The sequence below is a fragment of the Ceratotherium simum genome, chromosome 13, assembly GCF_057802395.1.
Source record: "Ceratotherium simum simum isolate JZ-2026a chromosome 13, ASM5780239v1, whole genome shotgun sequence".
NCBI lineage: Eukaryota > Metazoa > Chordata > Mammalia > Perissodactyla > Rhinocerotidae > Ceratotherium > Ceratotherium simum.
This window is the reverse complement of record NC_141912.1, coordinates 30,206,236-30,339,070: the sequence shown is the minus strand read 5'-3', so window position 1 is coordinate 30,339,070 and position 132,835 is coordinate 30,206,236. Positions and strand designations below refer to the sequence as shown.

Genomic DNA, 132,835 nt, shown 5'->3' with positions numbered 1-132,835 from the left:
TAGTTTATAATATTTAATATACAAAATTTAATTCAAAGAAATAGAAATATGGTGAGAAATCATAAGAAATCTTTATTTCAAAACTATGCTGTCAACATCTACAAACACACACGGGGTCCACCATTATAATCACTCCTTCGGAAACACTCTCAACTCCTTTGCCTCCCCTTCTATTACTTTTCAGGCAACTCCTTATCCCCGGATAAACTCGACCACCATCTTTTCCTTGGCTATCCTCAAGCAGCCTCATGAAACACATTGAATTCCTAGTTTCAAAACTCAAATTGGTGTTCCCACTCAGTTTCTCTCATAGGTTCACTTTCCCAAACTATACCACAGCTTCTCCTCTCTTTTCAAATCTTTCACATCCCCATTTCCACCCACACTGCTGATGTTCTTCTCTTTTAGCATCTGGAACACCACCCCCCTTGTTTTTCTCCTGCCTTGCTAGTGGCTCATTCTGAGTCTCGTTTGCTGGGCGCTCCTCTACCTCACATCTAAATCATGGCCTCTCTCAGGACCTGGCCCTGGAACTTCTTTTCTTTCTAGACTCTCTCCTGAGGCTACTGCATCAATTCCCTTGGATTTAAACATCATCTTTATTCTGATGGATCCTCATTCTAGGTTCTGGGAATACTTCCCCAGACTCCCTTTGGAGATCCAGAGTTCATATCCAACTGCGTATCCAAGATCCTACTTTGATGTGTCTCAGCTTGGATTCAACTTGTCCTAAATGAAACTCGATGTTTTGTTCAAACCTCTTCTCCCCAGCCCTTATCTTTCCATCATCCATCTAGTTTCTCAAGCTAGAAACTCACGAAGTCATCTTTGATTCCCTTCATTCTGTCACTCCACTTCTCATCTATCAGTATATGCTGTCAATTCAAACTCTAATTATAAATTCTTCAAATATAACAAGACTTTTCCAGACTTGGGCCTCTGCATTGCTCCCCCACTTCCCATTGGGCAGCTTTTCTTTCTCTAGGTCTCAGTTTCAGCGTCACCCCCTCCATGAGGCCCTCACTGACCACACTAACATGAGTCATCCATTACTCTCTATCTCAGATCCTTGTTTGTTTTCTTTCTAGCTCATAAAAAACATAGAGTTTGTTTGATTTCTTGTCTATCTCCCTTACTAAACTGTAAACTTCCTGGAAGTAGAGATGGCATCTCTGTTGTTCATCATTGTATTCCTAGCATGTATTGTAGTTCCTAACACACTGCAGGAACTTATTTAAGTTTTTCTTAAATAAACAAACATTGTTATTGATTTATTTTAGGTGTCCTGTCATAATGTAAAAGTAGACTTGAGGACAAAGATTATGAATCATCTTTTTACTTCCTACAATCCCTAGCATGACATCCTACACAAAGCACAGACCTGAATAAACCATTGAGTGAGTAAGTAGTAGATTTTCTCCATCTTGTGCCTGGCTGATCAGCAGGTGGGAGCCCCGCCAACCCCCCGTGGTACACTGCACCTAGAAGGAATGATGTTAGAACCAGAGAACTCTGCCTCTTTGGCTTTCTGAACTATTTCTCTACCTTCCTATAGTCACCCCCAATCTGGACTCCCCACTTTCTCATCCCGTATTATAACATGTTTTCAAAATTCAAGTATTGGGGTCAGCCCCATGGCATAGCTGTTAAGTGCACGCGCTCCGCTGCTGGCAGCCCAGGTTCGGATCCTGGGTGGGCACCGATGCACTGCTTGTCAGGCCCCATATAAAGTAGAGGAAGAGGGGCACAGATGTTAGCCCAGGGCCAATCTTCTTCAGCAAAAAGAGGAGGATTGGCATGGATGTTAGCTCAGGGCTGATCTTCCTCACAAATAAATAAATTAATTAATTAATTAAAAAACAAAAGTCAAGTATTGAATAGAAGACTTTGGAAACTCATCCTTCATTGTTGGATAGAAAGACACCATGGTGAAAATATGTCAATTTTCAAACACTGACTGGATTGGGGGTGCCGGGGGTGGGGGTAGGTTGGTAAAAATAATGCTAAAGCTAATTGGTAAAATAAGCATATATAAGTATCCACAAAAATTCTGAAAGATAAGAGTATTGTGAGGGTTCTAAGACCTACTGGACATTAAAATACATTGCAAAGGTACAGTGTTTAAAATGGTTTGACACAGAGGCAGGAATAGACAGGAGAATAGAGCACAGTAGACAGTCAAGAAAATATGCGTGTGTATGTATATGCATTCATGGCATATTATGAAGTTGGCATTCAAATCCATGGGGGAACTATGGATTATTCAATAAACAGTGATAGGAAAAATTGTTTGTGACTTGGAAGTTATCTTACTCTTTCACCAAAATATACCTTGGGTGTTCTAAGTCCTCCAAAATATATGTTGAAGGGTATTCCCTGCAACATTTCATGTGATCTCAAAACAAAACAATAACCAGGAAATAACCCGATGTCTGTATGTCTGCCAATTTATGGTACATTCATAGAATTGAATACCATGCAGTTGTTGAAAAGAATTCATAAGATCTCTACATACTGATGGGAAAATGGGAAAATGTCCAGATGTATTTTTAGATGATAAAAATGAGTTACAGGGGGGCCAGCCCAGTGGCGCAAGCGGTTAAGTGCGCACGTTCTGCTGCGGCGGCCCGGGGTTCGCTCGGATCCCGGGTGCGCACCGACGCACCGCTTGTTAAGCCATGCTGTGGCGGCATCCCATATAAAGTGGAGGAAGATGGGCATGGATGTTAGCCCAGACCCAGTCTTCCTCAGCAAAAAAGAGGAGGATTGGCATTGGATGTTAGCTCAGGGCTGGTCCTCCTCACAAAAAAAAAAAAAAAATGAGTTACGGAAAAAAATAATGAATCCTTTTGTGTATGTGTGTGTTTTAAAGAGTGCATTCACACACACACAAAATTTTCTGGAAGGATGATACACAAAAATCTAACAATGGTTACCTCTGGGGACTGAGAATGGAAGAAAGCAGGAAGAAAGACTTTTACTTCTGACTTTACACCTTACAGTGTTGTCTGAAAGTATTTCCAAGAGCATATAATTTTTATGATAAAAAAATTAAATAAAATAGGGTAAAAATAATCACTATAGAAAGGAAGGAAGGAAAGAAAAGAGAAAGAAAAGACAAAGAAAGAAAGAAGAGAAAGAGAGAGAGACTCATGTACTAATTTCCAGGTTCCGATATAGGTATTTGCAGGATATTATTAGCATATGTCAAATCTGATTACATTCTACCCCTTTTCTAGTACCATCAACCTCGGAAACCATATAGTTTTAGTACTGAAAGAGTTTTGCATTATCTGGTCCAACTCCTTCATTTTACAGATGAGCAAATTGAAAGTAGCTCATGCTTCCTGGGAATCTGACATCACAGCGACAATATCCCTTCTTAGACTCATATTAACGCTTTGACACTTTAATATTGGTAGCAAAATATACATGGAAAAGAAAGACGAGGGTCCGAAATAGGATGAAGCAGAAGAAACAAGAAAAACGGCGGCTACTGAGGCTCTGTGATATGCCAGGCATAATGGACAGAAGGTTGGAAGGAGTAACTCAGGGAGGTGGGGACCCCGCCTTACCTTGTAGTGGCTGATGGCATTTTCAATGGCCAGCTCACAATGAGACTTGTGTTCAGGGGACACCAGGCATTCCATACACAGAAGAAGTCTGCTCTCCTCACAGAACCAGCACACCTTCTTCTGGTGGCTGTCGCAGATATAGCCTGCCCCCAGCACCTCCTCGGAACAGGGCTTCCGGCAGAGGGGACAGCAGAGGATTCCGGAGGCCGAGGCCTTCGCCACGTGCTGGGCCAGGCACACTCGACAAAAGAGGTGCTTGCAGTCGGTGCTCACTGCCTCCTTCAGGTGTTCCTGGCAGATGGGGCAGACGCCCTCTTCCTGGCTGTCCTCCCGCAAAGGGAGCATGGTCTCCACCCCACACTGTCAGCCTCCCGTCTATAGGGCCTCCTTCTCCACTGGGGCTTTGGAAGGCCTGCCACATAGACACTCCAGATAAGATGGCCCAGCTGGAAGGCAGCAGCCCTAGCACAGCCTAAAGGGCATGACTTGGCCCTCCAACTTCAGGCAACTGCCCGCTCTCCATCAATGAGCCGTAGCCAGACCATGCAAACCACGATTCTACACGAGTTGCAGAAATATCTCATCAGCTTTGACATGCACCCTCTGGTTTCCTTGTATTTACTAAACTTGAAATCACTATTTTTCAGACACCTGGAGGAAGCAGGTGATTCAAAAACCAATTCTATTTTCCTCGTCAGAGCTTTCTGTGAATATTTTTACAGTTCAAAGTTAAAAGCCCAGAGCATCATGATCAAAAGCCAGAGCATGGTAAACTTAAAAGTTGAAAGTCTCTAATTTACCCTCAGTTGGGAGAATTTGGCAGGAGTTTGGAGTGTCCTCTCCACACTGGAACATTAGAAGGCTCGTGGTCACACTCTAAGAATTTGGCTACTGCTATCAATTACTACCACTAACTATTTGCATCAGCATCTCTGTCAGCTGGTCACTCTCTCAACCAGCATCCTTTCCATACGGATTCTACAATGAAAGAGTAGCAGAAAGAGAACAGGACATAGAGCAGACCAGAGACCTGTGTCATGTTTAAAGGCACATTTACCATTCCTTTCAAACCATCTCCAAAGACGACCCAATGAAAGAAGTACTCCCCAGCATCAGTTCCCTTAAACACTGCATTCACTCTCATTCCCTCATCCCCAAACCCCTTGCCTAGTCCTCCTCCCAAGAAGCTCTTTTAGTATCCTACCTCAATTTCTCCTGCTACAACTTCAGGTCATTTTATCAGGCTCCAGTTCTGGAGAGATGGCCAGCAGTGAATGATTCTTTTTAAATCATACCGATTATATAAGCTCATGTGTCAGTAAGACTAGGGGAGAGGTGAAGAGGCCCGTCATTTCCTGGAAACACTGAATTATCAGGAAAATGAAACGTGTCATGGCTGAGTAACCGACCTGGAGTAGTTGGAAGGTGAGATGGACTTTGATTGGTGCAAGGTGTGGCTTGTTTGCACAAGGAGAGGAGGAAGGTCTTGGCGCCTTCAATGTAAATGACACGAACTGAGAGTCAACTCACGAAATGAGGACCTCCCAGAACCCCAGCTTATGGTACCTCAGGATCCAGGCTTCATAGAACCATGGCATCTACTCATGATACTGGAAGATCAACTGCTCACCCCACTGTCTTCCAGTTTCCCTCAGTCAGGATGGTCTCAGCCCTGACACTAGGGAAGACCACAGGGGGTCCCACTAATAAGGGCTGCCAGTTGAGGCTTTAAGGGTTCAAGATTCTTGTTAAAACCTCACTCCATAGTCTCCTTCCTCAGTCCCACTTTGCCACCCTCTGCTGTGGGGGTGCTACTAAAGTGACTTTCCCCAAAGTCACAGTTCCTTGGCTTTCTTCTCAAAGGAGGCAGACAGCTCCCTCAAATCTCAGGGTTGCGGGCAGGTGGGTATCTTCCTCACCCCATATCACCACCTCCTGAGCATGACTTCCCCGAAGCCAGACAAAATATCTGCTTGTGGAGCTCTGCTTGTCCACGCTCTACTCCTTCCTGGCTGCCCTCCGCAGAGCCATCCCCCTTAATTCATTGAGGACTTGCACACGAGACCCACAGGCTTTTCCCTACCTCATGTCCTGCCACCATCCCAGGTGATTTCAAGGACTAGGTAGATGACCATCCACATGGAGGTCCTGCAGCTCCTTGACTTGCTCAATCCAGTGACCTTTACTTTTGCCACCCACCCTAGTGATCCTTCTCCGGACCTTGTCAGAATTCAGATTTCCCCACCTGAAATCACAAATCCGGGCACTGGACCCGTCCTACAGCTCTCTCCCTAAGCTATACCACATCTGTTCTTCCATCTCTGATCCTCGACTGCTCCACATTCTACATTTCTGTCACATCTCATGAGATAATACGAGAAACAAAAATGTAGAGAGATTAAGCGACCTGCCCAAGGCGACAGAGGGATAAACAGAGAGCAAGGATTCAGATCTGGATGTGTCATCCTAGCCCACATGTTTCATCATCACAAAATGTCATCTCTTCACACCCTTCCTAGCTCTTAGAAAGAGTTCAGTAAAGCCTTAATAAATGGATGGGCAAATGGACAGATAGATAGTTGGATTTTGGATAGACAGGTAAAGAAATAGCACTTTGTACCACCTTAGAGAACTGACCTTATGGTAACTTCTATAGTTATTTAGATACTTTTCTTGATTTTCCTTCTGGTTTATTGAGCAATAATAAAGGCAGGGATCCACTGTATTTAAGTTAACACTAGCTTAAGAATGATTTAAGGGTAGAAGTCATAAAAGGAAAGACAGATAAGTTCAACCACATTTTAAAAGATTTGCATGAGGGGCTGGCCCCATGGTTTAGTGGTGAAGTGCACGCGCTCCACTACTGGCAGACCGGGTTTGGATCCTGGGCGGGCACCGACACACTGCTTGTCGGGCCATGCTGAGGCGGCGTCCCGCATACAGCAACTAGCAGGATGTGCAACTATGACATACAACTATCTACTGTGGCCTTGGGGAGAAAAAGGAGCGGGGGAAAGGAGGAGGATTGGCAACAGATGTTAGCTCAGGGCTGGTCTTCCTCAGCAAAAAGAGGAGGATTGGCGTGGATGTTACCTCAGGGCTGATCTTCCTCACAAAAAAAAAAAAAAGATTTTCATGGAAAAAAACTATAAAAGCAATGTGAAGAGACAAATGATCAAATAAAAATGTAAAAAGAAAACATATTTACAACTACCATCAAAATCAAAGGGCAAATTTCCCTAATGCACAGAGAGTTCCTACAAATAAAAAAGAAATTATCAGCTACCAAGTAGGAAACTGGGCAGAGGGGATGAACAGACACTTCACAGAAAAAAAAATACAAAATGTCTCTAAAACAGATGAAAAGATGCTCAATCTCACTCACATGAAGAAAATGCAAATTAAAATGACACTGACATTAGATGCCTGGGTGGCTGGAGAACAGGGGTGGGAGGGGGACTTTCCCCTGTTTTCCCATTGTAACTTTTAAATTTGGAACCAAATAAGTATACCATCTATTTAATCAATTACTTAAATTTAAAGAAGAGGAAGAATCAGTCACTAGAAGGAAAGGAATTCTGGACTAGCCAAAAGATCTGGATTATGGTCCTAATTCTGAGATTTGGAGCTCCATATTCTGGGACAGCCACAACCTCAGCCTCCTTTCCAGGAAAGTGGATCAGATGTCATAGCTGGGAATGGATGTGCTTTATAAACTATAAACCAGTGCACAATTGTTAGGGGTTATTATTATTCCCCCTGCCTCACAGCCTATCCAGCATAGCTCCTTGCATATAGCAGGTGCTCAATAATTTTTTGAATGCATGGTCTTACCTAATTCCACCTACTTTAAAATATTCAGCCACGAATCAAGTGATTTGCATCTTTTCCCTCTCCTTCATCACTTTTTTTCTGCCTCTACTCTGACATTTCCCAGCAGAGAAGCCCTCCTACTTCTTCCTTACAGCTGCTCTAAACTCTTCACATCAGTTTAAGCCCAGCCTATGTCCCAGTCTCCTGCATGAAACCTTCCTAACTACTCAGTCTTCATTCTTCCAGGGCCTCCACTAACAGTTGGACAGGTTGTTCACTGCACAAGAGAAGCTGGCAGAGGGGTTGAGATGTAGTCCGAAGTCTGCTTGCCAAGCCATGGACTCGAGCGCAGAGCAGCACCAGTTTTGAGGAAGGGGAGGGACCCATTCTAATTTGCACAAAAGTGTTAGAGGGGCTTACAGATGTATATGCATCTCTCCCTTTCCTGAACCACCACCTAATTTATTACCATTAAATTTTTGCCAACTTCCCTGACTTTGGCTTATGCTTAGCTCTGTGAAGGATGAGACTATGTCTTCCCATCTTTGCATACTCTCCAATGCCTAGCCCAGTGCTGGGCAGCTGAAGCCACTCTTTCAAAAATCTCCAACTAAATCCTAAACTCGAATCTCAGTGCTATTTTCTAAGCCCACATCCAAACTGACAACTCCGAAACATTAGATCATCAGTAGTCCCTTCCTTGAAATTCTCTTCTCCGCTGGCTCCTGGGTTCACTTTCACCTCTCTGACCATCCATTAAAGGAGATCCACTCCCTCCTACAGCAACGACATGGAGCTATTTGGACTTTGAAGGCGGACTGGCCAGATTCAGATCTCCACTCTGCCACTTCGCAGTTGTTAACCTTATGCAGGTCCGGTAACTTCCCTGAGCCCCAATGCCATTCGGATCCTTATCCCTGGTCTTGATCTCCTTACTGAGTTTAAATTCCCCTGCGACCTTGGATGTCTCATCATCACCTCAAATTCAATGCACCTTCTAAAATTATTCCTACCTGGATTATCCGTGCATCCTGCCCAGAACAGGCAGGCAATGGGGAAAGTCCTTCCGTGGTGTGTTTTAGCAGCTCTCTCAGTGGGCAGTAGGTGGCGCTGTCTCCCAAGAAGGGACAGAGCTGTTTTTTTTCACCTGTCTGGAAGGGAGAATGCTGCCTTGACCGCGGGCCCTCGGACATGTCATTAAAAAACGGTAGCTTAAAAACTGACAGTATAATTCCTCAGGGCAAGAAATATATCCCTGTGGAGGGTTAGCCCTGAAATGTGCAGACTTGGGAGTAGGGAGGGAGGAAGGGGAAGAGGGCATAAACTGTGTAAGAGGAAGAGGGCTATAGCCCAGAAGAGAGAGACTGCAGGGCAGCAGAAGGCAGAGAGACCAAGGAAGAAAGTTTGCTGGTGAAAAATGTCCTGTGGCAGAAATAGACAAAGAATTTTTAAGAACAGAATGTCTAATATTGAACCTTAAGTTATCTGCTCCGCCATTGTGTGCTCTGATGAAACCCATCCTCTACTCCGGCACTCAACTGCCATCTATCCCTGGATCTTCGGGAAACTGTCAGTCATTCTATTATATGCAACTGCTTGGGTGAGAGATATTTTAGAGAAATCACAGCAAAGATGCTATGCTCTATGCTGGGTAATGCAGTTCTCTGAAAAACGAAGTTTAGGGGAGCAGGGGCTCAAGATTTGAGACTCAGGAGACATGGAAAACTCAGCAGAGACCTTAGGAGCTGCTACTGAAAGTAACAAGTTCTTGGTGTAAGTTCCTGGATTCCACCCAATGGCATGGAGGAAACAGCCTGAAATGTTTTGAGGCTATTAGTCATTCACCAGGTTGATAAAGAATCCCTGAGTCCTGCAGAACTGCTGCTCCTGCAAAGCACAGCCAGATGGACCCGTAGGGACACTTCAGGTGTAGAGGCTGTAGAAAGGGCTGAATCCACGCTGAGTGGAATGTTTATGAGTGGCTGACTTACTGTCAGTACGTGGTCAGACACACCCGTTTCAACAAAACGATAGTACTCCACAATTAGCCACTTCCTTGTAGTAGGGGAATTTATGAACTTCTGATTCTGAACTTACTGAGGCATGGAGAAGGATCAAAGGAGCCAGCAAGTGCAGAGAGTGACGTTAGGTGAGCCAGAGAGTGAGGGTCAGCAGAGAGAAGGCTTCAGGGACAATCTTGCTGCATCAGCCAGGTATACAGAGGAGGATCCACCACGAAGCTCCTCACTTGAACTGGCCCTTTCAAGGCCCTGGGATGGGCCCTAGTAATGTGTTCACATGGTCATACTCTTTTGTAAAATTTGCAAAAATAATATATTTTAATCACAGGTAAGATTGCTATCTCTTTCCACTCCAACTTCCCTCTGTCACATTTTCCCTTCTATGAGGTGGCATTTTGGGGAGATACCTAGCCAAGGGAAAATTGAGTTGAGCTTACGTTGTTTGGGTTTACTAAGATATGAGGTTCATAAGTTATTGCTAGGTGTCTTGGTGTAGAAATGGCTTCCAGGAATGCCTGTACCGCCCACTGGCAAAACTCATCTGACACCAGAGACTAAAGTGCAGGGTGAGAAGATGTGTCATGATAAGAACCTGTTCTGTGACATGAGATACCAGAAGCCAGTGGACGCTGGAACCAATAAATGTTTGCAACTCCCAGACATGCAAGGTCGCAAGTATAGGATTCAGTCCCATCAATGAATAGTCAAAATGGAAGTTCTCTTCTTCAGGAATATATTTAATAATGCAACAGATACAATTATATCTAAATCATAAAATAATGTTTTACATATTTCTATACAAAATCAATACAAGTTATTCTAACATCAAAAAGTGAATTGAAAGAAAAAAATTTTCAAATCAAACCAAAATCAGTAATCAAATGGAAGAGACAAATTTTAAATACAAGTCAAGATAGACTCCTAGATTTTTGTTAATCAATTGATGAAAAAGAGTGAACCTATAAACACATTGAAACTTTTAAAAATTTCTTATTTGGCATCTATAAAGATAATCTAGAACTCATAATATACTTTTACAACAAAGAATTAACAATAAACATGTTAATGACCTTTAGCAATTTAAAGAGTTAGTCATTGCCCAAGAAAACTTGAAATGCCCTGAAATCTTAGAGCTCACTTAAGAAACTCGTGACAGAAGTTTCCCCAAAGTTAACAATACTGAAAATTGACATGTTATTACCAGTAACGATTGTGAAACTGAAATTAACTTTTCTAAACTTTCAATTAAAAATAATTTTTTATTAACCATGCTAGAGGAAATACCAAATTATTCATTCTCACCAGAGAAAATGTATTACAAAATTGTTGTCAAATGAAGAGAGAAACGAAAAATAAAAAGCTAAAAAGATAGGGAAAATAGAGCAGCTGTCAGGCAGCTGAATTTTTAGATGTTTGTGGTATTTGTCAGCTTTTTAAAATTTGTAATTTGTTGTCGCTTCATTTCTCATTCTAAGTAAACATTAACTTTGGCTCCTAATTTTATATTTCTAACTTTGTATCCTTTTTCTTGAAGAGGGCCCAACAATGTGTAAGCTTCAAGCCCCACAAACCTGGACCCTTCCCCACTCCCACTCCGGTGAGAGTTCTGTGGCAGTGAGAGTGTGAAGCAAGTAGGCACCACAGATGGGGCCGTTTCCATCAGGAAGCTCTAAAGGCGAGTTGAACAGGAAAAGTTGTTGCTTGGGCGCGCTGGCTGGCGAGGCTCAACAGATGGAGTGACAGGTGAGAAGCAGCGATCCCCCCTGGCCGAGTCTGCCCAACGGCCACTCCACTTAGAAGTCCCTGCTGAAAATTCATAACCTTCCCAAGGGGCTGCGGCTCCGCGTGCTCAGACTGTTTTCAGTTCCAGTCTTTGCAGCGGCTCCAGAATTCCGGAGGCAAAGCTTGCATTGGCCTTGGTTTGCAGAAAACCTTCACCAGCACGCAAGTGGGCTGTCAGGTGTTTCCAGCCCCACCTCCCCAACCTTTTTTTGTGGCTTTCGTGATCAGATATGTGCTTTGGGATATAAAAAGAAAAATCCACCTCAACTGAAAGTGGGGCAATATAGTCAGGATTTCCCCCAAACCGGTTGCTTTTTGAAAATGCCATCAGTTATTCCGCCGTGGGGGCGCGCGCCCGGCTCATTCCTGAGCGCGCTCATCCGGTCGTTCTCGCTCCAACCACCTTAAAGTCCCCAACCTCCACCCGAACCGCCCCACTCCGCATCCCGCTCCAGCCCCTGTGTGGTAGGTGGCCTAGTCCCGTCTCTCCGCTCACTAGGCCGATCGCCGCAGCCAGAGCCGAACTCTCCTCTTCCCACCACCAGCAGGTCCTCTCGAGTCTCCGTGCCACCTCCTTCTGGCCCTTCCTGACCTTGCGGACTTCAGGGCACCGGAGCCAGTGCCCCACCTCGGTCTGCCCGCCTCAGACCTCTAGAGTAGCCATCCGTTCTACAGATGGAGAAACAGAAGTCCAGAGCCCAGAAAGGTGGTCCCCAAAGCCCTCGGCGAGTCCTCACCCACAGCAAGTATTGTAAGTGATTCTGGAAAGATTAACACTTGACTTCCTACAACAGAGGCAGCTTCAGAAAGCCTGCCTCTGAACTTTTTCCCTGCAGGACCCTCAGTCCTTCAAGTCATCCCTATACCAACTCATTTAGCGAAAGATCTAGTAACAGCTCACCCCAAACCAACCGAATGAAAAAGCTTTGTTAAGAAGCATGGCCTGTGGAAATCTTGGCGGGCTTACAGGTTTTTAAGGCATCATTTGCACCTTTGTCTGTTTTCTTCTTGGCTCCTCTTTCTGCCTCCAGAACTGGCCGCTGCTCTAATCTCATTGTCACATCCTAGTCTGCAAACTGAGACCTATCAGGGGCCTTTATGCCGCAGGGAAGTTCCTCATGCTGGTGTTGCACTGAAGCTAGAATTTTCATACCTGCAACGTGTGCCTGGGTTTTAGAGGCCCCATCGTGAATATATGCACAAACAGGCTATTTGTTTCTGAGCCCAGTAAGGAGGATTGCTCTGACTCCAGCTCTTCTGGAATATTAAGTGTGTAGGATACAAGATTCTCTTTCAGCCCTAACTGGGGATGAGGGGAGCGGTGTGTATGCCTAAGAAAAGTCCATGTAGACTTTATTACTAAAGGAAAAAAGAAGAAAAAATTTTATCTGAAAGCTAAGGTCCAGAGAAGAGCAAACCACTGAAAAAACTGAGGCCTGGATCAGAACGGTTTCCACTTTCATTAGTGGACAGAGAAATTCAGACTTCCTCCAAGTGAAGACAGCTTAAAAAGTTGGATAAAATATTCTTAAAGCATATAAAAAATTCAAAGGGCTAGTGAGGAATTGCTGGGCCAAAATTTGGGAAAGGAAAGGAATCTGTAGAGGTGAGCCTGGAACTTGGGGCTGCTTCTGTCTGGGGACATTTGCTGATCCTGCAGGTTGCCAAGATTCCATGCTGCATTTTTGGCTACCTTCAAAAGACTAAGGAACTAGAAATGGAGTCCCAGGCCCCCCAAATCTCAAATGTTGAACTTGTTTAAGGGGACTCTAGACTGCTAGTGTCAAAAAGGAAAACCCTTTTGGGAAGAAGCTAACATCATCCTAGGTCTTGAATTATTTCTACAAATACTTTTTCAAATATATCTAGCACACAAGCAAAAATACCCAGGCATCAGAGAGACAAGAGACCACCAGTAAAAAAGGCAGAAACAACAGACAATACAATCAGACCCACGGAGACTTCAGACACTGGGATTATTGGACACAGACTGTACAACAACTGTGTATATGCTATGTTCAAGGAACTAAAAGCCAAGCTTGAAAGATCTGGCAGAGAACTAGAAATTATAACAGATGGCATAGCAGATTTGAAAAAAAAAAGTAACCTTGAGACTGAGTGATGGGCACTAAAGTTATAAAGTCACGGAAACTCAAGTATGGTGGTCTTGTTGGTCCATCTGTGAGCCCAGGAGGAAAGATCAGAGGAACATGGAGAAGGTAGCTTCCTATTTCCAGTTCAGCTGTTTGCCACGACAAAATGATACAACAAAACAAAACAAAATCAAATGTATAATTTAATATTAACTATATAATTTAATTTTTTAAAGGGTTATACATTCACTTGGTTCAAAAATTAATATATAAAAAGATGTACATGAAGATTTGCAATAGCCCTGCATCTGCAACTACCCATCCCTGCCGCACAGGTAAACACCTCTATTAGTTTCCTGTGTATCCTTTCAATGTTTCTTTTTTTGTGTGTGTGAGGAAGATCAGCCCTGAGCTAACATCCATGCTAATCCTCCTCTTTTTTTTTTTGCTGAGGAAGACCAGCTCTGAGCTAACGTCTATTGCCAATCCTCCTCCTTTTTTTTCCCCCAAAGCCCCAGTAGATAGTTGTATGTCATAGTTGCACATCCTTCTAGTTGATGTATGTGGGATGTGACCTTAGCATGGTGGGAGAAGTGGTGCATCGGTGCATGCCCAGGATCCGAACCCCTGGTCGCCAGTAGCAGAGCATGCGCACTTAACCACTAAGCCACCAGGCCGGCCCTCAATGTTTCTTTATGTGAGTAGAAGTAAATACAAGTATATATATTTGTATTTCTCCCTTTTATTAAGCAAGATTTTGGATGCTAAACACTGTTCTATTTTCTTTTTTTTTGGTGTGAGGAAGATCAGCCCTGAGCTAACATCCATGCTAATCCTCCTCTTTTTGCTGAGGAAGACCAGCTCTGAGCTAACATCTATTGCCAATCCTCCTTCTTTTTTTTTTCCTCCAAACCCCCAGTAGATAGTTGTATGTCATAGTTGCACATCCTTCTCGTTGCTGTATGTGGGACTCAGCCCCAGCATGGCCGGAGAAGCGGTGCGTCAGTGCGCGCCCGGGATCTGAACCCAGGCCGCCAGTAGCAGAGCGCGTGCACTTAACCGCTAAGTCACTGGGCCATCCCCCACTGTTCTATTTTCATTTAACGACCTAGCCTAAAGATTTTTGTCACTTCAGTAGATAGAGCCTCTATAAAATGGCTCAATTTAATATGGCAACAAAAATTAGCTATTTTACACCGGGTACTGCAGTTAGAGCTGAGGACATCAAGATGGGAAAACACAGTCATGGGTAACAACATTCATTCTCACAGTCTTAAGGGGAAATTTTTTCTAGCATTTGTCTTTGAGGGGTACACTGCCACCCTGCCAGGGGGATGCTGCATCCCACTGCTTCCCCATCCATCTGTGATGTGGACTCACTAGGACAGCTGGTCAATGTGAGGTGGCTTTGTGCACTGGAGATGCTGGCTTTTAGCCCAGGAGTTTCTGGCAGCCTGAGCCCAGCAGCTCTCATGTGCCAACTTTGGGCCAGAGCACATCGCTGTTTTGCAGGAGAGAGAGGAGTATCGGCCTTCCCCCCTTCAGACTTAGCAGAAGCTCTGAGTTGACCTTGTGACAGGACCATGAGTCTGACTCAGAGATCAGCTTTAAGGTGCTCTCAGGTCTCTGTGGTGCTAACGAATGGGGTAGGGACCAGTGTGAAGCAAAGGGTAGGTCAGACAAATGGGGATGTGTCCTTGTTTGGAACAAAAGCTGTCCATTTTAAAAGCCTCCTTAAAGTGTTCAACATCTAAAGAAGCAAAAAAAAAAAAAGGATAATTCTTTTAACAGTCTTGAGTTAAAGAAAAATGACTAAGGACATTTTACCTGAATTAAAATAGCTAGAAGATTGGAATAAATGTCCTGTAAACTAAAATAGAGTTTCTTTTCTGGGGAGAACTTCAGAGCCTTTGGACATTCACTTACTTACCTGACTCCAGGCCTCTGATCAAAGGCGCATTCTTTATCTACAGGAAAGTCACAAGCCAACGTCAAGAAAGAGCCCCTTCGGTTGATCTCCATAGTATATAAAGAACTCACACAATTGAACAACAAAAAAACAAACAACCTGATCAAAAAATGGGCAGAGGAAATGAACAGACACTTCTCCAAGGAAGATATACAGATGGCCAATAGGCACATGAAAAGATGCTCAACAACACTAATCATCAGGGAAATGCAAATCAAAACAACACTAAGATACCACCTCACGCCTGTTAGAATGGCTATAATCACCAAGACAAAAAACAACAAATGTTGGAGAGGATGTGGAGAAACAGGAACGCTCATACACAGCTGGTGGGAATGCAAATTGGTGCAGCCTCTTTGGAAAACGGTATGGAGATTCCTCAAAGAATTAAAAATAGAGATGCCCTATGATCCAGCCATCCCACTACTGGGAATCTATCCAATGCATCTGAAATCAACAATCCAAAGAGGCTTATGCCCCCCTATGTTCATTGCAGCATTATTCACCATAGCCAAGAAGTGGAAGCAACCTAAGTGTCCCTCGACTGACGATTGGATTAAGAAAATGTGGTATATATATACAATGGAATACTACTCAGCCCTAAAAAAAGACAAAATAATCCCATTTGCAACAACATGGATGGGCTTGGAGTGTATTATGTTAAGTGAAATAAGCCAGAAAGAGAAAGACAAACACTGTATGATCTCACTCATATGTGGAATATAAACCAACACATGGACAGAGAAAACTGGACTGTGGTTACCAGGGGCAGTGGGGGTGGGGGGTGGGCACAAGGGGTGAAGGGAGTCATATATATGGTGATGGACAAACAAAAATGTACAACCCAAAATTTCACAATGTTAGAAACCATTAAAACATCAATAAAAAAAAAAATTCCAAAAAAAAGAGCCCCTTCAATTACGCCCCACCCGCACCCTCACGTATGTCTTATGTAGGAGCTGACAGGCAGCCTTGTCTTTTAGTCCCACCCACTCCCTTGCTGCCTCCCCACCCTCTGGCTTAACTGGAAAGATTTGAGAAAATGGAAACGAGAGGTGTTTCCAGCAGATAGGGAAGGAAAATCACTTGTAGCGTCGCCAGATAAAATATAGAATGCTCAGTTAAACTTGAACTTCAGATAAATAACTTTTTAGTATAAATATGTCCCTAATACCGCGCTGTTCATTGTTTATCTGAAATTCAGATTTAACTGGGTGTCCGTTCTTTTACTTGCTAAATCTGGCAACCCTACTTGGCAAATTTGGGTCACAGAATATCAGCCTGACTGGAAAAGACAGTTCGTCTTGAGAAGGAACTAAAGATAAGTTTAGATGGAAGGAGGAGGCCCTTACATATCATCAGCAGTTTAGACTTTGCCCTGGGCTGACTGAAGATTTTTTTTTATGTAATATTTATTGTGGGTTTTTTCTACATCGTGGAAGCAAGTACGTTAATTGTAATATATTTGGAAAGTACAGAAAAGCATAAAAGAAAATAGCCATAGTTCCACCAACCAGCAATAACAGCTACTGACATTTTGCTGTTAACTACCCTCAAGTTCTTGCCCAATTATCACCATCTTAGGCCCATTTCAACCACCCTGTTGAAAAATGGAATCTTACCACCTGCTCCCCATGCCCCCTTCCTGCTTTATTTTTTCTCCATAATATTTATCAACTAATAGATAAGCCATTTGCTTAGCTAATTTGCCTGGCTCTCCTCACTGGGTGAGGCTTCTGTCTACTTTGTTCACGGTATTATCTACCACGAGTGCTTATAAGTGTGCCTGGCACATAGAAATACTAAATATCTGTTGTCACGAACAAGTTATCTTTCTTGTCCTTTTCTCTGAACATATATATATATATATATATAATTTCTGTAGGGCAAATTTTTAGACATGGAATTGCTGGGTCAAAAGGCCTTATGTGCATTTTTAAAGAATTTTAGTATATATTGCCAATGTGCATCCAGAGAGGTTGAACTGGCTCACATCCCCCCTAGAGGGTTGTAGGGTGGCTGCCCTGAAGAGTTTGAAATGGAGGAAAAACAGCCAGGAGCACTGCTGTGTCCAGTGGGAGGTATAAGGGGTAAGGAGACCCCTTGTAAGGAGCTCAGAGCTGGGAGTGAGATGTAAGATGGCCTCTACTGCGATGTGGGAGTTAATCTGTATATTAATTTGCTAGAGTGGTCATAACAAAATACCACAAACTGGGTGGTTTAAGCAACAGGAATTTATTTTCTCACAGTTCTGGAGGCTAGAAGTCCAAGGTTATTTCTTTTGAGGCCTCTGTCCTTGGCTTGCCATGTTCTCACCTGGTCTTTTCTCTGTGCCGGAGTGTCTCCAATGTCTCTTTATGTGTCCTAATCTCATAAAGACACCAGTCAAATTAGATTTGGGCCCACCCTAACGGCCTTATTTTGACTTAGTCACCTCTTTAAAGGGCCTATCTCCAAATACAGTTCCATTCTGAGGTACTGGGGGTGAGGGCTTCAACATATGAATTTGGAGGGACACAATTCAGCCTGTAACAATCTGCATAGAAGTGTCAAGACCACAGGAGGGGCAGACACCCACTGCAAACCTCCTCATGTTCAGAAAGCAGCTCTCCTGTACTCTGAGTCTCCTCAGGGCCAACACCAGATCCTCATCCATGCCTCCCGCAACGGGATTTCAAAGCTGCTTGCAATCCTAGTGTCCTGCTCTAAGGCGGTCCAGTCTGTGGGTGTCGTTATTAAAATGTGGATCTCAGAGTAAGGAATTACGAGAGCGCTGTGCTGGGCTCTGGGCACAGTGCTTCTGCGGCACAAGAATATTACACAGTCTGATGTGTTCTGATAAAAGTGTGTCTAGATCCTCAGCTGCAACTATATTTATATTTCTTCTTGCCAGTCTTCTTTGATGTCATTTATTGCACAAGTAGCATAATTTTTGAGAGTACAGGCTGAGGTTAGACAGGCTGTATTAGTCAGGATTCTCCAGAGAAACAGAACTAATAGGATGTGTGTATAGAAAGAGATTTAAGAAATTGGCTCATCGTGATTGTGGAGGCTGGCAAGTTCAAATTCCGAAGGGCAGGGCGACAGGTTGGAGACCCCCCTGCTTTTAGGGAGGAGTTGATGTTGCAGCTGGAGGCAGTCTGGAGGCCGAATTCTCTCTTCCTCAGGGGAACCTCAGCCTTTTGCTCTTAAAGCCTTCAACTGATTGATGACGTTCACCTACATTGGGGAGGGTCATCTGCTTTACTCAGAGTCTCCTGATTTAAATGTTAATCTCATCTAAAAAATACCTTCACAGCAGCATCCATACTGGTATTGACCAAATAGCCTAGCTAAATTGACACATGAAATTAGTCATAACACAGGCCAATCCAACAATTTAAACAATCTCTTTAGATAAGTGAGTCAAGTGAAGACAAGATCTTTTCAGCTTCTTCCCTTGTCCTTGCTCACAGGTAAGTTGGAGTGGGGTGTTTAGGAGGCCTGCAGTTTCTCCTGGCAGAGGGAGACAGGTGAGCCTGCCATAGATTTTTGTATTTGCATTGGCACAGCAGCCCTTAAACTATCTGGATTTATGCTCATATCTTTTAATGAGTCTCTCTAAGGAAGAAAAGGGACAATACATTTTGTTGTTTTTTTTTTCTTTTTGATCCCATGGCTGATCCTTCCTTTTTTAGTTTTTGTTTTGTTTTTTGTTTTTGCTGAGGAAAATTAGCCCTGAGCTAACACCTGTTGCCAATCTTCCTCGTCTTTTTTTTTTTTTTTTTTGCTTGAGGAAGATCAGTCCTGAGCTAACATCTGTGCCAGTCTTCCTCTACTTTATATGTGGAACGCCGCCACAGCATGGTTGATGAGCGGTGTAGGTCTGCACCCAGGATCTGAACCTGCAAACCTGGGCTGCCAAAGCAGAACGTGCCAAACTTAACCACTATGCCACAGAGCCAGCCCCTGATCCTTCCTTTTGTTGAGCAATTCAGTCCAGTATTATACTGAATGCTAAACTATTACTTATAAACTGACTTCCATTACCCCATGCATTTATTTTTATGGTTGTTTCTCTTCACGCTCTGTTTGCACATGTATAATTTCTGTAGAGGACTTTAAACTCTTTACTTCTTTTATGTGGGGTCATATGATAACCTCACCCTGTCTTACCAGATAACCTCACCCTGTCTTACCAATGTAGCAAATATTTTAATCATCAAGATGTTTGTTACCAGAACTGCTTTTATTACTTTCCGTTTCTAACTTCTGGTTTTCAGTAAGCAAAATCTCTCTCTCTCCCAAGGAGACGGGTTACAGGATATCTCTGTGTAGGCTGTCCCTTTACCTCATTCCTACCCCACAGTCCTTGACTTATCTCGAAGTCTGAAAACTTTTTAGAAATCTTGTTTACATTTTACTTTTCTTATAATATTCTAGTTACAATTGATTGCATTTTATATCATTTGCCTTGATGCTTTCCAAAAAGACAGTGACCATTTGCACTCCTACCAGCAATGTATGGAGAGTCCCATTTTTCCACATCCTCATCAGCTTTGCACATGTGAAAAAATTTTTTGCCAATCTGATGAGTACAAAGTTTTATCTCATTATTGTACTATCTCATTATTTGTATTTTCCTGAGTAAAAGGAAGGTTGAACTTTTATTTTAGAATTTAAGAATTATTTTGAATATCTATTTATATCCGTTGCTCATTTTTTATAATTTTCCTTTTTTTAACCAAATTGCTTTATTTTGAAAAAATTAATATGGAAAAGAAGAGAATAATATAAAAAGTGCTCTTGTAACCATCACCTAGAATTAACAAATGTAAACATTTTGCCATATTTGCTTCAGATTTTTTTAAATAGAATTAAATGTTACAGAAAAATTTGAGGTTCTTTCTGTCGATTTAGTTCTCTTAGTTCCATTCCTCTCCCTCTCTCTCCAGAAGCAAAGACTATCATAGATTTGGTGTGTGTCTTTCCAGGCCGTGTGTTTATACTTCTTCCTTTTTTTGTTTTTTTTGTAAGGAAGATCAGCCCTGAGCTAACATCCATGCCAATCCTCCTCTTTTTGCTGAGGAAGACCGGCCCTGAGCTAACATCTGTTGCCAATCTTCCTCCTTTTTCTTTTGTTTTTTCCTTTTTCTCCCCAAATCCCCAGTAGATAGTTGTATGTCATAGTTGCACATCCTTCTAGTTGTGGTATGTGGGAAGCGGCCTCAGCAGGTCTGACAAGCAGTGCGACCGTGCGCTCCCAGGATCCGAACCCGGGCCGCCAGTATTGGAGCGCACGCACTTAACCGCTAAGCCACTGGGCCGGCCCCCAATGTGTTTACACTTCTATCACAAATATATGGAAGCACAAACTATATGGAATGTCATTTTGTGTGTTTTTAAATGTATATAAATGATCCCATACTCATCATTGTTTTGAGACCTAGACATATGAACACATACAGATCCGTGGTTTTCAGTGGGCAGATTTGTCCCCCGGGGACATTTGGTAATGTCTGGAGACACTTTTTGTCTGCCGGTCAGTCCACTTCCTTAGAGGCAACCAATGTTAGTAGATCCTTCTCCTTCCAGAGAGAGTTTATATGCATCTTCAAGAAAGCATAATTTTTTATCCAAATGGTTGCATAGTACATGCATTATTCTGCATCACTGTTGTGGCTTTTTTCACATCACATATCTAGGTGATATTTTCTATCTGTAAATACAGAACATTCTTTTTTATTTCTATTCAGTTATAGAGCTGGACTATATATACATATATATTTTTTTTTTGAGGAATATTGGCCCCCCTAACATCTGTTGCCAATCTTCCTCTTTTTTCTTTTTTTCTCTCCCAAGCCCCAGTATATAGCTGTGTATCAGAGTTGTAGGGTTGTAGCTCTTCTATATGGGATGCTGCCTCAGCATAGCTTGATGAGCAGTGAGTAGGTCAGCGCCCAGGATCTGAACCAGCAAACCCTGGGCCGCCAAAGTGGAACGGGCTAACTTAACTGCTATGCCACTGGGCTAGCCCCCTGGACTATAATATATTTAAACATTTTCCTACTGATGGACGTGTAGGTTGTTTCCAATCTTTTGCTAATACAAACAATACCACAAAGTCCAAAGTAATTTTATGTGTGTGAGTAACTCTGTAGGATAAATCCCCAGAGGTGGACTTTCTGGTGTAAACGGGATGAGCACTTGTAATTTTGAAACATATTGCAATACCGACCTCCATAGAATTTATACCAATTTACATTGGCCCAGCAATGTGAGAACCCATTTCCCATGACACTGGCCATCACTGCGTTATCCTACTCCTGGATTTTTACCAGGTAGAAAATTGTATTTCAGTGTCATTTTAATATGCACTTCTTCCATTATGCACTTCAGTGAGGCTGCGAATTTTTCATATGTTCAAAAGTCATTTGTATTTCCTTTCCTGTGAACTCTCTATTCATGTCCTTTGCCCATTTCCTACGAGATTGTTGATCTTATTGATTTGTAGCAGCTTTTTTATATCTTGAGGAAACTGGCCATTAATCCTGGATTAATCTGTGATATAAATTGTTAATATTTTTCCCAGTTTTTCTTTGTCTTTTGAATTTGTTTTGGTAAATTTTGTCATGCAGAAATATTTTTCTGGGGCCAGCCCTGTGGCGTAGCGGCTAAGTGCGTGCGCTCCGCTGCTGGCAGCCTGGGTGCGGATCCCGGGTGCACACCGACATGCTGCTTGTCAGGCTATGCTGTGGCGGTGTCCCACATAAAGTGGAGGAAGGTGGGCATGCATGTTAGCTCAGGGCCAGTCTTCCTCAGCAAAAAGAGGAGGATTGGCATGGACATGGATGTTAGCTCAGGGTTGATCTCCTCACAAAAAAAAAAAAAAAGAAATATTTTTCTGTAGGTAAATTTATCAAGATGTTTTGTGTCTTATTTATCAAGACCTTCCCCACTCTAAAGTTATAAAACAATTCTCCTGGGATTTCTTCTAGTGTTTTTATATTTTCATTTTTTACTTTTAAATATGTCCTATGTTTGGGATTTATCCTAGTTTAAGATATATGGAATGAATTCAATTTATTTATTTTTTTCTAAACGGCTGCCCTGTTGTCCCAACATCATTTATTCAATCATCAGTTGGAGGTGGCATCTTTATCAAATACTAAATTTCCTATGTATTTGGCTCTGTTTCTGGACTTTCTACTCTGCTTTATGACTTGTCTGTCTAGTGTTCCTGCCCCACTTTTGAGGTTTTGTGTGTTAATAATATAATGTCACTTTCCCCCACACATACCTTATGATTTCTCTTTTGCTTGGCTAGTCTTATTTATTTTTTCGTATGACCTTTATTTTTTTTTAATTTTATTTATTTATTTTTCCCCCAAAGCCCCAGTAGATAGTTGTATGTCATAGTTGCACATCCTTATAGTTGCTGTATGTGGGAGGCGGCCTCAGCATGGCCGGAGATGCCTTGCATTGGTGCGCACCCGGATCCGAACCCCGGGGCCGCCAGCAGCAGAGCGCGCGCGCTTAACCGCTAAGCCACGGGGCCGGCCCATTCATATGACCTTTAAAATCTGCCTTTCCAATTCTTCAAAATAGCCGGTAGGTATTTTTATTCGTGTCACGTTAAATTTATAGATTAATTTACAGGTTACTTGATTTTACTTATCAATTTATAGGAGTTCACTATAAATGCCAGGTTTTAACCCTTTCTTTGATGGCTAGATAGCCATCAATCCATGTATCTAGTCTGTAATTTGTTAATCTTTGTCTAATTTAAATCTTTAAACACCTAGAATTATTTTTGTATGGGGTGTGAGATATGCATCAAATACTGCCCCCCTCCTGTTTAGGGAAAGCTGTTAGACTAGGCACCAAAAATTGACTAGTTCATCCTTTCCCATCACTGATTGTGACACCACCTCCACCATAGACCAAGTTCCACGTAACAACTGATCAACTCAGGGCTCTTTATTCAGTTCCATTGACCTGTTTGTCTATTTTTGTGACAACATGACACTGTCTTAATTATTAGAGCTTTATCATTAGTCCTGTCCTGCCAGCTGGTAGGACAATTCCCCCCTTCCTTGTTTTCTTTTTCATAATTGTCTTGACTATTTTGGGACCTTAGCTCTCTTATATGAATTTTAGAATCTGTCAAGTTTTACAGACATATCCAAAAATAATCTTAATTTATTCCAATTGGAATTACATAGGATTTATAAATGAATGAAGAATTACTACAGTTACAACATTAAATTTTCCTATCCATTAACATGTTCTTTAAATTCAGGTCTTCTTTTGTTTCATTTTTTCCCCAGCTTTTGATAGATTATTCCTAGCTTCCACAGGTTTTTTTTGTTTTTGTTTTTTTGACAGTATAAAAAAATATGTTCCCATTACATTTTCTAATTGGTTATTTCTGCTCTCTAGGAGTGCTATGGTTTTTGTTATAGATCTTCATCCAGCAACTCTTATTAGTTCTAATAATTTGTTCTTTGATTCTATTGAGCTGTCTATAAGGAAAATCTCTGATAGTTGCAAACGGTAAGGAAATGATCTTTTACAGTCCAATCCTTAAGCTCTTTCTTCATTTCCTCATTGTGTTAGCTAGGTACAAAGGTAAATAATGGCGTTATAGTGGCCATTATTGCCTTGTTCCTGAATTTAAGTTCTAAACTTTCACCATTACATGTGACTTTTGTGGTAGATTTTCAGTAGAAACCCGTCAGTGGATTGAGGTAGTTCTCTTCACTTTTGCTAAAAGTTTTTATCATGAAGGATGTTGAATTTTACTTTTTTTTTGGCATCTAATATTGTGATGGATTTTGTCAATACCTTTTCTGCCATATCTTTCTAGCCTTCCTTGAATAAACATTATTTGGTTATAACACACACACACACACACACACACACACACCTGTTTCAGACAAAAAAGACTAAGATAATTTGCCACTAAGAGATTCTTATTGAAAAACCTCCTAAAAGCTATTCTTCATTACAAAAGTGGGGGGAGGGAAACCAAGATGGAGGGATGTGAGGCATGAAGCAAAGGAAAAAAATAATTCAGTAGTATATATTAGTAAATATAGTATACCATTGATTGTAAGACCTTGTAAACTAACGTTTTGTCTTTTTTTAAAAAGTAGAATTACAATTTTAGACAACTACAATATGAAGAAATGGAACACACACTATTAGATTTAATTTGCTAATATTTTAAGATTTTAACACGTATGCTCATGAGTGACGTATGGGCCTATAATTTTCTTTGCTTGCATTATCCTTGACTGGTTTTGGTTTCACAGTTATAATGGCCTTGATTACAGAACTGGGAAGCTGTCCTTTTTAATATTCTCTGGAATAGCTTATATAAGATAGGGATGATATAAGACAGGTCCCTTGAATCCATTAGGACCTATTGCCTTATATAGAATATTTTTTCTGATATAATTTATTTAAATGGAACTGGCATTTTCAGACTGTATCTTTTCTTGAGTTAATTTTCATCATTTAACCTTTCAGATTAACTGGTATATATTATGTTATCTTATAATTTTTTATATCTACTATAGTTATTTCCCATTTTCAATCCTAATATTGTTCATGTCTTCTCTTTTTTCTTGATCAGTTTTGTCAAAGTTTTGCATAGATTATTAGTATTAGTAGTTAGTATCAATATTTTCAAGAACAAGATTTTAGTTTTATGGATCATCTCTGTTGTGTTTTTAACATTTTTATTAATTTCTTCTCTTATTTTTATTCCTTTCCCTTTAGTTTCTCAGAGTTTACCTTTTTCCTTTTTGTGCAGCTTCTTATTGTGAACTCCTAGCTCATTTATATTCAGTATTTTCTGTTTTTAGTAATTGCATATTAAGCTATACACTTGTCTCCTAGTACCACTTTAGTGAATTCTACAAGTTTTGATATGGAGTATTTATCTTGTCAATCACTTCTGAATATTACATAATTTCCACTTTAAACCACATGTTATTTAAGAACAGCATGTGTTGTAGTTTCCAGACACACGAATCTGAGTTTTTAATTTTTTTCTTTTGCTGTTGTTGCTAATTTTTATGTAAATTATAGTCAGAGAATATGATCTGTGTGGTAGAAATACTTTGAAACTTGCTGAAACTTCCTTTATGCTTTAGTATGTCATCAGTTTTTGTGAATGAACTATTCAAAGAATGGATGTTGGGTGTAGAATTTCATATAAAAATATCAAATTGGTTATGTTGCTCAAATCTTCTATATCATTAAAAATTCTGTATCTGCTTGATCTTTCAATTTCTAAGAGAAGTGCATTAAAATCTCTTATTATTGTGGATTTGTCTATTTCACATTATATTTATCCCAGGTTTTCATTTATGTATTTTGAGATTATATATTTTTTTGATAATTTTTTTTATTTATTTATTTATTTCCCCCAAAGCCCCAGTAGGTAGTTGTATGTCATAGCTGCATATTCTTCTAGTTGCTGTATGTTGGACGCGGCCTCAGCATGGCTGGAGAAGCAGTGTGTCGGTGTGCGCCCGGGATCTGAACCCGGGCCACCAGCAGCAGAGCGCGCGCACTTAACCGCTAAGCCACGGGGCCGGCCCTGAGATTATATTTTTAGAGGAGTACATAAAGTTCATGATTGTTAAATCCTCTTTTTTTATTGAGATGTAATTGACATATAACGTTATATTAGTTCCAAGTGTACAACATAGTGTTTTGATATTTGTATATATTGTGAAATGATCGCCACAATAAGTCTAAGTCTTATAAGTTAACATCCATCACCACACACAGTTACAATTTTTTTTCCTTGTGATGAGAACTTTTAAGATTTATTCTCTTAGCAACTTTCAAATATATAATACAGTATTGTTAACTATAGTCACCATGCTGTACATTACATCCCCATGACTTATTTTATAACTGGAAGTTTGTACCTGTTGACCCCCTTAGTACATCTCTCCTACCCCAATTGATGTATCTTCTTGAAGACTTGTTCTTGTCAACATTATAGAGTGTCTCTCTTTATCTTTTCTGATGCTTTTTATCTTAAATTTTGTCTGATACTCATATTGCTATGCCGGATGTGAGTCAATGTTTGCACATGTCTTTTTCCATCCCTTTATTTTCAGTCTTTCTAAAACTTTATCTCTTATAAGCAACATGTACCTGGATTTAAATATGTATATTTATAAATATATATTACATATACATATAAAATCTGAGAGTCTGTGTCTTTTAATGGATGAGTTTAATACATATACATTGGTGGTGATTACTGATACATTAGACCTAGTGCTACTACCTATTTTTTTTCTATTTTCCACACTTTTTGTTTATAACCCCCTCCAACTTTCTTGCCTTCTGTTTTATTAGTTAAATTTTCTTTATATTTTCCCTTTGCTGCTTTGGAAGTTATAAATATGATTTCTATTCCTTTAGTAATTATCCTTCAACTTTTGTCTTATGTCATTGATTTCAAATTTTTGTAACGAAGTCTAGAGTTATTACCTCTAAACTCCCAAAATCTTGAGTCCCTTATGTAGGTCTTTAGTTATCCTCCAAACTTCCCTGCTTCCAACTCCCATATTATAGTTGTCTAAAATTTTAGCTCTACTTTTTTGAAGACAAAACTTTTGTTTCTAATATTTTACAGTCAAGAGTATAATATATTTACCAATGAATATTACTGAACTATTTTTTCTTTGCTTCATGCATCGTATTCCCTCCATCATGAGTCTGCTTTTTTTTTTTAATGAAGAATAGCTTTTAGGTTTTTCAGCAAGAATCCAAAAATATCTTTATTTTGTGCTCATTTATGAATAATAGTTTAACAATATAGTCATCTTGGTTTGGCAGTTTTCCCCAACTACTTTGAAATATTAATCTCAGTTTGAAGATTTACTTGTTATTCCTGGGCAGGTACTCTTCCCCTTCTTTCTGACAACTTTTAAGATTTTATCTTTGATTTTCTTCAGTTTCATTACAAACTGTTTTCAGTGTGGAATTATTTTCCACTTGTCCTACTTGATATTTGGTGCATTTTCAAAGGACTCTTAAATTCTAAAAACACTTAGGACTTTTTCTCTTCATACTTGGCTCTTCTGCCATTTCCTCTCTTCTCTACTGAAACTCCTCCTGGACACATGTTGGAGCTTCTTGGTTTACCCTCTGTCTCTTATCGTACATGTTTTCCATCCCTGTGCTGTGTTTTTGGTAAACTTTCCAGTGGGTGCTGGCCCAGCACTCTTTTCCATCATGAATTCTCTCATTGACTGGTTATAGCTTTTTAAGTTTAGAAAATATTTTGTCTATCATTGATGTATCTTTGGAAGAGGAGGGAGTAGTGGTGGCCACATGAATTTACATCCTTATCTTAAACCCAAATCATTTTTTTTCTAGTGCTGATATTAACCCTTAACATGTCATATGTATTGCTAGTAAATTCTCTCTCGCTATTTGTATTTTGACATTTTTTATGGTATTATTTTCCATATTTAGGAGTTTTTGTTTTGTTTCTGATAATTTGTCAATCATTTACTTTCTGTCTTTCAAAATTTTTATCTTGTTCAAAACATCTCACTCCAGGGATAAGCATTATTCTAAATTTTAATATTTTCATATTTGATCTTTAATCCACCTAGAATTTTTGTTTATGGGGTACAGTATGGGTCTAACTTTGTTTCCTTCTAGATAGTCAATGATGGCAGAACCATTTGCAAAATAAATCAGTTCTCTTTCAATTGAAATGCCGTCTTTATGTTATATTAAGTTTCCATATATATTTGAGTCTGTTTCTGGAATTTCTATGCTGTTCTTTTGATTTATTTATCTGTTCCCAAGTTAATACCAGGCAGTTTTGATGAAACTAGCTTTACGGTAGAGCATTCACTTTCTTTTTTTTTTTTTTTTTGCAAAGTACTCTTAGAAATCTGCACAGCCACAAAATTGTTTTGTTTCTTGCATCTTTAAATATCTTGCTTTTTTCCTGGAAACTAAGATATTAATTTATTTAAAATATTTTTAACTTGACAAGTAGGATGTTATTAAACTTTGATTCATATTGCTCCTTATTGGACCTCTAAGTGCATGTTCTTAAAATAGCCTCAGTTGTGGTTTTCATGCTGCTGGTTATGTCTGATTCTTTGTTGCTCTCTAATCTTTGTGTGTTGGTTCCCTGTAACAGACACTGTCAGTATCTCACCATACCCCGACACTTACCATTGTACGCACACTGGCCTTTCTTCCAACTGCCAGCTCCTGCAACTCTGCCTGAGAGCTTACTGTGGTCGTCAGAGCCTGCTCTGCACATGAGGGACAGACTGGAAAAGCCAGGGAATTAACGCTCCCTAGAAGCAGCCCCCAACCAAAGACCGATGGGAGCTGGCGAGTAAACGTACCAGCTCCCTTTCCCCCTGGGTAGAGTAACTCTGGCTCCCAGAGTTTCGCGAGGGATTAAGCTCCAGTTGCCACAGTAGAAACTTGCTTAATTGACGTGCTTTATTGATTTCCTTCTCTTTCCTGTTTTGTGTCCCCACTCTCCTACAAGTGTTTGTGAGAATCACTTCCCAAATGAACTATTTGCATTCTAATTACTTTCTCAGTGTCTGATTCCAGGAGAAGCCAAATTTTAAGCAGTCTCATTGTCCTGTTTTATAGGTTTATCCATTTCTCTTGGGCATTTTAGCTGTGATATGCCTTATTCTTGTACATGTATGCCTTATTCTTGTACATGTACCTTTAGCGTTGACTGATTCTGCTCTGTCACATCAGTTCTGCTTTTTACCTCTGTAGAGGACCAAAATATACAGTCACATTTGAAATGTGAAAAAAATATGACTCATTTTTATAAAACTGAACTCAAATTGTATATGAAACTCATTTCCACTTAGTATCAGAAAACACTTAATCTTCCATTTTGAGGTAACCCAGTCTCATCTAGATGAAAATGTTTCTTTCTGGTAATTGCTCAATTCAGAATGCAAACTCACATCTCAATGGTTCTCCCATTCTTGTCTTCATCCCCAAGCTAGAATCTTGACGCAGGGGTAGCTTATTTAACTTTGTGGGGCAGGGGAGTGCGTGTCTAGTCACTGAGCTGCCTCTGGCCCTCACTGGCCTCTGATAAGGTGTCTCATCCCATTAGTCTTGGCAGGCCCCCTCTAGATATGTGCACCCACTGCCATGTGGCTCCTTGTCTGTCCTTTTGTGCATGGTAACTGTCTGGGAAACACCTCTGCATCATTTCCTTCTCTATGGCTAGTTTTTATAAATTCTATGCATGGAAGTCATAGTCCCTTTGGAACTAACACAATGCCACCTCTCTCTCTCAAGACTTTATCTCTTGCAAATTGGAAGCATTTTGGTTTCAGACTAGGGACCCGGCTAAGACTTTAAAATATCCATTCAGTCCAGTGGATGGATAATCCAAGGATAACAATAATAATTCTAGGAGAGTAAAACACCTTTGGAACACCATGCATGCTCCCTTTTTGTATCTAAATTTCCCCCCACATGGAGTTGTCAGTATGTTTGGTGACAGTTGTTTGAAAATCTCCAGCGGTGTTCATATGAGTATTTTCCTCCTCTCTGCTGGGCTTGCCCAATCAAGTCGAAATACCAATGTTCTTTGAAAGATTTGCTCATTGTATTTGAAGATTACTATTTATTTTTATTAATGCTGTGTAGAAGAAAGAACACAACGTAATGGAAAGCCTGGAACTGAATCTCAGCTCTGTCATTTATTAACTAGATGAGCTGCAGCAATTTGTAGTGTCTCTACATGAGCGCTTCTCAATGTATGGGCCATTGAGCAGCATCAGCAGCACCTGGGGAATTGTTTAAAATGTAAATTACCAGGCTCCACCCTGGAGCTATTTAAACAGAAAGTCTCTGCTGAGGCCCAGCAAATCCGTGTTTTAATAAGCCCTCCAGGTGATGCTGAAGCATACTTAGTTTCCTTGTTTGCAAATGAAATAGAGATAATTTCTTACAGGTGAGATTTAAATGAGGTAATATATGCAAAAGAAATCTGTAAATCAGGGTCATAAATTCAAATACAGTGCTGTCATCAAGATGGCAAAGTAGGAGACTCTAGCTTTCATCCCCTTACAAAGATCAATAATTAGACAACTATCATGAACAAAAACAGTTCTGGGAGAGCTCCAGAGTCCACTTAAGAAACTTCAGCAACACAGTGGAACAAAAACCTTGAGAATAAACACACAGAAAGGGAAAGAAGAACAGTTTCATTTTACCGGCATCACCCCATCCCCTAAGCCGGCATTGCTCAGCGCCAGGAAGGAACGCTCCAAAGAGTTCTCATCACTGGAAAGGGGAGAACGGGGTGAGTGGCAAACTTCCCCAGCCTTTCAGGGCATCACACAAGGACCTGCTTTGGTACACCCCACCCAGAGGCCAGCAAAGCTGAGACATATAGAGATGGTTAAGAAAAAGGAAGAAAAGCAAGGAATACCAGTATCAGCCAGGCAGCAGGATTGACCATGGTACCCAGTGACCTGCTCTGGAGACAACCCTAGCAGTTTTTGCCACTGAAGACACCAATAGCCAGTATGGCCCCTGTGGACCCCCTGCAGATTTCAGCAGTTTTCACCCTACAGGTATTCATGTTAGCTGACCCCAGGTGCCTGAGTCCTTTCCCCTTTTCCGCATCCCTGCTGAAGCCCAGACCTGTACCAGCAGACAGTCCAGGCCTCTGCAGCTGCATGAGTCCAAGAAGTCAGCCTAGACCTCCACAGCTGACCCTCACTGCTGTATGCGTGGTCAGGGATAGCCTCTCCAGCTGTACGCTTACATGCTGCTGGCCTGACACCCATTACCAGCTTCCATTGCCATGTGCACACTTGTGGCAAGATCCTGCAGCCACATAAGTGCACACCAATAGCTAAGGCCCCCACAGCTGCTTGTGGTCCCAGATTTGGTCCTATCTCCTGTCACCAGCCTGCACCACTGGGGTGATTTACAGCTAGCCCCTCCAGCTGTGCACCTGCATGCCCCCGGCCTGACTCCTGACGCTAGCCTCCACTGCAGTGCACCCATGGCAAGACCAGCAGCCATGGTAATACATGCCAGCAGCCCGGGGCCCTGCAGTTGCCAATGTACCTGCAGTTAGTCCCGGCCCTGGCTGCTTGTCCTCACCCCAACTAAATATGTGTGTGTTTGCAGCCAGCCCCTGCCACTGTACAAGCATCTGCAGCTGGCTCCTGCAGCCAAATGTTTGCACACTACCAGCTCTGGCCACCACAAGGGCCTGCCCTGATCCCTGACTCCCACCACTGAGGACCCCAACAGCTCTTGCAGCCTCTGTGGACCCCCCTCAGTGCTTGCCAAGGACCATGCAGTTGTTGATGCTGTGGAACCCAGTGGCCTGAGATGATGAGTCACAATGCCCCCCTGGACCCAGAGCCACCAGACACCCCTACACCTTGTATCCTGCACTACTAGACCTGGGGTCACAGCATGTTCCAGTGTGCCCTCACCTATAGGGGAAGGTCTTCCTTACTAAAGTCAGTTCATAAAGTCTGACAGAGGTGACTGCTTCTTCAAATGTGCAGACACCTACGTAAGGCTACAGGGATCATGAAGAGTGAGGGAAACATGACACCACCAAAGGAATATGGTAAACTTCTAGTAACTGACTCCAAAGAAATAGAAATACAGGAATTGTCCCATAAAGAATTCAAAATAATTGTTCTAAAGGTATTCAGAGAGCTACAAGAGAACACCAATAAATAACTTAATGAAATCGGGAAAACAATACAAGAAATGAGAAGTTCAACAAAGAGATAGAAAATGTAAAAAAGAACCAGAATTTGAAATTTTAGAGCTGAAGAATACAATGACTGAACTAAAGAATTCAATAGAGAGTTTCAACAGCCGACTAAACTGAGCAGAAGAAAGAATCAATGAGCTCAAGGACAGATCACTTGACATTATCCAGTAAGAGGAACAAAAAGAAAAAAGAATAAAAATGAATAAAGAAAGCTTATGGGACATATGGGACACTACTAAGAAGGAAAATCTGCAGCATTGGAATCCCAAAAAAGAAGAGAGAGAGAAAGGGGCAGAAAGCTTATTTAAAAAAATAATGGCTGAGAACTTCCCAAACCCGAGGAGAGATTTGGATATCCAAGTTCATTAAGCTAACAGGTCACCCCAAAATTTCATTCCAGAATGATCTTCTCTAAGACACATTATAATAAAATTGTGTAAAATCAAAGAGAGAATTTTTAAAGCAGCAAGAGAAAAATTTCTCTCGTACAAGAGAACCCCCATAATACTATCAGCAGATTTCTCAGCAGAAACTTTGCAGGCCAGGAGAGAATGGGATGATATATTCAAAATGCTAAAAGAAAAATCTGCCAACCAAGAATACTTTGCCTAGCAAATTGTTCTTCAGAAATGAAGGAAAGATAAAGACTTTCCATAGAAAACAATAGCTGAGGAAGTTTATCACTGCTAGATTTGCATTACAAGAAATGCTGAAAGGTGTTCTTCAAGCTGAAATGAAAGGCCACTAATTAGTAAAATGAAAATATATAAAAATATACAACACACTGGTAAAGGTAAGTATATAGTCAGATTCAGAATACTCTAATACTGTGATATGGTGGTGTATCAATCACTTAACTCTACTACGAAGGTTAAAGGACAGAAGTATTAAAAATAGCTATAATTACAATAATTTGTTAATGAATACACAATATAAAAAGATATAAATTGTGACATCAAAAACATAAAAGGGGGAAGTTAAAGGTAGAGTTTTGTATGCAATTGAAGATAAGTTATTATTAGCTTAGAATAGACTGTTATATCCATAGCATATTTCAAGTAAGCCTCAGGGTAACCACAGAACAAAAACCTATGGTAGATACACACAACACAATGTGAAGGGACTCAAAGTATACCACCGTGGAAAATCATGAGTTCACAAGGAAGGAAGAAAAAGAGGAAGAAAGGAACTACCAAACAGCCAGAAAAAAATGGGCATAGTAAATTCTTACCTGTCAATAATTACTTTAAATGTAAATGGATTAAATTCTTCAGTCAAAAGGCACAGAGTGGCTGAATGGATAAATACACAAGACCCAGTGATATGCTGGCTACAAGAGACTCACTTCAGCTTCAAGGATACACATAAGCTCAAAGTGAATTGACGGAAAAAGATATCTCATGCAAATGGAAACCAAAAGAGAGCAGAGGCAGCTATACTTATATCAGACAAAATACACTTTAAGCCAAAACTGGTAAGTAGACAAAAAGAAGGTCTTTATATAGTGATGAAGGGGTCAACTCATCAAAAGGATATAACAATTGTAAATATATATGCACCCAGCATTAAAGTACCTAAATATATTAAACAAATACTAACAGATCTGAACAGAGTAATAGACAACAATACAATAATAGTAGGGGACTTCATTACCCTACTTTCAACAACAGATTGATCATCCAGAGGAAAAACAATGCCAATTCTTCTCAAACTCTTCCAAAAAATTGAAGAAGATGGAACACTCCTAAACTGATTTTATGAGGCCAGCATCACCCTGATATCAAAGCCAGATGAAGATACTACAAGAAAAGAAAATGACAGGCCAATATGCCTGATGAATATAGATGCAAAAATTTTCAATGATTTGAATTCTCAAACCAAATTCAACAGCAAGTTAAAAGGATCATACCCCATGATCAAGTGGGATTTATCCCTGGAATGCAAGAATAGATCAACATACACAAATCAATAAATGTGTTACAGCACATTAATAGAAAGAAAGACAAAAATCATATGATCATCTCAATAGATGCAGAAAAAGCCTTTGACAAAATTCAACATGCTTTCATGACAAAAACTCTCAACAAATTAGGTATAGAAGGAACATACCTCAACATATTTATGACCATATATAACTAACCTGCAGCCAAGATCATACTCAATGGTGAAGGGTTGAAAGTTTTCCCACTAAGATCAGGAACAAGAGGGTGCCAACTCTAACCACACCTATTCAACATAGTACTGGAAGTACTAACCAGAGCAATTAGGCAAGAAAAAGAAATAAAAGGCATCCAGATTGTAAAGGAAGAAGTAAAATCATGTCTATTTGCTGATGACATGATCTTGTAGATACAAAATCCTAAAGACTTTACCAAAAGACTGTTAGACCTAATAAATGAGTTCAGTGAAGTTTCAGGATATAAAATCAATATACAAAAATCAGTTGCACTTCTATACACTAACAATGAACTATCTGAAAAAGAAATAAAGAACACGATCCCATTTATAATAGCATCAAAAACAATAAAATACTTAGGAATAAATTTACCCAAAGAAGTGAAAGATCTATACACCAAAAACTATATGACATTGATGAAAGAAATTTAAGAAGACATAAATAAACGGAAAGATATCCTATGTTCATGGATCAGAGAGTTAATATTGTTAAAATTTCCATACTACTCAAAGCCATCTATAGATTAAATGCAATCCATATCAAAGTTCTAATAGCATTTTTCACAGAAATAGGAAAAACAATCCTAAAATTTGTATGGAAGCATGAAAGACTTCAAATAGCCAAAGCAATCTTGAGAAAGAACAAAACTGGAGGCATCACACTTCCTGACTTCAAACTATATTACAAATCTATAATAATCAAAACAGTATGGTACTGGCATAAAAACAGACCCATAGGCCAATGGAACAGAATTGAGAGCCCAGAAGTAAACCTACCCGTATACAGTCAACTAATATTTGGCAAGGAAGCCAAGAATACTCAATGGGAAAGGATAGTCTCTCCAATAAATGGTGTTGGGAAAACTGAATATCCACATACAAAAGAATGAAATTGGACCGCTATCTTACACCACTCACAAAAATGAACTCAAAATTGAGGACTTAAATGTAAGATCAGAAACCATAAAACTCCTAGAAGAAAACATAGGGGAAAGCTCCTTGACCTTGGTCTTGACAATGATTTTTTGAGTATGACACCAAAAGCACAAGCAACAAAAGCAAAAATCAACAAGTGGGACTGCATCAAACTAAAAAGCTTCTGCACAGCAAGAGAAACAATCAACAAAATGAAAAAGCAACCTATGGAATGGGAGAAAATATTTGCAAACCATGTATCAAATAAGGGGTTAATATCTAAAACATATAAGGAACTCATACAACTCAATAGCAAAAAAACACAAATAATCCATTAAAAAGTGTATTTGATAGACTGAATAAACAGTTTTCCAAAGAAGACATACAAATAGCTAAAAGGTACTCAACATCACTAATCATCATGGAAATGCAAATCAAAACCACAATGAGATGTCACTTTACACCTGTTAGAAAGGCTATTATCAAAAAGACAACTAAAGCTGAAAAGGATGTGGAGAAAATGGAACCCTGGTACATTGTTGGTGGGAACATAAATTGGGTCAGCCACTAAGGAAAACAGTATGGGAGTTTCTCAAACAATGAAAAATAGAACTACCATTCGACCCAGCAGTCCAACTTCTGGGTATATATCTGAAGAAGACGAAATCAGGATCTCCAAGAGATACCTGCACTCCCATGTTCATTGCAGCATTATTCACAATGGCCAAGACTTGGAAACAACCTAAGTGTCCATCAATGTATTAATAGATAAAGAAAATGTGAGATGTGTGTGTGTGTATGAGAGAAAGAGAGAGAGAGAGAGATTACATATATATAATTCAGCCATTAAAAAAGAAAATCCTGGGGCTGGCCCAGTGGAGTAGTGGTTAAGTTCATGCACTTCAGCAGCCTGGAGTTCACAGGTTCCAATTCTGGGCGTGGACCTATGCACCACTCGTCAAGCCATGCTGTGGTGGCATCCCATATACAGAATAGAGGAAGATGGGCACAGATGTTAGCTCAGGGCCAATCTTCCTCAGCAAAAAGAGGAAGATTAGCAATGGATGTTAGCTCGGGGCCAATCTTCCTCACAAAAAAAGAAAAGAAAAGAAAAAATCCCGGGTCCAGCCCTGTGGCCAAGTGGTTCAAGTTCTGAATGCTCTACTTCGGCAGCCAGGGTTTGCAGGTTCAGATCTTGGGCATGGACCTACTCTGCTCACCAGCCATGCTGTGGCAGTGCCCCACATAGAAAATAGGGGAAGACTGATATAGATGTCAGCTCAGTGCTAATCTTCCTCAAGAAGAAAAAGAGCAGGATTGGCAACAGATGTTAGCTCAGGGTCAGGGTGAATCTTCCTCAGCAAAAAAAAAAAAAGGTAATTATGTGAAGTGAAGGATGTGTTAAGCAACCTTACTGTGGTAAAGATTTCACAATATAAATATATATCAAATAATCACACTGTACACCTTAAACTTACACAATGTTATATGTCAATTTTATCTCAATAAAGCTGGGGGGGAAGGTCAAATGCCTTCAGAGGCTGGGCAGACAAGAGGTAACAGGGAGTGGTGAGAAAAACAGCCACCCTCTTTAAAGGCATTCAAATTATCATTATTTTTCAAATCACCATGCCAGTCAAACAAAACCTGTCTAAAAGTTAAATTCTGCCTCCATGGGCCAGCAGTTTAGGATGAGTATAAACTGTAAAATATTATACAAAAATTAATGCTTCAATATCAAAGCATACAAAGAGAAGGCCTTTTCATAACATCTCTGAAATGGAGGTACAACATTTCCAAAGCCTTTGGCTTCCAACTGTTGCTATAATTAGGGTAACCATATAACATATCATCCAAACTGGACACTTTTCAAAATGAAAGGAGGTGCTATTAATTACAGCAGGACAAAGGGGAAACCGAGAACTGTCCCAGGCAAACCAGAATGTATGATCACTCTGATTATAATCATAAAATCACCCACAATCCCTGTTTGACCTAAGATTAAGATCAGATAAAAATCGATGGTATGCTTCTGGTGGGAACAGATGTCATATACTGGAGGGGAGGTAAGGGTGGAAGGTGGGACCCAGATGAAATGGGAAGGAAGAAGGGATTTTCCACCCTTAACCCAAGAGGAAAGGAGAAAAGGTTATGAGGCAAATGTGCTGAGCTACAGAAGGGCGTGTAGGCGATGCTGGTTGATATTTTCCTAGTCAGGACAGAAGCTGCAGGGAAAGGCAATTCAGGGATCAGAGAAGCACCAAGAAGCAGGAAGAAACACAGATAGACCAAATGAAGAATGAGCATCAAGACACCGGACTATTGAAGACATACAGGGGAAAAAATCCAAAAGAGGACAGACTGCTACAGGTGCTGTGGGGAAGTAAAAGATCACCAGGGTAAAGAACAATGTACAAAAACAGAGAAAGACCTTCCAGAAAGGAAGCTCCTTGCTTCTCCCACTCTACTAGGAATCCCCTTGTGAGAGGAATGGTTGCTTCTCCTGATAACTGGAAATTCCCCAAGGTGAGTGATTATATCTTCCACATTTCCACGAAACTCTTCAAAGTGTGGAGCCAAAGAACCTGAGATAGAGAATTACCCGCTCCCTTCCTTTCCATATGCTCTCCCAAGGTTTGGGCACTGCATACAAGAGATGCCTAGAGCAGTGCTGGTGAACTAGTTGTGATCTTTCGGGAAGCGTCTCCCAGCCCCTCCACTCCCTACCTGAACCTCTGTAAGAGGACTTTGGTACCCTGACCCTTCTGATCTGCTTAACTGCCTTATCAACATATCCTTAACTAGTCCAAGGTTCAGGATGACTTATCCCATTTTTTAAGCAGCATATGTCCATTCACAATATCCATTTGTTCTCAAGAGGTAGTGAGGTAGGATTGCCCATCTGTTTTCCTCTCTTTATAATAGTCTCTACATTCTAATTTTTACCCTTTTTTATTATTCATTTATTTTCTCTCTCTCTTATTTTCCTCCCTTCCTGCTTCTCTACTTGGTAGAATCTTTGACCTCCACCTCCTCTGTTTCCTTCTCCCTTCCTAGAACCAGCGTCCGCAGAAGACTTCTAGACTTTCTACGGACCTGAAGCAGCCCTCTGCCCCATCATGGCCAGTCAACAGACTACCGATAAACTGAAGGAGGAAGTGATCTGCCCCATCTGCATTGATGTTCTGCAGGACCCTGTCACCATTGACTGTGGGCACAATTTCTGCCTCAGATGCATCAGCCAGAGTGGAAAAGCATCAGACAACGTTCTCAAATGTCCCTTCTGCAACAAACTTGTGAGGAGGGACATGTTCAGGCCCAACTGGCTGTTGATGAATCTGGTGGAAAAAATCCAAGCTATGGATCCCTCTGAGACACAGCCAGAAAGGGAAGAGCTGAGATGTCTGAGACACGGGGAGAAGTTCCACTACTTCTGTGAGCACGATGGGAAGTTCCTCTGCATGGTGTGTCGTGAATCCAAGAACCACAAATTGCACAACGTAACTTTGATAGAAGAAGCTGCCCAGAGTTATCAGGTAGGCATTGGGGGTCCCTTCCCTCTCCCTGCATCAGATCACGAGTTCAGTGAGGACTTGAAAACTGTTACCTCCTCCCTCTGGGTTTGCTCCTCATTGGCCCCCTCCTTGCACTTGAGTAGGCAGTTCAAGGTCAGGCACAGTGGGTTCAAAGGCCTGAGTTTGGAGAACTGCTGCCTGTTGAAATCAGGGCATAATGAAGAATGGAAAGAACATGGAATTTTGAGTCAGAAGGTTTGGGCTCAAATTCAGACTCCTGAGTTCACTGTATTACCCCTTAAGGAATCACTTTACCTCTCTCAGCCTCGGGTGCCTCACCTTTCAAATGGGGCAAACAGAATGTACCTGTTAAGAGTTGCTGTATCACAAATGAGGGAAAGTTTGTGGGAGTTCCTTGATAATCCCAAAACACCACCCAAATATTAGTCGTGATTTATTAGTTATAATTTATGCAACATTCCTCGCTTGTAGGTCACTTAGGCTCCAGATTTCTCCCTCCTCCATCATGCCCCCACTCCCTGGATTGAAGAGCAGAGGGGGCTTTAATAATGATTACACCAGGACTCACCCTGATGAGCCTCACCCCCCATCCTGAGAGATCAGGACAGTGTTATGAGGCTGGGAGAACTCTAGGCACAGCTTGCCAAAGCAACTCTCTTCCCATAGGGGCAGCTTCAATCCAAGGTCGAGATCCTACAGCAAAAGGAGAAGATGATAGTACAACTGAAAGAACAAGGTGAACAGAAGATCAACGTCTTCATGGTAAGAAAAACCTCAGGTGTGGATCTCTCTGACCCATGAGCTTGGAAGCCAGAAACATCTCTGCAAAAGCTTCTAGAACCTCTTATTACACTGACCACTCAGAAAGAGACCCATAACAAAGAAACAGAGGCCCAGAGCAGGATGGAGTATAGGAGGGGCAGACCGAGAGGGATGGAAAGGATGGTGGCATCGTGGGTCAGGGTGTGTTCATGCCTTCCCCTCCACTACAGCTCTTGGCTTGCCGTGTGGTAGGAAGGAGCACCTTCCGTGTCCAGCTTTGTGTTACTGGTGTAGGTTGGTGCTTTGGTCTCCTCCACCTGGGGACAGGTAGTGTAAGGAAAACCAGCCCTGGTCTTAGAATCAGAAATACCAGTTTGAAAACTTAGCTCTGCCCCTCATAGTCCCTTACTAACTAGAGATTGATTCCCCAGTCAGAAAATGAAGACATTGCAAACCCACCCAATATCTTCACCTATCTTTTTGTGGTGTCAAAGGAAAAATCTATGTGAAAGATTATAAACTGAAAAGCCTTCTGGAAATGTATTAAATACTTAGGTATTAAGTATTAGATACTTAGGTCCTTGAAGGCAAAAATGATAAATCATAAATAAATAACCCAAAACTAAAACTGAGCACATAGTAAGTTCTCCTCACCTGTCCTTTCCTCTCTGTCTGCCACAGCACATTGTTCTGCATTGGTACTCAATATAAACTTAATAAAATTGGAAAATTAAATAAAATGGGCTAGAAGGATCTTTGAACCATCCTCTCATCTTCTGAGTGTCCATTTTCCTTGCCCCCAGGCCCAGGCAGAACTTGAAAAGCAAAAGATCATCACAGAATTCAAGCAGCTTCGTCAGGTCCTAAAGGAAGAGGAGAATTTCCTCCTGTCACGGCTAAACTGGCTGAGTCAGGAGGGGGAGAAGGGCAAGAAACTCTACATCACTTCTGCCGAGGCACAGCTGAACTCTCTCAGGAAGTTTATTGATTCTCTCAAGGTCAAGCAGCACTCGCCGCCCAGCCAGCTGCTTCGGGTAAGAATCCTTTGGGGGCTGAGTTGCAAAAAGGCAGCAGCCCATCTCTAGTGACAGGTCAGAGCTCCGACCACCTGACAGAATACCTGAGATTGCCCCTAGCCTCCTACCCCTAGCCCAGTGCTGTCCAACAGAAATATAACGTGAGCCACATGTGTAATTTTGAAGTATAACGCACACCATGTATATAATTTAAAAATATAGGGCCGGCCCGGTGGCGCAAGCTGTTAAGTGTGCGCACTCCGCTGCGGCCGCCTGGGTCCGCCGGTTTGGATCCCGGTGCACACCGAGGCACCGCTTGGCAAGCCATGCTGTGGCGGCGTCCCATATAAAGTGGAGGAAGATGGACATGGATGTTAGCCCAAGGCCAGTCTTCCTCAGCAAAAAGAGGAGGATTGGCAGATGTTAGCTCAGGGCCAATCTTCCTCACAAAAAAAAAAGAAAAAAAGAAATATAATGTGAACCATATATGTAATTTAGAATTATATCGCAAGCCATATATGTAATTTAAAATTTTTTCTAGTAGCCACATTAAAAAGATAAGAAACAGGTAAAATTAATTTTAATAAAATATTTTAATATATCCAAAATATCGTTTCAACCTGTTGACCAATATTTTAAAAATATTAATGAAACATTTTATGATCTCGGTTTTTTTCTTCTTTTTTATACTGAGTCTTTGAAACCTGGTATATTTTACATGTCAGCAGATCTCCACTTGGATGCTAAATTTTCAATGGTTGAAGTAAAATGCAGTCCTACCAAATCAACATAGCTGTGTTTAATGGAAAAAGTACTTACACTGCTTCAGTTTTTAAATTTAAGTTTGGATTAGTGAAAATTCAATAAAATTAAAAATTCAGTTCCTTATAATACTAGCCGCATTTCAAGTGTTCAGTAGCCATGTGTGGCTGGTGGCTACCATATTGGACAGTGCGGGTCTAGCTGATGAGCAAAATAAGCTGAGATCACCCCGAATTCATCTCCTGCTCCTGTCACCGCCAAATACGGGTCCTCTACTCACCGCAAAGACAAGCCAATAGTCCAGAGACAAGGTGGTAGGAGAGAAAGGGGCTTTTATTATTATTACAGCTTGCTAGCAAGGGGGAAGATGGCGGACTAGGGTCCATAAAGAACCATCTTAAAACTACAAACTTTTGAAACAGTTATATAGGGTAAATGAGCTGAAAGGGGGTGGTGGGGTTCGGAATGTGACCATCTGGTGTTGTAGTCCTCGACACGCCGGATCATCCCTTTTTCTTGTCACTGGCGATGGATACCAGCATAGGGGCTCCTTTCTGAAGGTCATTACATTCCTGGGAAAACTTAAAGAACAAAAAGTTACTGTCTTATCACAATAAGGAGGTTTATGTGTAGGCTAAGGCTGAGAAAGTAGCAGAGCATGCATGTTGCTCACAAGCAGGTGTGGACTTATCCAGGCTACGTGTAAACTAAAGCATTGCAGGCTCCACAAAGGGGGTGCCTTGTGGATCAGGGTTATTTATAGTTCCAACATGATTCCACTCTACAAGATGGCTTCCCTTATGCTAACTTATGCTAACCTGTGACTATATATCTATCATAGCTATTTAAGCAGCACTAACACTCCCACCAATTCAGGAATCCATTTCTTTCTTTCAAGAAAGATAATGTTAAGCTATTCCAGCCCTTCTCCTGCCCTCCCTCTCCTGTCTCTGGTTTAGTCCCAGAGACAAATCATCTCCAGAATCTCACTCCGACTTCCCCTCAGTTCCTCGTGAGGTCCAATCATTTTCCTGCCCACTGGCATATCAGACAGTTCTTGGAGGAGCCTTTATGGGGAGTGGGAAGAGAGAAGGTGGCTTGGAGGTGTCCTCACTCCACCTGCTCTGCCCACACCCAGCAGGGTCTGCACTTCCTCCTTGGCTCCTGTAAAACAGCCAGGTGCTAAGGTTGTGCTGTTTCTCTTTCTCTTCTAGGACGTCAAAACTGTCCTGTACAGGTATGATGGGCCATCCCAAATGCACTTTGCCTACTGATTCACTCATCCTACAATGTTCAACATATACTCAAACACATTCAACATTCCTCCCTCACAAATTCCCGTACATTCTGTCTAACTTTGCAGTCAAATACTTAGGCTGCAGGTAGGAAAGGCCTAAGCTGAGCATATTAGCAGGTAGGTTGGTTGCTAAAGAGAAGAGCTGTTTTCTTCAGGTTCCTGTTTCTTCAGCATGGATTCTCCTCTTTCCTTGACCCTCCTGCATGCCACCTTGTTCAACTGGATGGCTCCTGGGTCGGCTACTCCATCTCCCTGCCCCTTCCTCCTCTCCTCTTTCTCTTCTCTCCTTCTCTCTGGCTTCATCTCCCATCTTCATTTCCATCTCTCCCTGTGCCCCACCTCACCCTGGCCCCATATCCCTAGCCCTGACCTCCCAACTCCCAGCTCACTACCCCCTGACTTCCCCTTCACCCTCAGGACACCATCTCCTTGTCACAGCTTTCCTCCCCTGCACCCCATCCTCTGAGCTCACCATCCAGCTTAGCCATATCTTCCTAGGAGTGACGGGTTTCCCTATCTGAGCCTAACCCCTGTTCCTCTGGTCCTGGAGAAAAAACTCAGTGAAGCACAATCAAGACATGAGTCCCTCACAGAGAGCCTGAAGAGATTCAAAGGTAAGGAAAAAGCTGTCTCCTTCTCCATTCACCGCCCTCTAGAAGAGTCTTCCCCCATCACCCCATGGTAACTGGACTGTAACTTCTCCTACATGCCAATCATAATCACAGGGCCTCTCAAATGCCAAGCTCTCTGCTGAGCACTTCCCATGCATCACTGTGCTTCCTTTCAGGCATTTCTTACACCCTATCTTATCATATGTCATTTGTCTGCCTCCCTGACTCCTGTGAGAGCCACAAGGGGCCCCCTTGCCTAGGGCAGTGGCTGTCAGGAAGTTGGTGATCAGTTGTCCGGTGGACCAGACAGAAGGCAGGGCCCTGCCTACCCAGGGCCCTCAGGCAGGGACTGTGATCTCCAGCAAGTGGCTGTTACTGCTCTGGTGCACACTGGAGCGCTGTCTATTCCTGAACATAGATTCAAAGTCAATGACATTCTGGGGAAGTCCCTCTTCCAGCCTTACAGGAAACAGAAATAAGTAAGAACAGAAGTGGATGACTTGGGATGTTCCATCAGATATCTTTCAAAAACTTGTCTAGGTTTGCAACTAGGAAGAAGATTCGGTATTTGTAAGGAATCCCCCTTCACTGGGAGGGCTGTGCTTGTCTAAGCCAGGAGTAAAGACAACTGGATGGAGTTTTCTTCCTAGAAATATCACAAGACACCCCCACCACACACCCATACACCTCCCATGTGCCTATGGAAAAGGAGGGCCAGGGCAACGCCCCAAGGACCCTACCCATTCAGCCAGGAATCTCCACTCGCCAGGCGCAAACAGGGAACAGTGTTTGGCTTTGTTCTTAGTTCTGTTGTTTGAGCTTTTCTTTCCCCCAGTAACTGCTCTGCTTTGTCCAGCTCTCCTATCCCACTGGGTGTAATCTCACCAGATCCAGCAACTTTATAGTCACTCCAAGTTTAAAATAGTTTAGTTCCAGTTTAGAATTTCAATGAAGGGCCCCCTGCCCCGTCCACTTCAGCTTGGAATTGGGAGTGGGGGAGGGGCTTCAAAGGCAAAGCTTATGGTGGAGCTGGGCATGGTCTGTTTTGTCTCCCTCACATACACACAAACATGGTCCCCCAACTCACACCCGGCCCTATTAAAGCACAAGTAGAGTAGGTGCTGGAGAATCTGCTCACCACACTGATCCCATCTCCATAGTCCCCTAGTCTGAGGATTGTCACTCCCTGTTGGGGGACAAATGGGTCTGGGAACCCAGGGGTGGAGGTGGGGGTGGCTGGAGCCTGAAGGGCCTTGTAGGCACTGTGCTCCCAGCAATGTTTCCTCTGCTCTGGCTCTAGGTATGTGGACCCCTCATAAGAGGGTCACTGAGTGTTCCCCATGGCCAGGCTGGTGGCTCTCAGGACTCCTGGAGCAGTCAGGCACTAGAAAGGGGCAGAGCCCCAGAGAAAGCCCCCACCCGGGGGCCCCACCTTATAGTTTAATAGTCTAAATTCAAGAGTGCTGTCAATGAAGAACACACATAAATTTCACAAGACTTAGTATGAAAACAGAACGTAAAATATAGCAATAGTTTCTTCTACTACATGTTGAAATAACAATATATAATTAAAATTAATTTTACCCGTTTCTTTTCACTTTTTGTTAATGTGATGACTAGAAAACTTAAAATGATATTTGTGGCTCAGATTATATGTCTACTGGACAGTGCCGTGCTAGATAGCCACTTCAGGGAAGCAGAAAGGGAATCTCTCAGTGATTTATACCTTCTTGGTCCACTAAGAACATGAGAGACAAATCTAGCTCCCACTTCTCCAAGGCATTTCGCATCAGTGCCCTGCTTTGCGGTCCTGGGTTCCTTGCTCAACCTCTTTGGACTCTCTCCATCTCATTCCATTCTCTCCCCATAGACAACATCCAGGCTGATAGGAAGAAAGATAAAAGCAAATTTCTCAAAGGCATGAACGAAAACAACAGAACAAGCTGTAAGTAGGGACTGATAGTTTCTCCTGCCATGTGGGAAAACTGAGAAAAGCAAAGGGGAAAAACTCTGTCTCGATGATTACATGAAAGCCAAATACAGTGAATACCCATCCCTCAGCTGATTGAGAAGAACAGGCATATGGAGATGTTTTATTATTTTAAACTCAGGTAACTCACAAAACAGTGGCTAATCTCAAAATTTAGAGGTATCAAAAGTAATAGAAATTGTAAATTTATTTCTTCATTCCTCAGAGTAAGCGAGGAAAAGGTGGGACAAGGAGGAGGTGGAAGCAACTCAGTCTCTGTACTATTAGCTCCCCCCACCACATGCCGGGTTTCTAGGTAAGCCCTCCTGGGTGCGAGGTCAGGACAGCTGGGGGGATGGAGACCCACTGTAACAACAGCCTATACCAAAGTCATCAGAGATGGTTCCACCACCTGAGATGGTAACACTAGAAGTACCATTTCTTAAAGACACACTGTGTGCTAAGCACCCCACATCTGATAGTTCAAAATGCCACAACTATCCTCCAAGGTGGGTGTTATTGTCTGCAATTTACAGATAAGTGAGGTCCCTGCAACTCCAGGGAGGTGAGGTAAGTCACTCAGGTCATGTGACTATGAAGTGGAAGAAACTGAATTGGAACTCATTTTGCAGAAGCTGGAAACTATAATGCATTGCAACGCCAGAGAGCAGGATTTAGGGATTCTATTTCACCAGTGCTCCTCCACGAGAGGAGTTATTGGCATTGGCAGAGGATAAGTCTCCGTTGTGTTCCCTGCCTTGTGCCCTCTTGAATGTTTCACATTCCAGGCCCCACGAAGCACTATAGGCCAGAACCCCCCTCCTGCTGTCACCGAGACAATCCGCAAGTTTCTACTCTTCCCCGTGGGTGCGAAGGGTCCTCACTGAGAACCACTGACTGTTGTTCTTATTGTTTGGTGGCAGGGTGTCGGTTTTTGTTTTTAATTTGCAGCTTCTGGTGATCAAGACCAAAATTGGTTTTCTCTCCCCGATTCCTAGGGTTTTCATTATATTCTCTGTTAGAGAAAAATACTGGTAAAACGAACAGCACCTCGGAGCCTGAGTCACCCTCACCAGGTAGGAGTTCTGCCTCTGAACCTTGGAGGCTTCCTGTGGTGTAGTGAGGGGACCTCCAAGTCTACAGGGGGTCAGAATGCTCTATCCACCCAAAGCACAAACAGGAATGCACTGACCTGACCCTGCAGGGGAAGCGGGGAGACCGGACTGCAGACAGAACTTCCTAACGTACCAGATGGTCCTCCCTGACGACAGCTAGGTGGAAACGAGGGACTTCTCTCAGTTCTAGCCTGAGATGGAGGGGAATAGGGACAGAGCAGAGAGAGGGAATTAGAGAGACTATAAGAGGGACTGGGGGTTGGGAGACAGGGAGGAAGAGCTGTGGAATCTACAGTTCTTGAAGACTTCAGATGCTAAGATGGCGTGGGCAGACATGGCAGGTGGGGACAGAGGGCTTCTCATCCATCTCCTCTACTCCTTCCCAAATTACACCTCCCTCAGGCAATAATACGCCCACCTCCTGATGAACTTACTCCTACCTTGTTCAGGCGTACTTTCTTGAGTCTAACCTTTGTCACTCCTGCTGTGTCTAGAGCTCAGCAGCACTTTCTGGCAGTGGAGGATTATTGCTGCTTTGCTCCCACTGACCTCTCTTTTCTCCTTTCCTTCTCCCTCCAAGGCAACAGAATAACTAAACCAGCGCCACCAAATCCCCGCGCCGCAACTCCATTCCAACCCCTAGCGGAGGCCGCCTTAGCTGGGAAAGCCACCCCTCCAGCATTGCTCCAATGCCGAAGCAGGGCCTCATTTGCTGGGTTTCTCCTAAACCAAGCCCGCTCTGAGAACCCGAGGAGCCCTGGCGCTGAGCGGACCGAGGAGCGCAAGGTGGCGCTGAGTGAGTAGCCAAGTGCGGTCAAGAGTCCCTGACTGAGTGGAGTCGGGCTGAGGAAGCGGAACGTGGGGGAGAGGCCCAGACTACTGAGAATGGCGGTGGTGGTGGTGTTGAAGACTTGGAGAAAGGATGCGGGTGTTCTTGAATAAAAAGAGGAAAAGACGACCGCAGACGCCCAGCGCCCCCGCCCCACGCTTGGCTGCTCCTGATTGCTTTGGCTGTGGTGCCCCCTGGTGGATAAAGGAAGTCCCTATAGCTGACTCTCTGTTCCACCTTTTTTTCTTTTGTTTTCCTTTTTTCTTTTTTTTTTTTAACTACTTACCCAGGCAGCTGTTCAGCTAGGGGTGGGGTCTAGAGAGGAGTAAGGCCCGCTTGGGTCACAATCCGTTTAACCCATCCCCATGAACCTGACCGCTCTCTCCTCTTCCCCACGTTCCCACATCCGCCATCTCTCTCAACCTTCCACATCCAGCAAAGGAAAATTAAATAATATTGCAGTAAGAGAGTGTGAGACTAGATAACAAATCAGGAGATAGAATGAGGTCCCCATTCCTAAATCGTTAGCAGAGACTGGAACCACCGCTACTCAAACCATTGTAGAGGGTGGATGGGGCCCTTCTAACCTTGATAAACAATGACTCAAAGTCCAAATCCAATTGGAAGTGTGCGTGAGTGGTGGGGTGGGAACTGACTCTTCCTCCTTCTGTATTCCAACTCTTCATTCATCCCTATCTTTGAGGGGCTCCACTTTAGAAAATTACTCGAGCTCAGAAAGTCTGAGCCTCGACATCTCTTATATTAGCCCCAAAGTGTGTTTTAGATATGAGAATCAGGGACCACAGGAAACGGGGAAGACGAGATAGTCTCAGCTTCGGGTATTGAAATGACACCCCCTACCACCAGTGGAGACTTCTGCTCTGCACCCACAGAGCAGCATATGGTGAAATTTAGGGATTAACTTCAAGGAGCAGGAGGGAGGCTTGGACTTCTCTGGGGACAAGGAGGGCTGTGACTTGGAAGAGAAAGCCTCCCTTAGCTGCACCCAAGGGGAGCTCAGAGGTGGGTGGCTGGACGAGTTGACCCAGGGTGGCTCCTCTTTCTCCTCCTCATTTTCCCGCAGCCCCTCTGACCCTGGATGAGGCCTCGGCCCACCCAGACCTCGTCATTTCCCAGGATCTGAAGACAGTGACACTGGACTTCATTCCTCAGAACTCGGCTGAGCCCGCCGACCCTGCGCGCTTTTTCCCGTTCCGCTGCGTTCTGGCCTCGCCCGGCCTCTCCTCCGGGCGCCAGGCCTGGGAGGCGGAGCTCCGAGGGCCCGAGGGCGGGGCCTGCCTGGTGGGCGTGGCCTCGGAGCTAGTACCCCGGAGAGGCTTCTTGGTGGTGGGGCCCTTGACCGGCTTCTGGGCGCTGCGCATCGCGGGCTCCGAGTGCCAGGCGCTCACCGAGACCGGAGCCAGGGAGGATCTCACGGTTCGTCCAACGAAAGTAGGCGTCCGCGTGGATCACGAGTGCGGGGAGGTCGTCTTCTACGACGCCACCACGAGCAAACACATCTACACCTTCCACACCTCCTTCCCGGGGCAGATCTTCCCCTTTTTCCGGCTCCTGTTTCCCGGCACCCAGATCACCCTGAATCCCTAGAGTTGTTCCTTTGCCTTCCTCTCTATCTTCTCCCGATACCCCTCACTTGGGGATGTGCTGCAGCTGGTAGAGTTGAAGTTAGGCTTCCAGGAGCCCTTTAGGAGGGTTCTAGTCTTCCGGCTTCTTGGTCCAGGCCTGATGTCTCTGACCCCGCTTTAAATTTTCCTTCTTTCTCTCAGTTCCCCTCCCCTCAATATGCCTAGGTCGAAAGAAAGCCTCAAATGCATGAAAAGACTCTGCACAAGGCTATTCACTGCAGCACTGTTTGTAGTAGGACTAAACTGAAAACAAGCCAAATGTAAACCAACAGGTGATGGTTGAAAACGATGCGATGAGAAAGCCGCATCCAGCTGCATCCTGGTTGAGATGCAGAGACCAGAGACTGGACAACTGACCCCGTTCTGCCCCTTTCTTCTCCTCCACTTCATTTTCCAAAGCTCTGCGATCCTGGACGTGGCCTTGGCCCATCTGGACCTCTTCCTTTCTGGGGATCTGAAAAATGTGACGCTGGATGTTCTCTCTCCTGGAGACTCAACCACGCCCACCCCCATGCCTTCATTCTATCCAGTTTGCAAATGAGGACTATCTATGACTTATTATAGGATGACCTCCAGGATATATCGTTGAGTGAAAAAAATAAGGTGAGGAACAGTACACATAGTATGCTACATTTTGCCTAAGAAAAGGGGAATGTAACTATACATATTTGTTTGCTTGTATTTATTTTTGTAGGTGGAAGGATAAACCAAAACCTAACCAAAACGGTTACCTATGGGGGGAAAGGAAACTCAGATGTAAGGGATAGAAATTAGTCTTTTCTAAATGTACCTTGTTTTGTACATTTGGAACCATGTAAATGTTTTACATCATTATAAAACAAAATTAAGTTAAAACAAGACAAAATGAATCTAACTGTGTATGTAGTTGGCAGCTTAAACACTCAGAGAAGAGTTATTTTATGTGACTTTAAAATATAGTTATTCGGGCTGGCCCCGTGGCTTAGCGGTTAAGTGCGCGCGCTCTGATACTGGCGGCCCGGGGTTAGGATCCCGGGCGCGCACAGGCGCACCGCTTTTCTGGCCATGCTGAGGCCGGGTCCCACATACAGCAATTGGAAGGATGTGCAGCTATAACATACAACTGTCTACTGGGGCTTTGGGGGAAAAAGTAAATAAATAAAATTTAAAAAAATAAAATGCAGTTATTTGACTGTATATACTTAGTGGGATATCCATTCGTCCCTTGATGGGCACTTAGGTTGCTTCCAAGTCTTGGCTACTTAGTGGGATAAATACTAATGACAAAACGAATTGCAAGTGAAACTTAAATTTTTCAGTTATCATCTTGGTAATAATAATTTTATTGTTGTTATTCTGAATCTATTATTTATATGTGTGCATATACATATATGTAGGATAAAGCAAATACATAATTATGTTACTGTTACTAGGAACCCAAGATTTTCAACCTAAAAGAAAAGATCAAATTTTATCTTATGAATATGACATAAAAGAAGAGAAATAAAAGCATAATTCCAAATGTGAATTGGAAAATCAGTATAAACTCATAATGTATTTTCTCTTAAAAAAGGATAAAATGTATTTCTTAGCTCTGTTTACAAAGAAGACCTAATAATAATGGCCTAACTGGATGCACTGAGTGGGCACTGCTTACACCCGGAGGGTAGTCTCTAAATATTGTTGCCCACTGAAAAGAAAATGGCTCCTTGGAGAACTGGCTAATTCTAGGTCTGGGAGAAGAAATACACAAGATGACTCTGGAACATCTTGTCACACCAGACTGTGAGAAAGCTGCTGGAGTCACATCAAAAATGACTCAAGACATATATATGGTGATGGACAAACAAAAATGTACAACCCAAAATTTCACAATGTTAGAAACCATTAAAACATCAATAAAAAAAAAAATGACTCAAGAGCCAACTTGAAGGGTCAAAGATGGGATACTTTTAGCATCAATAAGGAAAATAACTGCAATTGATTGAAACAATCAAATATGTAAAAACTCCATCAGTTCATTATAATAATTAAACACTAAACTCATTGGTCACTTTTGGAGGATGCTTGGAACCCACTCAACTTTTTTTATTTTTTTTTTGTGAGGAAGATCAGCCCTGAGCTAACATCCATGCCAATCCTCCTCTTTTTGCTGAGGAAGACCAGCCCTGAGCTAACATCTACTGCTAGTCCTCCTCCTTTGTCTCCCCAAAGCCCCAGTAGATAGGTGTATGTCATAGTTGCACATCCTTCTAGTTGCTGTATGTGGGATGCGGCCTCAGCATGGCCGGAGGAGCAGTGCGTTGCTGCATGCCCGGGATCACGGCCCGGGCCGCCAGCAGCAGCAGAGCACGCACACTTAACTGCTAAGCTGCGGGACCGGCCCCTCAACTTTCTGAAAACTGGCAAAATACAGAGAAAGACTCAGTATTTATGCTACCATTCTTGTACAGACATATCTAGGATAACCAAATGGTTGAGGAACAGTTCTTTATTACAAACTCCAGCTGATAAATGAAGAAAGGATGAAAGAATATCACTTTTTTGTAATACCTAATGAAATAATGAGCTTAGGCAATAATCATCAACAGCTGCTAGAAATATTATGCAAAAAGCTGACAGGGAATCTTATAATGACAGATCAAGCTGACAACACCTCAGCCCACTGATCAATCCTAACATCATAAAAAGAGAGACAATCCAACATTATGTGCCTCCCAGTGTAATGCAACAGAAAGTAACAACTTGATGTATACCTACCAAAAATAGCAGACCTGAAACCCATCAGGTTTCCGGACTTATCAGAATCACTTTAACAACACGGCAGAGACACAGTCCGCAAATCCCAGTTTGGGAAAATTCACAGGACAAAGGACCAGTTTTCTTCATCAGATAAATTGCCCGAAAAAAAGGGAAAAATGGAGCCTATAGATTAAAAGAGACTTAAAGGACATTTCAGCCAAATGCAGTGGTGGACTAGCTTGCATCCTCGTTTGAACAAATTAATTGTAATCTTATTTTTTTAAATATGAGACAAATTTGAACATTGACTTTACATTTATATTAAAGAATTGTGCATTTGTAAGATGTGGTCATTGTACTTTTTTAAAGGGAGCTTTTGGCATACTAAAGATTTTACCAATGAAATATGATGTCTGGGATTTGCTTAAAAATAACAGTGGGAAAAGGGGGAGGATGAGTAGGAGGTAATTGATGAAACAAAATTGATCATGAGTTGATCACTGTTGAAGGAGGTGATGGGTGCACAAGAGTTCATTATGTATGTTTGAAATTTTCCGTAATAAAAAAGTTGACACAGAAAAATTGTTAAAGACATCACCTAAGTGTGGCCTCCCACAGTCAATATCTGGGAGTGAATCTGACTCAGAACCCAGACATCCTTTCGCAAAGATTTTGATTCTCACCAAAGATTGGTTTAGCCTGGAGTGGGAGTGGATGTAGTTTCCCTCTCAAAAAACAAAACCGTCTGCCTTTCTACTTCCTCATATTCAGAAAACAAAATTAACCTCAGGACCAGATGCATCCTCCTCTCCAACCCTCCCCCCCTACCAACTGCAACAAAAATCTTCATCGTTTATAGTTTTGCCATGTAAGGGATTAAAGTTAAACTCAGAAAAGGACTTCCCCTGCTTCCAGAGTGATCCCGCAAAAGTAAAAGGGGTGAGAGGCTTTGGAACGCAGAGCCAACAGGATGACAAAATGACCTACGGAGAGCAAGACCCAGGATTTGCGCCCGAGTTCAAGATTAACATGTGTTCCTGCCTCTTCGACTCCTTTCAACCAGGCAGGGGGCGGAATAGGCGAATGGGGGCGGCCTTCCCGGGCATTTACAGCCTCCCTGGTCCAGTTGGCAAGTGGCAAGTTTACAGCAGGCGTGGGGAGTCCCCGGACGACGGCCAGGCTGCTGCGCGCGTGTCTCCGCAGCGGGAGGGCGGGTCCCGGTATCCGCCGGGGTGAGCCAACGCCCCCAGCGCAGATTCCAGAAGGGCGCAGTCAGCCCTGGCCCGGCTCCCTGGTCCGGTTCCTCCGGTCGGCCACGAGGAGCCGCCGATTACATAAGCAGCCCTCACCTGCCTGTTAGGTGACGGCTGGGGACACTCGGACCTTGACCCGCAAACAACCCCCTCCAAGTGTTTATTCGGAATCACCCGCGGCAGTCCAAATTCCCTGTTTCTGGTACCCAAAGCCCCAGTCATTGACACCGCACGCTTTATCTTGTTTCCTTTAATTGTATGCAGATTTAGCTTCCTTACTGGAAAGGGAGATCTTCCCAGACTGGATTAAGTTGATTTCAAACTTTCTTTCTCCCACCCCTAACCTGACACTTGGCATGGACCCTAGAATGGAGTATGGATTAATAAATCTTTGCTAAATTGAAACCATCCCCTAATTCCTCTTTCCCACAGAAGACTGATGTCTTGATAATCCCACTCAATTTTTGTGGACCGGCTTCACCTCACCTCCTCCAGGATGCCTTCCCCAGGCAAGATTCCTGGCTCTTCTTTAGGAAATGTGCACTCTCCCAAAGCCATTGCAGCCAGCTGCATCACAGCTCTGACCACAGTAGACGGGTGAACTCCTGGAAGGCAGAAGCAGCTTCTTACTCATCCTGGTTTGTCTCCCACTCTCCTTGCACAGTTCTTAGTGAATGAAGGGATACTTTGTAGCAAGGTTTTAATTTGAGGAGGTCCTTCCACCTGATCCTTAACCTTGAACTATGATCACTCCCTCTTCCCTCCCTGGGGAAAGGGGAGCACTGTTTAATATTTCAGCTGATGCACCTGAAGAGGGTCCTGGCCATTCATACAGTAATGTGGCTGGGAAGCCAAGTGGTTACTGAGGCCAAGGGCCTAGATTTCCATTCTCTAGTCCAGGGTGTTTTGTGCTTCTCCACACAGTTATAATACTTCTAATAACAACGTGTTTACAGAGCTTAATAGATTACTAAATAGTTTCATAGACATTATTCCATTTACACCTCACAACCTCTTGAATTACATATCGTTACATCCCTACATTCCAGATATGACATTGATGCTCAAAGTCAGGTCTTTTAACCCAAAGCACATATAAAAGCCATCTTGAAAATATAAAATCCCATAAAATATATGATAATATAGTTATAACAAATAAAAACCTTTCCATGGTATTGCCTCCCACCTTGACACCCTTAATTCCTGTATTAGTTTCCCAGGGCTGCTATAACAAATTGCCACAAACTGGTGGCTTAAAACAAGAGAAACTTATTCTCTCACAGTTCTGAAAACTAGATGTCTGAAATCAAGGGCCTACCTCTCTCAGAAGTGTCTAGGTAAGAACCTTCCTTGCCTCTTCTAGTTTCTGGTCTTGTAGATACATCAATCCAGTCTTTGCCTCCATCTTCACATGGCCGTCTCCCCTGTGTCTCTGTGTCCAAATTTCTTTTCTTATAAGGGTATCAGTCATATTGGACTAGCTATCCAGTTCACCGTAACCCAGTATGACCTTATTTAACTTGATTACATCTGAAAAGACCCTATTTCTAAAGAACGTCACATTCACAGTTACCAGGGGTTAGGACTTCAACATATCTTTTGGATAGACACAATTCAACCCATAACTCCACCAATCAGCCACTGGAAATCATGAGTATAAAAAAGAGAGAAATAATGACATTGGAAAACAGAGCCAAGGGCAAGATGTGAGGGAGGCTGAGATGTGGAGAAAGGAAGACAAGGCAGTCGGGGATAGAGGATGTACTCTCCAGGAAGAGTCAAGTTTGGTCCTCTGGGCTGGGGGACCAGAAGAACAAAAGAGATGGTCTTCAAAAGGCAGAAGAGGAGGGGCCGACCCTGTGGCACAAGCGGTTAAGTGCGCGCTCCGCTGCGGCGGCCCGGGGTTCACTGGTTCAGGTTTTGCCGGTTCGGATCCCGGGCGCGCACCAACGTACCACTTGTTAAGCCACGATGTGGCGAGGAAGATTGGCATGGATGTTAGCCCAGGGCCAGTCTTCCTCAGCAAAAAAAAAGAGGAGGAGGATTGGCATCAGATGTTAGCTCAGGGCTGGTCTTCATCACAAAAACAAAAAAGAGGACAAAAGGCAGAAGAGGAAACAGTGTAGTGGAAGTTGAGGAGGCACTAGGAGGGCAGAAGAACTGCTCCCCAGGGAGGGAGAGTGAGCAAGTGTCACCCCACTCTTAGGGAAGTCCACTGAAAGCCGCAGTAAGTGTCAAGAGACGGAGACCCACAGCTGAACCCCTCTTCCACCACGTGAAGCCCCCTTGAGAAGCCAGGGATCTGTGAGCTCCCAAAGCATCTTCCCACAGACACTTCAAGATCATCAAGTCATCTTGTCGCCTTCCCCACATCTGTTCCCACTGCCCTGTTTTCTACTCATTTGTTGCCACCATCCCCCACTCAGTCACCCACCCTGGGTGTTATCCTCAACTCCCTCTTCTTCCTCATTTTGACAGTCCTTCAGGCCCTAGCCTGTTGATGTTAGCTGCTACTTCAGGACTCCACACACTTCCTTCCATCTTCCAGCTGCCTAGGTCAGGCAATCAGCCCTCCTCTGGTTATGATGATAGCTACCTCCCTCATCTTCTTGCCTCTAGACTTATCCTGCCCAATCTATCCTCCATGACCGAGGCCAAGGTAATTGTTTTCCAAAATTTTATTATGAAAATTTTCAGACAGAAGAGTTGGAAGAATTTTACAGTGACTACCCAAATACCCACCACCTAGATTCTATCATTAGCATTTTACTATAATTGCTTTATCAAATGTTTCCATCTATAGTTCCCTTTATCCACCCATCAGTCCATCTTATAATTTTATGCACTTAAAGTAAGTTGCAGACATTCAAATGATTTGTTTTAAAACATAATCTGATCATGTCAGGACTTACTGAACTTTCAATGGGCTTTCAATGGTGTCCCCTTTCACTGAAGGATAAAGTCCAAACTCCATATCATGATTTGTAAGTTCCTCCAGCCTAATCCCCCCCACAATGTACTTCCTATTTTTCACTCTAATAAGATCAATTGCATGTGAAATTCCCCACTCACCGTGCTGTTTATGCTATCCCTGTCCTGCTCTTGTTGTCCCTTCTCATGAGATTATCCTCGGCCTCCAGGGCCTCAAGCATCCCCCTCCCCAGAAAGTCTTTCTTGATATCCCACCTCCCTTACCACACTAGTATAGCTATACCTCCTCTGTGAGCATTAGCAGCCCCCAGGGCATACTTCAGTCATAGCACTTATCTCCATAAATCATAATGATCTGTTTATTTGTCTTTCCCACGTCTGCCCCCAACTGAGAGCTTCCTGAAAAATCATGGATCCTGTTTTATTTGCCTATTGTCCTTGGCACCTACAACAGTCTGTGGCATATGTGGGTGCCCAATAAATATTTGTTGAGTGAATGCATAACTGGTTTTGTCCCTTCTGACAGGACCTTCTGCCTTTATGTCATCTTCTCCCACACAGCCTGAGCCTAGATCCTCAATGTAGATCCCAGAGGGTGAGAATGAAGAAAAGAAACACTGGATGTTATCAACGTCCTGCAGTCTAAGACCCCCAGAAACATACCTGTAGTTAAACAAGTTGGGTTTATTACCTTCAGCAAGAGAGAATGTACACCATAGGGAAGTGTAGGACATCTCAGTAAGAGAATGCTAGGGAAAAAACCTATTCTAGGATTTGGGCTTCGGTTAGGTGATTTGGGGGAGGGTCTAAGGAAGTAGGGATTTGCTCTAGATTGAATGCTGTCAGAAAGCAGGGTGAATCCTATGACTGGATACCTCAATCCATCCCATCTATAGGGCAGGGAGAATAGAATGAGGATAAAGCTGTAACTGGTAAAGAAGCAGTAATCATTCCTTTTGGTGTTTGGTATTTTGTGGCTGGGACAGTGACCTTGTTTTCATCTGTGCTCAGACAGAAGTATGAACTGGTCTCACTTTGTCTCATTTTATCATGGTCTCAGAATAAACTTGTCTAAGGTCGGTGTTCTGTAAGATAGCTTACACCTTATAGGAGGAGAACATGGTTTAACTACTGAGTGTCAGACTAGCTTCTGAATGTCAGAGGCTGCTCTTTTTTTCTTTCTCAGTGTTTAGGTGGGGAATTGCAAAAAGGATGAATTAGTGGAGTTGGGGCATGTGTGTATATCTGTGTAGAATCCAGTTCAATGCAAGAAACTTTTCAAGTAGAGCAAGTCTCAGAGTTTATCTCCAGTGTGCAACCCGCAACCCAGCCATATAATTCCAGGTCAAATGGCTGACGCTTTCAGCCCTCATAGTCACCACCCCCATGGCCATGGGAGGGGACAGTTGACCCTGGGCACCGTGAAGCTGAGTTGTGATTGGGGAGGGGCCGTTGCCTTGGGTGGCCTTGGTTGCGACCTCTCCTAGGCTTCTCCTCCCTAGATATCCCTCACTTTCCAGGGGCAGAGACCCTGTAGCTTGTTTTCTTAGCCAGGCTGTTGTTGTTTGTCATCCTGCCTGGTATCACAGCCTCCCAGTGACTCCCATACCTACTCATTTGAGCCCCGAGGGAAACCTATTAGATATGAATTCTTTGTTGATTTTGTGACAGTGGCCTTTGACCAGACTGATCAAGCTCCCTGGACTCCAAGGGCCTCGCTGTCTCTGCTCCCTGCCTTTTGGGGTGATGATCTCACTCTTGCTGTCAGTTTTTGGGGATCTGATGACTCACTGCAAATGCCTGGCACCTGAGTCCTCTGGGACATTCTCTAAGGAGGTGGGGCCATGACCTTTCCTCCTTCAGTCCAGTGCTTCTGTCTGACTATTAGTGAGTCCCCTTCGCTGACAGAGCTCTTCACATTTTCTTCAAATCAACAGCTCTGAGGTTACTGCTTCCCGCCTTCTGCCTTCATCATCCCTTTCTGCCAAAGGTGGCATCTCTCCTGTTAAAGGTTCCTCGCTCCCCACCCCTACCCCCCAATGCCTGGCTTTCTTTTTCACTTCCTTTTGTCCTGCCCCAATGCTTGTCCTTTCTCTTCCTTTAGGTTCAAATCTAGTTTTTACCAGTTGTGCTTACTTGCTCTAAGACCTTGAACAAATTACTTAAGTCTCTGGGCTTCAGTGTTCGCATCTGTAAACTGTGGGTAATGGTAATTACCTTTTAGTATTGTTGTGTGGTTAGTTTTTTTTTTTTTTTGCTACACAAGTAATTAATATATACATTCATTTGTAAAGAATTTAAACCAGACGGGTATAATGAAAGTCTCCTTTAGCCGCTGTCCTCCTGAATCCTAGTTTGATGTGGTCCTTCAGGACATTTTTCCATGCATTTTCATATATATTTATATACATATGGAGATATATACATGAACCTGTGTGTATGTTTTTTTGAAATAGCTATAAAGTGAGGATAGTGGGGATGATAAGGATATCTGTTTGTGGACCAAGTGAAGTTAGTGTTTAAAAAAAAATTAAAACAAGCCAGCCCTCCCTCCATTCTCCGCCTGCAGCCGGAACCATCCTTGATAGTTTAAAACAGGTTTAATCAGAGTGTGTTTCTTCCCTCTTAAAAACTCTGAGACTTGCCTAGGAGAACAGGGTTGACATTAAGCCCTAAGCGTGGCAAGCTCCTGTCCATCTCAGCTCCAGCCTCAGGCACGACCCACCATCCTCACCACAGATGTAATCCTCATAGAGGTGAACTGCCTGCCATTCTCCAGACACGGCTTGTTCTCTCTGGCTTCCCTGTCTCCGTACTCCCTCTTCCATCTGACCAAACCCTACCCTGTCTGTTTCTTTAATATGGATCATAACTCACAGTACAAAACATTCTGCACTTACTTTTTCTTTTAATCATGAATCTTAGAGATCTTTTCAGGTCAATCCAAATAGGTCTTCCTCATTCTTTTTAACTGCTACATGAATTAAATTACATAATGCATTATAAAAGCACTTTGCATGCTATCTGGCATGTCGGAATGCTCAATGAATGTTTCTTTACTTCATTTAAGTTCCTATTACCCCAGCATAATGGAGAAACACCCTCATTATCCCATAACACAACAGTGGTAAGATCCCTCCTCAACCCTTACTACAGCTCTACAATGGTTTCAAATAGATCATGAACTAAACGTCACTGTTCTCCATCCAGTTCCCTTCACATCCCTCCTTTGTTCTCTTTTAACACACTCAAGTCCTTGGAGCTCTCCCACACACTGTGTCTGCTTGCTTATGCCTCAAAGGCCCTCTCCGCCCCCTCCTGCCATCCTCTGGGGAAATAGTTCCCTTCTTCTAAGACCAGTGCGTCATTCACTTCCTCTATGAAAGCTGCCCTCCCCCAGAGGAGAGCCCTTAGTCCTCTAGACGCCTCCCTGTTCTGTTTGTACTGCCCACATCACTCCCCAACTAGAAGCAAGGCCTTTTGAAGGCGCTGTCTTAGTAACTTCAGTGCTTAGCATATTGCCTGGCAAGTAAAGAATGCCCCATAAATGTTTGTTGGTTGAAAATCTTCAACTTCCTCAAAGTCTAATCTCTCTTTTTGATTTAATATGCCTCATACAGAAGCAGCTGCAGCTGTGGTATAAAGGATAAAGTACAGCATTTAGATTCTTACCAGCTGTGTGATTTGGGGCACTTCACCTCTCTGAGCCTCAGTTTCTTGATCTGTAAAATGGGAGTAAAGATATCTACTTCATAAGGATAAAATAAATTAAAATATATGAAAGTGCTCAAAACATGTAACAAGTATTATTATCACCCCTTCTCCAAATTCATTTCCAACTTTACTTAGTTCTGACAAAATCTTTTCCCAAGTCCAGACACATCTGTGAGACCATTTCTCTCCTCCCCATCTCTGTCTCCCATTCATTTCTGGTGCTGTTGTTTCACCCTCCCGTCTCCTTCCTCTAATTTGGTGGGCTCTGTTCTCCTCTAATTCCTCCTGTGACCACTTGTCTGCAGCCTTCACCTTTCTCTTAGGCGTAAATGAATCTTCACAACTTCCTCACAGCCATCCCACGAGCTTTGTGGGAATCTTTTCCTCCCTTCCTTGAAGCCCCTCCCTGTCCTTCCTGCCACACACGCCACCCCTTGGGGCGGGGGTGCCGGGCATGGCTGTGGATGCCTCTACCAAGCACTGGTTTCAAAGACGCTGGCCAAGATGCTCAGAGATGGCAGATAAAAGGGCACGATATGCTACGCTCTGTGAAAGGAGGGGCTTGATGAGGGGAGCCGCAGAGTCCACAGCAGGTCCCAGGGCCGGTTTTCCTCCCGGAGATGCAGGGCAGAGCAGGACAGGGCTGGAGGGGTGTGTGTGTTGGGGGAGGGGTGGTGGGAGTACATCTGAGGCTCCCTCTGAAGTCAGAGGGAGAGGATCTTGAACTAATTGGCAGGCTGGATGCCAGCAGCATGCCAGTGATGTTTTGGCGACAGGTCACCAGGGAAGAGGAAGGAAGGGCAGGAGGGAGAGTCTGTCATGTGGGCCATGACCCGAGAGGCACGTGGGGCTCTCTCAGCTGCTCTCCAGCTCATTAAGCTTTTCTAGGTCACTCTCTGTGTTGCTGTCTCCCTCGCGGGTCCCTCTGCTCTGCCGCACGCTTCCTTTCATGTTTCTGACTTGGTTTCTCTGACTCATAGTCCATGTGTCTGACTCTGTGTCTGTGTCCGGGAGTCAGAGTCAGAGTTCTAACACTGTGTTGGGGGAAGAAGCCCTTGAGTCTGAGCCCTGACTCTGCCTCCTGCAGCCTTTGGTGTTGGGCAAGTAAGTACGGGCCCCAGTCTCTTCCCTGTAGCTGGATTTTATACCCTCTCCTGAAGTAGTTAGTGAAATTTACAAAATAAAAAAATAAGAAGCTTTGAAGCTAATAAATTGCTATATAAACACGAACTATTCTTTTTGGTTCTGCCACTACTCATAATGTCATATGCTTCCACGGGGCTGCACAGTTCACAAAGCTATTGGATATCTGACGGGCAGCTCAGCTTCACATGTTCACCGTTTAACTCCTGGCTTCTCACCCAGATCAGCCACTCAGTCTTCCGCACCACCGTCACTGGCAGCTCCATCCTCCCAGGTGCTTGGGCCAAGTCCCTTGGAGCTTCCTGACTCTTCTTTTGCTGTCACATCCCATATCCAATCCAGCAGCAAACCCTGTCAGCTTTCCATCAACTCACATCCAGAAGTCAGCCCATCCTTGTCACCTCCATCCCCTACCAGGCTCACCTCACTGGTTACCACAGACAGTCCTCACAATGGCTTCAAGACCCCGCACACTCAGCCCATCACCTCTCTAACTCCCTACCACTCTCCCCACTGCTCCCTCCGCTCTAGGCACATGGCCTTCATGCTAAATCTCACACATCAACAGCTTCTGCCTCAGGGCCTTTGACCCTGCCTTTCCCTCAATCTGGATCTCTCTTCCTCCAGATAAAGCAATTGGCTAATTCTTTCACCTATTTCAAATCCTTGCTCAAGTACTACCTATTGAAATTATAACCCTGCCCACCCTATCCAGCACCGCTATCTTCCTTCTCAGCTTTATGTTGCTTTATGGTACCTATCATACATTTCACTTATTTATTTGTTAATTATCTATTTTATCCATCAGAATAAAATTCCCATGAGGACAGATTCCTGTCTGCTTTGTTCTCTGCTAAGTCCTCAGCTCCCAACACAGTATTTGGCACATAGCAGGTGCTTAATAAACATTTGTTGAGTAAATGAATATAAATTATTTGCTTTGATCCTTAAAACAATTCTTTGATGTAAGTATAGTTGTTTTCATTTTATAGTCACAAAACTAACAAGAGTTGAGTCAAATGTTGAAAACACACTGTTTCCAAGTGGGGTGTATGGTCCTTCATCTCTGCAGGTTCCTACCTATTTTAATCAGAATGGGCAAAGGCCTCAGTTTTCTCAGTTCTGAACTGAGGGGCTTGGACTAGTCGATTTCCCATCTGCTAAAGGATGATGCCTCCTCAGCTGCTTCAGTCCAAGTTCTTCTCCCTCCTCCTAGCCTCACCCCTTCCTGGGTCCGGGGAAGAGAGGCTAAATGGTCTACCAGGTCCACTAGGAAACTGTGGACCACAGAATCATGGGCAAGCTTTCCATTTCTAGCTTCCTACACTCCATCCATCTCACTGCCGGAGCCTCTGATTCTGTCCAGGAAATGAGATGACTACAAAGCAAAAAAAAAAAAAAAGAGAGAGAGAGAATAAGAAAGAGAAAATGATGGAGGAGAAGGCAGGGAGGGAGGGAGAGATGGAGCAGGCAGGTAAGTGCATGTTAGGGAGGATTCTGCAGAGAGAGGCAGTGGTTGTGCACTGTTGTTGACTGAAACAAGATATCTCATCACTCTGTCCTTCCTCCTCTCTGTGACTCCATCTCAACATCCAAAGCTCCTTATTTTCTCTAATAGCACTTTTCCATAACAGCACTTGCATCGACCCAGTTGTCCATTCCAGGAATTAGGAATTCATCGTTATCTTCCTCTTGCTCACCCTCAATGACCATTCCAACACTTCCATCAGTTCTATCTACAAAATATATTTCAAACTGGCCTACTCATTTCCAGCTCCACTGGCTCCCACCTAACTTAAGCCATCATCATCTCTCACCTAAGTTACTCAAATGGTTTTCTCTCCTCAGAATGACCATCTCACCCACCTCTGGGGGATGCCATTAGCATGTAGTGGCCCTGGGTCTCTCCCATTCCACGCCTGTCTTATTCTACTACTCAAAACTTAAGACCCTGTATATCTGGTCTCTGTCTAAGTCTTCATTCACCTTGTACCACATTTACCCCCAGCTCACCGTGTGCCAGCTTTGTTTAAATTAGCCCAAGTTGTTCTTGCCTCGGAATCTTTGCAAAGCTGTTCCCTCTGCCTAGAATGGCCTTCCCTCCTCTCTGTGCCTGGTGAACTCTTATTTATCTCTTGGGTCTCCCCTTAAATGTCACCTCCTCAGAGAGGCCTTCCTCAACCTCCCATCTACATTAGAGCCCCCTGCGATTAGTCTCTGTGCTGGATCTTTGTGGATTTGCCAGATTTGGCACATAAAAATACAAGACTCCTATTTGAATTTGAATTTCAGATAGATAATGTATCATTTTTTAGTATAAATATGCTCCATACAATATTTGGGTGATACTTCCACCAAAAAGAAATCCATTGCTTATGTAAAATTCAAATTTAAGTGGATGTCCTGTATTTTATCTGGCAACTCTAGATATGTGGATTGACTTCACTCCTCTTTTATTTGGGGAGGTTGGAAAGTAAAAAGCTATTTCTCAGAAATTTTTGCAGGTAGGGTTCTGGACGTGAATTAGGTTCTGCCAATTAGATGCATTTGTATGAGATTTGAAAGGCGGAAGTGAGGCGGAGGCCGTTTTCCCACAGTAGAGAGGGTGGACAAGCCCCAGTAAACATGGGAGGTCCATGGCGTGGGACGGTGGGGGCAGTGGCCGCTATGCCAGCAGTAGCTGCAGTCTTTCTGACCTATGGTGATTGACCTTGAAGGCAAGAGTCCATTTAGGACCTCTTGACTTCTAATCCTCTAGCCCTTTCAATGATTTTCTTATTATCTAGTTCCCTGTATTAAATTTCTTGCTGCTTAAAACATCTAGAGTGATTTCTGCTTCCTGCACTGAGGCCTACCTGCCACAGTTCTCATCACCCTGTACTTTCTTTCATGTTACAGTGTGTGCACATTGTGATTTTTCAGTGTCTCTCTTGTCCACAGACTCTAAGCTGCCTGAGGGCAGTGGCTTTTATGCTCCCATAACACCCCAGTGTGGCCGTGCATGGGCCTCGTCATTTGCTCCTTCTATTGCTTTTGAAGCTGGGCCTCGACTCTGGACATATAGTAAGTGGTCAGTTAATACCTTTTTAATTGAAATAAGTGTCTAAGAAAGAGGAAGCAACCTGCTTCTGCACTCCTAAGGGATAAGGATCAGAAAGCCTCCCCTACTTACACACCAGTTATCTTGGACAAGCTAGGTCACACCTCTGGGCCTCAATTTTCTTATCTGTAATGTAAGGGGAAGACTATGTGGTTTGAATGTCCTTTTCTAATATTCTCCAAATCTATGATTCTTTGAACTCTGTCATAGAGGTGGGAACCAGAATCAAATTAGCTACGTTTGGTGCACTGCATAGTTTAATAAATTATTTGTTTGGAAGATTTATTCTCCCTGATGGGGAATGGACATGGAAATGGGATGCTCATTTCAAATGTAAATATATGAAGGAGGACAAGAGTTAGAAAAGGAAATGGACGGGGCCGGCCCAGTGGCATAGCAGTTAAGTTCACGCATTCCGCTTCAGGGGCCCGAGCTTCACCGGTTAGGATCCTGGGCGCAGACCTGCTTATGGCTCATCAAGCCATGCTGAGGCCACGTCCCACATAGAAGAACTAGAAGGACCTACAACTAGGATATACAACTACGTACTGGGGCTTTGGGGAGAAAAAACAAAAAGAGGAAGATTGGCAACAGACGTTAGCTCAGGGCCAATCTTCCTCAAAAAAAAAAAAAGAAAGAAAGAAAGGAAAGGAAATAGAGAGAAAACACTACTAGGACTCAGTGAGTGTCTATATACATAAAGTGGACCATGTAAAGTCCCCCCTTCAGTGGCATTCCACTGCTTTTATTTATTTTTTTAATTTTATTTATTTTATTTTTTTCCCCCAAAGCCCCAGTAGATAGTTGTATGTCATAGATGCACATCCTTCTAGTTGCTGTATGTGGGATGCGGCCTCAGCATGGCCGGAGAAGCAGTGCGTTGGTGCGCGCCCGGGATCCGAACCTGGGCCGCCAGCAGCGGAGCGTGCGCACTTAACCGCTAAGCCACGGGGCCGGCCCTCCACTGCTCTTAGAACAAAACCCAACTCCTTATCCTGCTTGCTAAGGCCCTGCACAGCCTGGTTGTTTGTATCTCTCCATCTCATATCAAAGCTTTCTCAGCACACCTCACAGTGTGTGATCTTCATTGAGATATTCCCCACTTCAGGGCCTTTGCACCTGCTGTTCCCACTGCCTGAAAAGCTCTCCCCCAACTCTTCTCACTGCTGGCTCCCTCTCATCAGCCAGGGCTCAGCTCAAATGTCACCTCCTCAGAGAAGCTTTATCTGATACCCTATTAAAAGTAGTACATACCTCCTCCACTTCATTCCTCATATTTACCCACTTTATATTCTTCGAAGCACTTATCACATCTATAATTATCTTGTTAATTTATCTGTTTACTTGCTAATTGTTAGTCTTTCCCAATAGAATCTAAATTGCCAGAGGATAAGGGACCATGGCTGGCTTGTTCACCACAGCACCCTAACCCCTAGAACAGTGCTTGACACATAATATGTGCTTAGTAAATAGTTGTTGAATGATTAAGTGAATGGACGAATGAATGCTCAGCTCCTAAAGGAACACTGCTAAGGGAGCGGAGAATAAGAAGGGCTAGGGAGGGCCGGCCCCATGGCTTAGAGGTTAAGTGCGTGTGCTCCGGTGCTGGCGGCCCGGGTTGGGATCCCGGGCCTGCACCGACGCACTGCTTCTCTGGCCATGCTGAGGCCGTGTCCCACATACAGCAACTAGAAGGATGTGCAGCTATGACATACAACTATCTACTGGGCTTTGGGGGAAAAAATAAATAAATAAAATTATATATAAAAAAAAAAAGAAGGGCTAGGGAACATCAAGAAGAGAAGAATGAATAATGAATATTTAAGGGGGCATTTAAAGGACGGATAAAGGACATTGATGGGGAGGTTATCAGACGGAAAGAGAATAATTGGGCATCTGAACTTGAAGGAGGGGCAACATCTCAGAGAAACTGCTAACCCTAAGCAGGGTTTAAAGGGAGAGGGAAGAAGGAGGCTTCCAGGAGGGACAGAAAAGAGGAAGTAAAGTCTCAGAAGAGAGGAAGTAATACTTAAGGGAAAGAGCACAGTATTTGGTGGCGGTGGGTCTGAATTTCAGTCCTGGCTCTGCCTCTAACCAGCTGTTTGAGCCTAGGTAAATCCCTTACCGTGCTGGAATCTGAGGCCTTGCTGTAAAATGACTGGACTCTTGGCCCCAACGCTGTTAAAGGGTTAGATGAGAGACCGGGCCCTGAGGGTATCATCCCTATAACTTGGGTCATGTCTTTGAGCATCGGTATTGTTCGGTTAATCTGGTTGAATCTTCATCCTCTATCTCTACCTCAAGTCTACCCCTCCTGAAGCTGCCCTCCCCATCAGGGGGTGTTTTATCCAGAGTTCTTGGGGCAATTGCATAGGAAAGCTGCCCTGCTCTAATAAAACTTCCAGTTATGTTAAAGCACATCGTAAACAGCAAAGTCTTTTTAAAACATGAGTCATTATAGAAGCAATCAAGATTGAAGAAAATCTTTGGGAAAGAGCCTGGTGAGTGGGAATTGGGAGGAATTGCGGTCTCCTTCAATTGTGGGCCTTCTTTTCCCACTTCAGTTTTCTCCCCAAAGATGCTTCATATTCTTTGTTCAGGCTTTTTCATTTCTCTCTCACTCAACCCAACCTGCCCTTCATTTACAAGTCACCTTCTCCAGGAAGCCTTCTTGAAACCATTCTCACTCATTCTCATGTGTATCAACATATCCTCAACCCACTCTTCTCCCCTCCGTGCACCTTTACAATTCGGTAATGACAGGTCTCAGTTGACGATGGATACACCTTATTTGCCTTATCATACTCTCTAATTCAGAAATGGCAGATTTGGGTTCATGATGGATACACTTTGCCTGCCTTATCACACTCCCTAAGGGCGGGGACCATCACTGTCTTGTCATCAGTCTCCCAAACACCTCTTCGTACCTACCTTTCCCCCTTGAAGCCTCCTAAAAACTTGTGGACTCTTTAAAAGGATGAGCATGTTACTGATATGGAGGAGAGATAGACTGAAGAATAAACAAAAAGAGAAAAGGAAGAGAAGGAACAGAATCGAGGGGATGAGATAAGGCCTGTCTCACCTCCAGCATTCCCCAGTATTATGCATGGGTGTTGAGCTGGAACATTCCACAACACCACAAGTGGACATCCTGGAAGGAGCGGGAAAGGAATGGGAACAGTTATGTGGGAGGCACCTATAGCAAGAAGATGTGATGCTAACAGAGAGGCAGGATCCAGTCATGGTCAACTGGAACAAGCCAAGCCAAGCCAACCCAACACCAAAACTCACCTCCACCCATCCAGCTCTCTGGAGATAGGATGAACCCAAGGAGGGATTCAGAGATCAAGTACAGAGTTGTTAGGGATTCTGGTGAGGGAAGGAGACAGTCTTGAGAAGAGAAACATCTCCTGGCAGGGTTTGTCTCCAAAAGCCTTTTCCCTGGAAGGTGCTTCCTAGAACCATTAGGTGTGAAGTCATGGTAGCCATGGTGGAAAGGCGAAGCTAAAGCATTGTCAGCAGGAATCCTCATCTTCTGGTTATAGAAGGCAAATGGCAACTAGGCCAGGAGCTTCCTGAGCTAGACTGAATGCTCTGGAGGAAGAGGGGCCCAACCAGAAAGAACAGCAAGTGCGACGGCCTGGCAGTGAGATCAGCCTTGGCATGGCCAAGGACAGAAAGTACAAGGCACCGTGGCTGGAGCATAGGGATGAAATGCAGAGGGGCAGGCCTACCTGTACACCTCGTCATGTAAGACAATGGGTCCCTCCTGCCCCCACCAGCTAAACATTGGAGTCACCTGGAGAGATTTAATAGTCTTGATGCCTGGAACCCATCCCCAGAGATTCTGTTTAATTGATCTGAGGTGTCTCCTGGGCATCAGGAATTTAAAAGTTCCCCTGATGATTCTAATGTGCAACCAAGGATGTGAACCACTGACAAGATCTTGGGGGCCACAGCAAGGCACTTGGATTGGTGACAATACAAGTGTCCTGAAGAGACTCAGAGACCCAGATCCAGAAAGAACCCAATGTCTAAGAAACCTTGGGGTGGGGGTGTAGCCAAGAAAATGAAGCAATCCAAAGGAAAAGAGACAAAAGAGAACAGACAAAAAGGCCAAGAGAGGCAGAGAAATCCAGAAAATGAGACAAATTGGAAGGGGCCAAACCAGACAAGTGCAGACAGGCCCAAAGGGCCAGAGACAGAGAGAAAGGGAAAGCTTGTGTTTTCGTTTCCCATTTGGTGCTATAACAAATGATCATAAACTTGTTTGAAATGTGTGAAACAACACACACTTATTATCTTACAGTCTATAGTTCAAAAGTCTGAAATGGGTCTTAGTGGGCTAAAATCAAGGGGTCAGCAGGGCTGGGTTCCTTCTGGATGCTCTAGTGGAGAATCCATTCCCTTGCCTTTTGCAGCTTCTAGAGGTTGCCCACTTCCTTTGCTCATGGCCTCCTTCCTCAGTCTTCAAAGCCTTCCAAGCTTCTGTCTCTCTGGTTGTCCTCTTCTGCTTCCGTCTTCTGCTTCTAAGGACCCTTGTGATTACATTGGACCCACTTGGAGAATTTGGAATAATCTCCCTATTTTTTTTTTGTGAGAAAGATCAGCCCTGAGCTAACATCCATGCCAATCCTCCTCTTTTTGCTGAGGAAGACTGGCCCTGAGCTAACATCCATGCTGATCTTCCTCCACTTTATGTCACAGCATGGCTTGACAAGCGGTGCGTCGGTGCGCGCCCAGGATTTGAACCCAGGCTGCCAGCAGCGGAGCGCACGCACGTAACTGCTACGCCACGGGGCCGGCCCCAATAATCTCCCTATTTTAAACTCAACTGATTAGCAATCTTAATTCCATCTGCAAACCCAATTCCCCTTTGCCACGTAAGGTAATATATTCGCAGCTTCCAGGAATTAGGACATGGACATCTTTGGGGGACCACTGTTCTACCTAACATAACATGGAAGTCCATCTTTTATGAAATAGGTTATGGTTGTATCTGTAGTCTTTTACTTGGGTAGCTGTGCATTTTGTGAGCATTGAGCTGGGAGGTTTATTCCAAAATGAGTGTACATGTGTTTATTTGTGTAGGTTTGTTTATCAGGGTGTCATATTTGAGTGTCTCCCTGAAAAGTATGGGTGGGGGGAGAAGGATGCCTGGAGGGGGTGCCTAATAAAGTGCTGCTGCTCCATAAAGACTTACTGCTGTTGTATTGTTGTTCTTGTATTGTTGTTTATTGACAATAAAACTAACAACAGAGTGGCTCTTTGCATGTTTTCTTTGAGTATGTCTATTGGTCCCTAAATAATACTGGGTGTCCATCCCAGTGATATCTAGTGTGTATGAGACTATTCGGACATATCTGTGATGTTTGCGTTATATGAATGTATCTGTCTGTAAGTGTTGGGCACATTTGGGCATTTAGACATCAATGAATGTACACGCATGTTTGTAAACAGTGTGTGTGATCATAGTTGTAGACATCTGGAGGTTTACTTATTCACAAACCCCCAAGGGTATCCAGACAGAAAGGCCTAGCGTGAGAGAGGCTAAAGGGCTAGGAAGAGGAGGGAGCTGGGAGGAAGAGGAGAGGAGAGAAGAGGAGGGGAAAGGAGAAAAGAGACAGAGAGATGGAGATGAGGGAAGAGGGAACAAGGAAAGATCAGAAAAAAATCAGAAAGCAGAAGAAAGTTCTAGGGGTCTAAAAAAAGAGGCAGGGTGGAGTCACAGCAAGGGCACAAATCAGAAGATCTGGGTATGGCTCCACTTCTCATCATTCCCTTGCTGTGTGACCTTGGCAATGCCAGCTCTCTGGGCCTCAGTTTACCAAGAGAGTTGAAACAGATAACCCTTGGGTACATTTCAAAGAAGGAGAGAAAGAGAAAAGTGGACATAAAAACATACACAGGGAAAGATAGAGAGAAAGAACTAGAAAGAGAGACATAGGAAGAAAGCAACAGGAGAGGCCCTGGGAGCTAGCCAGAGGTAGAGCTGAGAGAGCCCAACTCTGACTCCTTGAGACAGGAGTGTGGGCGACTTCTCCCCACCTCTTACTGCAAAGCTTCAGAGTGTCCTCGAGCCCTTAATAAGTAAGGCAGGAAGATGGAAAGCAGAGAGGTGCCTGGAATGACAGCCACGCACTTACACTCACAGGCCTGCCAAAGCCACACAAACCAGGATCCAGCTTCTGGCCCCCAGCCCCCAGATGTAGGTGTGCCAGCCACCTGGAATGACTCACACCCTGGCCATCTGGGCACACATGCCAAAAACGAGTCTGGGCACCCTGCCCACCCGCACACCACAGGCGGAGGAGGATGTAAGATTCGGGCTCTTCAGGGGGTGACAGGGGGCTACCCTTCCCACACATTGCTACCTTGCCCTCAGAGCGTTCCCTAGTGACCACATCCTCGGCTCGAGGACCTAGGTGTCCTTTCCTCCCACTCTCCTCCTCCAAACTTTACTGCGAAGGGAGAGCACCAGATGAGGTGTTACGCAAGGCCTGATGTTTACCTCCCGCAGGGAACTCCTCCCTCGCTATAAAGCATGACGTGGTAGGGAGATTCGCAGAGACTGAGACTGAAGAGAGAGGCAAGCCCAGGATAGGGGCAGAAAAGCGTCAGAAAGTTAACGCGGGAGACGGAGAGAGGGGCACGGACTCAGCAAGCAGCAGGGGCGGTCCGCCGTCTGCGCGCTCGAAGGCGGTCGCGGTGGTCGCAGAAGGGACGGCGCCCGGACGCTGGCTCCCTATGGAGGCGCCCGAGCTGGGCCCGGGGCTAGTGGAGCGTCTGGAGCAACTGGCGACATGCCCGCTGTGTGGGGGCCCCTTCGAGGACCCCGTGCTCCTGGCGTGTGAACACAGCTTCTGCCGCGCGTGCCTGGCCCGCTGCTGGGGGACCCCGCCGGCGACCGGCACCGAGGCGTCCCCCACCGCCTGCCCCTGCTGCGGACTGCCGTGCCCCCGCCGCAGCCTGAGGTCTAATGTGCGGCTGGCGGTGGAGGTGCGGATCAGCCGCGGACTGCGGGAGAAGCTGGCCGAGCCCGGGGCCCGCACGGGGAAACGCCGAGGAGGCCGCATCCCCACCATGGGCTGCCTGGACCCGCACGGAGAGGTGAGGCGGGCGTGCGCTTCACGGGGCCGCAGCTATTGGTGTAAGGGGCAGATTCCTGGGGAATAGGGGAATGGTACCTCCCTAGCCCGATCCCTATGGAAGTTTAGGCAAAAGATGGAGTTGAGGAGAGAAAAGCAAAGCACGAGGGGGCGGGGGCTAACCCCTCCTCACCGTGAAGCGAGAGGGGCCAAGGGAGGACGACGGGAAGGAGTTGACACTTTGCCCAGAGGAGAGGGGGCTGGACGGATGCCTGGATCTGGTGAGAGGAGCTGGAGAGAAGGGGTTGGGGCACTAGACAGAACGCTAGGAGCCCCCCGGAGCCCCCGCACAGAGCGCGGGAACTGCGGGAGGATGGGGAATGACGCCGCTAGGCGCCCCGGAGGAGGAGACCCGAAGAGCGGTGGGAGCCGGCCGGGGGGTCGGGGAACGGCGGGAGGAGCTGACTGGGGCGGGGGCGAGCAGGGGTCCTGGAGGGGCTGGGGGAGGGGCGGGGATCAGAACTGGCATAATGGAGGGGGAGCAGGAGGGAGGGCGGAGAAAAAGCTGGAGTGGAGAGGCGGGTAAGGAAGGGGCTGTCAAAAGTAGGGAGGAAGGGACGGGGGAGCAGATCCAAACGCCCCTGTAGCGTAGCGGGGTTGGTTCCCGAGCTCTGGCCTTAGCCAAGGTGTGTGTTGTTTGTTATTATTGTCCTCAGCTCCTCCCAGGGCCCCAGGCAGGGGTGGCGACGGGTGGTGGAGGCGGGATTTGGAAGAACAGCCACTGGGCCTCTGGCTCCTCTCCATATCCCAGCCTTATTAGCTCCCTAACCCTCGCGTCCCTCCTGGGCCATCAACCAAGCCCCTTCCCTTGCCTGACCCCCAGGCGTCCGGAATTCCCGACTGGCTTCTCCCCAGCAGCCGAGCCGGTCTCAGGTCATGCTTCCGCCCTTTGAAGTCTACATAGACCTAATTAGTCTAGGTGTAATTGGCATAATTAGGCAAATTACCTTTCATCTCTCCCCTTCACCACCATACTGCTCTGCTCCAGTCGTGCCCAGTGGACAGTGAAGGGGTAAGGGGGAATCCTAGCGCGAATTTGGAGGAGGGGGCATCCAGCGCCCTCTCCTGGCTCCCATGGTACCCTGCAGATCTGTTCCACCTGGGACACATCCAAGTCCAGCTGCCTCCTTGGCCACGGTAGACAGACACAAAGCAAAGGGCCCCATAAACGCCATTGGGCTTTTATGGCAAGAGGGGAAGCAGCTTTATTATAGGGCTTTTATGCAGCAACTCTTAGCCCAAAGGCTCTGGGAGTGTGTTTGGTCTGTGTGATGGAGGGGGAGGGGGGCGTTTATCTGGGATACACCTCAGGACACTGCATAAGAATAGGAGCCCCTGAGATTGAGAATGAGGCTGGGGGGCAGAGGGTGCAGCAGGGAAAAGTAAGGACTCTGGGGGCAAGAAAAAAGCATGGATGAGGCTGGGGAAGGGGAACTGAGAGCACTTGGGGCATAGGTGAAGGGGAGGTCAGTAGGGGATAGAGTTAGGAGGATGCAGATGAAGTGGTGATGGAGAGAGAGTAAGCAAGGGTCAGGAAAGGGGAAGGGGGAGAATGAGAGGAAAAGGGAGCACAGGGGATAAAGAGGTGAGATCACTCTGAGAGGTGGGGAGGGACCTCACCAACTCAGATGCAGCTACCTGAGGACGGGGAAGAAGGGGGGCTCCCCACAGTATGAAGCCCAGAGCTCACATCCATGTTTTCTTCTGCCCACTCCAGGATACGAGGCAGACATGGAAAAGGTGAGTTCTACTTTTACTGTTCCTTCCTTTCCACTCCCAGCTGCCACATCCATCACCTTCTCACTGGGCCCACATCCTTGTCCCCACTCACAGAGAGGTTTTGTGGGTGTGGCGTCACCCCTTTTTGCTCCAGAGATGTGAGTGGGGTAGGGGTGGGGGCATCAGAGGGCAGAGGGTGTCTACCGATTTCCTGACCCTTCTCCCTCATCTGTCCAGATTTGATGCCCCAACACCCAAGTCATCTAACTCTGAGGATGATCTCCCTGAAGATTACCCAGTGGTCAAAAACATGCTTCACAGACTGACAGGTAAGGAGGGCAGAAGGAAGGGAACAGAATGAGAGTCTGTTTTAGGTTTGCACCCTTTTCTCTCAAAAACGATCACGTCCTTTTTGATGCCTGTATTAGTTTCCCAGAACTGCTGTAACAAAGCATCACACACTGAGTGGCTTAAACTTAGAAATTTACTGTCTCACAGATGTGGAGGTAGAAGTCAAGGCGTCGGCAGTGTTGGCTCCTTCTGAGGGCTGTGAGGGAGAATCTGTTCCATGACTCTCTCCTAGCTTCTGATAGCTTCTGGTGGCTTCAGGCGTTCCCTGGCCTGTAGACAGCATTCTCTCTGTGTCTTCACATTATCTTCCCTCTGTACACATTTGTCTCTGGGTCCAAATTTCCCGTTTTTATAAGGACACCAGTCATACTGGATTAGGGTCTACCCTAAGGACTCATTGTAATTTGATTACCTCTGTAAAGATTCTATTTCCAAATATGGTCACATTCTAAAGTACTGGGGGACTTCAACATATCTTTTTTGGGGGGGACGCAATTCAACTCATAACAATGTCTATCCTCAAGTCCTCATATTCCAGCCACTCTCCCCTCTTACCTTTTCATACACTCACACAACACACCCTTGGAGGTCAGCTGCCCCTCGAGAATCTCTGCTTCCACCATTTCTCATCACTCTTCTCCAGATGGGTCTCAGGACTCCTGCATCTCCCTGCTCCTGGTGGGACTCTGGGCCTTTTCTGCAGCTTCTGGGGAATTCCTTCCTCCATCACTCCCACAGCTGCCCACCACCCTTTAAACTGCCTAGAGAAGATGCTCTACCCTTTGGGTCACCCACCATCCCACCCAACCCAGATTACTTCTAGCACCCCTAATCCAGAAATCTTTCCTCAAAGCACTCCATATGCACAAGGCCAATGATTATTTCTTTCCAGTCCCTTTGGCTATCACCACTTTCTCTCTCCTCCTCTGCCCCACCCTCCCTGTAGAAATAGGCCTGTCCACTCCCACCTATTCCTGTGGGTGGGTGGGCTGGTTTCTCAGGATACCTTGAATTCCTCCCTTTGCCCCTCCCTTCTGTAACTTGGGGTTCCGGTACCTAGTATCAGTCTTCCTCTTTAGATCCACCTTCCTCATCTTGCTGACCCAGCCCCCATGCCCCACTCCAGATGCTGCAGATGGAGGCATCAGTCCTCACTCCTCCCTAGAGGTCAGGTCAGCCTCACTCTTCCCCCAGCCCCACAAGTCAGGAGACCTCTCCTTTGATCTCTGCGCTGTGCCCCCTGCCCTGGGCCAGCAGGGTCCTTCTCCAAGTCCAATTCTATAGAAGTGGCACATCAGTGCGCAGGTTGGGTCTTGCCCAGGCCTGCCCTTCATATGCCTTCACCCTCTTCGGTCCTACAGCTGCCTTTGAGCTGCTGTGGGGCCTCTCACAAGCCTGCTGCTGCGTATTCTCCCTTCTATCCCTCCTGACTCGGAAAACCCTCTCACGCGGTCCTCTGCCTGCCTTCCCCTCTCCAGCCGACCTGACCCTGGACCCTGGCACTGCACACTGCCGCCTGCTTATCTCCGAGGATCGCCGCAGCGTCCGGCTGGCCCCACCAGGGACACCTGCGCCCCCTGATGGCCCCGCGCGCTTCGATCAGCTCCCAGCGGTGCTGGGCGCACAGGGCTTCCGGGCTGGCCGCCACTGCTGGGAGGTGGAAACCTCGGACACTGCCTCTTGCAGAGACTCCTCCGGGGAGGAGGAGGAGGAGGATGGGGAGAGCCTCTATGCCGTGGGAGCTGCCGGGGAGTCGGTGCGACGCAAGGGCCGAGTAGGGCTGTGCCCCGCAGGGGCTGTGTGGGCCGTGGAGGGACGCGGTGGCCGCCTGTGGGCACTCACAGCGCCTGAGCCCACCCCACTGGGCAGCACCGGGCCCCCACCACGGCGCATTCGCGTGGACTTGGACTGGGAGCGGGGCCGCGTGGCCTTCTACGATGGCCGCTCGCTCGACCTGCTCTTCGCCTTCCAGGCGCCCGGCCCCCTGGGCGAGCGCATCTTCCCACTGCTCTGCACCCGAGACCCCCGTGCCCCGCTCCGCATAGTGCCAACGGAAGGCTGAGTCTCGCCCACAACCCCCATTCTAGTTTGGCCCATAACGAGGCTGCTTCCTTTTGGCCGTGGAAATCCCCACTCATTCCAGGGATCACGTCCACAAGCCCACTGCCGTGTATTGATAAGCACCCTCACCCACCTACATTGTCTCTTTTCTCCCAAATAGTAAGACTTCAACTGGCCTCCAGTTTCCACAGCCACACCCAAAGTCAAATCCATTCCTGCCCCCCTCCTCTTGCGCCTCTTCTCCTCCACGTCTACCCCAGTACTTCCCAACTGATCCCTCCCCTTCTACCTTCTATTCCAGGCCTGAATTGGGGACCAGGCCCTGACCCATCAGTATTGGTAAATGGCCAGTGTTTACTACAGAGGCCCTGCTAGTCAAATATTTACTTCCCACCCCTGCCTCGCCTAGTCTCAAAGAAGGGCCCAGTGCCTTCTCCACAACTCTAAGGTTTGGGCTTCCCTACCCTGTTGACTCAAGAGAAACAAGAGCCTACTCCTAAAAAACAGGAGACGTGACTCTGGCTTGGGCCTTAGGGCTTTCTAGAGAGCTTAATACCACCCCCGCCCCTCCTTTTTTTGTTGAGGAAGATGAGCCCTGAGCTAGCATCTGTGCCAACCCTCCTCTACATGTGGGTTGCTGTCACAGCATGGCTGATGAGTGGTGCAGGTCTGCGCTGGGGATCTGAACCAAGAACCCTGGCCACCAAAGCGGAGAGCACCAAACTCAACCACTATGCCACAGGCCCGGCCCCTTAATACCCCTTTTTTGGAGGGCAGGGAGAGAGGCAGGCCAGTTCTACTCCACTCTTGACGGCTTTCTGTGCTCACAGCCTTTCCCATTAAGAACCTTCTTAAATCTCCCCCCTGCACATACTCAAAGTAAGAAACCAATGGTGCTACCTCTCCTTTCCTCAACCTGGGAATGGCCCAGACACCCCAAATTTATCCTTGTATATAGCCTCACATCTTTCCCCATATGTATAAATGGGCCCATATTTAACACGTTTTGTGATGTTGCATTATTTATTTTGTGCATCTGTGGCAATAAATGAGATCTCCACGGTGGTATGGATTTGACTGATCTCTGCAACTAGAGATGCATGGCAAGAGGCCTGGAAGACAATATCCAGATCTCAGTAAGGGGTGGGGAGGGCCGAGAGAGCTGGCCATCTGGACTGGCAGAGACATCAAAGCCTAGGAAGGAAGGGGTAAGAGTGTGGTGTAGGGGACATACCCCCAGCTCTTTGCTCCCTCCCTTTTCCTTCCTCTCCCAGGGACCCAGGCCCCTGGCACTGTTTTAACTGTCTCTGAAGCTGGAAGACCAAAAGCTGAGGAGACAGTTGGCTCTAAGTGAGCCAGCTGTCAGAAATCCTAGATCACATGAGAAGGGTGACGAGAGAGGACATGACTATTTCTTTTTCCCTTAAAGGTGAGGATGACAAAGACCTTTCTCCTAACTCCTCTTGAGGGCATGAGAGGAGTGAGGAGGAGGGGAAGGGCTGGGAGCCCTGAGGTCTCCCATCAGACCTCATATCCCACAGGCAAGGACTAAGAGTTAGGACTATATAAATACATAGTTGAAGAGCTCTAAGCCAGGATTAACAAGCATAGCTGGGGCAAGATTGCCTGGAATCTGACTGGGACTCTGGCAGTGAAAGCTGGGGCTGTTGGAAACCCACTTTAAGTGTTTGGGACTCAGGGAGAGAGTGCAGGGGGCCAAGATAACTGGATCCCAGGACAGGCAGTTTGGCAGTGAGAACAAAGGGAAGAAACTGGGACCAAGATGCCTGGATCCCTGGAGAGAGGAGGATGGGTAATGGAAGGAGAAACGAGGGCTAAGGGAACCCAGAAGCCTGAGTTCTGGAATAGCAGCAAGTCAGAATTCCAGGTTCTCTGTCCACTCACCACTCCCTCTTCCCTCTATCAGGCAGAGGAGAGGGGAGGAGGGGGCTGGAGAAGGGATCAAACCATGAGTTTAGACCCCAGGTAGCCACATGAATACATTCAGGGCCAAACAGACACAGGAATGGTGGGGGAGAGAGGAATTTAGTGCTGCATTGGCCCTGGAGGGGGCTGGGAGGGGTCAGGAGGTTGGGGAGGGGTGGTGGGGCTCGGTCCCGGGGTTGCATGACGCCGTCCTTTGCGGTGGCCCCGTACACAGTGTGTATGACCACAGCCCTCCTCTTCCTCCTCATCACTCTCCGTGGAGCTCTCGCCAAAGGCCCGAGGTTTCTCATAAATACAGCAGCCTGGATTTGGAGGGAGGAGCCCAGTTAAAAAGGAGGAAGAGTAAGATGTAGAGTCTGTTCCATTCCCACTGGATCTCAGTAAAGATTCCTACTTCCACCATTGTCTCCTCCTACCTTCCAGGATACAGCTTCCCCAGGCCTACCCCCTGGGACTCAGGCACCCAACTCCCTTGTCCTTTTCGAGACCCAGGAATCCAAAGCTCTACTTCTCCCACCTCTGATACCTCTTGCCTTCAGGCCTTGGCACATCACAATTCAAGCCCCTCCCTATCTCTTTCCCTTTAACATTAACCTCCTTTCCCTGATGCCAGGGAACAACCAAGGCAGCGACAGGATTGCGAGCATCTGGGGGCTTCAGGAAGGCCAGTGAATGTGAGAAGGTAGAAGGTAGGCAGAGGGGAGCCAGAATTCCAGGGTTACTGTGGGACAACAATTACTCACATTTTGATGAGCGGCGCCCCATGTGTTCATTGTCCACAGTGTCACTTGTCCATTCCACCTTTTTCTCTGGCTTCCGTTTCCGAAGTTTGATGGTTAGGCTCCGGTTCTCCTGGAAGGTTACGAGGGAAGGGCATAACTATCTAGTCTGCTCCTTACTGATCTTTCCCACTCCCTCCCAGGGGCATTCTCTCTTCCCCTTCCCAGCTCAATCAGTATCACAGACATAGCCCCAGGGGAGCTGAGTGCTAAGAGAAGATAAAATAGTTAACAGGCCTTTGACCTCAGGCAGTCCCTTGAGGAGTAGAGAAGTATTATTTCCTGTTCTTGATAACCGCCAGTATACAGAGAAGACACAGTTCCTAACCTAGGGAAGGTCCCAGCAAATCTTCAAAGGAAAATATAATCCTCGCTGTTTCTCCGTCTTCCTCCCCAAATCATCCTCGGTGGTATTAATACATGAAAATTATTTTCTCAGTCCCCAATGCCTAATCTTTGATCTTTTTCCAGACCCCCTATTCTTCTTCCCATTAAAGAAAGAACCCCATTCTCACCTTTCTCATCCTCAAGCCCAGCCCTCCCCACCTCTTATCCACCTACTCCCTAGCATCCTGGTATCTCTGGTAACTATTACTCTAAAATCCTTTAATCCAGGGGTTATTAAGCCCAATACGACGTTCTCCCTTTGAAAGCAACTTAATCTGTTTTTGAAAAAATGCTATGTTTTCCTCTATTTACATCTCTGATTTCACAAAATATTATCTTCATCTCTTTTTTCTTGTTCCATTATTCCATCCACTCTCTTTTACACTCATCCCTTCAACAAATATTTAAGGATAAGTACGCTTCCAGTCAAACTCTCCTACAGCTTGCCTCCAACCATGCTTTCTTACACAGCCCTTCATTTCCCCCCAGCACCTCCCTTAACCCTTAATCCCCGAGCTCCCATTCTTTCATTATTTACACACACCACCACCCCATGCAGCAGCACCCTAACTCTAACTATCACACATCGCTTGATCAGCCTCCTGCACCATCTCTGCCACTCCAAATATCCCCAGTATCTTGTGATTCTCCCAACCCCAGATAGTCAACCCCACTCTTCCCATATGCCCAGGCCAGGCCCGTCGAGCTACTCTCAAAAGCCCTATCCCCTCCCTCTCGGTATCTCCCAGACCCCTACACAGCACCGCCCCCCGCCTTTCTCACGGGCTCGGTTGTCACGGTAACCGTTGTCTCAGTGATGGTCTCACTCAGCCCTGCCCCTGCCTCGGCCATGGCTAAGGCTGAGGAGAGGAAGGGACACCCTTTCCTTTTTCTGTGTTTCTGGGGTCTAAAAGAATCGGTATCGGATTCAGAGTAGTAGCCAGGATCCTCCACCTTCTTTTTCCCCCTTCCTCTTGGGCCTCTGCTTCCCCACCCCTGGGGATAACCTGTCCAACCCCACTTCCGGCTCTCCTCTTCCGGGTGTGACGCATTCCGTAGTCCCCCTTTTGCCTTCCCGGGCACTAAGCGCGTTAAAGCGCAGGCGTCGCCGGATTAGTTCCGCCGTAATGTGACAGTGCGCAGGCGCCGCAAGAAAGCGACACAGACTTGGCGGAAGAGGCGTCACTGCGGCTGTGGGAGGAGGGGGTCGTCAAGGGCAGCGCGCGCACGTACAGCACAGAGCAGGCAGGAGGGGGCGGTCCGGAAGGGGAGAGCTGGGTTGGCCGCTGCGGATCGGGTGTGGCGCGGTGCCCGCCGCCGGGGAGGGGCGAGTGCCGCACCTGGTTCAGACGTCCGGTAGCTGAGCCCATCCTCTTCCCCATCTTTAACCCTGGGTGGGTGGGAGAGCGGGGGAAACTTAGGGGCAATAGTAATAACTCTACAATGGCCTATTTTCGTTTCGTCTATTATTGTTATTTCCCCTATTATTGTTTCGACTGGGAATCAGAGAACCAGGACCTAGGAGCAGTTGGAAACGCACTTGCTTAAGAATCTGGGTTCTAGTCCTCGCCCTGGGCCTGCAGGTGTTTGAGCGGGGCACTTAATGCACCTTCAACTTGTATTTTTTCCTGTCACTGTGCTAGATCTTGAAGATAAAAGCGATAAAACACGCAGACCCTGCCTTTTAGCTCCCAGTCTAGTGGGAAAGACTGGCATGCTTAGGACCAACAAAACTATAAGACATTGGGATATTAACATAGATGTAAATCTCATCTGTGAAACTGATTTCAGTTACATACTGCCCACATTTTCTCTGGGATGGAGGTAAGATTAAGCACAGAAATGGTCATAAATTACAATATAGGCCAGTTTATGCTATGGTAAAAAATATGTGCATGTTTCTCAGGGAGCAAAAGAGTGGTAAAAAGGGAAGTGGAAGGCAAATGTTATTTTGTTTTTTTTGGTAAAGAGAGAAGCTTACAAAGTGTAGCTGTGTGCACTGATGGAAATGCAGTTTTGACCTGCTGAGATGTAAGGGGAGTGCCTGACAAAGCTTGACAGGTAGGGGTGGTTATATGGGAGGCCCTGTCTGCTTTACTAAGAAACTTGGCCTTTATCCAGTCAGTGTTAGGGGCCAGGAAAGGGGAGGGTAGAAACATGCACAGATTTGTTTCAGATTTCAGGAGTAGGGCGGGAAAGTCAACTACAAGAACAGTTCAAAAGTACAGTGGAGAAGACTGCCCTGCCCATCCCTCCAAGTTGCTGAAGAGGTCAAACAAGATAGGGTATGCTTGAGAGCTCTGAATATATAAAGGGCCATACAATGACAAGATAATCAGTATTACTGTCACCCCTTGATTGCCATTTAAGCCAAGGAATGCAGGAAGACTGGTCCTCAGACTAAAATTTGAATATGTTTATTGTGCCTGGACTATATATTTGTTTCCCTTTTAAGTTTTTGGTTCAAAGTGAAAAAAGCAAGATACTGAGCATGGGGCCCGCCCCATGGCTTAGTGGTTAAGTGTGCGCGCTCCGCTGCTGGTGGCCCAGGTTGGGATCCCGGGTGCGCACCAACGCACTGCTTCTCCAGCTATGCTGAGGCCATGTCCCACATACAGCAACTAGAAGGATGTGCAGCTATGACATACAACTATCTACTGGGGCTTTGGGGAAAAAATAAATAAATAAATAAAATTAAAAAAAAAAAAGATACTGAGCATGTATAGTAGAACCTATTTAAAAAAAAGAAAACCAAATATCTCTGTGGATTCCTTGTGATTTTTTTTTTCTTTCTACCTTTCTATATAAGAATCTATCACAATGAATATATATATTTACCTCAAGAGCAATAAAAAAAACAATTTCCAAAATGTCCACCTGTCGCAAGTACATACTAGTATCCCTTAGTATCAGATTTTTTGTTGTCCTAACTTACACATCAAATATATCTCATCAAATTTTCTGTTGAATCTCTCACTATCCAAACTCCCACTTTTTGTTTCCCTAAACTCAGGAACTAAATAGATTTAGATAGTAAGTTAACATTGCTGCTTTTTTTTTTTTTTATCGTGAGGAAGACTAGCCCTGAGCTAACAACTGTTGCCAATCCTCCTCTTTCTCGCTAAGGAAGACTGGCCCTGGGCCAACATCCATGCGCATCTTCCTCCATTTTATGTGGGAGGCCTGCCACAGCATGGCTTGATGAGTGGTGCATAAGTCCGTGCCAGGATCTGAACCTGCAAACCCTGGGCTGACAGAAGTGGAGCCCACAGGGCCGGCCCCGTGGCTTAGCGGTTAAGTCCGCACGCTCCGCTGCTGGCGGCCCGGGTTCGGATCCCGGGCGCGCACCGACCCACTGCTTCTCCGGCCATGCTGAGGCCGTGTCCCACATACAGCAGCTAGAAGGATGTGCAGCTATGACATACAACTATCTACTGGGGCTTTGGGGGGAAAATAAATAAATAATAAATAAAAAAAAAAAGAAGTGGAGCCCACAAACTTAACCACTATGCCACCAGGCTGGCCCCAACATTGCTTTTTTATATTAGCCTCATTCCTGGCTCCATTCTTTTCTCTTTGTTTTTTTTCCTTTTTCTTTGTCATGTACTAATTTATATTATCTTTTTGTAGCTGATATATTTGTTGAAAGAACAAACATATCTCTGTGAGCTCATTTAAATTCCTTTTGGAACAAGACACACAGTAAATAACATACATATATCTGGCTCTTATATAAAAATATAACTTTAATAAGGAAACTCAACTAAAGGTAGGAGTACTCTGGAGACAATGGTAATCCCCATATGATGATCTTCTCCTCTGGGAGCAAAACACTGCAAACAGGGGATGGACAAAGGATCTGAGAACCCAATATCCTTCACCTTCCAAGGAAGAAGAGAGGAAGGGATTGTTGAGTCGTCCAGAAAAAAAAAAATCAAGAGTCTTCCTTCTCCTGAAACCTATGAAGAAAAAAGAACTTGTTATATTTGAACAAAGGAAGAGGTTCTAGCAATTTAAGATGAGACACACAAATAATCAAGGAAGGACTTTCACTTATGACACTGTGGAGGACTAGCTCCTTTAAACAATCCTCCAAATTTAAGACCACTAAAAATGCTGGAATTCGGGGCCAGCCCGGTGGCCTAGTTAAGTTCCTACACTCCGCTTTGGCAGCCCGGAGTTTGCAGGTTCGGATTCCTGGGCACAGACCTATGCACCACTCATCAAGCCATGCTGTGGCGGCATCCCATATACAAAATAGAGGAAGATGGGCACAGATGTTAGCTTAGGGGTAATCTTCCTCAGGCAAAAGAGGAAGATTGGCAATGGATGTTAGCTCAGGGCTGATCTTCCTCATCAAAAAAAAATCGAATGAATTATGAAATATGCAAAGATTTCTTAGGACACAAAAAGTACTAGCCATAAAAGAAAAAAAAAAAGGATAAACTGGACCTCACAGAACTTAAGAACTTCTCATTAATAAAAAAAAAATAGTTAAAAAAATACAAAGGACAGATTGGGAAAAAAGTCCTCTCAAAAGATATATCTAACTATAAATATTTTTAATCCATTGAAGAGATGGCAAGAAAGTAAAGGCAACCTTCACACTGGGTAAAATGATGTAAAACCAGGAATCTAGACAGGTAAGTTAAACTCAAGTCTTTGCTACCATAGTGCCCTTGCTGTTTTGACAGCCACAGGGAGGAACTAGAAACCTAGAATGGAGATACTCTGCATAAATTTGGGCCACCCAAAGGGCTACTCCTTTGTGTAAAAGTGAACAAGGAAAAAAAAAAATCCACCTCTGCAGAAGGGGAATTTGACTACCTCACAAGGTAGAGGGAGAAAAAACTTCTCTGAGAATTTCTAACCATAAGCTGGCCCTTATATGGATTTGCAGCCCGAATTTATACTACCTACGTGCTCCAAAAAACCTGAAGCCAAGAATTTATTTAAAGTAATTCCGGCTCGGTAGTGCCTCAAGGCACCTGAACAGGAAACACAGATGCTGAGGATACAGCATTCACCCCAGGCCTCAAAGAATTCCCATACTTCAGACTCTAAAAAATCCAAGCTTATAGTCAAAAATCACAAAACAAAGAAAAAAAGCACCATGAGAGAGTCAGCAAAAATAACAGACAGCAGTATCAGACTCACAAAAATGATGGGTATCAGAATTATCAGACACAGTATAAATCATCATGTTTAATATACTTAAAAGTAACATTTTAAGACTAAAAGGAGCAATTTAAAATATGATTAAGGAATTGGGAATTATAATGACTGAGGAAATTTGAAAAAATAATCAAGTAGAACTCAAAAGAAAACTTTTTTTAAAGTAACAATAATTGAAATAAACTGAAGACAGAATTAGTGACCTGGAAGAGAGACCTGAAGAATTTACCCAGAGGCAGCATCAAGAGAAAAAGAGATGAAAAATATGAAAGACAGGGTGAGAGAAATGGAGGGTGGAAGAGAAGGTTTATTAAACAACTAATTAATTAGAGCTCCAGAAAAAGCAATATTCAATGAGATAATGGCTGATAATTTTCCAAGGTTGATGAAAAAAAAGTCAATCCTGAGTTTTAGAAAGTCCAACAAATCCCAAACAGGATAAATAAAAGAAAGCCACATCTTGATATATTGTAGTGAAACTGCAGAACACCAAAGACCAAGAGGAGTTCTCAAAACCATTAAGAGAGCCCATGTTTTTTAAATTAGGCACAATTAATTCTCACCAAAATAAAACTACCTTGAGTGCAGCAGAAGATTCCAGCATAACATCCTGACCACTAAGCAATACTTGCCTTCTGTATTTTTCCATTTCCTTTAAAATATCTTAAAAGGTTTAGTTCACTGGCTATAAAAAGGATAAGAAAAGTGTAATTTTTAAAAATAAAAAACGACCACAAATCTCCCTACTATCTGAACTGTACAGAAATGAGGGATGGGACCAAAGGAAACAATTGCTTCTTTAGTACAAAAAGTAAATCACTGGATTTGTTTAGTTAGCAAACAGACTGAGACAGGGCAGAGGGAAGGGAAAGGATACGCACTTGCAGTTGGTACAGGTGTAGAAGACAGTCTGCCCTTCATCAGCTGAGCGCATCTGTCTGGTGTGGTATGCCATTCCCTCGTGACCACATCGAGAGCAGCGCCTGTCAACCTGGGAAGCAACTAGTGGATTAGGGAGGCCTAGTCGTATCCCCCCTACTTCTCATAGGAATCAGGCTATCACACTCCTCAGACACTGATGCTCTAAAGCTCCCTCTTCCCTCTTAGAATTGGCTACAAAACTCCACAGGTCTCAGCAATCATCCTCCATTTCTTTCCCAACGCTCCTTGGGGGGCCATGCTTGATGTAACTAACTTACCACGGGTCCCTGGAACTCAGGTCCTTCCTCCATCGACATAGGCATGGCTGTCCCCAGTTTGTGGAACACAAATGAGGTCTTCACAACTTTCCCTTCGAAGTCTGCACAGGCAGTAAGAATCGGTTGCGGAAACAAGCGGAGGGAGCTGACACCCGCAACTCCCTCTTGATTAGGCCAGGAGGTCCTACATCCTTCCCTTCAGGTTTAGTCCCAAGACCAAAAGTGTGAGCGCCTGATCTCCTGCTTTAGGGTTCCCCTCTCCGATCCCACCGATCGTGAGGTCCCCAAGCCTCCGACCCTTCCATGCCGGGCCCTCCGCCGGGGCAGCTGCGTACAAGCCCCTCACCTCGCACGTTGATGGAGAAGCCACAGCGAGTACAAGTGACCGTATCCTGAGTCCCGGGCAGAGGCAGGACCGAGCCGCAATCCGGACAGAAATCCAGGTCCGACTGAAAGCTGGAGGAGGTGCCGGCGAGGTCCATGACGGACAGGCTGTCGAGGGCTGAGAAGGGGATAAGAAGTTGATTAACAAGCGAGTAGCTCCCTCCCCACTCAGGGGTCATTTCTATTCTGTCCCTGGAGCTAAGCATACATAACCGGAGCCCTCCTCCCACGCATGCCTCGTAACTCTGCGACCAACGAGCCCAAGGGTCCCGTATTCCCAGCCTGCGTCGAGTACCCCCTGACTCAGTGGCTTTCCTCGGGCAGGGGAGAGGAGCTAGCCAACTCCGCGGGCTAGAGCGCCGGCCCTGCGCGGGCAATGGGGAAGCGAGCGCGCGGCGGGCTAGAGCGTCCACGCGTTGCGGCTCACGATTGGCTGTGACGTCATAATTAATCGCAAACGTGACCCCGACAGTCCTCGAGAGGCAGAGGAAAGTCTCTGAAGGTGCAGGGTGGGGCTCTCTTCGGCCTGTTTCTGTATGGTCGGATAAGAAAACGGGTAATCGATGCTGGGCCTCCGGCTACTTTTCCCCTCAGGACCCAATCCTGGCATATTTATTTTTCTTGGTCTTGCACCTCACAGGGACCTAGGCGCGGGGGGCCGTCCCCCTGAAAATCGTACTAATCTTACCGAATACTAATTTCTTTTGACTAGAGAACTGCAGCTCCTGCGGTTCCTGAGCCGATAGTTCCCCTTTTGCGGATGCGCAGTGGTTAAAAACAAAGCTAAACTTTCTGAGTTACACTTGTAGCGCTCTGCAGAGCCCAGCCTGGCTCACGTGCCTTGGAGGTTGTTTCCTGCTCTTGGAAGGAGTGAGTCGGCTTAACGGGCAAAAAGTGGTGAAGGAGGAGGAGGCATGCTTACTCCCTGGGAAGAAGGGAAACAGGGATGAAGTGGGACACTGGGGGCTCAGGACTTTGGAGGTGGAAGAACAGAAGAGGTTGGGACTCCCTCCTCGTTAGACGGATGCCAGATGAGGGAGGCTAGTCAAGGGGAGCAGCCTTGGGTAGGATTTCATTAAAACTTAGGTCGAGGTTGGCTTTCATTTGCGCACCCACCTCCACCTCGTTCCCCGCCTCCCGTCCAACCAACTCTTAAATCATCGTCGTCATCCGTTAGGTGGACAGTTGACATTTCCTTAATCTTTTATAAAACATGCGAACAAGTATCTTTAGAAAATCTTGCTATTTTAATTCATGTGTACCCTACAATCTAAAGTAAAAACTTGTTATCCTCAAGGGACAGCTTTTACATGAGTTTCCTAGTTGCTTCCTAACACTTGCACCCCTACCCAATTAGATAGCTGTACTAAGTTCCTTACATATAAAAGTTCTGGAGCCATACTATTTTCTCCTCTGAAAGAGACAAGCTGTGGTCTCTCCTTGAGAGAGTCTCCGGTCTGCCTGTCTCAACAATAATGGAAAGACACACAATAGTGAAGGGGTTAAAACTTAGCAAGTTACAGGAGAGTGACAGGCCCCATAATTTCACTTAGCTGGTTTTTGTTTTGTCTGTCTTACCAAAGGAGGTCTGTTGCTAAGCCCATGATGGTAGACAGTTTTTATTCTCACTTCTCTCTGTCTCCTTTGAAAATGGAAATTGAAATTACCCCTCTGTCCTCCCCAACTTTCCGTTTTCAGTTTGACAGATATTCAGTGAAGATCCGCCATGAGATGAAGACTGTCCTAATGCAGTAAAGGAACACAAGCATTATAAGGCATGGCCCTTTCCCAACAAAAGCTCACAATTTGTTCAATTAGTATTTATTAAGCACCTATGCCAGTCTTTGCGCTGAGGCTGAGGCTGCAAAGTTGAAAACTGTTTTCTGATCTTAAGGAGTACAACTGAATAATTAGAATACAATGAAAGTACATTAGTAGGAGAAAATGTGAGAACTTAGGACAGGTATATAAAACAAATATGCCTGTATGCTTCAAGGAAGACTGGTGTTTTATTAAAAAGATAGATACAATGTTTTGGGAAATACAAGAAAAATGCTCAGATATTGTGTGATAAGGATAATCACCAATCAACAAATCATTAATTTTGAGAACTTGGGATCATAGACTCTAATGTTAAGTACTGTGCTAGTTGCTATGTACTGAAAAATAAAAGTAAGATGGTCTGGTGCCGGCCCTGTGGCGTAGCGGTTAAGTGCGCGTGCTCCGCTGCTGGCGGCCTGGGTTGGGATCCTGGCCACTCACCTGAGGCACTGCTTGTTAAGCCATGCTGTGGCGGCGTCCCATATAAAGTGAAGGAAGATAGGCACAGATGTTAGCCCAGGGCCAGTCTTCCTCAGCAAAAAGGGGAGGATTGGCATGGATGTTAGTTCAGGGCTGATCTTCCTCACAAAAAAATAAAAATAAAAAAAATAAAAGTAAGATGGTCATATTTTTTAAATCACAAAATAGGTATACATAGGCAAATAAGAATGTGCCTAAGAGATCAGTGAGATCTAGTATTTTATATCAGATCCTTTCTGATAATATAGACAGATCTTTGTAGCTATGTAGTTCTCACTGTTTATGAGTAAATTTCAGCATCAAAATGTTAGAAGTGATATATGAATGCAGATATCACAGTGTAAACCATGAATGATTTTCAGATGAGTTGTAGAAGTAAAAAATCTCAAGCATTCAGAAGGTGGCAATATTGTTACACAGAGCAGACCAGAAAGACTTTATGAAGAGTCAGGGGCTTGACCTTCAGAAGGTAGACAACTGCTGTTTATTGAGAACTTACCATATATCAAGCATTGTGCCAGTCTCTTTAATCCAGTTCACGTGTGTTCTTTATAACCCCAAGAGGCAGATTTTTGTCTTATATCTCCATTTTATAGATGAGGAAACTGACGTAGAGAGAGATTGAGTTACTTGTCCTGGGTCACACAGCTAGGAAGTGGTAGAATTAGGATTCAAACATAGCCTTGTCGGGCTCTTAACCATAAATAGTATAAACAAAGGCACAGAGATGAAATGCCAGGCATCCTCAGTGGCTTAAATACGACCTCACAGTAAACTCAGATTAGACCAAAGATGACACATAAAAAGTTGGCAGACTTCGTTTGTGTTGCCATCAGCCTGTCCTATAAATAAACCCATAGTAACCACAAATTCCCATCCCAAAGGGTCCAACAGGAGATGGTCTAATAATGGATTTAGAGTGAAGGATGATTGGCAATGTAAGGCAGGCAAGCAGAGGGGTGGGTGATCAAATAAGAACAGAATTTCAGAACAAAAGAGGGCAGAGATGCTATATGTGGTGATAGAGGCAGAGAGAGCCTGGATCAAGAAACTGCAGAAAGAGAATGAACTGATGATGCTAGAGTCTAGCATTATCTCAGAAGACAGAGGAGGCTTGGGGACTGAGCAATCTGACATTGATGGGCTTCGGCAACACTTCACCAAGGAGCCTGTCTCTTCTGTCTCTCAATCCCTGATAGAAGATTCTGAATGGTTCTTGTTGAGTCCACAGGAGAAGTATCCTTTTAGTTTATATGAAAGGATTATATGCTCCTATTACAAGAGCATTCATTCTTCTGCACCATAGGGATGCAGTGGTTTCCCATGGGTGAAATGGCTCTGCTGTAGTCCTTCCTATGAGCAGGTTTTCTCTTTCTGAGGAGAAATACCCTTGACCTTGGCCAAAACAATTTGGTTTTTTGGTTCAATGAGTATGTGAGCAGGTGTGTTTTGACACCTCCCACATTCTAATCTACCCTTGCTTTTTTTCTTCCAGATGGGCCGGGGCTAAAGCAACTGAAGACTCTAGGATTGCTGCAGGTCAGCAGTCCCCACTGGAGAAGAAAATCTTGGTAAATAAATTGTCTTTATGTCATAGAGTTTGGAACTCCTAGGAGAAGGAACCTTGGGTTTAAAATCCTTCTGCCCAAGTGACACCTTCCAGTAGTGTACCTACACTGGCACATGTTTTCTGGCTATATCTATACTTGCAAAACAAAGTATTATTTTGAAAACTCCCAACAGTATATTTTTTAAAAACTAGCTATTGATTTTGGTGGTGGGTACTTCAACTTTCAGAGCTCACAGTCTCACCTAAGAGTGATGGGAGTAAAATCGTAGTTATTACACTGAAGTAAATAAAAGACCACTCATATTTTTTCTTTTGGTGTCAATAGTGTAAGTAAGCTCCTGTTTAAATGTGTTCAAAGTAAAAAGATGGTTATGTTATAAAATTCTGTACTTCACTTTGACAGAATCTAGGTGGCGTGCATACAATGGCAGCAAGACAACTGATAACTCAAAAATATCAAGAGGAGTATGAAAGACTCTGTAGGGAGCAAGCTCTTTCTCTTGACTATTGGCTTGCCAAAGCAGAGTCTTATTATAATAAAAGAATAGTGGAAATGGTGAAAGAAGAAGAGACAGGCAATGAAATCAAGAAGAAATTGGATGGGAAAACAACCACAACCCAAAGCATAGAGAGACAAAAAACGTATTATTTAGTACCTGAGAGAGAGCTGAAACACGTAGAAAGGCACATACGTCGAGCAGGACAGTTCAGACAATTTAAGAATAAAACATTTAGACGATTACTACGACCCCCTAGTGGAACAACATTCCCCAGAATTGTGCTGGAAGAGCATGGCATCCAGAACACACAGAGAAGAAAGCAGGTAAATGAGAGAGAACAGATGCAAATTAAAGATCACGAGGAACGCATGATCCGAGGGAGAGAACTTACAGAGCAAAAACTCAAGGAAAGAATCTTGAGAATAAGCCAGAGCCAGCCACCTACACGTGAGAAGCATGAGAGAGTCAAGAAAGAGGTAGAAGTCGCATTAAAGTGAATATTCTTATGGAAAAGTCTCCGAATAGGGAAAAAGAGAATGCAATTATAAAACCATATCAAAAAAAATTCTTAACTATGCCACCCTTTTTGAGAAGTCAAATAGGAAAAATAAAAGATTAGTGAAGTTTCAATGGTTTTTGATAAAATCATGTCTCTTAAATGAATCTTTTTTTTTCCTAATGCTAGTTCTCACCTCTCCGTGGAGTTCAGTGAATATTCCCATTTGTGTCAGATACAGAAGTATTAGATAGTTCTGGACTTGAAAACTAGCTTAGCTATTTTTAGTTGCCCTGTGTTTGTTCAAGTTGCATATCCTCTTTGATGTTAGTGTGCTCATCTGTAAAGTGGGAATAATAATATTTCATAGCATTTATGAGAGGATTATGATTTCTGTGAAGCGTTAGCATGTATTAGATGTTTCATAAATGTTAGTTTCCTCATTGGGAAGACCTGGGTTGGGCAATGATGGTGAATAAAGAATTGTTCTTTTTTGTTGTTTCTATTTTTCAATCAAATTTATTTATTTTTTAATTGAGGTAACATTGGTTTATAACATTATATAAATTTCAGGTGTACATCATTATATTTCAATTTCTGTATAGATTACATCATGTTCACCACCCAAAGACTAATTACCATCCATCACTACACACATGTGCCCAGTCACCCCTTTCATCCTCCTTCCTCCCCTCTTCCCCTCTGGGAACCACCAATCTAATCTCTGAATCTATGTGTGTGTTTGTTGTTTTTATCTTCTATTTATGATTGAGATCATACAGTATTTGACTTCTCCCTCTAACTTATTTTGCTTAGCATAATACCCTCAAAGTCCATCCATGTTGTCGTACATGGCAAGATTTCATCTTTTTTATGGCTAAGTAGTATTCTGTTGTGTATATATACCACATCTTCTTTATCCATTCATCCTTTAATGGACATTTAGGTGGTTTCCAAGTCTTGGCTATTATGAATAATGCCTCAACGAATGTAGAGGTGCATATATCTTTACGCATTTGTGTTTTCATGTTCTTTGGATAAATACCCAGTAGTGGAAAAGCTGGACTGTATCGTAGTTCTATTCTTAATTTTTTGTGGACTATCCATACTGTTTTCCGTAGTGAGTGCACCAGTTTGCACTCCCACCAGCAGTGTATGAGAGTTCCCTTCTCTCCGTATCCTCTCCAACACTTATTTGTTGTCTTATTAATTGTAGCCATTCTGACAGACGTGAGGTGATATCTCGTTGTAGTTTTGATTTGCATTTCCCTAATAATTAGTGATGTTGAACACCTTTTCATATGCCTGTTGGCCATCTGTATATCTTCTTTGGAGAACTGTCTGCTCAGATCTTTTGCCCATTTTTTAATTGGGTTGTTTATTTTTCTGTTGTTGAGATGTATGAGTTCTTTATATATTTTAGATATTAACCCTTATTAGATATATGGTTTGCAAATATCTTCTCCCGATTGTTAGGTTATCTTTTAATTTTGTCGATGGTTTCCTTTGCTGTGCAGAAGCTTTTTAGTTTGATGTAGTCCCATTTGTTTATTTTTTCTGTTGTTTCCCATGCCTGGTCAGACATGGTATTTGAAAATATGCTGCTAAGACTGATGTCGAAGAGCGTACTGCCTTTGTTTTCTTCTGGAAGTTTTATGGTTTCAGGTCTTACATTCAAGTCTTTAATCCATTTTGAGTTAATTTTTGTGTGTGGTGTAAGATAGTGGTCTAACTTTCATTCTTTTGCATGTGGCTGTCCAGTTTTCCCAGCACCATTTATTGAAGAGACTTTTGTTTCTCCATTGTGTGTTCTTGGCTCCTTTATTGAAAATTAGCTGTCCATAGATGTGTGGTTTTATTTTGGGGCTCTCAGTTCTGTGTGTTCCATTGATCTGTGTTCCACTGATCTGTGTGTCTATTTTTATGCCAGTACCATGCTGTTTTGGTTACTATAGCTTTGTAGTATATTTTGAAATCAGGGAGTGTGATGCCCCCAGCTTTGTTCCTTTTTCTCAGGAAGTAGTTGTTCTAATGTGCCTCTCCCGTTCCCCCTGCTCCCAACCCTTGAAGGTTGTCTTGATGAGATTGCTATAGGTCAATGTATGGTCTTTCATTTCCCATTCATACTTTTATCAGGGAAAGTATAATATATTCCATTGGGGCTTTATACCCATAAGTCTGTTCTGTAGAGTCTGGCATATATTAGACTTAATAAATATTTGTTGAAAGAAAGGAGGACACGGGCCGGCCCTGTGGCTTGGTGGTTAAGTGCGCGCACTGCAATGCTGGCGGCCCGGGTTCGGATCCCGGGTGCGCATCGAGGCACCACTTCTCCGTTCATCCTGAGGCCGAGTCCCACATACAGCAACTAGAAGGATGTGCAGCTACGACACACAACTATCCACTGGGGCTTTGGGGGGAAAAAATAAAAATAAAATAAAATCTGAAAGAAAGGAGGACATTTGTTAACTGCTGGAAACAGAGCTGTGTCCCAGACAGCTAGGCCCAAAATACAAAAACAGCTGATAATATACCACTATACCTTCTTACATTCTGTCTGTGCACAATCTTAGTCAACCTTTCTTTGTTCTTATATTTCAGTTGAGGTACTAAAATATCTTTATTTAATTAATTTGTTTTTTAATACCCTTCCAATAAAATTCAGGATTTTATTTATCCCCTTTCCCAGAACTTTTTCTCCACTGCCTTCTAGACAAGGTCACCCACATGCCCTCTTCTCAAGTCACCTGGCAGCATCATAAAATAAAGTTTCATTAAAGTCTGAACAAAAGGTTCCCAGAGAAGGAGGGCAGGGTGCTAAAGACCCTGGAGAGTCAAGGACGACCGTTCCCTGTTGTCTGCTGGACAAGGGTCCAAGTTTCCTAGCCCTCAAGCACTCTGTGTCCCCACCTCAATTAGAGTACTCAGTTTGGACTTGCGAGATTAGTTTTGGGTTCCAACTCTGCCACATATTGGCTGGCTGATGTGAGGAAGCCCTTATCTTTAGGATCCGCAGTGGGGAAAATAAAACCTTCCTCACACAGTTGTTCCAATGAGATAAGCAATAAAGTGCTTTATAAGCATAAAGTGCCACATAACATCATGATTTACTGTCCTATCGGTTTTCTTCCCTTCTTTCATACTGTACTATAAGTTCCTACCCAAACAAGCATGGAAACCCGGTTGTTCAGATTTAAAATGCAAAAGAAATATATGAATGAAAAGGGGTGAGTTAGTAGACAAGGAAAAGCAGCAAAAAGTGGAAAATTTAGGCTGGGGATAGAGCCAGTTTTTCCAAGTGCTTATCTAGTAAATCAGCTTGTTTGAAATATCTGGGCAGAGGATACTGTGGTAGGCAGAATCTGGGGTGAGCTAGCATAATAGAGACCATGGCGAGTCATTACCCAGGAGGTGAAGACATGATTTATTTAAACATAAAGCCCATTTATTCATTCATTCCCTACGTGTTGAATCCTGTTAGTCAGGTACTGTGCTGATTGCCAGGGATATAAGGATGGGTAGGGCAGGGTCCTCTGCACTGTAAGAGCTTGCAATCTAGTGGCAGAGTCAGAGATAGATAATTATATTACAGGAGGAACAAAGCTGATAGAAACATTCTAAGTGCTACTGAAACAATGGAGAAAGAGTGGCCAGCCCTTTGGAATAGAACTAAAGAGCCCCTTGCAAAAGCTTTGGAGAAGAGGTGGATACTTTTTGAACTGAAGGCTGGAAGATTTGGTAAGTAGTTGAGAAAGAAGGGAAATCTGGGCCCATGGAACAGCAGATGAAAAGGACCTTCAAGTGACTGGATTAGAGGACAGGATGAGGAGAGTGGCAGTGGTTGACTCCGTGAAGAACTGTCAGTGTCAGAACAAGGGGGATCTCGTATGGCAGCAGTTCACTTCAAACAATGGGGAGTGATAGAAGAATAAAACTGGGGGGGGTGAAAGGAAAATCATTGAATTAATAAAACAGCATTAAGAAGCTCCCATTTGGGTCAAAGTTCAGTGCTGGTAGTCATACCATTGGCATCAACCCTTTATTAAAATAGGATTGGGAACTGAGTTCTAAAAAGTTGGGTTTTTAAAAGATGAAAATGGATCGGGAAATGCCATGAGGAATATAGCCAGTGGTACAGAAAGGCATGAGAGTACAGCTCTCATTGAGCCAAAACTGTTCAACAGAGAAGCCACCAGAAAACAGGTTGGAGCCAAAAATGGCAAAAAAAAAAATCTATAGAAATATACACTGAAATATCTCTGACAATTACCAGCCCCACCTGGATCTAAAGTGCAGCTAATTGAGAAGCCTGCTCAGTCCCTTCCACACATGCCCCACCTCCTGTCATTGTGAGGTTTTCCCTTAGAGATAAATTTGATGTTCCTTTGAACTTGATTTCAATTAAATAAAATATTTTGTTAGGGGAACAAGGAAGACAGGTGGACTTAAATATTGAGGCAGCCTTTGATAGATGTGCTTAATGGCTTCTGATTTTATAAGCAAATATAAGCAGAGAGAGCTGCTAAATAATTTGTGAGAATTGGCATTTTCAAATATTTTGGTAACGTTAGCCCAAGCAGCAAACTTGGTTGTGTGCAAAAACAATGTAGTTGCAAACCGTTAGGATTTTCCATTTGAATATATTTCTGCAATGGTAAGTTCTATCCAAAATGAAAGATACCTGACAGACTATCAAATGGATCATTAAATTATATCTTAAGAAGATTAAGAAAACCAGAAAACTTGTTATTGGAGGAGCACACCCAGCTGATATTGTTTCTCTCAGAAGGTTTTTCCATGTGAATGTAGCAGAAATTCCCAGGAGATAAGGTACAAGGAAAAAACCATATATTTTGGGGGAAGGAGTTTCCTTCATGTGGCTTCTTATTTTCTCTGTGAAGCAGGAGGTGAAATCATCTGTTTAGAGATAGAGGAAAAACAAGTCTTGAGTAGTGGATTCCAAATGTACTAGGGATTCTGGAATTTCTTACAATAGACTTAAGTCAAGAGCCTGCCCTTTAAAAATAGTGTTGAAAAGTTTGATGAGTTGAAATACAGTAATGTCATGGTCAAAAAGTTTCTTGTTTGCAAGCCTTAGAAACTTGCTTGGGCTAATATAAAGAAAAAGGGAAAGTCAATTGAAAATGTCTTAAAATATTTTGCATAATTGGGCTTCACAGGAGATTGGAACCAAGGCAGTAGGTACTCCTTCCAACTCTTGTTTCTACATATTACTTTACATCTCCTCATTTTCTTTTTCTGCTCACTTCACTTTTCTGTCTCTGTTCTCATAGTGGAAAATGGCTGCCTCTCTGCTTTCTCATAACTTTATGCTATCTTCTTCTTTTTCTCACCTCTATATCCAACTACTCCCTCTCAACTGGATCATTTTGTTTGACCTATAAATATGTTCAAGTCTCTCGCATCTAAATAAGCTACGATACTATTTCTTTGCACTTCTTCAAAGCCAGGTCTCTTAGAAAGTCTATACCAGCCGCCTGCATTCTGGCTTCAGTGCCCATCAATCTACCAAATCCCCTTTTACTGACTCATCAAAGAGCTCCATGTGGCTAAGTCCAATGGACAGTTAAGGGTGGAATGGAAAAAGAAGGTGCCAAGAACAGGCAGAAGACCTGACAGGCGTTTGGCAGCAAAGGCAGCATGGAAGAGGGATCAACAATTCAAGGGTAGGAATGCAGTCCACAGAAAACAAGAGGGCAAGGAAGATCAATCGTCCTCAGGAATTGGAGATCAAGCAGGGAACCAATGGAACACTTTTAAGGAGCTGGAGCAGAGTACCAAAGGAACAAGATAAGTGAACAGTTATAGGACTCAGGATAAAAGACCAGAATAGGAATAGAAACAAAAATCTCAGCCATAAAACTATTGAATTGGGTTCCACTAGGAATGGGACAAATCTCAGTCTTAGGCTGAGCTGAACCAACAGTTGAGGGTTAAGAAAGTCCAAAGTAGAAACAGAGGTTATCAGGTTGCAGGGGCAGGAGACAAAGCAGATAATTACTGTAACCCTAATACTGAGGTATATGAGATAAGACTTTGAACTCATTAAAGCATGCCTGACATTATCTTTAACCATGAAAGTCAAAGTGCTTGAAAATTGAGCCTCAGGATGTAAGGTGTACAAGATTGGTGTGTTGTTTTAAATAGATCAAATTATAAAGTCTTTTGTTGGATTAGTACCACAAATTAGAATTAGGCTGAACAAAAGTACATTTTATCCCTCAAGGGGGATGGTAAGCAGGTCAGTAATGCCATGATAGCATAGGCTGTCTAAAATTTACCTCTTACCTACTGTCAATTCAATAGTAAGTAAACTGCACCTCATTTATCATGACTTGTATTTTTGTTGATAACCCCATAGCAGGAGGGAGAAAGATAGTGATATAGAGGGAGAAAATAAAATTTATTGTCTGCAAAGTGTTAAACACCATTTATTTTCTCATTTAATTATCGATACATCTTTTTGTTTTTTAAAGATTTTTTTTATTTATTTTTCCCCCCAAAGCCCCAGTAGATAGTCGTATGTCATAGTTGCACAGCCTTCTGGTTGCTGTATGTGGGACACGGTCTCAGCATGGTCGGAGAAGCTGTGCCTCGGTGCGCGCCCGGGATCCGAACCCAGGCCGCCAGCAGCAGAGCGCGCGCACTTAACTGCTAAGCCACGGGGCCGGCCCAATTATCGATACATCTTGATTCCAGGGAAATTAATATATCCTGACTTAGTATAAATGAACTATCTAAAGTCTCCCATGTTGACAGAAAATTCTGAGAGGAATAAGAAATTTAGCCAATGGATTTCTCAGATTTTCTGGGATGTGCATGTAATATATCCAGATATTCTTTTATTTTATATATATAAAATATATAAAGGTATGCTTTTATTTTATATATATATAAAAAATATATATATAAAGGTGTGGTCTGTAAGTGTGGGTTTTTGTCTGTTTTTGCTTGCCCATTGTTCCTTTTTCTGGTAAACACAATCCACCCTCCTCCTCTTAAAGAACTGCTTTTCCCCGCCACAGGTCCCAGCAAATCACAGTATACTATCCTCTTGGCTATAGTGATTGGCATCAGTGTGGCCAGTGATTGGCTACAGAGGTTGGCATGTGACCCAAATGGTACCAATCAGAACCCTTCCCTGTTTCAACAGGATGGACAAGAATATTTTTATAAAACAGAGACCCGTTATCTCCCCCACCTTTGGTCTATGTGGGACTTGGGATTTAGTGAGCAATGTAATCAATCAAGTGGTCATTATCCTTATAATCTAGGACCAGGTAAATCCAACAAGAGAGTCCAAGTAGCTAGGCCAGAATTAAGTTTGAATCTCTTAGGATCCCCTTTTGGCTGGGCTGCCACCCAGAGCTTGTACCAGTCAGGCCAGCCTGAGGTTGCTGTTAGGCTGTTAGGGAAAAGAAAGAAGCATCATGTCCAGGAACTTCCAAAATAGGTCTATATAACCTCCCATCCCTTTCATCTTGGTCATTACTCAGGAAGTGGCCAAGAGTAGATGATCCTTTTTGAGGGACAGCAACATTCAGTGACCAAGATGCCTTAATAAGGTATGTGGTCCAGGAAGAGGTGAGGGAGAAAGAGTGAAAAATCCTTTTTAATCAACTTTTGAGAAGGCCGTTTCAGCCTGTGAATGATGATAGCAAGCACGAAAGGTCCATTGATACCTTGACTATCAGCCCATCGTCAAGTGGCTTCTCAATAAAAGACACACCGTTGTCAGACTAAAAATGGTCTGGCAAGCTGAAAACATGACAAAGATTAGTTTCAAGGGCCATAATAGTAAGGCTGGCCGATTGGACTAGAATACCCTAAAAAAGTGTCAACAGTGGTGAGGCACCGTTGATAGCCCTGAGAGGGGGTCAGAGATCCAACGAAGTCCTGCTCTGCCAGGAGCAGGTGTGGACAGTGCCCATTGCTATGTGGCCTCCCTCACCGTAAGACAAACAGGTCAACTTTTGGCAGTAGTCACAAGTCCAAATCAGAAACTGGGTCCTTTACTTTGTGTCCAGTCTATGATGGTGAATGTCTTGCCATGTCTGGTATATTGACGGATCCGCGCAGCAATGGGGACAATCTACGCAAAACAGTCTCCATCAGCAGCTTGATTCTAGTCAGTCTCATCAGAGAACAGGCTCTTCTTGTGGGCATTCGCCTGAGTGACCCAGATGGTTAGATCAGCAGTTATGGTTTATTTCCACAGTTTGCAGCTCACAAGAGAGATGTCTAACCAGTCTAGTTTTTCAAGTAGCAGACCAAATAGCTAGGCCATTGGCAACAGCCCAAGAGTCAGTAAAATTATACGAAGGTTGATCAAGGGGAGTATTGATAAGAGCTAAGAAAAACGGCCTTGAATTCTGCTTACCAAGCAGAGTGACAGCATCCATTTTTGGTTCTTCATAACTGACACTGAGATTGAAGGGCTGCATCAGCCAGGGACAGCATTACGTTTCAGCTTAGCCGAACCACAGTGAATCAGGGCCAGTCATTTCGGAAAATCTCTATGAACTGAGAGCCCCATTGAACCAGCAGCTTTGCTTCAGATGGCAGGGTGGGAGATAAAGTTTTCCCCAAAGAGATATCTGCCACTTTTCCATGTAAAGCTGAGATGTTGGGGCCAGGCCAGCTGCATCCTTAAATATACCATTTGTAAGCAAGGCTTGTTGGGTTCTTCCCACTTTGTTAGAAGTTGAGTCCAAGATGACCTACCCCAAATGTGAACATTAAGCCAGAGCATCAAAAACCTCTCTAGGTCAGGTGTTTAGTTTTGGTTTTGTTTTGTTTTGTTTTGGTGAGGAAGATCAGCACTGAGCTAACATCTGATGCCAATCGTCCTCTTTTTGCTGAGGAAGATTGGCCCTGAGCTAACATCCATGCCCATCTTCCTCTACTTTATATGGGATGCCGCCACAGCACGGCTTGACGAGCGGTGCATCAGTGCGCACCCGGGATCCGAACCTGAGAACCCCGGGCTGCCAGCAGCAGAGTGCACGCACTTAACCACTTGCGCCACCAGGCCGGCCCCAGGTGTTTAGTTTTGACAGGAGCCACTGAGCGTGGGCTACCTCCCTTTGCCAGAGGCTCAATCAGCAAAATCATCAATCACAGAGACTTGTAGCTGTTGGTTCACAATCTCAGGAAATTCCTGAGTGAAATCTGAAACTGGCCCCTGAACATGGAGGGCAGAGAGAGACCGAAGAAAGAGGCAGGCCACTCCAGTTTGGTAGGTAGCGGTCTTAATAAGCAAGGGAACTTACATATGAAGCTTGGCTTGGGCGGCTGCAAGGAGAGTAGATCTCTGCATCCACCTGCCAGAATCTTTTTTTTATTTTTTTATTTTTCCCCCAAAGCCCCAGTAGATAGTTGTATGTCATAGTTGCACATCCTTCTAGTTGCTGTATATGGGACGCAGCCTCAGCATGGCCAGAGAAGTGGTGTGTCGGTGCGCGCCCGGGATCTGAACCCAGGCCGCCAGCAGCGGAGCACACGCACTTAACCGCTAAGCCATGGGGCCGGCCCTAACTGCCAGAATCTTAAAAGAAGTTCACTGTTAACTAGATTTAGTCACGTATTTAGTCCAGACGATCTCAACAACACCTTACTTTCTCAAGGCTACGTCCTTGAAACAGCTTCTAGTGTGGGAATGGTGGATGGAATGTACATTACAAGCACAGAGGAGGGGGTGAAGAGCTTCTGATTGCCCTGGTCCTGCTTGTGGGTCAACCAGTGGTCATATCCTCTCCATGACCTCCTGCAACAGTAGCTCAAAGCTTTTGTGGAGCTCCAATGATAGAAAGCTTTCCACAGCTTGCTAGATTGTTACAATACGGCAGAGTCTTCCATTTTATTGCATGTTAATGAGAAAGAATTGGGGCAATGGTTACAGACTGAGAACTGGGAAATTGATTCAAAGACAGCTGCCTAAATGGTCCCCTAGTTGTTGCTAAACTTCAGACTAGGGTCTTCATCACCAATCTGATGGTTAGCTCAAGGTTTTGTGTCAGTAAGTATTTGGAACTGTATAGATCAGAACGGGGAGGGCTTCTCCCATTTTTCCTTCTTATCATCCCTCAGTTCTATCAAACCCAGGTCCCTCGAGTCTTTACACCCCAGGCTCCTTATATAGAGGTTCCCGCAATACCCAACTCTCCTCCAGCTCCTTCCTTCACACTCAAACCTCAATATCTGTCTCGTATCTTGTTCCACTTCAGTGTAGTCCCCTTGCCCCGACACCACATTTCAGTATACTCCTCAGTCTGTTATCAGAGTTGAATCCATTTCCCTTACCGGGTTGCTTCTCTATTTTAGGACTTTGCACTGCATCATGATGCATATGGTGCTGCTCTCCTGTCTAGATTGTCAATGAATAAGAGGCATAAACTGCAAGAGAAGCAAAAAGTGGGCCGGCCCCATGGCTTAGCGGTTAAGTGCGCACGCTCTGCTGCTGGCGGCCCGGGTTCGGATCCCAGGCACGCACCAACACACCGCTTCTCCGGCCATGCTGAGGCCACGTCCCACATACAGCAACTAGAAGTATGTGCAGCTATGACATACAACTATCTACTGGGGCTTTGGGGGGAAAATAAATAAATAAATTATGAAAAGAAAAGAAGCAAAAAGTTTATTTGGGGTCTCGAGAATTGCAATTCAGGAGACACAGATTCGAGTAGAAACTCAAATGTGCTCTGATTACAGGAGAGGGGCTCAGGGTTTTTATGGGGAAAAAGGGCAGAAGATGAGGTACCTTGTATTAAGGAAGAGTTCACTGGTGCTAGATGAGATAACGCTAGGTGTGTACTTCATAGATTGGCTTGAGATTTGGTCATCGGCCAAGTCCAGTTTTATCAGTCCTTACAAACAGGATCTTCTTGTCCTTACTGACCTTTTTGAAGGTTGGTGGTTTGGTCCAATTTGGAAGATAAAGAAAACAAGACATGCAAGGCAATTCCTCTGAAATGGCTGCTCCAGCTCTATTTTAATATCGCTCCACTCAAGCCATATTTCACAAGATTATAAACTCCTGTAGCTCGGTTAAACTGAGTGTCTACTGCAAACCAAGCATTGCACTGAGTGTTGCTGAGACAGATGCAGAGATAAATAAAACTTGGTCTGTCCCAACCCCTCTCCCCAAACCTATGATCTAATGCTTATTGAATGAATGAATAAATGCCCTATTCATCCCATATCTCTTTGCTGATCCCCAAGATTTGAGGATCAAATCAAACTAGCAAACTATGGTCTGGGGGCCAGCTGCCTAGTTTTGTAAATAAAGTGATTTAGAACCCGGGCCAGGATTAGGGCAAGGCAAGTGAAGCAGGTTCGTGCTAGTGCAGAGTCAAATCCGTCTTTATTCAAAGTCTGGTTTAATTTCTTCATGGTTAATGGAAGGCGTAGTTGACATCCCATCCCCCAGCCTATTTTCATGTTGGCCAGAACATGGTTGCTTCAACTTCGTGCCTTTCCCACCAACTTCCTCACCATCTGCCTCTAACTCTGCAGGAGGCTCCTCAGCCCACAGACATGAATTGTCTGTCAGAAAGGGGCAGAGCCCTGTGCCAGGTACTTTGGGAACAGTAGGAGATTTAAAACCTGCACCTGCCAGCTGCCCAGCACTAACCATGGAGCTGAGACACCAGTGTGGAGACTTGGAAGCAAATGGTCTGGTTTCAGGTCCCAGTGCAGCAGGATGTGGGTTTAGACAAGCTCACCATCTCTGGACCTGCTTCCTTACCTGTAAAGACTGAACAATAATTACTACCTCAAAGAGCGTTTGTGACGATTTAATGGAGGCCATGTTTACAAAAGTATTTTGTAAACTTAAGACTTCATGTCAATGTGAAATATAAAAACAATCATAATACAAAATGGAATATGGTAAGTGCTAATGAAGTGAAGAGAAAATAAAAGTGATTTCCATTAGGCTGGTAAAAAAAAGATGTCAGCTGAGAAAGGTTGAATTGGGTTTGGGTAAGTGGCCAAGGTAAGTAGAACTGACCTGGACTGGTCCTCTCTGCTCCCCAACCTCTGTCAGCTATCTGTCAGCATTTAAGTCAATGTGTATTCTTTCCCTTTGCCTTCGCTTTTCTTTTCTTTTCTTTGCAGGGAAAGTTTCGCCCTGAGCTAACATCTGTTGCCAATCTTCCTCTTTTTTTTTTTTCTCCTTAAAGCCTCAGTGCATGATTGTATATTCTAGTTGTAAATCCTTCTAGTTCTTCTATGTGGGCCGCCACCATAGCATGGCTACTGACAGACGGGTGCTGTGGCTCGGTGCCAGGAAAATTGAACGCTGGCCGAACCCTTGCCGCCAAAGCCCAAGCCCTGAGTTTTAACCACTAGGCCATCAGGGCTGGTTCTTCGCTTTTCTAAGATGCTACGTGCCTCCATGTCTCTTTCTGGGGGGCTCGGGAAGGTCTTTTTCTCCATCCGGCTCTAGATAATGGTGGTTGGTGGTTTTGTGTGTTTTAATCAGTGGTAATTTAATCCTCTTTTTTCAAAGGGTAAATTAAGATTGGGAATAAGAAAAGATCCTAGAGCTAGGTGGGACCAGTGTTTACAATTGGTAGGAGGGGTGGGCTTGCGAGGTGGGGCGGGGCGGGGTGGGGCTCTCTTCCTTTTGGCTTCTTAGATTGTTAAGTCTTGACCTTGGCGAGCCCGCAGCCTTAGCTGGGTCACCAGCAGGGAATGCGGTGGGCTTACGGACTGAGAAGGAGAGGAAACGGGCGGGGACAGCGGGGCAGGGCTCCGGGCGGGGTCGCCGCCGGGGAGAGCGTGCGCTGGGTTGGAGCCGGCTCGCCGCTGGCCCCCCGGGAAAGCCCGCGCCCCGAGGTCCAGTCCTCGGCGGGTGAGTAGGGCAGCGGGGAGTTGAGCTCGCGGTGGTCGAGGCTAATGGAGAGTCTTTGTCCGGTGCTCCTCCACCCCATCTCGGCAGGCGAAAGGAGCATTGCGCCCCTAATCTTGGAGGAGCTTCCAACCTCTGGTGCCCCTCGGGGAAACCTGGAGTAGTCAGGGGTGTGGCCGGGGACTTGGCGCCGAGGAGGGGCTCCTAGCACGTGTTGAGAAAGTCGGGATCGCGGAAAGAAAGCTTCGGGGCAGACAGGCGTCGAGCAATGCCGTCCCCGTCAAGGGGACCATTTCTGAGCACATAAGCCCCATTCGGGGGGTGTTAATAAGCGCCTGCTGTGCTGTGCAGCGTGAGCAAAACTGTTTTCATTGCTACCCGCGGGAGCTTCAAGGCTGCAGTGCGGCCGCCGCGTGCGCAGGGACAAAAGGTGAGCAGCGCGGGAGCCGGGGCCAGCACACCCAGGGGCCGCGATCCGGTCGGCAGGGCTGGGCAGTGGCTGGAAAGTGTCCTCGAAGGGCTGAGCAGAGACCCGAAGGCCGCGTGAGAGGGGTGAATGCCCGAGGGCCATTTTGCTTGGCAGGAGGGCAGAAAACTCCTGTGGCTGGAGCATCCGGGTGGGGGCCGCGAGGGCGGATCCCACGAACCCTTGCAGGTGTGTTGGGGATTTCGGTCGTTCTCAGAATTGCAGTGGGAAACCACCGAAGGGTTTTGAGTTAGAGATTGGGTGGATTCAGAGGACTGGAAGATGGCGACAGATTCCCTGGGAGATTTACATTCTGGAAGGGCGGGGACCGGCCCGGGAACAGATAAGTGCCCCCCCGCCCCCCTCCCGTCGCACCGCAAGTCTGTTGAGTTATACCCGGCCCCCTTGCATTCGCCAGCTAGCGGAGCTCTGGTGGATGTAGAAACTACTATCTGAGGTAGAAGTGCCAGGGGCAAGCAGCAGCTGCCAGCATTCAGTCGCCACAGTCACACTTCCTCCCCAAGCCAGACGGCTAGTTTAGAATTTGGACCAAGGGCCTCTTCCTACTGCCCACAGCTAGTGCCATTTTGACGACTACTGACCAGGTGGGTCTTTCGTGCTGGGGGTCAGGAAAGCCAGGTCCTTGAGGATACTATTATTGAGACTGTTTCCAAGTATTTTAGTGGGGTCAGCTGGAGAGTGGGAGAATAATCCAGATGTGTACACCTCACAGAAAGATTGTGAATAATCTTGAAGGTAAGAAAGGAATGGAGGGAGGGATGGAGGCAGGGAGGGAATCAACTTTAGATCCCCAAATGCACCTTCCATGTCAACTTCCTTTTTAGTGGTCCAATTAACCACTAAAATTTAGTGGCCATTGTTAAATGCCTTTTTCCTTGCTGGTATTTTCAATTCCACCACCCATCCAAAAAATTGAAAGAAAAAAATGTCAACAGGTTTTTATGTTTTTATTCTTTTCATTCCATCTTGAGAGAAGAGGCGGAGTGAATGCCTGGTGGGCTCATGGTGAACCCTGAATAAGTATTTGCTGTTGGGTTGTTATCACTATTATTCTTTACTAGGATCTGTGTATATTAAAAATCTACAGAATTGTGTAATTTTTGGCCGTAGCCAGGCTCTTAGAAAGTGTCTCCTTTAATCTAATTTTCCAGTGAAACCAGATCAGAATGAAGAGACTTGCACAAGGTGGTTTGTGACAGATACAGAGCTGATTACCTCAAGCACAGGCTTTCTTTCCAGAATACCCCATTGTTGCTCTAGAGAATGCTTTGGGACAGCAGAAATCATGTCCTCAGTGGTACAGTCTAGGGTTTAAACACTATGCTGTGGACCAAGAATATCCTTGAGCAAGTTACTTAGCATTTCTGCACTTTAGGTTCCTTAAAATGGGGCCAGCAATTGTTACCTCCCCGGGCAGTGCTGAGAGGATTCAATGGCACAGAACAGGGGTTCGATAACTCTTGGTTTCCTTGACCAAATAAGAAGCTGTTGTGCCTCATCCCCCTAACCACCCTTGCTGATATGTTTTGTTTTTCTCTGACCTCAGGTTCCTAGAGGTGGGCACCAGCCAGTGGCTGGACGCAGGGTGAAACAGAAGGCAGACGCCTTCGTAGCCCCAACTTGGCATCACTGGACAATGGCAGCTGAGCCAAGGGTACCGGTTCCCTGAACTCTGTAGCCTAGGCTTTGAGGGAACCAAAGGTGTACTCAATTGAGAATTTGGACAGCAGAACAAAAAAGGAAGACAGCCCCTTGGAGCAAATACATTTGTCACAAGAAGCCACGTGCAACCCTGGGGCCTTTGCAAAGCCTTTCCGTCTGCTCAGTTACTGGGAGGTAGATAGCCTCAGATGAGTCCAGTCAGCCTTGGGGGCCAGGCCAGGAGTGGATAAAGCTAGAAAGAGACACCATGGAAGAGAAGGCACTTGGCCAGCTGAAGCCTATCGAACCTGTACAGAAGCTGCTCCCTCGGGTGGACGAGGTGGCCCTGCCGGAAGCCATGAAGAGAGAGTGCTGGCAGAAGGCATGGGTGAAGGTGAGGAGACCAAGCTACAGAGAGAGGGAGGGACCAGGTTCCAGGCTCCAGGAGCTCTTTCATCCATTCCCCTGTCTACAAGTCAAGTGGAATCTCAGAGTGTTCCAAGCTGAACAACATCTAGGAAAAGGGACTGCAAGGCCTTTCTTAGTGTCCACACCACCCTGGCATCCTTCATGGAGAACTTCCTGAAATTTGTCAGAGTGGCAGCCTTTTCCCCTTTGCTTCTCTTCCTATTTATGTTCAGTATATACCCTTCCCTTTCCTCCCGTATTTTTCTTCCTTCCTCTCCATCCTTCCTTTCCTTTCTGTACATCACAGTTGCTGGCTTTGTGCCTGTCTTTTCATATTTCTCCCCTACTTCCATGGCGTTATTTTTGTTTTTGTCTTAGTTTTTTTTGTGTGTGTGTGTGAGGAAGATCAGCCCTGAGCTAACATCCAGTGCCAATCCTCCTCTTTTTTTTTTGCTGAGGAAGATTGGCCCTGGGCTAACATCCATGCCCATCTTCCTCTACTTATTATGGGATGCTGCCACAGCATGGCTTGACAAGCATTGCATCAGGTGCGAGCCTGGGGTCTGAACCTGCGAACCCTGGGCCGCCGAAGCAGAGCGCGCACACTGAGCCACTGGGCTGGCCGATAGTCTTAGTTTTTTGAACCTTGAGACTAGATGTCTGTCTCTGCATGTATCAGACTCCCTGAGTCTCTCCTGCTCTTCCAGAAGCCGGTCACCTTTGAGGATGTGGCAGTGAATTTCACTCAGGAAGAGTGGGAATGTCTCGATGCCAGTCAGAGGGTCCTCTATCAGGATGTTATGTCAGAGACCTTCAAGAACCTGATGTCTGTGGGTAAGAGGCTGGAGTTCCCAGCAGAAGCCCCATGTCCCAGGAGCCTGGGACATCTTGTTTCCCTCGGCAAGTAGATCAGCTCATAATTAGCTTCACTGACCCTTGGTTCTATACCTTCCAGGTGTGAAAGATCTGGGTCGCTAAGCTCAAAATAAAAGGAGATGAAAGCCTGCATAAAGGCAAAGATAACATTTGTAACATGATGACAGTGTTCTCAAAATATGCAAATTTGCCTGTTGATCCAACCGGTATTTTCTGAGTCACTTCTATTATGTACCAGGTACTTTGTTGGGAGCTGGCCTTTTGAATGTCTCCTCCCTGCATCCATGTGTCCCAGATTATGGTTTTTAAAATAAGGATACAGAAGAAGGTAGCCTCTTGTCCCCATCAGGTGTGAAGGGGCCAAGCCCAGGACCTCAACTCTTTCTCTCCTTCTCACTCTCTAGCCAGAATCTTTTTATCTAATCCAGATCTGACCACCCAGCTTGAACAAGAAGAGAAACAGTGGCGAGCAGATTTCCGTCACCCAAATGGAGAAGGCCTCCCATCTGGTAAGAATGGCAAAGGAGAGAGGAAGGATGGAAAACTGCCTAAGAGGATCAGGGCTCTGTGTATCCTCTCCTAGTCTGCATCCTTCCAGCCTAGTCTACTTGGATCTGGAAGAGACCTTGAGATCATCTGCTCAAGTCGCTTGACTTTAAGAAGAGGAATATCTAAGCCATTCAGGACAGTTGGATTTCTTCAGTTTCTAGGGATTGAGAGACTACCTGTAGGTTGCTTATGTCAGTGATATCCTTTTGATTAAAAAGTCCTTTCCAAGAGAAAAGAAAAAGGGGATGAGTTTAATGCTGAGTTGGAGCAAGGGAGACTCATTCTTGAGAGCAGAATAAGAACTTGAGAGAAATTTAAGGCCAGGCTGACCACACCTCCTGGTTTGCCAGGACAGTCCTGGTTTATACTTCTCATCCTAGCTTGATTAATAATAGCACCTCCTTTCACTCAAGTGTCCCAATTTGCCTGATGTATTATGAGGTCACCTGTGGGTCTCTGTGGAGTATCTGTGGGAATGTGAGCAATATTGAAAATGAGAGGAAATGGATTTCAAGTAATGTGGTAATAGGTTAAAATTTTGATCTCTGATATTGAAAGATTCTAGTTAAATTTTATTTGCTTTTAATTTGAAAACCCATAAGTTTATTATCTTTAGCCTATGAGGTCCAAGAGTGAGGGTGAATGTGTTGGGTGAGAGAGTGAGGGCAGAAAGAGAGGAAGTAGCTTGGACTGAATGAAGAGCTTGTGTTGGGATTCTCATGGTGAATCTTGTTGTTCCTCCTCATTTACTACAGAAGGCAAGAAGGAGGAACTTCAAGAACAGACTCAGAGTTTGAGAGATGAGGGGACTAGCGATGACAAGAAGGTCTCCCTTGCTTGCAGAGGGGCAGGCCCATCCTCTGCTCTAGCTGGGTCCATGGACAGGACCCCAGTATTCCCAGCATCTTCGACTGGGCCACCCTTTTCCTGCCACATCTGTGGCAGATGTTTCAGCAAGCGCTCCAACCTCCACAGCCACCAGTTTGTTCACAATCCCAAGCGGACTAACAGCTGCAGCCAGTGTGGGAAGTCATTTCGGAACCCCAAGGCCCTCAGCTACCACAGACTCATGCATCTTGGGGAAAGGCCCTTCTGTTGCTCACTCTGTGACAAGACCTACTGTGATGCTTCTGGACTGAGTCGTCATCGCCGTGCCCATCTGGGTTACCGGCCCCATTCATGCGCCTTCTGTGGGAAGGGCTTCCGGGACCAGTCTGAGCTCAAACGCCACCAGAAGACACACCAAAACCAGGAGTCTGTGGTTGGAAACCAGAAACATATTGTGAGGATTCCAGGCACCACAGCTGGATTCCAGGAACCCATTGTCAAGAGCCAGGTGTCCTTCCAGGGCCTTGCAGCTGGGAACCATGCACCAGTGGCCGGGACTCAAGGACCCATATTTAGAACCAAGAGTCCTGAGGCTCAGAACCAGGCACCTATAGTCAAGAACCAAGTGGCCACTGTGAGAACTCGGGCACCAGTTATTACCACGCCGGGGCCTGTGACCAGGACCCAAGCAGCCAACTCTATGGCTCCTTGCTTGGATACCAAGTCCAACTCTAACCCAGCAAAGCCTTCAAGACTCAAGGTCTTCTCTTGCCCTCATTGTCCTTTGACTTTTAGCAAGAAAGTCTATCTCTCCAGCCACCAGAAGGCTCACCTCACAGAGCAGCGCAACTGCTGCTTCCACTGTGGCAAGTCCTTCAGCTCATTCTCTGGGCTGGTCAGGCACCAGCAGACTCACTGGAAGCAGAAGATCTACCGTTGCCCTATCTGCGACGTATGCTTTGGGGAGAAGGAGGGCCTTATGGGTCACTGGGGGAGTTACAAAGGCAAGGGGCTCCGCCTGGGCAGTCCCCATAAATGCTGGACGATCTTGGGTCAGTGGCTTGGCTTCTTTCGTGATGCCTCCCCTAAAGCAGGGAAAGAAATGGATCTCCTAGGATCCATACCCCCAGGAGAGGGGAGGGAGAGAAAGGAGAAGGTGTGCAGAGGAAAGAAAGCATTGAGACAGTGAGCATCTTGGAACATAAATAAATGGCCTTTCTGACTGAGGTCTTTCTTTGTGTTTGGTTTTCCTGAGAATTAACCTCCAGGGTAAGGAGGCTGGGGTAGAGGAAGAGAGCTGAAGGTAATGAAGGAAATGGAGAAAGGAAGAGGAACAAGAAGTGGCACACGGAAACTCGTATTATTATTAATTAGCACCTAGCTTGTTTCTTTGTGTCTCATAGACCATCAAGTAGTAATTGTTGAATAAGATAGTGGATACTCTGATAGGTATGAAGATGGGAGAAAAAGGATGAGAGGAGGGAGAGTCTGAGGGACCCATCCATGCAAGATGTGCGAGTAGAAGGGAAGCATTCTAAAGCAAGTGCATTGCCCAGTTTTCATCCCTTGCTTCCCTAGCTTTTTGGTAGGCTGATGAGGCAAGATGGTGCCCTGGCCAGTATTCTGTGGGTTTCTTCGCATCTCCAGTTTTGGTTAGGGCTCCCCATGTCCTCACTCTGCAGCTCACTTAGCTCTCTTTTATGTTTTGGACTCTTGTTCCTTCTCTTCGACCCTCCACACCTCTCAGCTCTGCCCACCAGGGCTGAGATCTTGGAAGAAACACACCATTTGCAAAGTTGGCATGCTGTAATTTGCAACGAGGAGGTTCCTGGTCTCCAGTTCATGGCAGAGACCTTCTTGTCTGCGTTACTCTCCAGCACAGGTGTCCTCTGATGGAGAAACGAGCATCTGCCTGGCCATAGCCAGAGAGGGCTTCCAGATGGAAGATGAAGAGAGGAGTGGAAACACGTGGGTAGCAAAAGGGGGAAAGGAAGGAAGGAGCTGGGGAAAGGTGGAGAAAAGGTAGATGACAGAAGAAGAGAAATCAATCCTATTTGGAATTCAGAGTATTCCTAGAAGTGCAGATTGAAATGTCCCCATAGTGAAGAGGCCAGTGAGTGTGCAACTTGATGGATGCGACATCCCCGAGGACCAATACATGGACCAATACAGGCTCTCCACCCCTGCCAAGATGCAACATCACTCAGAAGGGGTTTCCTAGAAGGAGGAGAAAATAACTTGAAAAATCTGTCAGTAGTTTCTATCATGAAATCATTAAACCAGGGAGAGGAAAAGCTCTCTGGGGTCATCTTATCTCTGTGCCTGCCTCAGTGGTTGGTCTTGGAGGTGAGGCACAGGGCAGCTGCTGGAGGGACTGGGAAAGGAGGCCAGCCTGAGTGGGATTCCTGGAGAGGGGCAGTATAGGTGGAGCAAATCAGGCAGCAGGTGGGAGTGGCCCCAGCTTCCTTCCCTGTCACCTGTGAAACTTGTCTCTAACAGCTGGCCATCTTTGCTGCCTTCCCTTCTGCCTCATAGGAGTCCCCCCTCCACCCATGCTCTCCAGCCTCTCCTCTCCAGGATTTTGATCCCTCAATAGCCCCTCTCTTCCTCTTGCTGTTTTCCTCGTTTTTTATTCTCAGCTTATAAGAAGGAGAAGAGAACTTACTTAGTTCTTCAAGAAAGTGCCCTGAAAACAAAGAGAAATAGGTGATTGGTGGAAGATAACTAGCTTCCTCCCGACATCCTCCCTGTGCAGATTCTCAGTGACCCACCCTTCCCTTTCCACTAAGGGACCCCACAGATCTCAGTAAGTGGTTCTCTTTACAGATTCTCTGAGGACACTGGGGTTGGCCATGGGGACAGAGGAAGAAAGAAATCTTGGCTCTCTGAACCTTGAGCCCTGGTTCCACCCTCTTTCTGTTTCCCACTCAGGGCCGACTTGGTCCCCCGCTGCTTGGTGGTCCTGTTGCTGCCCTGCCACTGCACCTGCTAGTCTTCGATGTAGCCAGTTGTAGCAGATGATCAAGGCAACCAGGGGTCCGAGAACCGGCACAATTACAAACAGGGTTATCTTCCAGCAGGGCACCATCAGAAAGTGGGGATCTGAATTGTTCACCACAGAACAAACAGGATTAACACGTGTTCCCCCTTATGTCCCACCCGCCCCTTCTCCATTAATTATTGGGTTTCTTAACCTGGGATCCAAGAACACCAAAGGAGTCTGGATGGAATCCAGGGAGTCCATGAACTTGGATGAGAAAAGCACTACATCTTTATTTTCACTAACCTCTAACTGAATTTAGGATTTTCTTCCATTAATAATGTAGGCAACAAACCAGTTATTAGGAGTATCTGATTTTATCACCAATGGGAATCACAGATGCTTTCATTCCTGTTAGTTGTTGTAGAAGTCTCAAAATACTGTTTATGGTTATCAATATTTTGAAGTTACAGGTTATTAGACCTGCTACATTGTTATTTAATATATTTTTGTTATTTAAAGAAACATTTATGTTACTATATCACAGATTTGTTTATATTTTGATAACTATATTTCAATACAATGGTTTTCTTTGTAATCCTATGTGTTATATTTTATGTGTGTATTTAAAACGTTATTCTGGGAGGGGATCCATTTGGCTTCACCAGACTGCCAGAGATTCACGGTACAAAAAGAATTAAAGCCTTTGCTATTTGAATCCTAGAAAACAAAGATCCTATTCCTCCCCTGTGGGTTGCAAAGACTCAGGGTGTATGTGTGTGTGTGTGGTCTTCACACTGATACAATGCCATAAATGCTAGGATGGAGTTCTTGGTTGTGCTACGTGCCAAGGGAGCAGCGTAAGATCACCTACTGCCTCAGGAGAGGCTGTTTAGGAAGGCTGCTCAGAGCAGGGACCATCTGTGCTCTGCCTTATGGCAACTTATAATTTCTGCAACATCCATTCAACAAATACTCGGGTGCCCTTCTGTTGTAGGCATTGTCCTAAGGCACTGGGCAATCTGCAGTGAACAAAAGGACAGAGACCATATCCTTGAGAGGCCAACATTCTAGTGGGACTTGCTGTCTTCAGTCTTCAAGAAGCCTTCCCTTAGTCATGTGTAGTTACTCATTCTATACTCATGAAAACTCATTCCACCACATGAGTTCAGTCGATGGCATATTTAGTTCGTGTATATGTATCACCTCCCCAACTAGACATCAAATAATGTGCATAAAGTGCTTGTAATTCCTACAGAATGAGTTAACACATGTAAGCTGTTAGTATCGTACCTGGCACATACAAGTATAATGAAAGTATTTGCTATTATCTTACCAATCCTAGATGCAGATGATGACTTATTCAAAGAAAGAAAAAGCAGGGCAGAGAGGGAAGGAGATAGGGAGGGGACCAACCAGGAGCCAGAGTCCTTATTTCCCCAGGTGACTGGAACCCAGTGAAACTCCAAGCTGGCCTGGAAGGGCCAGGGTGGCCCAGCACTTACCAAAAGTCCGGTGGAGATTCTCTGAAAGAGGAACACATGGAAAGGCACTTAGCAGGCACTCAAAGGGGATCCTTATTCCTTCTCTAAGCCTTTGTTATTTAATCACTTAAAATTGTTTCTAGTCATGATGTATACTGGAGGAATGATGCTGTAGGATTTTGCTTCTACCCTGGCTTAAGGAAGGGAAGGGGAATGAGACTGTAATTCTTGGCTGGTTATAGGACTTTTAAATAGTGAATTTCCCACCTGAAGGGATTACAGGGTACTGGGACAGAAGCAGAGATGGTCTGAGAAAATGACCATTTCAGTTATGCCAAAAGATCAGAAGAGAGGGATCTGGGAGGGAGGGTGCCTGGAACTCACCCATCTCTGCTGGCAGTTTTCCTAAAAGAGAAAAAAGCAACATTTTTAGTTCTGCCCTGGCACTAGATGGGGCCCCTTCTGCACCCAGCACCCTGGGCCATTGTGCAGACTGTTTCTCTGCAGCCCAGGAGCACCCTTAGGAGCAGGGGAAGAGCACTGAATTTGGAGCCAGGAGTTCAGGCTCTTTCCCTGGCTATTGTCTGGATTAAATATTGGGATAAAGAACGTGGAGAACCTCGATAGACAGCAATGCCCCAAACCAACCTAAGGCTTTATTACCTCCCCCACTGCTCTTTGCTCTTTTCTTGGTGGTTCTCAGCTCACGTTGCAACTCCATCCCACTGGGTTGTCACTTTGTAAATCTAAAGCTACTTCCTGCCTAAATGAGGAAGGGAGGAACTAAACATTTAGTTCAGCAGCTACTTTGTGACTGGCTCTGTACTAGGCCAGTACTAGGCCAGCTACTTTGTGACTGGCTCTGTACTTTACATAACATCATCCCCTTTATTCCTCCTTTATAACGTAGGAGGGAGGCTGTTATCTCTACCTGACAGGCAACAAGCTTGCAGAGTTCAAGTCAGAGCCTGAGCTGGATTCAAATCCAGACTGCCTAACTCCATTGATTAGGTTCTTTCTGCTCAGCCCTGTGGACTGAAGGCCTTTTTCACGTGGGAGAAGTAGGTAACTGAGTATCTGGGATGAATTCAAGGGGAGAGAAAAGACCCTATTATTGATCTCACCAACATCCCCCCTCACATACCTCAAGCCCTCCTCACTGCTCTATCCTTTTAGGAATAGGAGGGGGGAGGAGGAGAATTGAAGATCCTGCATGCTTTGGCTTTGAGGAGAACACTTGGTGGGGGGAAAAGTCTCAGAATGGAAGCTCTGGGCACAAAAGAGCTTCATCGACAGCTAAAGCCAAGCCCTCAGTGTTGAATGGGAAAGGAGAAGACAATTTTTGAATACCTACTATGTGTTAGGGACTTTTCCTTACAGTATCTTTATTTAAACCTCTTAATAGCATAGACCTGCCTGACTCTGAAGCTCACTCTCCAAGTCTCATAAAGCTGCTGGGTATGGTACAGGGGCCAGGAGATAGGGGTTAGGCCTGAGCTCTGCCACTTACAAGCTGTGTCAGCTTGGGTAAATCTGAACCACTCCAGGCCTCAGTTGCCTCCTCTGTAAAATGGGGCTATTATATGTCAGCCCTTCCTCATAGTAAAATGCAAGGTCCTATTACCTGAATGAAAACGTTTGGTAAGGTATAAAACTTGTCATTATGGAGTTCTGAACCCAGAAGTCACTAAAAAATAAATGTTAGCTGACTGAGCTCTAAGAGGCCAGCTCATTTCAGGGAAGGATCCCAAGCGGCCCACCCTCCAGTCTGTACCTCTCAGTCTGTGCTGCAGGCAGAGGAAGACGAGGCCCACGGTGATCTGCAGGAGGAGCATGGGCAGGACTGCGATGAGAACTAGCACTCCAGGGCTGATCCAGTAGAAGGGATCTGAAAGGCAGCACCAAATGGGCCACGCTGTATCCTCAACACCCAGGACAGCGCCTGGGGCTTCATAAATCAGGTTGAATAAAGGAATGAATATCACCAAGATTCAAAGAAGATGACACAGAGTTGACACCTGAGCTTAGTCTTGAAGAAAAAGTGAGAAGGTGTGATATGAAAACATCATATCACATCTTCCTGTTTCCAGGAAGGGCTAGTGGTTTAGAATGACAGGAGTTAAGTTGTATATTGGGCCAGTCTTGGAGAGTTTTGAGAACAAGCTAAGGGACTAAGATCTGATCCTCAAGGCCATGGGGGTACATGGAAGGACTCCAAGCTGAGGAGTGACAAGATCTGATTTACTGACTGCAGGACTGGAGGAGGGAGGGAGGGAGGTGGGTCAAGAGGCCATGGTAATAGTTAAAGTAAAAAACAACATGAGTCTGAACTAGGACGGTGGTGGAGATATAGGAAGCCAAGGGATCTGTGAACCTAAATAGGAAAAAAGTACCTACTTATTTTCAGCAACCTTTCAACTGAGATTTAGCATTTCTTTCAATTATGTTTTTAGGCAACACACCACAATAATATGAACAGAATCTTTGACTTTGTCATCAATAAAAATCACTAATATTTTCATATCACATTAGAGTTGTTGCAGAAATTTCAAAATATCACTTACATTCATCACTATTTTGAAATCACACCAACTACCAGGGCCATTCCATATCTTGTTATTTTAATATTTTGATATCTGTATTTTAATACAAATATGTTTTATTTTATGCATTTAAAACATCCTTCTTGGGCCGGCCCCGTGGCTTAGCGGTTAAGTGTGCGTGCTCCGCTACTGGCAGCCCGGGGTTCAGATCCCTGGCATGCACTGAGGCACTGCTTGTCTGGCCATGCTGAGGCCGTATCCCACACACACCAACCAGAAGGATGTGCAACTATGACATACAACTATCTACTGGGGCTTTGGGGAGAAAAAGGGAAAAAAAGGAGGAGGATTGGCAATAGATGTTACCTCAGAGCCGTTCTTCCTCAGCAAAAAGAGGAGGATTAGCATGGATGTTAGCTCAGGGCTGATCTTCCTCACAAAAAAACAAAACAAAAACAAAACAAAACAAAACAAAAATCCTTCTAAGAAAGGGTCCATTAACTTCACCAGTCCACCAAAGGGATGCATGACACACAAAAAAGTTCAGAACCCCTCTTCTGGAGCTTTTGAGAAAGTAGGATCCACAGGATTCTGTAACTGAGTGGGTGTGGAGTGTGATAAGTAATGAGGGAGGCGATGGCCTTCAGCCCTTCAGTTCCCATTCTAGAATCTCGTTCCTCAGTGCCCTAAAGCTCTACCTGTCTAATCTCAGTATACCACGCTGCGGGCCAAGCCCTTTTCATCTTGATCTCTGATTTAGGGGCTAGATAAAGATATTACCACCAAGGGTAGGAATTAAGTCACAGCAAACAACATTAAACTGGCTCAGGAGGGTTTCTTGGGTATAAATACAATCCTTCAAGCTGCAGCTTAAGGCTCTTGCCTGTTATTATGTTCCTCAGAAGAAAATGCATTACATTGAGGGTAATATGCAAAGTGAAATAAGTCAGAGGGAGAAGGTCAAATACCGTATGATTTTCTTCATTAAGTAGTAGATAATAACAACAATAAACAAACACATAGAGACAGAGATTGGATTGGTGGTTACCAGAGGGGAAAGGGGGAGGGAGGAGGGTGAAAGGGATAATTCGGTACATGTGTGTGGTGATGGGTTGTAATTAGTATTTGGGTGGTGAACATGATGTAATCTATGCAGAAATAGAAGTATAATGATGTACACCTGAAATTTTTACAATGTTATAAACCATTGTTACTGCAATAAACAAAAAATTAAAAAAAAAAAACAGAAAATGCAGTAAACTCTACTTTCCTAGTTCTTATCGGAAGTTACCTGTAGCAATGTGATTTAGCAAGCACATCCTTCAGTTATTTTTTTTTGCACACCTTTTATACTTTCACAAAGAATTAGAATCAAAAAAGAGAGAAAAGGAGACATTATGAGCCTTCTGATGTAAAGCGATAGGAAGTATATAGCATCACTTGTGAAGTCTGCTTGACAAAACAAATCGAACCTGAATCTGATCAGGCGTCTGTATCAGTTCACAGGAAACACGGGGTGTGGGGCACCAAGTGAACAACATTGGAATGAAATCAGCAAAATCTAGACTGCGGGAAACTCTACGGGGCAAGTACCAGCGCGTGGATCTTGTTTGGATCCGATTCAAACAAACCAATTGTAAAAATATATTTATGAAACGATCAGGAAAATTGGAACACAGATTGGGTATTGACATTAAGGAATTTTTGTTGATGTTTAAAGATGTGGTAATAGTATTATGGTTATGATTTTTTTTAAAGAGTTCTTTTATTTGAATGATACATTCTTGATGATTTAGCAACGAAATGATGATGCTGCCTAGGATTTGCCTCAGTGATTCAGTTGGGGAGGGTGGTAATGAGTGGGGTCAGGTGAAACAGTTGTCTGTCTCTATGTTGATAATCTTTGCAGGCAGATGATGGGTACTTGGAGGTTCATTATAATATTCTCTCTACTTCTATGTATGTTTTAAAGTTTCATACCTAGGAGTTTAAAGAAAGGATTAGAGGCGCCGGCCCCGTGGCTTGGCAGTTAAGTGCGCGCGCTCCACTACTGGCGGCCTGGTTGGGATCCAGGCGCGCCCCGACGCACTGCTTCTCCGGCCATGCTGAGGCCCTGTCCCACATACAGCAACTAGAAGGATGTGCAACTATGACGTACAACTATCTACTGGGGGGCTTTGGGGGAGAAAAAGGAGGAGGATTAGGCAATGGATGTTAGCTCAGAGCCGATCTTCCTCAGCAAAAAGAGGAGGATTAGCACGGATGTTAGCTCAGGGCTGATCTTCCTCACAAAAGAAAAAAAAAAAAAGAAAGGATTAGAGACAGCTAGTAATAAATCACAAAAATGACAAGAGAAAAATAAAGTCAGAGAGATAAAAAACTTTAGAGAAAAAGGGGAGGTAATTACAACCGAAACTTGCAATAATACAGTTACTGCATTTCAGTCCTAAATTTGTCTCAGCTTCCTGGCTCCCCAGGCTAGGCGATGATTCTTTGTTTACTTGTAAAACACCCTATTTTAGCCTTTTAGGCATGCAGATTATGAGATGGGAGGAAGAGGGTTGAAATGTGGAAACCAACCCAAAGGAAAACTTTCTCGCCTGAGGCAAAGCTTTAGTTTCTTCTTCCTCTTTTTTTTGGTGTGGTGGGGATGGCGAGTGTACTGGGGAGGCAGTTAGTGAGCTAGGAAGTTATTGAACAGGCAGGAGAAAAATCTGCAACTGGAGAGGTCCTCACCATCGGACTTCTTTGCAGGTAAAAATTTCCCCACTAAAAACAGCTGTATGAAGAACATTCTGTGACACACAAAGCTATGTTCATATCCCTGCAGTGACTCTCTAGAAACAGTGCTTTGTTATCCCGCACACAATGCCACCTTCTGGTCCCAGCTCTGCAACAGTTGCCCTCAAGATACAAAAGTGATTGATTGTCTGATGTTTACGCTGCAGGTGGGGAGGAAAGAAAGGGAAAGGACCTGAAGCTAGGCCCTCAGGACATTTTTGTTCTTCAACTAAATAGCAATTAACTCTCAAATCTCCTCCTTCATCCACTTCACCTTGTCCACATCTTAACCATCCTGGGATAAAACAAAAAAAAATAAATTCCAAAATCATCCATCACACAAAACATACGGAAAACAAAATTCTGGAGAAAGGAAGGGGTGGAGGTAAAATCTATAGGTGACATCTCTTTCTTTCTGTGGTTATATTTGGACATTTGTTTTACTTGCTTATTCACTTGAACTATGTTTACCAGGAATATATTTTTCAGTAATGTTTCTCATCTAATAAAACACCACAAACACATCACTGGAGGAATTCATTGTAATAGCATGTGATCAATTTGACTCGTTAGGAATAATGCCCTTGTGTATAACAAATAAATAAAAAGATATTCCAAAGTAAAACAGAGAAAGAAGTACACTTGGATACTTAGATTAACTTTCAGATTATTCGTATTCTCCTCCAGCAGTACAAAATAATCAGGAATTTATTATTTTGGATTTTGCTGCCTCCATTTCTCATTTTTTTTTTCTATTTTGGATATTTTTTCCTTTTATTTAAAAAAATTTTTTTCTTTAATTTTCCTTTCTATGTACCCACAAGTGTACATATCGTATATTCTTTTATATGAATGCATAACTATGATCAAATGGATAATTATGATCTTTTGTTTTTTTTTTTGGTTGGATCACACCCCATGCTCCCTCCTCTCCCCTCTTGCCCCAGTAAACCATATTAACCTAACTTTCTTATGCGCATCCTTTCATTTTTTAATGCAATATATCTATATCAATATTGAATATATATACATATTCACAAACATATGGTATTTGTTTTTGTTCCCTACATTCTGTAGCTTGCATTTATCATTCAACAATACCTTGTGGAATGCCTCCAAGTCATCTGGTAAAGCCCTAAACTATCTTTTTTTTTTTCCATTTGCTGAATTTATTTAAACAAATCTATTTAGAAATATCATAAACAAAACTTCTGACATGTAAACATACTGCCATGTTCCTGAAACAGATGTTAACACTTGATCGAAGTTAATAATCACTTGCTAGGAACGCTGTCCATTAATAAGGCCAGTCTTCAGTAAAACTAAAACCATTCCTATACTATCTTTTTAATGGCTACGTAATATTCATGGTACTGATAACAATGTTTATTCAGTCACTTCCCTACTCGTGAGAATTGACTTTCGTTCCAGTTTTTCCCACTCTGAATAATGAGGCAACAGACATCCATGAGCATCTGAATCCGCATGTACTGATGTGATTATTTCTACAGGATCGATTCCCAAGAGTGAGATGTTTGGGTTGAAGGATCTCATCTCAATGGAAACAATGATTGAAGTTTCAAAAGGAGGTCTTGGCCACGCAACAGATAATATCTAATATTATATGGCTCTACTCACCTTCCACTTTCAATTCTATTGCTGCCTCCTCTTGGTTAGAATGATCTCGGAAGAAGCAGGTGAAACCTCCTTCATCTGAGAACCTTACATTCCGGATCTTGAGGGTCACCTTTCCCTCACCAATAGTGTCTTTCAGCAGCTCCGTCCGGCCCCGAAATTCGGGTGCCTGCTCTCCATCTTGATCTTTGCCATTTCGGTAGAGATGAACCACCCTAGAGAAGGGGGGCCGGTACCATCCCACCTCCATGCCTGTAGCATTCTTTCCAGGAGATATGCGACATGGCAATTCCACTTCATCTCCCACCAGAGCCCGGATGGGGTGCCCTGGTCCTATTACTCTGAACTGTCCTGTCCAAGATACCAGAGAAAAGAAACTGAGCGTCACGAGGAACCTTGACAATAAGCATGTCATGAGAAAGGCTGCTTCAAAACAGGGAAAGAAGAAGACACTTGATTTTTAAATGGAATTCTAGAGCCAAGGAAGGAGGAGCTCAATTTCTCTTCTTAAGCATTAAAAAAATGGTCTCTGTTTATAGAGCTACTGTGAGTGTCCTGGATAGAACATTCTAGCACGTGGTCATCTCAACAGCTGCTGCTCACCTTTCTGCCAACTGTATCCATCTCTGATTCTTCAGCCCAGCCTTTAGGTCTAGCCTTGGAATGTGGTCCACCATCTTGCAGTTTAATTTTCCCATGGGCCTCCCTGTTCAGACTTGGCCAAATTGATCCCTACTCTCCCCTTAGAGGTTCTGCTTTTGTCACTCCTCTACCACTGCCTCTCCACCACTTCTCAGCCCTCTGTCCTTGTGTCCACCCTCTTCCCAAATTCTTCTCCTCTGACATCTTCCACCCTGGAGGTGGCTCTGTTTCCCTCTTCTTTTCCTTTGTACCTTCAACCCGCACTACAGCTCCTGGATCCAGCCCTGTACATGCTCCGGTCTGTTTCCTATGTGGGATGTGTCTCATCAGTCAGACTCAGAGCCACTAGAAGACAAGGCTGGTTTCTCCATTAGACCTGCAAGGCTTTCCTGAGGCCTCCTCTGTTAGGTGGCTCCCTGAGGTTGGGAAGCTGTCTTCTGTTTCTTTTATTTCTCCCTAACATATGAGAGCAGGGCTTCTGTATAAAAACTTATTAGTGCCTGATCATGCAGAACAGAGCTCTCAAACATGACAAGATGCTATAATTCAACAAACATTTATCAAGATTTACCGTGGGGCAGGTACTACTAAGCACGTTATACACTTCATTTCACTGAGCCCTGACAGTGACTCCAAATGGTTGCTATTATTACATCCCCACTAGGCAGGTGAGAAACCATAGCTGGGAAGGTAGGTAAGAAGGAGTTCAATGACAGCCTTGAGTTAAGGTCATGTTATGGAGTTTGGGTTCTATTCTGAAGGCCATAGGGAGCCACTGAAGTTTTCTGAGGAGGGGAACCACTTCAGCACTTCTATGTTTCAGAAAGATAACTTGCATAGCAACGTCAGGATGAATTGAAGGAGGTGAGCCCAGAGAAACTAGCCTTTCTGTTCTCAGGGTCTCCCCAGGGCAGGAATAAAGATAAATCTTACCTGCATAGCTGGAAGACAGCTGGAGGAGGAGGAGGAAGAGAGATGGCAAGCAGCTGGGCAGAGAGGAGCTCAATAAACTTGCCATCTCCACTCTTGGTGGGCACAGAGAGCCCCTGCAGCAGGGTCAGGCCAAGCAGAGGCCCTCAGGGTGCATGTCCCCCACCACTGAAAAAGTCCAAGGGCAGGATCTGGGAGGGCAGTGCTGCCAGGGCCTGCCTCTTCCCAGTTGCCCTGCTGCAGCTGTGCTCCAAGGAACAGCCCCACGTCATCCTTGCCAGGCACTTACACAAAAGGGCTACAGATAGAGGGAATGACCAGGGTTTGCCTCCCCACCCCCTCAGAGCTACGGAGCAGAGGCTGCCTGGTACTGGGCTGTCCTCCCCTACTCCCTCCCGGGCACCCAGACTTTTAAGGGGCTTCTAGGATCTGACCAGTTGGGATGGATCACTCACTGGACCTCAGGAAGAGGCTTGTCCATGTAATCTGTAAGATTTCTTCAACTCCTCTCCACCCAGTATTAGCCAAGGGAGAGGGATCATTGTGGGCCATTAAAAAAAGAACATTTAGACTTGGTTTCCTATTTCTACCTTCTCATAACTGTCATTACCAGAACCTCCCTCGCTCCTACTGCAAATCCACACTCCCTTCCTTATGTTCAGACATATGATGGGTCACTCGGGCTTAGTTAGCTTCTCGCTCCCAAAGAATACATTTAGGAAAGTCATGAGTTGAATGTCAGGAGTTAATGGCCACTTGTGCACAGAGAGGCAAGAAGAAGGAAGGAAGATCAGCAGGGGCAGTGACTGTCACTCAGCACAGGCATTGAGAACAGAGCCAGCAACCAGGACACATCCCTCCAGCCTGGGCATCACTCTCTGATTTCCTCAGTGTCACAGGGGAAAGTGAGACCTGGAATGGAAACATGGCCTTTCTTCTTATCCCTGGACTCAGCTGATTACTGAAGGGTGAGACCAGCATCAGCACCAAGTTTGAAAACTATGTTTCCCAGTCATAAAGCAAGGATGTCTCATCAAATAAGGAAAAAGTGTCAGGACGGACAATTTAAAGCCATACTGTCCAAAAGTGGGCCCCCATATCTGGGGGTTCTGCATCCGTGGATTCAACCAACCCCAGATCGAAAGGCCTACAACGGTTGCATCTGTACAGACTTTTTTTCTTGTCATTATTCCCTAAACAATACAGTATACCAACTATTTACATAGCATTTACATTGTATTAAATATCATAAGTAATCTAGAGGTGATTTAATGTATAGAAGAGGATGTGGGTAGGTTATATGCAAATATTGCACATCTTATGGATTTTGGTATCCACGAGGGGGCGGGCAGTCCAGGAATCAATCCCTCCATGGATTGGATGACTGTACAGTAATCACTAGCCACAGGTGTCCATTTAAATTAAAATTAAATAAAATTAAAAATTTAGTTTCTTGATTGCACTGGCCATGTTTCAAATACTCAGTAGCATGTATGGCTGGTGGTTACCACACTGGACAGCACAAATACAGATAATTACTATCATCACAAAAAATTATATTGGGTAGCACCATTCAAGGGCTAGGAACATAACTGGGACATACATTTTCTGCTTTTGTCTGAGATGAGCACAAGGGGCTAGAAGGGCATACTCCGGGAGTTGCTTATTCTGTCTCCCTGCCAGGCAGCTGGAGTTTGGGCAAAAGTAGGTTGGCTACTCTGGAGCTGTGAGGTTGAAAGTCAAGGTCAAGAGGGTTGAATCAGTTAGGAAGAGGAGCCTCTGTCTAACTTCCTCTCAAGTAGGGGATTCTCTCCTTCCAGAATCTAAAATATCCTGTATGCTCTTCCTCCATGATGCACATTCAGGTAGAGTTATGCACAAGATGCTTTCCTGGGCAGCGTTTAGGAGTTGTAGGATGCTTGAAATTGTCCAGCACCAGCCCAGTTGTCAAAAGCTGGTTGGGAGATCAGGTTGGGATGGAGGGTTTAGGGAGGAGAGAGGGACAGGGGCTGGCCAATCAAAGCCACTTTGGAAAAATCACAGCATCTCTGAAAAAACACCTTACCGAATGCTTCCATGTGCCACTGTTCTAAGCAGTTTATACGTATGAACTCATTTAATCCTCACAAAAATAAAAATGTTGAACTACTCTCCCTCTTATTTTACCGATGAAGAAATTGAGATAAAAAAGAAATTAAGTCACTTGCTCAAGGTCACACCACTAGGGAGTGGCAGAGTTGTGATTTGAAGCCAGTCTTTCTAGCCCTTGAGTGGCACTTGTAACAACTACACCACTCACCTCTGAAGAGCTCACCTCACTCACCTCCTGGCCCTGAACTGCCTCAGATCTCTGGAGAGAGAGTGGATTCCTGGAGCTGGGGTGAGAAGTCCTTTGGATGACATGATCTTTGGGGAAAGGTGACGTAAACAAGGAAAGGGAAGAGGGGCCATCAGCAAAAATGAAGCCAGTGGTGTTGCCATTTACAGAAATATGGGGTGTAGGAGCACCAGGTTTGTGCTAGGCATGAGCATAATATAGGTGTGTCTAAGACATGAAATTGCCATGTGTTGGTCAGAGCTGGTCATTTCCTTCAGCATGGAAATGTTGCTTTAATTGATTTTGTGTAGCATATGTTATGTAATCTTGCAAGTATTCTTAGCTGGTTTCTTGCGTACATTATTCTTCTCAGTGATTTCCGTTTAATCTGCATCTCTCGTCGTGTCTGATAACAGGTCGTGTACACAGTTACGCATACAAAGTGACATACTGTAAATACAATGAATGTGTATATTAATTAACATTCTGTCCATATGTGAAATAGTAACCACTCAATAAATGTTAGCTTATCCAGGTAGTTTCCCAAAAATAGTACTGCATAAGCTTTTCCAGATAATGTATGAAATATATATCTTACACAAATGATGACATATTGTTTATCTTCTTGTGTTGTTTACTTAATGCATAATTCCACATTAATACATAACACAGCTCTCTTGTACGTTTATTTATTTGTTTTTTATTTATTGTTTTGTGTGTGAGGGAGATCAGCCCTGAGCTAACATCAATGCTAATCCTCCTCGTTTTGCTGAGGAAGACCGGATCTGAGCTAACATCTATTGCCAATCCTCCTCCTTTTTTCCCACAAAGCCCCAGTAGATAGTTGTATGTCGTAGTTGCACATCCTTCTAGTTGCTGTATGTGGGACGTGGCCTCAGCATGGCCGGAGAAGCGGTGCATCAGTGTGCGCCAGGGATCTGAACCCCGGGCCGCCGGTAATGGAGCCCGCACACTTAACCGCTAAGCCATGGGGCTGGCCTCTTGTACGTTTAAAAATTGATTTTTATTTATTTGTCTGTTCATTTGCTTCTGTTTCAAAATCCAAAAGGTATCAAACATATCTTGAAAATTTCCGTCACAGCCAACCATAGCCAAGTTGTTTTCTTTGAATCCTTCCCTATATACACATTTGCCACTAGAGGGCGCTCCAGGAGACAGTCACTGCAAGTGAAGACCAACATAGCACTGACATCCCCCTCCCTTTTTTTTCCACATAAATGGTAAGAATTTATCTTGGAGATCTTTCCATATCAGTACCTAAAGAACATTCTTGTTATTTTGTACAGATACACAATATTTTATTGCAAGAATTTATTATACTTATTTAACTAGTTTCCCAGGACATTCAGTTTGTTTCGATTTTTTAAATATCTATTTTAATAGTTTGAAATAAGAATATATTTGATTAACATAAATTAACAAATATTTAACAGCAAACGTTATGTGTCAAGCTTTATATTAGGCCTTGATTATAAAAGTTTCAGCAAGACAGATAAAGTTCTTGCTTGAAAGTTATATTCCAATTATATTGCAGCTATATTCTAGTTAACATGTTGCCTGAGAGCACAAGTCAATGAGTATCAGGCCATCGTTTTCAACCTTTTTGCTCCTACATATAATCTGGCAATGAATTTCGGTCTATTATGGCCAGCTACATAATTTGAGAGCCCCAATACAAAATGAAACTATGGGGTCCTTTGTTCAAATAGCAGGAAAGAAAGTCTTTTCCTTTCTTCTGCAGATTCGCTCTCTATATGTCATGAAGACTTTGTTTTTGTTTTTGCTATTTAATGTCTCATTCCTTCAGGCACAGGGGTACTTAGGGGGGTGAATGCAGGCCTTCACAAGTGCCTGGGGTCCTGCCCCTGGACTTAGCAGGACAGGTGTGTATGCCTGACCCCCCTGGTCACAAGCCCATGAAGTTCACTCTGCCTTCTGCACAGGTGGAACTGTTGGCACAAAGAGTACATGCATTGGTAATTTTAATAAATAGTGATAACTTGCCCTTCACAAAGTTGTATACTTTGTACAAGTATACACACTGTACCACAGCTTTCTCCTCTGTAAGTGGGGGAATAATAACATCCACCTCATTAGAGGTGTGACGAGAATTACATGAAGGAGCCCATGTGAACTTGAATGGCACACAGTAACCACTCAGTAAGTGCTGGTATTAGCCCTCACATGCACCGATTTTCCTTTTGGAACTCTCTAGTGCCATAAATATCAAGAGGAATTGGACATTTTCTTCTCCACTTTTGTGGCTCAATTTTCATAGTATTGGTCTGGATATTCCATGGAGATTCAATGACTGATAGACTCTAAAAAGTCTAATTTATATCCCTTTAGCCAGACATTTCATAGGGCAGCCAGAGAAATGAGAACAAGGATCTGAATCATCTGACGCAGCTACCCAGCAAGTGAGTGCTTGTAGCATGTGAGCGTGTGTTGTAGGGAAGCCAGGAGCTGCTCTTTTATACTGATGTGTTTATATAAGTAACACACACAGTGTAGAAAACTAGAAAAAATATAGAGAACATAAAGCCAATGATGTTCTGCCAGAGGTTTAAATTTTATCTATCAACATTTTCCCATTTTTATGTCTTCCTTGTTACTATTCTGAAATTCACCAGTATTTTCATCTTCGTAAAGGAAAGCTCTCAGCTTGTTATGAATCAAGTAAGGCACTTAGGTTTTTTTTTTTTTTTCTTCCTCGAAATGGAAATGATTTTGATCAAAATATTATGGGTTGTTCTGTGGAATAGGTATTAAGCTGCTCTGTAGGTCTTCGTGGGGTAGAACAGTTAGGTGCAAGCTCTCAAGGCAGATTTCAGTTGAGTACAAAGAAGAATCTTCTCTCTATGAGAACTGCCAACCGGGTAGGGAACGGTCAGTTGGCGTGAGCTTCCCGTTCCTGGACGTTCAAGCCAACATTGAACGGGACGTTAGGCTAGGTAACCCTAAGGTTTTGTCCCAGCTGTAGGATCCTACTATAATATAAATTTTCCTTTCCCATCTTTTTTTCCGCTCCTCCTTGCCCCCTTTCCATTTCTCTAGCACCTTCACTTTTCGCCAACATCCCGCAGGATCTTGCAGGTGAAAGCCCGGGAGGGGCTCCCAGTCGCCCCGCAACAGCTGACGTCTACGGTTTTCCCACCAAGAATTGGTTGCCAGGAGACTTTGGGGGCGGGGAATAAGGCGGTGACTACAAGTAGGCAAAAGCGAGGCGCCGGACGCAGTTCCCACCGACAAAGCCTTTTTTACCGCTTCACTTCAGACCCACTGCCCTTGGTTACCTGCCTTCCTCCACTGTCCGCTTCGTTTCTCTGCGTTAGTCCTGCTTGGACTAAAGAGACCTAGAATGTTGCTTGGCCGATAGCTCAGGAGTGGGAAGACCCAGGTGGCCGTTCGTGCCCATGGCCCATCCCGGGGAGCACCCACCTGGTGATGGCCCTTCCATCACTGCGTGATTGCTCTGACATTAGGAAGACGCGGTGGTGGCCATTTTGGAACTGGGCAGCTGTCATTTTGCCCATCGTCTTGGGGCCTGGCAATTCCAGTCTTGTTTTCCTAGCAGAGAAAACTATATGGAAGCGTAATTGTGTAGTGCGAAATTTCTGGAGCTTTTTCAAGAGTGGTAATATCCTTATTCCGGAATATGGAGGACCCTGCGTCTTCACATATAATAGGAGATATAGAAGCTTGGAAAGCCCAGATGCAAATTCCAGCTCCACTCAGCTGATTGATGAACATGTCAGCCTCTAGTTTACTGTCCTGTGGGAAGACCTGCGACCTTGGACATAGAGCTTAAAGAAACCTCAGTTTCTTTAACTGTAAAATGGGGATTATAGCACCCACCTCATGCGGTTGATGTGAAGACTAAATGAGACCGGTTCATTAAGTGCCTAGGCCTGTGTCTGGCTCTCAGAAACCATAACACCTATTGTGCAGGGCCTGTGCATAGAAAGTTAGGCCATGAGGGCAGGACTTTATCTTGTTTTCTCCTTTCTTTATCCTGTGTTCTCCTAGGTGTGGAAGAGTGAGGGATACATAATACTAAGTTTGTTGAAAGAATGAATGACAAATGAGAACTCCCACCTTTAGATCTCCAGCTTTCCTATTCTCCTCCCTCTCATGCTGTGGGTTCCCTCCTCAGGCACCTTGCATTCTAACCCTCTCGGTCAATATTTACAATTTTACTTGATCATACCAATTTGTTAACTGAAAGGTTAGTATTTTTGACTTTTGAACTTGAATTCTGGACTATGGGCTGTGTATCCTGATGAGGAAATTCCTGTGTCTGCTGGCCTGGAGGGAGCTATTTTGAGGGGCACAGATGACCCAGGATAAAATGGCTTTGGTTGCTTTTCAGGGGCCAGGCGGGGTTACCTGGAGCCAGTGTTTTCTCTCCTCTTCTCACCTATCCCTTCTCTTAATGTTATTCCCCATGGCCACTTCCACAGCTTCCAAGACTCTCATAGGTGCAGGACCCAAGTCCTTGTCTCTGTGTCATCTTCCCTCCTGTTCCAGGAAGGGGACATGTTAGTTTTGCCCTTCAGTGGCAATTGGTCTCTGTGTATATGCCAGCTAACATTGGTGGTTCTGCGCCTATAGCACCCAGCCTGGGGGCTGCTCAAGGATCCTCCAAGTGCCAGATGAGGAAACTGAGGTCCAGATTTTTTTTAACTGAGCCTATTCAAGTTGAACCAAACTTAGTCTTTCTTATTGAATGAACTTTATGACATCCATTTTGACCAACCAGAGCAATTTGGTTCTCATTTGCCCTTGGTTCTCAGCAGCATTCTGAATGCTTGGTGTTGCCAAGTCACTGGATAAAAGAGGCATATGTAGTTATAGTTTTATCCCAGAAAAAATGTTGTGGATGGGGAAAAACTATTATGTTAATATAGTTGACTGTAAGATTTTTAATATGCTTCTTGAAACTGTTGATTCAGTCACTGACTTATTAACACCACCACAAAAGTTCAACCAGCTCGGTTAGTCTGTTGATGCTATTTCCTCGGAGGAGGACAAGGACTTTGTAAGGAGCCAGTAAGCTATAAAGGGGCCTTAAATTTGGTGAGTGGAGTTGAATGTGGAGATGTGTGTGTCTAGGGGTGGGGTGGGGTAGGTGTGGGCACAGTGGTTTGGTGTTGGTATGGTTATACTTCCGGGGTGGCCTTGAGACATTATAGTGATTTCAACTAGCGAGGCACAGCTTTCTGCCTAACGGGTTAATCAGGGCTACATACTATTGTATTCAAATCAGGGCTGGGAAGCTGCCACCGGGCTTACCAGAAACGGGGTTTTCCTTTTTATTTCATACATCGTTTGATATATCTTCACAGTGAGCATACGGCCTTTATTATAAGGATTTTTCTAAAAAATTACAAAACAAACAAACCTGAAAAAGCTCCTCACTTGGGAAAAACGCTCAGTTTCTGAAAGGACCTAAGCTGGCCTTGTAACTAGTGCCATCTAATGGTCAAACTAAGTTATTGCTCTGAGGTTGGACACAGCAAGCGCAGGGAAGACCCTGGGTGCAATAGGGACGTGCCAGAAGGTATTTAGCGGGTGATTTACTAGAGTCATTTGCCAAAGTTGTACAGAACTTATACTGACTGAAATATTAATCCATCGATGAACTCACATTAAGGACTTGGTGGAGTTCGTGTGGAGTTTTTAACTTCCTCAAAACGTTTCCTATGATTTTATTTGTTCCTCACAATAATATGTGACATAAGCATATCAAATCATTTTATTCCCTTTTACAGATGACGAAATTGAGGCCAGAGGTCTTGTGAGGAGTCCGAGGTTGGCCAGATGACTATTGTCAGGGCGAGACCTTGAGCCCTGGACTCTCGGTCACCAGACTGGCTTTCTTTTCAGGTGTTTCTGCTGCAGTTGGGGGTGGAGATATGCAGGCTTGATTTTATATTTAGATGTTTTATTAGGAACCATGACCTAGTGGTTCTCTAAGTTTTCTCTACCATTTCTGTAGCTTTTGTTTTGTTTTCTATACCTTTTTATTATTTGCCCTAACCTGAACTCTGGAGGGGTGATTTTTAGCAACAAAGCTAAACTTATGTCTAATTCATTTTTTCTTATTAATGAAACATATTTTAAATTGTAACCTCCTCTAGTCTTCTAGTCACTACCATGTATATATGTGTGTGAGTAATTCCACCCCAGAGTAAGGAAACTTGATATTTTAACTAGTGTTCATAACAAACATATGTTTCTGTTCTGATTTTTAAATAATAAAGACAGAGCATGGATTTATTTTGCCCTCTTTCTGGATTCCAGTTTTATTTTTTTAATTTTTTTTAATTTTTTTTTATTTTTTCCCCCAAAGCCCCAGTAGATAGTTGTATGTCATAGTTGCACATCCTTCTAGTTGCTGTATGTGGGACGCGGCCCCAGCATGGCCGGAGAAGCGGTGCCTCGGTGCGAGCCCGGGATCCGAACCGTGGGCCGCCAGCAGCGGAGCATGAGCACTTAACTGCTAAGCCACAGGGCTGGCCCATGGATTCCAGTTTTAAAATCACCTTACTAGACTCTAAGGGCTATGATGGCTGACACCATGTCTCACTCATGTGTGTGACCCCAAAGTCCCTGACATTGTGCCTTATTCCATAAATATTTCTTGAATAAATGAAAAAAAAACCTCTATGGCTAACTAAGTTTCCTTCGCACATCTATAATACTTTTAATAGTAGTTATGGAAAATGTTATTAGCAAATAATAATATTTTCTTATGAGCCTGTTAACAATAATGTCAATACATAGGAAAAACATTCTGAACCCTTTGTTTTTCTCTTTCAGAGCAGACCTCTTGATGATGTTCTCTTTTTTAAGCGAGTCCCTTTTTGCCCATAGTTTGGTGATATCTAGCAAAATAAAAAAGTCATACACTATTTACCCAATTCTACTCCCAGGAAGTGATTCTACAGATAAATCCCCACACATGGGAAATGACATATGTACAACGTTATTCAATGCAGCATTGTTTGTAATTGCAAAAGATTATAAACGTCTTAGGGTCTATCAAAAGAGGGTTGATTAAATCAGTTACAAGAGGGCCGGCCCCATGGCTTAGCGGTTAAGTGCTTGCACTCCGCTACTGGCGGCCCGGGTTCGGATCCCAGGCGCGCACCAACGCACCGCTTGTCTGGACATGCTGGGGCCGCGTCCCACATACAGCAACTAGAAGGATGTGCAGCTATGACATACAACTATCTACTGGGGCTTTGGGGGAAAAATAAATAAATAAAATTATAAAAAAAAAATCAATTATGAGAGAGCCTTCCAATGGAATATTATTTAGCTATAATAAAGCAAGAGAGAGCTCCTCATGTATTGATATGGAACTCTCCTCAATTATAGTATACTACTATTGTGTCATAAAAGGGGAATTAGATTTGTTAAATAGCTATACTCTATCTATCGAGAATATAAAAGAAACCAATCCTGTCCATCATGAGGCCACACTAGGACATCTCTTTTGTATCCATTGTGAGGCATCTGAGCTGAGACTTGGCCACGGGGGACTTCTGGGGGCAAAGGGAGCTAACTGTCTCTGAGAGCCTCTGTGGGTTAGGTACTTTCACATACATGATTATCTCAGTTAACCCCCATAACAGCACCAGGAGGGATATGTTATTACCCTCAATTTAAGAATGAGGAAAGTGAGGCTAAGCAATTCTTTGTAGATTTTGGAGTGGTGGCTTCTGGGGAACTTCCTGATCAATTTAGGACTGGGTGCCGTAGCAGTGTCCAGAGATGGAAAAAGATTTACGAGTCTGAGTCAAGGACTCAGAGAGGAGGCCGGTGGCCCCTCAGGCCTCTGCGGAGGAAGAAGCAGCAGCTTCTCTGAGCTTGCTGCTTCTGCCGCCCTGGGGCTTTCCGAATGGTTACTGGTGAAGGATGTGGGAAAGTATTCTTTCTGGGCTGGGAAATTGGAAAAACTCCATGTTTCTGTTTCTAAATCAACCACAAACATTCAACGAGTGTCTCTTACGTTTGTAACATTACACACAAACATTTATTTTCTTGGTCTTCCTGTCTCTTCAAAGTCTAGATCATCTTTTTTCTTCCTTCTACTTGTCTCTCATAATAAGATTTTAAGTACTAATACTTTGTCAGTGTTTCAAACTTATAGAGCACTTTATCTTGTTTGAGCCTCATAACTACTTAGTGAAGCAAATGAGCAGCTATAGGATTTCCTCCCCCCATTTTATAGGCGAGGAAGCTAGGAATGAGAGAAGTTAAGTCGCTCGCTCTTAACAGTTGCTGTTTGCAAGGACACTGCAGTAGGTTTGATTCTAGGTTTTTTTTTTACATCAAGTCCTGTTCTCTTTTACCTTTGCTTTGCTGCCTCCCTTCATCTAAAAGAATTTCCTAAATAATATAGACTATGAAGCTGTCTTATAACTGAGAAAAATAGACATGACAACATTCTATTGTTCATGTCTTATCTCTCTCCTTCCCTCTCTCTCTCTCTCTGTCATTCTCCTCCCAGCAAAGAAACATAACACTTGACTCTCTCTTTGCTCTTGTCTACCAAAAAATACATGTAAAAGTCTGTGTATAAATAAACAAAATAGGGGCCAGCCCCGTGGCTTAGCGCTTAAGTGCGCGCGCTCCGCTGCTAGCGGCCCGGGTTCGGATCCTGGGCGCGCACCGATGCACCGCTTCTCTGGCTATGCTGAGGCCGCGTCCCACATACAGCAACTAGAAGCATGTGCAGCTATGACATACAACTATCTACTGGGGCTTTAAGGGGAAAAAATAAATAAATAAAATCTTTAAATAAACAAAATAGACCATCAGTGTACCTCACAATATGGAATAAAAATGTTCTTGTAAACTACGTTTTGATAAATTGAACAATCCATACTTCATTTGATAAATCTGAAGTCTAAATTGATTCTATACTAAATCCTTTTGAAATAAAGCAATTCTATTTCTAATTTATATTTTTTGAGCTCATCCAAAGAAAGATATATCCACCACCCTGCCCCCCAAATAAATAAAAGCAAACCAACTTCCTGAAAAAAAAATCCCAACCTTTTTATTCTCTAAGGCTGAAATAACTCCCAGATAGAATTTGGAGACTGCATGACCCCTCGGTGCCCAGAGGAGGAAATTACTCAGGAGTTAAAATCAAGAGGAGTGGTTGTAGGCGCTCAGCCCATTCTAGCTGTGCCACTATTTGAGCCATTTCATCTTCTTCCCCAACCAGTTCATCCATCCCCCTTCCCTCCACGTTGACCACCAGCTTACTTTGTACTCTTCTGTCATAGGCCCCCAGAGTTAGAAGCCACAATTACCCCCAATTCCCTTAGTAAAATATTGGTAAGAAGCTAAAAAAGTCTAGGATACTTGCTTCATACATTCCTCCCGCTATTTTATATTTTCCCCACTATGGCTTCACTTGAGTTGGGTGAAGGGAGGGAGACTTCAAGCAAGGCATTTGTTCTGAGCACAGCAGGAAGATGAAAGAAGACACTCTGTTTTTCCCAATGGCTGATCGACAGCATCCAGGGACAACAGGGTCACCAGTTCTTCTCCTAAGGTCCGTTGGGTCTTGGTCTCCTTCTTCTTTTTTTTTTTTTTTTTGAGGAAGATCAGCCCTGAGCTAACATCCATGCTAATCCTCCTCTTTATGCTGAGGAAGACCGGCTCTGAGTTAACATCTATTGCCAATCCTCCTCCTTTTTTTCCCCCAAAGCCCCAGTAGATAGTTGTATGTCATAGCTGCACATCCTTCTAGTTGTTGTATGTGGGACTCAGCCTCAGCATGGCCGGAGGAGCGGTGCGACGGTGCACGCCCAGGGTTCCGAACCCGGGCCGCCAGCAGTGGAGGGGGCGCACTTAACCGCTAAGCCACGGGGCCGGCCCCGGTCTCCTTCTTTTTTTCTGCTGCCTCCCCCTGTCCTACTGGTTGTAATTACCCAGATAGAATGAAGGTCTGCTCCAGATGCAGTCAGAAATTCTCCACCTTTGTCCCTACTTCATAGCAGGATCTCGGAGTAAGACGAAGGAGGTTGGTCTTTGGATGGACACTTTCTTAAGAGCAGCAGGAAGAGCAGCAAGACATCTTCCTGGTACCCTCTTGTTGTCCTAGTAGTCTGACTTGGGCCACCATTCGTGATGCCACGTGCAGGAGAACTTGTACATGCACGGAAATTATACTGTACTGCCATTAGAGGATGCTTGGGTGGTGGGAGATGGGCAGGAGATGGGCCTGCCGGGCCTAGTGATGGAGAAGAAGCTTCAGTTTTCTAAT

General features: G+C 44.3%; 8 protein-coding genes across 22 annotated transcripts in view; 4 read left to right on the top strand and 4 right to left on the bottom strand.

The window, feature by feature from the left end:
- The window catches only part of TRIM40 (tripartite motif containing 40), an 11,468-nt gene extending 7,548 nt beyond the window's left edge, over positions 1 to 3,920 (bottom strand). Inside the window, exon 1 of the mRNA XM_004441774.3 lies at positions 3,576 to 3,920. Coding sequence (XP_004441831.2) covers positions 3,576 to 3,920 — 345 coding nt within the window. The remainder of the gene's footprint in view (positions 1 to 3,575) is intronic.
- Positions 3,921 to 38,245: 34,325 nt separating this feature from the next.
- Positions 38,246 to 49,178, top strand: TRIM31 (tripartite motif containing 31). The gene is made up of 9 exons (XM_087438222.1): positions 38,246 to 38,662; positions 39,329 to 39,424; positions 40,228 to 40,458; positions 42,417 to 42,439; positions 42,998 to 43,113; positions 44,981 to 45,055; positions 46,078 to 46,155; positions 46,775 to 46,990; positions 48,108 to 49,178. Exons 1-9 carry the CDS (start codon positions 38,246 to 38,248, stop codon positions 48,629 to 48,631), a joined length of 1,776 nt encoding a protein of 591 aa, XP_087294348.1. The 3' UTR covers positions 48,632 to 49,178.
- PPP1R11 (protein phosphatase 1 regulatory inhibitor subunit 11) lies at positions 41,511 to 79,020 on the bottom strand. 5 transcript variants are annotated; one of them, XM_087438237.1, is made up of 4 exons: positions 78,707 to 78,871; positions 77,501 to 77,609; positions 59,247 to 59,296; positions 41,511 to 41,783 (listed from the first exon to the last, which is right to left on the bottom strand). In XM_087438237.1, exons 1-4 carry the CDS (start codon positions 78,773 to 78,775, stop codon positions 41,706 to 41,708), a joined length of 306 nt encoding a protein of 101 aa, XP_087294363.1. In that variant the 5' UTR covers positions 78,776 to 78,871; the 3' UTR covers positions 41,511 to 41,705. The 5 variants fall into 5 exon arrangements, with proteins under 5 accessions (XP_087294363.1, XP_087294364.1, XP_014651772.1 ...); XM_087438238.1 differs by lacking the exons at positions 41,511 to 41,783; positions 59,247 to 59,296 and adding exons at positions 75,815 to 77,059; positions 77,865 to 77,939; XM_014796286.2 differs by lacking the exons at positions 41,511 to 41,783; positions 59,247 to 59,296; positions 78,707 to 78,871 and adding exons at positions 75,815 to 77,059; positions 78,931 to 79,020.
- RNF39 (ring finger protein 39) lies at positions 70,133 to 75,874 on the top strand. The gene is made up of 4 exons (XM_004441710.3): positions 70,133 to 70,641; positions 72,397 to 72,419; positions 72,636 to 72,727; positions 74,228 to 75,874. Exons 1-4 carry the CDS (start codon positions 70,279 to 70,281, stop codon positions 74,809 to 74,811), a joined length of 1,062 nt encoding a protein of 353 aa, XP_004441767.2. The 5' UTR covers positions 70,133 to 70,278; the 3' UTR covers positions 74,812 to 75,874.
- Positions 79,021 to 81,649: 2,629 nt separating the features above from the next.
- Positions 81,650 to 85,059, bottom strand: POLR1H (RNA polymerase I subunit H). Of its 6 annotated transcripts, none has more exons than XM_087438228.1 (5): positions 84,977 to 85,059; positions 84,644 to 84,799; positions 84,298 to 84,398; positions 83,980 to 84,100; positions 81,650 to 81,882 (listed from the first exon to the last, which is right to left on the bottom strand). In XM_087438228.1, exons 2-5 carry the CDS (start codon positions 84,777 to 84,779, stop codon positions 81,683 to 81,685), a joined length of 558 nt encoding a protein of 185 aa, XP_087294354.1. In that variant the 5' UTR covers positions 84,780 to 84,799; positions 84,977 to 85,059; the 3' UTR covers positions 81,650 to 81,682. The 6 variants fall into 6 exon arrangements, with proteins under 6 accessions (XP_087294354.1, XP_087294353.1, XP_087294355.1 ...); XM_087438227.1 differs by having other exon boundaries at positions 84,918 to 85,024; XM_087438229.1 differs by lacking the exon at positions 84,977 to 85,059 and adding an exon at positions 84,890 to 84,908.
- A 2,885-nt stretch (positions 85,060 to 87,944) lies between these two features.
- LOC147915634 (uncharacterized) lies at positions 87,945 to 90,016 on the top strand. The gene is given in 4 exon segments (XM_087438240.1): positions 87,945 to 88,218; positions 88,478 to 88,553; positions 88,956 to 89,526; positions 89,529 to 90,016. Coding segments are annotated over 4 exon segments (1,020 nt in total). The 5' UTR covers positions 87,945 to 87,988; the 3' UTR covers positions 89,672 to 90,016.
- Positions 90,017 to 102,189: 12,173 nt separating this feature from the next.
- Positions 102,190 to 108,698, top strand: ZFP57 (ZFP57 zinc finger protein). 6 transcript variants are annotated; one of them, XM_087438219.1, is made up of 5 exons: positions 102,190 to 102,425; positions 104,456 to 104,944; positions 105,666 to 105,792; positions 106,239 to 106,343; positions 107,139 to 108,698. In XM_087438219.1, exons 2-5 carry the CDS (start codon positions 104,819 to 104,821, stop codon positions 108,398 to 108,400), a joined length of 1,620 nt encoding a protein of 539 aa, XP_087294345.1. In that variant the 5' UTR covers positions 102,190 to 102,425; positions 104,456 to 104,818; the 3' UTR covers positions 108,401 to 108,698. The 6 variants fall into 6 exon arrangements, with proteins under 6 accessions (XP_087294345.1, XP_087294346.1, XP_087294342.1 ...); XM_087438220.1 differs by having other exon boundaries at positions 102,190 to 102,852; positions 106,263 to 106,343; XM_087438216.1 differs by having other exon boundaries at positions 102,190 to 102,852.
- A 353-nt stretch (positions 108,699 to 109,051) lies between these two features.
- On the bottom strand, positions 109,052 to 120,294 carry MOG (myelin oligodendrocyte glycoprotein). Its single transcript, XM_014796285.2, has 8 exons — positions 120,210 to 120,294; positions 118,638 to 118,985; positions 113,450 to 113,563; positions 112,060 to 112,080; positions 111,697 to 111,717; positions 110,197 to 110,313; positions 109,880 to 109,897; positions 109,052 to 109,161 (listed from the first exon to the last, which is right to left on the bottom strand). Exons 1-8 carry the CDS (start codon positions 120,292 to 120,294, stop codon positions 109,052 to 109,054), a joined length of 834 nt encoding a protein of 277 aa, XP_014651771.2.
- Between the last annotated feature and the right edge of the window lie 12,541 nt (positions 120,295 to 132,835).

Bases quoted from the DNA above. Each gene is read 5' to 3' on its own strand.
- PPP1R11 (XM_004441720.3), bottom strand. From the start codon at position 78,775: ATGGCCGAGGCAGGGGCAGGGCTGAGTGAGACCATCACTGAGACAACG. The intron at 77,610-78,706 runs GTGAGAAAGGCG...GTAACCTTCCAG, and splicing joins TTACCGTGACAACCGAGCCC to GAGAACCGGAGCCTAACCAT. The intron at 77,060-77,500 runs GTGAGTAATTGT...CTCCAAATCCAG, and splicing joins GGGGCGCCGCTCATCAAAAT to GCTGCTGTATTTATGAGAAA.
- TRIM31 (XM_087438222.1), top strand. From the start codon at position 38,246: ATGGCCAGTCAACAGACTACCGATAAACTGAAGGAGGAAGTGATCTGC. The intron at 38,663-39,328 runs GTAGGCATTGGG...CTCTTCCCATAG, and splicing joins AAGCTGCCCAGAGTTATCAG to GGGCAGCTTCAATCCAAGGT. The intron at 46,991-48,107 runs GTGAGTAGCCAA...ATTTTCCCGCAG, and splicing joins GGAGCGCAAGGTGGCGCTGA to CCCCTCTGACCCTGGATGAG.
- MOG (XM_014796285.2), bottom strand. From the start codon at position 120,294: ATGGCAAGTTTATTGAGCTCCTCTCTGCCCAGCTGCTTGCCATCTCTC. The intron at 118,986-120,209 runs GTAAGATTTATC...TATCTTGGACAG, and splicing joins GCTGTCTTCCAGCTATGCAG to GACAGTTCAGAGTAATAGGA. The intron at 112,081-113,449 runs GTACAGACTGGA...TTTCTCTTTTAG, and splicing joins CCTGCAGCACAGACTGAGAG to GAAAACTGCCAGCAGAGATG.
- ZFP57 (XM_087438219.1), top strand. From the start codon at position 104,819: ATGGAAGAGAAGGCACTTGGCCAGCTGAAGCCTATCGAACCTGTACAG. The intron at 104,945-105,665 runs GTGAGGAGACCA...CTGCTCTTCCAG, and splicing joins GGCAGAAGGCATGGGTGAAG to AAGCCGGTCACCTTTGAGGA. The intron at 105,793-106,238 runs GTAAGAGGCTGG...CTCACTCTCTAG, and splicing joins CAAGAACCTGATGTCTGTGG to CCAGAATCTTTTTATCTAAT.
- POLR1H (XM_087438226.1), bottom strand. From the start codon at position 84,860: ATGACCCCTGAGTGGGGAGGGAGCTACTCGCTTGTTAATCAACTTCTT. The intron at 84,101-84,297 runs GTAAGTTAGTTA...CTAATCCACTAG, and splicing joins CTGAGTTCCAGGGACCCGTG to TTGCTTCCCAGGTTGACAGG. The intron at 81,883-83,979 runs GTGCGTATCCTT...TTTTCTTCATAG, and splicing joins TACACCTGTACCAACTGCAA to GTTTCAGGAGAAGGAAGACT.
- RNF39 (XM_004441710.3), top strand. From the start codon at position 70,279: ATGGAGGCGCCCGAGCTGGGCCCGGGGCTAGTGGAGCGTCTGGAGCAA. The intron at 70,642-72,396 runs GTGAGGCGGGCG...TGCCCACTCCAG, and splicing joins GCCTGGACCCGCACGGAGAG to GATACGAGGCAGACATGGAA. The intron at 72,420-72,635 runs GTGAGTTCTACT...TCATCTGTCCAG, and splicing joins ACGAGGCAGACATGGAAAAG to ATTTGATGCCCCAACACCCA.